The 144,179-nt window shown below is 33.5% G+C and overlaps 7 protein-coding genes and 3 long non-coding RNA genes across 11 annotated transcripts; 5 read left to right on the forward strand and 5 right to left on the reverse strand.

The window, feature by feature from the left end:
• Positions 1 to 10,403: 10,403 nt before the first annotated feature.
• LOC124449147 (tolloid-like protein 2) lies at positions 10,404 to 28,550 on the forward strand. Its single transcript, XM_047000098.1, has 12 exons — positions 10,404 to 10,492; positions 12,643 to 12,858; positions 13,328 to 13,596; positions 16,874 to 16,976; positions 17,382 to 17,723; positions 18,157 to 18,195; positions 19,106 to 19,220; positions 22,951 to 23,022; positions 27,436 to 27,507; positions 27,724 to 27,795; positions 28,282 to 28,353; positions 28,451 to 28,550. The coding sequence occupies exons 3-12, from the start codon at positions 13,399 to 13,401 to the stop codon at positions 28,548 to 28,550; spliced, it is 1,185 nt and encodes a 394-aa protein (XP_046856054.1). The 5' UTR covers positions 10,404 to 10,492; positions 12,643 to 12,858; positions 13,328 to 13,398.
• On the forward strand, positions 28,457 to 50,932 carry LOC124449520 (G-protein coupled receptor GRL101-like). The gene is made up of 13 exons (XM_047000465.1): positions 28,457 to 28,521; positions 35,978 to 36,049; positions 36,483 to 36,554; positions 38,179 to 38,250; positions 38,990 to 39,737; positions 39,984 to 40,269; positions 41,073 to 41,314; positions 41,725 to 41,899; positions 42,871 to 42,937; positions 43,175 to 43,367; positions 48,971 to 49,141; positions 49,576 to 49,715; positions 50,682 to 50,932. Exons 3-12 carry the CDS (start codon positions 36,535 to 36,537, stop codon positions 49,699 to 49,701), a joined length of 2,100 nt encoding a protein of 699 aa, XP_046856421.1. The 5' UTR covers positions 28,457 to 28,521; positions 35,978 to 36,049; positions 36,483 to 36,534; the 3' UTR covers positions 49,702 to 49,715; positions 50,682 to 50,932.
• A 13,132-nt stretch (positions 50,933 to 64,064) lies between these two features.
• On the reverse strand, positions 64,065 to 65,170 carry LOC124449367. Its single transcript, XR_006949366.1, has 5 exons — positions 65,050 to 65,170; positions 64,903 to 64,949; positions 64,766 to 64,825; positions 64,641 to 64,690; positions 64,065 to 64,275 (listed from the first exon to the last, which is right to left on the reverse strand). It is a non-coding gene; the product is annotated as an uncharacterized LOC124449367 (long non-coding RNA).
• Positions 65,171 to 77,110: 11,940 nt separating this feature from the next.
• Positions 77,111 to 77,947, forward strand: LOC124449148. Its single transcript, XM_047000099.1, has 5 exons — positions 77,111 to 77,137; positions 77,229 to 77,346; positions 77,441 to 77,532; positions 77,737 to 77,863; positions 77,907 to 77,947. The coding sequence occupies exons 1-5, from the start codon at positions 77,111 to 77,113 to the stop codon at positions 77,945 to 77,947; spliced, it is 405 nt and encodes a 134-aa protein (XP_046856055.1).
• A 939-nt stretch (positions 77,948 to 78,886) lies between these two features.
• LOC124449149 lies at positions 78,887 to 80,495 on the reverse strand. Its single transcript, XM_047000100.1, has 4 exons — positions 80,102 to 80,495; positions 79,593 to 79,771; positions 79,294 to 79,387; positions 78,887 to 79,228 (listed from the first exon to the last, which is right to left on the reverse strand). The coding sequence occupies exons 1-4, from the start codon at positions 80,441 to 80,443 to the stop codon at positions 78,887 to 78,889; spliced, it is 957 nt and encodes a 318-aa protein (XP_046856056.1). The 5' UTR covers positions 80,444 to 80,495.
• Positions 80,496 to 81,026: 531 nt separating this feature from the next.
• Positions 81,027 to 81,942, reverse strand: LOC124449470. Of its 2 annotated transcripts, XM_047000387.1 has the most exons (3): positions 81,634 to 81,942; positions 81,446 to 81,526; positions 81,027 to 81,224 (listed from the first exon to the last, which is right to left on the reverse strand). In XM_047000387.1, exons 1-3 carry the CDS (start codon positions 81,857 to 81,859, stop codon positions 81,124 to 81,126), a joined length of 408 nt encoding a protein of 135 aa, XP_046856343.1. In that variant the 5' UTR covers positions 81,860 to 81,942; the 3' UTR covers positions 81,027 to 81,123. The 2 variants fall into 2 exon arrangements, with proteins under 2 accessions (XP_046856343.1, XP_046856344.1); XM_047000388.1 differs by lacking the exon at positions 81,446 to 81,526 and having other exon boundaries at positions 81,106 to 81,224.
• Positions 81,943 to 85,341: 3,399 nt separating this feature from the next.
• Positions 85,342 to 86,959, reverse strand: LOC124449471. Its single transcript, XR_006949416.1, has 2 exons — positions 86,889 to 86,959; positions 85,342 to 85,569 (listed from the first exon to the last, which is right to left on the reverse strand). It is a non-coding gene; the product is annotated as an uncharacterized LOC124449471 (long non-coding RNA).
• Positions 86,960 to 88,975: 2,016 nt separating this feature from the next.
• On the forward strand, positions 88,976 to 89,484 carry LOC124449472. Its single transcript, XR_006949417.1, has 2 exons — positions 88,976 to 89,037; positions 89,257 to 89,484. It is a non-coding gene; the product is annotated as an uncharacterized LOC124449472 (long non-coding RNA).
• A 1,969-nt stretch (positions 89,485 to 91,453) lies between these two features.
• On the forward strand, positions 91,454 to 94,007 carry LOC124448426. The gene is made up of 2 exons (XM_046999442.1): positions 91,454 to 92,865; positions 93,572 to 94,007. Exons 1-2 carry the CDS (start codon positions 91,608 to 91,610, stop codon positions 93,799 to 93,801), a joined length of 1,488 nt encoding a protein of 495 aa, XP_046855398.1. The 5' UTR covers positions 91,454 to 91,607; the 3' UTR covers positions 93,802 to 94,007.
• A 30,301-nt stretch (positions 94,008 to 124,308) lies between these two features.
• LOC124449150 (E3 ubiquitin-protein ligase RBBP6-like) lies at positions 124,309 to 144,044 on the reverse strand. The gene is made up of 13 exons (XM_047000101.1): positions 143,987 to 144,044; positions 143,869 to 143,905; positions 139,545 to 139,595; positions 138,854 to 138,942; positions 137,996 to 138,116; positions 137,417 to 137,553; positions 136,397 to 136,560; positions 135,626 to 135,726; positions 135,117 to 135,211; positions 129,633 to 129,760; positions 129,456 to 129,537; positions 128,600 to 128,860; positions 124,309 to 125,044 (listed from the first exon to the last, which is right to left on the reverse strand). The coding sequence occupies exons 1-13, from the start codon at positions 143,995 to 143,997 to the stop codon at positions 124,309 to 124,311; spliced, it is 2,013 nt and encodes a 670-aa protein (XP_046856057.1). The 5' UTR covers positions 143,998 to 144,044.
• Between the last annotated feature and the right edge of the window lie 135 nt (positions 144,045 to 144,179).

Below are 144,179 nucleotides of genomic sequence, written 5' to 3' on the forward strand. Positions count from 1 at the left end.
TTACAAGAAAATATACAAGGCTCCCGTGTCTGGCAAAGATTGCTAAGGATAAAGCTGCGTACATAACATTCCATACATGATTATATTAAATATTATGCAATTTCAATTGCACAATGATCCTTATTTTGTAGATGACATTGGCAACAACCAATTGCATAAAAGGAAGAAGTCTGGAGCTGAATTTAGACGAGCAAAAAAGACCAGAGAAAATGAACACAAAAAACTCCGGTCTTTTATGACAAAGTTTTTTTAAAGTCAGAATGAAAATGAAAGCAATTTCGCAAGTTCGTCTAAATTCGTTGGTGCACCATTAGATGATCATGTCAAAGATGAGCACCCTGGTGTAGTTATGGAACATCTAGGAACCAGACCTTTAATTAATAGTTCAATGACAAAAATAATTGAACACACATGTTCAAAAAATGATGCAGATAGTGATGAGCTAAGTCTGATGGAACCTTTGGAGAAAACAATAGAGGTGTTGATGTTAGAAAAGGTTCAAGTAAGCGCTGATAACATTAGGGCTTGTCATCATCCATACAGACTCTTTTGCATCCAAAATAGTCGTTGACGTAAATGGCAATGTTGACCCTTCATCACTTATATTGGCTTGGTACTGTTCATAAACATGAAAAAAGACGAGGATGGGGTGCGTTTTCTTTGTCCACCGACAGTCTTTTCTGTATATCTTGCCTCTTACTTACAAACAGATCATCATAAGATGAATTAGCTCGTAATGATAAAGGAAAAGCGTATTTCATCTGGATTTTGTAACTGGAAGAAACAGCGAAGAGTGGTAAATAACCATGAAATGTCGATTTCACATGAAAATGCAAAGGTCGCTGAGGTAGTATTAGTGCAAGAAAATACAATCACGGCATGTTTAGAGGAAGTTTAACAGAGAGAAAGTGGAAGTCGAAATGCAGAAATTTGGATGAATCGAAAGATCATGGAGCACATTGTTGATACAGTAATGTTTCTTGGAAAGCAAGGTTTTCCATTCTGAGGTCATCGAGAGTCTTTAATGGAAAGCAAAGTAAAATACACGGGGAATTTCCTGGTACTTTTAAGACTGCTGTCTGCTTACGACGTCAACATTCGTGATCATCCCGAAAAAAAAAATTCAGCTAGAAAAACATCCCCCCCTGGAGCAGATAAAGAAAGAGTAGCAAAGCTTATATTTTTGAGCAACAGAACTCACAACAAAGTTATTGATGATATTGGAAAAGCGATCACTCCTGCAATTGTTCCGAAAATACATGAATGCAAAGCATTCGATAGCTGACACAACGCCAGATGTTAGTCATTATAAACAACTGAGCATTCTTGTCAGGATAGTTTACCATTTCGATCGTTGTTCTGAGCATTCCTGTGTTGTGAAAGAGCTTCTGGTAAAACTGCTCAGTTACTCCGAGATTGCATCATGGAAGCATTACAATCCGTTGAAGTCACATTTGATAAGATGGTTGCTCAAACTTATGATAGGGCATCAAATATGAACGGTTGTTACAATGGTTTGCAGGACGTTTTAAGAGAGGAAGTCGGTAAACATGTAGTTTATATGCATTGCTACGCTCATACGCTCAACTTGGTCCTGTCTAATTCAGCCAACTATTGATGTTATCTGTTAGTTTGTTAACCTGGAGAAAATGTACTCCATTTCAGCCTATCTGCACAGCCACACTCTTTTTTAAAACTATACAGAAAAAGCAACAGCTTAAAGTCCTCTCACTGAAACGCATCAACACGGTTCGCTGGAATTGGAAGGAATGTAGTCTAAAAGTTTTTCTCTCACGATATCATTTTGTCTTCGAACTTCAGGGAAAATTTTCCTTTCATATTCCTTTTACTGTAGAACAGAGCGCCACTGCAAATGGACTGCTTGCACAGTTTCAGTGAAAACAGTCGTTGGTAACAGCGGTTCTCTTTCAACAAAATTTTGTAAATAAAGGGCCATTAAGTTTCTATTTACAAAACATTAATGTTGAAATTGGTCAAGCAATAGCTATGATTGACAGCTCCTAATCTCAGATTCAAACATTTAGCGACCACCCCGACAAGATCGTTCAGCTGTGTGACACAACCTGTGAGACTGTTTAGTGTAAGGTATCTAGAGTGAGATGACGGCGGGTGATGGATTTTGAATGCGCCAGAGATGAACCAGAAGAGACACCATCTGCGCAATGGAAAAGAGAAACATTTTATGTTTCCGTTTACAAAAGTATTAATTCGGTGGGAAATCGAATTGATAAAATTTCCCATTGCTCAAGTCACTTTCAATGTTCTCTCTCGGAAGAATTTCTTGATCGCTCATGACTTGGAAGAGCACATTAAATGTTTTTGCAAAAAATATGGTATTTACTCATCCTGCTGAGCTGAAGAATTATTTACGTTTGCATCAGTATTTTTACCGCTTACCCGTCCAATTCCCACAAGAGAAGCATTAACTGATTTAACGGACATTTAACATTCCCAAGTAAATCTTTATTTTCAAGACAACGATCTGACTGACAATGCCAGTGTGAAATAAAATTTATCGTCCACAGACATAGACGCACATGCACACATTAAACGCCTGACTGTTGTGGTGGTGGGGAGCCAGATGAATTGTTGGCCTCCTGGAAAAAGTATGCCAGCACACCACTCTCTGAGACAATGACAATTATACAAATAAATTAGCAAACTTTTTAGTAGCTCCATAGCATGGAAAGAGATGTAAACAAATAAATCAAAATGATAATTTCTATTAAAAGGCATGCTATAAATAATTTAAAGATACTGTTAAAAACCCTGTAATATTTCGTCTTTATGCTGCATAATCTTAAAAAAGCAAGATAAATATTAGCTTTGGAAGTTTAACACCGTATTACATTTACATTTATATACGAGCCCGCAGGCGTTTCAATTTAGTTACGTTTGTATACTTCATATAACTATAGGAACTTTAAGTGTCAATTAATTCCTTTCTTGTTCATCTCTTCCATATAACTTCATCCAATTCACGTGTTTTAGTGTATTAATTATGGCCCGAACAGCACATGGTGTTAAGCCCAAATGTCCGAATGGCTAAACTTTGGGAGGCTGGCCCCCTGTCTCCTTCCCAAGCCTGTACGCCCATGCTCCGTGTAAAGTAAACTTTATTTATTCGAAACGTTTGTCTACAATGCAACATGTCGTAATCATTAGAAAAAATAGATGATGATCACATGTAGCACTTATCGAAACGTTTAGATTAAATAATTTTTACTTCAAACGGAGTGTCCATTTTTTCTTTTGTTTTACTAATATTTATAAAGACATTGAGAAAGTTATGACAGTTTCAGAGTTAAATTGTCCACTTACCTCTTTCATTTGTTAAAGTTTAAACACTGCATTTCAGAATAAAGTGAATTTAAGTTGATTTCAGCCTATATATTCTGAAATTGTGACAGAGTCATTGACTAAATAGTCCCTGATGAAATAAGCTATCAATTATTTTAAATTATAGCAAGCATTGATCTGAAATAAGTATTCAAAATATACCAAAGTAGCATATGCAATTTTTCAAAGCGCACTGTACTTTGCAAGTTTATCAAAAAATCTTAAATGATAAAATGTTGCTAAACAAGTTTAAAGAACATAGACTGTTATAGAGCGTCTACTTGTAAATATTTGTTTGTACGACGTTTATTTGTATACTTTAGATTTAAATTAAATAATGCGATGCTAAACTTTTTGCACCAAAGGGCAGCGATCTGGATCCGTTCCTGATGATAGTCAGAGTTTCACATGAATGTGCAATTGCTAATTGTGTATTTTACTAATTTTCCAGTTAGATTAAAGAAATTTTGCTTACATAAGAACATTTACGTTGTAATATATATTTCACATATTTCTCAATTGCATTTCGGTGCAGCAAATTTAACAGAACTAAATTGTGTTTTTGCATTATCTAGCGTTTGAAATATTGTACGTCTTCAATGGTTCGTGTACACAACAACTAGAATTTGAAATAGCTACACCTGACGACTTCAAAGTGCTTACATGCTGTTTGTGGATATATGTGAACGAAAGCGTCGATAATGAGATCAGTATTTTGGAGCTCGGAGAAGGCCAAGAATTCATGATCAAACTTGGAGTGGAAAATCAATTTATTTTGCATTTTTACAATTGGAGCGCGTAAGTTGAAGTCGTAATATGAGGAGATCGAAGCGATAATTTTAGTTTAGCAGTTGCTAAGAAACAAATTAAAAGGATATTTTGCTAATTTTGCAAATAAATAAAAAACTGTACTTGAACACCTAAACGGAACAGCACATTCCTTAACAAAATGAAAGACCACACCACTACCATGAAACACGAAACGAAGCTTCTAATCGCTGCCGACAAAACAACAAATTTCTACAAACTAGACAAGCCAGCATACTACGACCTCCTTGAACAAAACATCACAAAATCAAACAAGAAATCGAACGCCGACACAATAAAAGCCATCCACACCGAAGAAAAAAACATCACATCCCGACTTGGTATATCTGACAGAGTAGAAGCCACTGCCCATAAAAATGCATTCATAACACTCAAACACCATAAACCAAACTTTACGAATAAACCAACCTGCCGACTTATCAACCCAACAAAATCTGAAGTTGGTAAAATCAGCAAGAAAATACTGGACAGAATTAACAGCAACATCATAAAAACAACCTCATACAACCAATGGAAAAACTCATCATCTGTGATCCAGTGGTTTAAATCTATCAAACACAAAAAAAACGTCACCTTCATATCCTTCGACATCGTAGACTTTTATCCATCCATTAATCAAGACCTACTAAACAAAGCACTGGATTTTGCCTCAACCTACGACAACATCACAAACGCCGAAAAAAACATCATTATACACGCTAAGAATTCATTCCTTATACACAACAAACAACCCTGGGAAAAAAAAATATAACTCTACATTCGACGTCACAATGGGTAGCTTCGACGGAGCTGAGACATGCGAACTCGTAGGAAGCTACCTCCTTTCTCAACTACAAAACATCACAACAGACATAGGTCTTTATCGAGACGACGGACTTGCCATTTCAAACACCACACCACGAGAAACAGAGAACATTAAAAAGGAAATATGCCGGATATTCAACAACAATGGACTACGCATAACTATTGAAGCAAACAAAAAAATCATCAACTTCCTTGACATCACCTTCAATCTTAACAATTTTTCATATCGCCCTTACACAAAACCCAACTCTTCTCTGCAATACGTCCACAGCGAAAGCAACCATCGCAAGTACTTATACTCCACATTTATTAAAAACAATTACCCTAGAAACTTCATAAACAAAACTATATACAAAATACAAAGCAAAACACAAACCGACAAAAACAACAAAAAACCGGACGAAACAGTAAAAATCATCACATTACCATACATAAACGGAACATCAGAAATGACTGCCAGACTTCTTCGACCACATAATATTAACGTCGCCCACAAACCTACACAAAAACTCAAATCATGTTTCACCAAACATAAAGACAAAACAACAATTCATGATACAACTGACGCGATCTACATGATACCATGTAAAGACTGTTCAAAACAATACATAGGACAAACATCTAAGAAAATTGAAACAAGACTCACAGAACACAAAAACGCCATAAAACGACGAGATCCGAACTCACTACCGGCAGAACATACCCACGGAAACAATCACACATTCGACTGGACAGAAACTAAAGTACTCGGACGCGCACAGACTAAACACGCACGCGAATTTAAGGAAGCTTGGTACAGTGAAGACAACGACACAATAAACAGACATATCGACATACCCATCATATACTCACAACTAAAGAAAAAGGACAAAAAAACTACAAACAACACCAAAACTATAACACTACACCCAATATTATTAACACCAACCATATTAACAACACACAAAAACCCATGGCAACGCATTTCACTCCATCCAATCACATTAATCCACCCACTCATCCAATTAGACGCTCTAAACGTCTCCAAGCTAAAAAGCACGTGTAAATAATATTTTTCATTCTGATGAAGGCTCGAAGCAACGAGTCGAAAGCTCAATAAAAATCATTTAAAATTCCGGAGAAACGTTTTATCTTATATATATATATATATATATATATATTATTATTATGGATAATATTCCTGGATAAAAGAGCGCTCAATATTCTATGTATTAGAAGAGCGTAAGATAAAATGAACTAAAATAAAATGGACAATTGTTTGCTGTCACTACTCGGAGTTTCACGCCGTAGGGCGATCTTCAGGCAACTGACAGATTATATATTATTTGCTGGCTATATACATCGACTAAAAGGTGTTAAGTTACATGACGGCATGCACTAAACATATCGGAACGTTTATTTAAAATGTTCTTTTTACGTCCTTTCAGGATAAGTAGCCTTTCTTTAAGGCAAAGGCGGCAGGTTCTTTGGTTTTTGTTCGTAGGTGGAAGTTGTTTGATGAAGTCCCGTTTAATGTTGTAGTTACGTTTGTTTTCTTTCAGTGTCCACGTGTAATTAGAAAGTTCTGTCTCGTTCTGGTATTTAATGTTCGTAATTGATTTAATGTGGTTTCGATATCGTGTCTTAAAAGCGCATGCAGTAACACCTATGTAAGTTTTGTTTCGTTGTTGTCAGTCGTTGTCACGTCGGCTTTGTAAACCACGTTGGGTTTCAGGCAATTGCCATTTGTCGGGCATAGATGTTTCTGTCTGCAGTTACATTTCTTTGGTGGGTTGTTCTTGTTCTGGGTTGTGTCTGGGTTAAGTCTTTTAAAATAGTCTTGTTGTGTCTGGTTATGAAAGTTTTCATGTTTGCCGCAATATGGAGTTGTCAGTGGGAAATGTTTGTCGATAAGTTGTAGGAAGTCATGGGCGATGTGTGTTTTACGTTTTGCTGTATGGTGGGAAAGTTACGTACGTGGTGTTTACATTGATGTTTGATGGATTAAAAGTTGGGTGGTGAAGTTGCTTTGTTTAAGAGCTTGGTTGTAAATTGGTGCGGCATTTTCGAAGGTGTCTTTGCCGATTAATTCGGTTGTTGATGGATGTGGGTAGTTGGCGTAATACTGATGGTGGGTGGTTGGACGATCTGTGAATGTAGAGGGGCTCGTCGTTGGGTTTTCTATATGGTTTGTAGGTGTCGTTATTAAGGTCAAATGTTACGTCAAGGAAGTTTGTGCGTTCATGGTTTGTCATCGCTGTGATTTTTAGTCCAAGCTCGTCAAATAGGTGTGAGAGGGTTTTCTTTCTTTGTCGCAGAGTCTTCCAGATTTCGTATTTATGACTGCAAGGCCATCGTCACGGTATATGACTGCACTGATTTCGTATTTATGACTGAAAGGCTACTTATCCTGAAAGGACGTAAAAAGAACATTTTAAATAAACGTTCCGATATGTTTAGTGCATGCCGTCATGTAACTTAACACCTTTTAGTCGATGTATATAGCCAACAAATAATATATAATCTGTCAGTTGCCTGAAGATCGCCCTACGGCGTGAAACTCCGAGTAGCGACAGCAAACAATTGTCCATTTTATTTTAGTTCATTTTATATATATATATATATATATATACAAAGTGTATAACAATGTGCCCTCCCGGCTATCACCATAGTAAAATGGTGACTCCTGCACTTGGGACACAGGACGTACGGTTACACATTGTATGGATTGTATTGTAGAGTCACCAGAGCGCTCAAACCTATATAGGTGAGCAATGCATAAAGCGAATGCGGTGAACGTCTCTTTATGAGACTCTCTACGCAATCCGAGAGCGCTCAAACTGCGCAAGCGCAGTGAGCGTAATATACAAAGTGTATAACAATGTGCCCTCCCGGCTATCACCATAGTAAAATGGTGACTCCTGCACTTCTTCTTATATATATATATAAGAAGAAGAAAATACACAGAAACTACAATTTCATCGCGACAAGCCTGTTTCATGATTTCTTCCTCTTCAGGGGATAATATTAAATGAATACAAAAGCATGTGTTTGACTTTATATACAAGAGGAAGTTATGGTAAAATTTAAGGTAGAGTTACATAATAAGCTGGGAAGTACGATTACAAATTGGATAAAAGTGCCTTGTGTGTATGGCGACAAGAGGAGACAAGTTGGTTACGTTTGTTGAATGATGATAGTTGTGATTGGTAGGTGATGAATAATTTTTCTTTCCGGCATAGGTTGCATCTTTTGTTGGCGCTGTTGTACGATTTGTTGTGAGTAATGATGTTCCATGAGATATCGTGAGCGATTTACTTGTCTTTTAATGTCCATGTATTCACTGAGTTCGGTAGAGTTTCTTTGTTTTTTTGTGGCGGAAAAAGGCAGTGTGGTTCCTGTGGCGAGTCTTACATTCATTTTCTTAAAGTCCGATGTAGGCCTTAGTTGTGTTAGTGTCCAAACTTTTAGCAGTTACTTGGTAGATGATAAATACGATTTGAGTTATTGTGTAGGTTTGTGGGTAACGTTAATATTAAATGGTCGAAGAAGTCTGGCGATCATTTCTAATGTTCCGTTTATGTGTTGTAATGTGACGATTTTCACTGTTTCGTCCGGTTTCTTGTTGCTTTTGTCGGTTTGTGTTTTGTTCTGTACTTTTTTATAGTTTTGTTTATGAAGTTTCTAGAGTAATTATTTTTAATAAATGTGGAGTATAAGTTGTTGCGTTCTGTTTTCTTGCTTCTTTGGTGTTACAATGAGTGTTTATCATGTTAAAAAGTGTTTGAATGCAGCTTATTTTGTGTTGTGTTGGGTGATTGCTGTTGAAATCGAGTATTTGGTCTGTGTGTTTGATTTTGCGGTATACGTGTGTGTTTAGTGTACCATCATCTGTTCTGGTTAGTAGGATGTCATAGAAAGTAAGTTGTTTGTTGTGCTCATCGTCTTTAGTGAAGGTAATGTTCTTTGTGGTATTGTTTATGGTGTGTATGATTTGTTCACTTTTGTCTTTCCTGACTATGGCAAAAATGTCGTCAACATAATGTTTGTGTTGTTTGTGACTGATTGTGTTTTGAGGTATTGCATGACGACTTTTGCCATTGGTGTTCCCGAAATTCGTCTGTAGTATGTGTTTTGGAAGGCGAATTCAGTTGAGAGGGAAAGGTTGAGTAAGTCTAGGAAGTCATTTTTGTCTAGTTGTGTTGTAGCTTGCCAAGTTTCATCATTTGTTTGTTTGTTTGTAATTTGTTTGGTTATGTCTAATGGTATGGATGTGATGAGTGATGTAACGTCATAGGTTATCATAATTTCGTCTGGTCGTAGTTTAATGTTTTCAATACTGGCGAGGAAAGTCGTGGCATTTCTGATGGCGTGAGGTGAATTTTTGACTAATGGATAGAGATTGTTACAAAGATATTTTGGATAAAGGAAAGGAAAAGAAAGGAAAGGAAAGGAAAGGAAAGGAAAGGAAAGGAAAGGAAAGGAAAAAAAGGAAAGGAAAGAAAGGAAAGGAAAGAAAGGAAAGGAAAGAAAGGAAAGGAAAGAATAGGAAAGAAAAACAAGATTTTTTATACAAGAGATTCTTTTTCTGTGTTTGCGCATTTGAGGACGCCTCCATAACAAAAGTAACAATATTAATTTTCTTCTGTTGAAGGTGGCCATGTTTGATTTTAAATTTTCCCATCAATGATTTTTAAAATTTTCAGGCAAACGCAAAAGTAATGGAGATTACTTTTCACGATTGCAGTCCACAATACGTGCGCTCACCACTCTTGCGCAAGCAAAACGACCTAGGGAATCGACCTTGGGCCACTCGAATTCTTCGTTAAATTCATAGCCTTCTGACCCAGAAACTTTACTCAAATCATCATTATCACTGCTTTGATCCCCCTTATCCGGTTGAACTGCTTGATACTCTGCTATTTGTTATCGTTTATCCATCTATTGTTTTGAAGTTTTCTTTACTAATCAAATCAAAATCATTTTTTATGCATACACGACAACTTTGCAGCCCAGCTTGTTTCGTCACACAAAAATTTAATTTGCACAAAATTTAAGCAAAGATGACGGAAAGGACAAAATATATTGGTGTGAACAATTGCTATTTTCAATAGATACAAAGGTCTTGAGACCAATTTTTCACTAATTTTTGTACTTTTTATTTCAGCTTTAGTTTCAAGCAGAAAAGTACAAACTGCAATTTTTCTTTCAAAAAACGAAAAATGGATAGGCATGTTATTTTTTTGCAAACGTCTACATTGACGATCAATTACCAATCAGTAATGATCACAAAGACAACCATCGATCAAATTACAGCTTTATCCTGCAACTGTTTTTTATTTTTAGGACAGCAAAAGGCAATGTGTCATTTCAAGCATGGCAACATATTTGTTTCATTGTTAAAAACCAAGAACAAACGTGGAGTTTTTACATTAATGGCAAAAGGACTAATTTAGAAAACAAAGTGCTTGGACAAAGCATATTTTCACCTGAGGAATATATGGTGGTCATGATAGGAAAGGTAAATATTATTTTGTAATGGCGTAAATTAGTTTTCTCTCGCCGTTTTAAGACAGTAACAGAACGTGATTTAAATACAGAAAAGCTCATTTCCAACCTCTTTTTTGGTTAAATCGATTCCGCAAAAAAAGGATGTAAAAAACACAGTGATGAGCGATTCATTTATGATTGTTTGCTTGCATGTTACAAATTACATTTAGATGTCTGTTCAAATAACCCATCTGTGTAATCTTTTCGTATCGATGTAAGTCTTGCAAGATTTGATTTTTATAAGTAATCTTTATTTTTACGAATTTTTACAGTTCTATGCTTTCATAACAACTTTTTTATGTTGGATTACTTTTATTTTATGAAATAGCCTTCACACATAACATTATATACCATTAAATTGAAAGACACAACTTTTATCATGAGGTGCTGTATATCTTTAAATGATTCATCCTTGAGATACATGTTTTAGAGTCAATTTTTCCTTTTAATTACCTCTATCTTTAACTCAGCATTAACATTAATCAAAGCATTTTGGAAAAAATCTCCTGGCTTTCTTTCTAGCCTTGGGAGTTGTCATGAGTAATTTTTGATAGAACATCAGGTAGAAGCAATTAAGTTACAATTTTTTAGAATTCGGTCTGGGCGTATCTTGAAACCAAATAGACGTAAAGAATATATATATTATTAAGTTTATATCTTAATAAATTATATGTAGCTAATAATAGAAAAAATGCTTAGAATTAACGTTGCAGTGGATGTGGTATATTGAATATTATTTATATGCATATTAGTTGGATAGTAAATACATAGGCATGATTTGATAAAGGTGGACCGTCCACTAGGACAGTCATTTGAGGTAACTAAACAACACAAAAATACACTGAAACTTTCTTTCTACAACTTCAAGTTTTCAATTTTATTCCTTTGCCTATTTTGCAGTTAAGCTGGCATTTTAAATTTTTTATTTTAACATTGCCTCACTCTCTAAAATCGTGTAGCCAAATATGACTGACAGCGTGCTATATCATGAATGGAATTCAATTAATAAACCATGGCTTTTATAGAAGCTGAATTCCTTCGATGAATTTGTCCATTCTTATTTTCATAAACTATTTTTGGTCCGTTTACTTTAATAGCTTTCATAAGCTCTCTTTGGAAGGAGGTGGAAAACTTATTTTGATGCTTTTGTTGTACCAGGACGTAATCTCCAACTTGGATGAATTTTTGTTTAGCCTTCTGTTGTGTTTCAGCACATTCCTTTCCCTTTTGTTTTGCCGTTCTATCAGATTGCAAAACTTCTAAATAATTGTTTTGCAGTTTTGTTTAACATAATATGGAATTTTATTACTTAGTTCTTTTTGCTTTAACATTTTCGATTGGGTCTTACATGTTGTTCCATGTGGAATGGTACGATAGTTTCTGAGTATTGTAGGAAGTGTTTTTTCCAAATAGATTTGCTCAACGAGCGGTGTTTGAACATGCTTTAGAAGGACTTGATTAAATTGTCAGTACTTGGTCACATGTTTTATTGTAATGCCCCAAGATTAAAGAGTGGTATGAAGCTCTTTTGACCTAAAATATGATGCGTTATCGCACTTTATTTGTTTAGGTTGTATCCATGTATAGCAAAATCTTCGTCTAGCTATGCAAGAATATTATGCTATGTAATGATTTTCATAATTTTAGCTCTGACTGGGCCATTTTAAAGACTTTACAGAATTTTTCTTTTCACCTTATGACTAATTTTAAGTATAATTGCCTAATGGTACTTAAACCAAGAAACAATCCGAAAAAATTGCAATATAATTCAAAAAATTACGACGCCTTTTTATAATAAATGGCACAGGATAATAGTACATGCCAGCAATTCAACCTAGGTTACACTCAAATTGCAAAAACGTAATGAAAGCCAAAGGCAAACGTCAAATAGCATATGATAGTAACAATCTGCAAAGTAAATATGATGGTTCAACGTAGTTAAAATATGTTCATAATAAAGAGCTGCAGATTTTGTTTTTTGCAAGATATAACTATTCTTTTTACGAAGATGAACAGTTTGATAAACTCGAATAAGCAAATAATATTTGGAATAAGACTATGACAAAAAAATCATGTTTAACCTAATAACTTGGAACTTTTTTGCAATTTTTTTCTTGTTAGTCAAACTGCTCAGGACAAGTAAATTTTAATCGAAACGCGTTTATGGGAAAAATCAAACCTCCAATGTTTTGGTCAAGGGCTCTTCAAAGCAACGAAGTTAAAATGCTTGCAACAAGCTGTGATGTATTTTCCACTCCAGATATACATGTAGAGCAGAGTCATGTGCAAGACGTGCAGTTAAAACAGACAATTATGAAGAGTGCATAACTGGCAAAAGTTTGTTTTTTGAGTTTTATGTTTTAACAATTTTGAAAATTTAAGGCTGAGTATTATTAAATAACTTTCAGTTTGATTAAAATGATGATGATAAAAACCTATATTTTTGAAACCTTTTATCAGTCGGGAGAGTATTTAGTGAGAGTAAGCAAATTAAATGTTTTCCTGGAAATATCTGTAAGGAAATAATAAGTTGTCAACCTGTAAAAGGTAAATATCACGTTCATCATCACTTCAAAATATTACCTTTGATATTACCTTTGCCAGAGTTTGATTTTGAGCAAAGACATGATGAATATTTTATAAATATATAAAAATCTTAAACATAAATATTTCATTTGTTTGTTTCTGTTATATTTTCTTTCTAAGTTAGTTTATTAATGCCCTAACCTCGGTAGAAAATAGGAGAGCAGTGTCAACTAATTATACTGTTTTTCATATTCTTAGTTAATAAAACTATTTTTAACAGGTTATCGATTGCAATGCTTCAAGGAACCAAATTCCTCAAAATATTCAATTTATTTACTTATATCACCATGGATGAGATCAAACTATGACGCTGTCAGAGGGACTTGTATGAATTTTGAATATAAAATATTTGGAAAGTCGTCTCAACTTACCGTTTACGTACAACCAAGAAACATGAAACAAGAGAAAATATGGCAAGTTAAAGGATCTGACCAGTCTTTAGATTGGAAGAGTGGAATGGTTTTCCTTGGGCTCGTCATTGAGTTTAAGGTTAATAAAATTTTTAATAATTTGCAATATAGGCCGTAGGATGAGCATCCAAAAGATGTCTTCCGTTGCGCCTCTCTCGAGGCTACATAATTTTTACATGAGTAGATAGATAATAACCTTTTTAACCAGAATCCGTTGAACAAATGAGAAAATCTTCCTTCAAAGTTTGCGATTCATGCTCTTCATTGCGATTCATGCTCTTCATTGCGATTCATGCTCTTCGTTTGCGATTCATGCTCTTCATTGCCATCATTTTGTGCTATCTACGAATGCGCACACCCGAATAACATGTACTAAGCACGCGAATTTAGGATAGATGGGGGTTTTACCTTAAGGTTTTCATTAAATTTTTGTGTTAAGCAAAGAGAAACGATATAAAATTTTTTATTAAAAACTGTCAGTTGTTGGGTCAAAATCTGTTTTATTAACTGCTAATTTTCAGTCAATACAATACAAGTTTGCTAGGCGAAAAACCCATCTTTATCAAACATGACGGAGAATATATAAATTTGCCGAGGATTACAAAGTGACAGTGACAGAACGACATTGTTACGCAAATGTCTATACTCACCTGTATTTTCTAAAATATTTCTTAACAAGCATTAGGAAGCATTCTATTTTTGACGAATACTAAAACATTTACGATTAACAAACAGTACTTATCATATCAGCTAAATTTGGTCAATACCATTGTTACATTTTATGGTAAGTACATATCAATCACTTTGAAATTTAAGATAAATAATAGGACAAACAGTGCAACAATGTCCACTTGCTTGTTCATACTACTTATATCAACTTTTAGGAAACCTAATTGAAGAATTAATGCTTTATTAAATAACTGTAATGAAAACATGTTTCATGCTCGTTAGATAAATGATTCATCCATTTCGTTGATGCCAATCTTGGTTTTTGATAACATATACGTTCAGATCAATTTATCGACAATTACCTCACTTCTATTTAATATTTTATTCACTGTTAAAACTTCTGTTAGGAAAGCATTAATTGCAAGTAGATTACAAAGTTTTGTCTTCGTAGGTATGCTTCTATAAATGTTTGGTTAGGTATTACATCCTTACTAAATTGGAATCATATTAATTCTGCTTATATATATACATAGACAGAATGAAAGATCTTTCTTTTCAGCATCAACCCGTGCCAGTAAAGAAAGCTCTTCCCTAATTTCTCTGTTGTGGATGGCATTCTACAATCTACAAATTTACTTTAACCCAAAAAACAAAGACTGGTGTCCACCTTTGGCACTTGACATTCTCCATAACGCCGTCTAAATGCTCAATTCGTAATAGAATTCAAGTATAACTTTCTCCATGAGAGTTTTGTTTATGACAAGAATGTTTCCACTTAGAAGCAAAATTCCGGAAGTGCGCGTGCGTAATAAGACTTTTGCAAGTTTGTGCATGCGTATATAGCACAAAATAATAGCAGCTCAATTTATTAAAGCACATAAGTCGCAAACGTTGAACAAAGATTTCGCTCAATTGTGCACCTGTTTCGCTTGGGGAGCAACTGATTTTAAGTTTAAGAAGTTATTATCTATCTACTCCTGTAAAAATTATATAGCCTCAAGAAGGGTGCAAAGGAGTTCGTTTTCTGAGCATCTTTTCGATGCTCATCCTACGGTCTACTATTTTGAAGGTCTTAATTGTAATACCAATTCTTGATTTGCATAATGCACGTATTTTTGTATTCTTTCTAGTGTGGCCCCAAATGCAATAAGTGAGGGGGTTGCTCCTTTATGCGCGATATGCCCAAGTAAAGTTTCTATGAAATATATTTCCTTTTTGCAGATTATATCATTACAGCATGCAATTACGAAAACCTCCGACATTCCGCTTTGGCGGCGCAACTAATTCTATCTATCTTGCTATTTTTCAATTCAAATGCTTCTTGTGATAAACCATGAATAAGAAGTACATCATTTATATTGTCACGATAGAATAGTATTTTTATTAACAAGCTCTCACTGTCAATGAATTTTCTGAGCTCATAAGGGTTGTGCATTCTCTGTATCGCCGTTCAGTAGACTTCTAAAGCAGACTGCAATGCTTGATGTTTGATGTTGCCTGTAATATAAAGTTCTTGGTTTCTAACTTTTTGAAAAATTGGTTACGCTTTTGTTAATGAAGCACTTTTGGCTGGTGTAAATAGGCTAATAGCAGTTCGACTTGAAATTATAAACAAAAAGATAAAGCAAGTTGGTGCAGATTATAATCTTCTTTGGGCATGCCAAATTAAAATATTTTACCCATACACTACTTGAAACTTCACTGTGAATATATATGGAGCTGGTATTTTTGCTTTTCAAAAACTTATTTACTTGAAGTACGCAGCTACATATATTTATATGGCTTTGTTTGTGAAACGTTTGTGAAGTCATGTGTCTGTCAATATTGCAGCGTTGCTTTTACAAAGAAAGATATCTTATCTCGCTATGTAAGAAAACATAAAGATAATTTCCACGTTGGCAACAAAATTTCTCTAGCTTGGACATGATTAAGAAGCATATTATTTTCTGTCAAAGAATAGTCGTAAATGAAAGTTACGCAACTTTTCAATGACGATTGTACTATCCCAAGAAAAAGGTAAATCACACCCAAAAACATGAAGGTAATTTTGTTCGAACTTTTAAAGGAGAGCTATCCTTGTAACGCTGAGGAATCTGCTTTTAACAACAAGTTGAAGAAATTAACAATTTTTAAATTCCGTCGGATATTACTTTCCACACCATAGCCTCCGCACACGCAGCTAGAACAAGGTATCTACTTTTAGCAGTGTTATTTTCATCCAGAAACACTTTGCAAACAGTGAACTGTAAACTCCATCGCTAAAGGAAATTTACTCAAAACTTATGCCAGCCGTTCTAATTACTTTGTTTACACTACTTTAACTTTACGCTTTTGAAATATTTTAACTTCATTGGCTTTTGCATCATTTCTTTATTTTACTAAGCAAACAGGAGCGCATTTTTCAAAAAATTGCACTGTTTTTCTGTTTTGCTCTGTGTTTCACATTTTTGCCATTGGTATTTACGATAAAGTGCACTGTTTTTATTCAATCAGACTTAAGAAACTTTTTCATGCATATTATTAATACATGAAGCAATAGTCTAATAAAAAAATCTCCTGTTTGCAGCATTAGGTTTTTGAAATTTGCACTTGTCAAGATAAAATAACAAAAAGATTTTTTAGGCAAGCATGTTTTCGGCAAATGACAATTTATAGCAATATAAATATAATTCACTTTTTTGCTTTAGGTTATCATAAAAGCATCACTCCTTGATTACTTGAGTGAAGCTAGTATTGACAATATAGTCTTCAAGGAAAGTGTGTGCAATCCTCGACCACAGAACGCACAAGGTAATTTTTAACAATTTTGTATTTTTTGAAACATAAAATGTTGAAATGTATCACTTCATCAAATTCCTGAGCAAATGTTATGAGCAATAAAAATTGAAAGCTGCAAGTCCTTAATCTAGGTGTGACTAGGTGTGTTTGCCTTATAAATTTTAGTCTCAAGTTAGAATTAAATTACATTCAAGTTACAATTAACCAATATGTGTTTGTTACTTTTCCATCTGTAAAGGAAACTATTGTTACTGAGACATTTTAATAGATAAAAATAAGCGGAATAACATAAAGCAAAACTTGTTACGTTTTCTATTAAAAACATTATTACCATTTATAGTGACTTAAGTAAATTAAAGTGAGGTCATACGAAATATTAGTCTATTTTGATCGTAAGTCGCTTTTACATCTTTTTAGAAATGAGCACAAGCATTACAAACAAAACCTTTGGATTTCTTACATCACCCTATTATCCCACATTTTACCTAAACAATATGAAACAGACATGGGAAATAAAAGTACCATTTGGACAGCGTATACGAGTTGAGTTTGCATATTTGGACATAGAGGAAGCGAAACAATGTGCAAAAGATTCAGTTCAGTTTAAGGACGATGGAAGGTCACATCAGGAACCAGGGTTTTGCGGACAAGATCTTCCGCCAAGCTTCACTTCTCAGAAGCATACATTGTTGGTGATATTCAAGTCCGACAACAAGAACGTTGGTACTGGTTTCAAACTTTTTTATCGAGCAGTTTCAGGTATATCAATTTTACTTATTTACTTATTAAAAATGTCTATTGCTGGTGAAAATAGCATCTTTGTTTAAGCTTGTGAATGTCTATAATCAATGTTATAACCATGAGAGAAAAACCTCCAGTTTCAGTAACTGATGCCACCATGCATTACACAAATTTAGTTTTTCCAAATAAAAAACCATCAGTTTGTATTACTTATTCAACTTAAATACTTCTAAAATTTTTAATAAACAGGTTTAATTGAAATTTTTGCCAATATTGTAAATGTTTATAGAGCGCAATCTTAGCGATATTACTGTTATTTACTAATCACTGAACAAATTAAACCGTATATGTGCAAAATGATTGATTACAATAATGAATCAAATTTCAGTGAAAATAAAGAGCTTAAAATCTGTCAAAAAATATCAAAGCAACTTTGTTTTAAATGTTTTAGAGGAAATAACTCATTCGTGCAAAGAGAAAGACATGCCGGGTAAGTTTTCTAATATCAAAGGCTTTTATCCAATAGTGATTATTATTTTGTAGCTAATTCGTGGAGCAGTAAAATCTCTATTATCTGCTGCATAGTGATAGATCTAATATTTTCTTTTCGCCAATATTTCATTTTCTTAAAACTAGTAAGTTGCTGTATTTTATTGATCTATGAGCCAACCTTTCTCTCACGCTGTACCTTTGCTTTAGCCAGTAGGAGTGCTTTTAGATTTAAACGACGTTTTCACAAAAAGCCTTCTTTATAGGTCGTTTTGCGTCTATAGCATTTACATATGCTTTTAAGGTGTTCTTTATCATCTTATTACGTAACAAAGCGATTGCTTCAGAAATCTTAGAAGAAACTGATGTGTGTGCATATTTTAATATGTGTTAATTTTGATGACAGTAAAAAATACAAGCATGAATATTTTTATTTTGTCATTAAAGTGGTGACAGATCTAGGTATATAAAAATAAATTATTGCTCCTCGTTTTTGGTTCTATTAACGTTTTGAATTTCATAAAAGCTTTGTTATACTTTATTCTTCAGAAACGCATAACAAGTAGCTTTTTGTAAAAGTATTTGAAACTAAAACTGAGTTCTTATAATTTATATTGACATTATTCGCTTGATCGCTGGGTGTAGTAAGGTATTCAGGTAAGTAGATGCCCGTGTTTTAAGCACAAGTTGCGTAATAACATTTACTATATACCAGCACCCTTTAAACTTAAATTTTACGAATTTTAAAACATTTAGATTTAGATTGTGTATCTAAAGTTATAAATGCTTCTATGCTTTTATATTTCACACTCATGATAGATGGTTTGCTTAGTAAGCCGTCTAGGAGTGATTCGAGTGAAAAAAAAATTCTCATGTCCTTTTCACATTGCTTATTCCAATTTTCATTGCAGACTGTGCTTCTTCTGTTGTTTGCACTTATTTGCGAGGTAACAAATCACAAGTGGTGGTATCTGCACGGGATTTAATGGAAATACCGTATATTTTTCCAATTGCAACGACTGTTATGTAAGTTTCATATACAGATATTTTTGCACTATGTCATATATAGCAACCGATAAAAGATAATTAATTTGTAAAGCATCTCTATTTTGTCCATTTCTCATTTTTGTTGGTCCACAATTATATTGTTCAAATTTATCCCTCTTACTGTAAGATATTCTTAAATTAATCCATCCAAGCCTACTAACAAGCTGAAAGAGTTTCTAATGGTCAAATAGGCAAAAGGAAAATTTACTGTCACAAAAATGTCAACATAAATATAAGCAAAAGCTTAAGGCAACAAGCTACTGATGGCATTTTTGCCAACACGTTACAACGCAGTTAAATGTGAAAATCTTTCGCTGAACTTTTTAAAATGTAAATGAAAGACAAAAGGATCGAATGTTCTCTTGATGTTTTAAGTGCCTTGAAAACTCTTGAATAAAGTCGATGATAAGTAAGCTCGTTAAATATTCCAAACTGATTCACATTAATTCTGCCACATCGGCATAAGGAGAAAAATTATTCCCAATGACTTGGAGGGTTAAAACTTGGTCTAGACCTAACATGAAAGAACAAAGATTGAAAAATGATGCATAATTATATACACACAAGAAAATAACTGACGAGATAAGATTGGTTGAGGTGGCAAACGAATTCATCAGAAAAAATAAAAACCACCAAAGTAACTTTGGTGATTTTACAGACGATGATGATACTTAATAAACGTTAAGATTTGTTCTCTTTATACGAGTTATTAAACAAAATATATAAAAGGAATATATGTTTAATACTGTCTGATAAGTCCAGATAGAACAACATTTTAACAAAATAGTCTTGTTGGCAAAGGTTGTTAAACTTTGTTCTCAGAGTGCCAATTTAACACCTTTGGGGAAAATGAAATAAGGAGCTTTTTGCGGCGTACTTCTGATATAGACGCCATATTGTAAAACAAACAATGCTTTTGTGTGAAATGCTACCCCACAGGGTACAGCAACAATAGAAGATTTATTGTGTTATACACGTTTAGTATTTTGGCATAAACATCATGAAATAGTTATTTTTTGCTTACAGTTTATGCTTAAGTCACAAAATAATTTTACAAAACTTACATGAAATAGTCATATCATTAGCGAAACAATTATGTTCATTGCAAGAACTACGGGAACGTTTTAAAAGTTTTTTCAACAATTATTTCTACATCATTAAAGAAAAAATATTTAATGTGGAAAATTTGTGCTTTTATTTATGGAACTTTTCCAAGATGGATGAATGTTCTTTTGAATGTGAGGATACGAGCAATGTGTTAGTAAGAGCAGGTAAAGAAAGAATGAAAAAAATCATTGACTAGAGCAAAATTAGAGAAGATTCCATTCATGAATGGTTAGAAAAAGCGCTTGAAGGGAATCCTGACATTCAAATACAATGTCACAAGTCACGTGTTTCATCGTATATTCACTGACCCACATAAAGCGTCATTTAAAACGTCAAAGCGTGAGTAAAAAAAAAACAAGTGGCGACACTAGTGGTCATGCAGGTCATACAGTGTACGAGTAGAAATTTTCTCAAGAATGTTCAAACTTAGTTCAGCAAATAGTTTGAGAATTAATTTATCTTTTTTGTTATTTTTGTACACTAATTATTTTATGTTTTAGCCGAAATAATATCTACAATCAATATTCTACTCATTTATAACCCATTCTCGGTGTAGTACGTCGAATTTTGCGCGTAAATTGCGTGGTTTGCTTGCTGCATGGTTTGGACATGCACTTTCAAAATTGCATGACCAACCTTATATCTCTATATTAAGATTTATGACTGATTGGATTATGTAATCTGCGCACGCGCAATGCGGCCTATTTTCATGGCTTGCTCATGAAATTTTCAAATTGCATGACATACTTTCAGGTAACAAACTTGACCAAAGCCTTTACGATTTCTGCCCGAGAGGAATAAATTTATTTTACCAACATGGAAACCTATCTAATTCTTTTCACAGTTCTTCTGCTTCAGCATGTAATCCTACAGCCATGATCAACGATCCTAGTACGAATATTTTGAAAATCTCATTTATTGCTTCGCACAGATTATAAATACTGTCAGCAACTCATCGCGTGCCAGATCTATAACGCTTGTTCTGTAAAGAATTTCAAACGTGTTTGGTCATAGTATAGAACATAGTTTAGTGATCAAACAAGATGTTTAGTTGGCTGTGGCGCTTAGGTTTGTCAAATACTATAGCTGAACAGAATTCAGAAACAGCTGTATTTTAAATTTATATTCACAAAAGTCCTAAATTCCTAATGGCAACAATTTTAGTGCTGCACACAAATGTATAAATGCATTTTATGAAATACCATTGTCAATCGCAAAAAATTGATTTTTCCAGTTTTCAACTATTATTTATTAACTGGGACAGCGATTTGTTTTGGGACACCTCTATAGAAGTCTCACAATATAACTAAAACTAAATTGGTAATCGAGCTAGCCTTAAATTGTGAACCTCCTTGAAATGAGTAGAGTTGGTATGTATTTTTTCTTTCTTGAAGAGAGTAAATATTTAATATAGAGCAAACATAAACATCTATTTCTTATGCTTTTCATATTTATTATAAATGACATGTCAAATAAATATGTAAACACATATTGAATGAGCTTTGCTAAGCAAGTTTGATACAATGCTTAATAGATTTGCTTTAACTTATCAGTAATTCATATACGTATTTCCGTATTTTTAGTGATAATGCCCAGTTAAGTGTGGCGATCTCATTTTTAATTTTGCAGCAAAATCATTAATGTAGCTGGGAGAATCAGTTGAAGATATGTTAAGGGAAAATAATAAAAGAACCCAACGATTCAGAAGCAGGATTTGAATGTAATGTCTATGAAAATGAGTAGTTTGGCTGTTCAAGTCTGGCTGTTCAAGTTCATAGCCATATTGGAATAACCAATATATGAGCTCATAAATTTGATTTTCCTTAAGTATTTAGCTTTAGATTTTTGGACCTCGAGCAAATATCGCAAAATTCAGCCCGTAGCTACTGCCAACTAGATTGCAGACTAGGATTCGCCTGCTGCTTATTTTTAAAAAAATAAAAGTAAATAATGACATTATTGTTCTTACAGGAACGAAATGAACAACAACGATACTAAAAAATATATTTTTTTGTTATTTTTACTTTATCATCTTAGTTTTGTGAACAATAGCAGTGATTATTAACTGTTGGGATAGAGGTGGGTTATTACGACAACTGTAGTCCGTTGACCTACATCGTTCATCCTTCACAAAAAAAAATCACTCCTCATTCCTACCGTCTTAAATTTTCATAGCTTTAAAACTTAGAGAATAAATCTAGCAGTTTTTACACATTTTGATAAAAAATTTTGCAAAAATTAAAAAAGAATATCATTAAATAAAATCTATTATGCATGATCCAACAATGCAAAGAAGCCATGTTCGGTGAATGGAAATTAAATGGTAGCATTTAGTTCGAAAATAATACTTCCAAAAAATTAAAGTTCTTCAGCGTTTCTCGTGATAGTTTTTTATGTAAGAAAAAAAACAATTCATAGTTTTCAAATATATGATGTATCAATAGCATGCTCCATATGTTAGTAGAAAAAACTGCAGAGGTGAAATAGACCACTGCAACTCTATTAACCACTTGTGAAAACCATTTTTCTGGGCTCTTGAATATATAAGTGCAAATTATAATTAACCATAGTTACGTATTGTAGGAGCTTATCTTGTTTTTAGACAATTTGATGACGGTTCTTTGGTCCGAATGGTTGCTTTCCAATTTAAAAATCTCCCTCGTTTGGAGTATTTGTAAGTTTATTTTGTTATAGGCATAAAAATAATTACATCTTTTCTTAAGTGCCAAAGGGAATTTAACTGCCGCAGAACGTCGTATACGATAAACAGAAATTCAAATAAGAATTGGGTTAGCTACTTTTCGCTGACATTTGAACACAGAAAACACAACAAAACGATCTTACCTGTCAATTGGTTGCTATCTGCATTGTTTTTGCGGAAGGGAAACTGCTCTATTTTGCAAAATTTATTTGAGCAAAATATTTTAAACAAAAATTCTGAAAATAAAATTGAGTAAAGTTTGAAAAATTATCTGTAAATAATTCCAAACAGATATTTTAAAGTGTTCTTCCCTGTATTTTGTGCACAGTATGTATAAAGGGATTGTTAACAAAAAGATGTAGGTACAAAAACATTGTTAATTTTTAAATCTGAAAATGATTATATCGACAGAACGTAGTATCTGTTGTACTTTACTCCATGCTGTATAGCATTAATATCTTCTTCAATTTCTACTATTAACTATGAGGCGCCGAAGCATGTTCCAAATATTCGATCTAAGGAATACTAAATATTTCTTTCAAGATGCAAATAATCGTTCTAAAAAACAAGTATTTGTTCTCTGCTCCAAACATTAGATCTGAGAAGTAAATATTCGTTGCAAGTTGCCAATATTCGTTCTAATTTAAAATAAATTATTGAAAAATTCATTCCAATTGCGCAAGAATGAGTTGGAATTGTTTTCAAAAATGCGTTTCTATTGCACATGAATCCTTTCTAATTATGATCTTTGCGGCCTCGTTTTGCGCGTGACGTGCACGTGTCACTGTGCTCAGATGTCACTCAGTGGTGACATTTCACCTTGGGACGTCCAGCCGTCACGTCACAATTGAAAATGGCGTCATCGAAGGATGTTTCTCGTCGAGATTGCCAGGTGATGATACAAGAAGCCCTAGAACGCATGTCTGAGTTAAGTGGTGTGAATATAAAGATAAAAGAAGGGAACAAAAAATCTAGGAAGATAATATGGCCTTATCTTTATCTGATGAGCTGCATAGGCGATTCCCAACGTTGCGTGCTAACGATCCTTCTGTTTCTTCTGTGAGTGGTTCTACGAGCTCCCACTCCTGACTCCACATCAAGAGAAAGCTCAAGCACAATAAGATCAGCCTCCTTGTTTTTTAGAAAGAAAAGAAAACGTAAAGAACTGAATGTAGGAAAAACTATCTACAAAAATCTTGTTTTTATAATTGATCCTTAGGAACATCACGTGCCTACTAACAGTGCTCTAGCTGCACTCAAAAAGTATGGAAATGTGGTTTATGGCTTTCCAGTCCAAACTCATTTGAATAGCAAGACTCTGCGATGACAGATTGTTGAACAATTTAGCTGTTTATAAGACAGTCCATTTGAATACACTAAAGTGAGCATTTTCTTTTCAAATTGTATTGAGAGTAATGTTTTTTAATTGTAATGAGTAGATACATGATTACACCACTAATTTTATTGATAGACAATTTTCGTCCAGTTCTAAAAAAATTTTTAACAATTATTTATTTTATGATATAATGTGAACGAAGACACGAGAGCATTTGCATAACAGGACCCTAAATGTAGATAAGCTAGCACAGCATTCCTTGCATGGCATTTATCAAGAAGTCTTTGGTGTTTTATCTCAATAGCCTGGCACTGTGTTAATTGCAAGCTTCATTGCTATTTTTCCAGTTCTAATGTGCTATGTATTTTATTTGTTAACAAAGGCAGTCTTCATATTTCAGACTTTGCATAGCTAGGCTTGTCATGTTGGATTTTGTTTTATGAATTTTCTACACAATGACTAATGTGTATGACATTCCGTTTTGATGAATTTTCCAAAAGGCATGCTATGGAATATTGCAGCCGATCAATTTAGCAAACGTTTCTGATGCCAATGCCGGAAAAGTGAATGTATTCTGTTGAAGCCTTACATTTTAAAAGAAAAATATGTAAAGATAAAAAAGGTTACACAATTCCATCATACTTGCAATAGTGATTTTTGACCTTTATTATATTTTCAAATTAAATGATGTTTCATAATAATGTTTTTTATGTGTGTAATAGCTTTCTCTTCCCTAAAGTAAATAGGTATTACTTTTCATCCTTAAGGGATGGAGAAACCCCTCTAGCAATTGTAGAGGGAAATTGCTACAACACCTGGCCATACCCATTGTGTTGTTATGACCTAAAATCAAACCATTGCAAGTAAATTTGATTGCAAAAGCCATGCTGTTGTGGATCAAGTTATTGATTCAGATTTAAGAACTCAAGTAGAAGGTAATTAAGGTTTTATGTAGCATCGTAAGAAGCTTATTACTAGGATTAATAATTGAAAAAAGTCTGCATGTTTGATGGGCTATAAGGGAAATCCTCCTATCACAAAATGGCGTTGGATATGAGAAATTTTCCCATGCTACTATATTATCATTCATGCAAAACATAAAGCAAATTGTGCGAGATAGAAAAGAACACTTAATTTTGCTTGTTATTGCACATTGCACCTTTCTCACAATTTTCAATGTCTAATTTTTGAATAAACAATGAAACAACCATTCGATTTGGTTTTCATTTTATATGAAGAATTATCTAGGTATATTTTATCTGCCTCAGTTTTGCTATAAAAGATAAAACATACTAAAACCGCGAGGCCTTGATTATTCTTCATGTTACACTCAACCTTATGCATTTAGCCAGTTTAAGTCATCATTGTGCATAGATCAACATTTTTAACTGGGTCTATAAACTGATTTGACATAATGCCGTAGCACTCTAGCATGCACATCCTTGTGTAGCCTCTGAACACGCACATTATGTACAGATCTGCCGGTGAGGATATTACCACAGTTCGTCCCTCTGTGATGCAACATACAGATGGCTGCATAAACGTTTTGTAAGCCATGATCTTTTCTTGTCATTAAGGGAAGACCATATTCAGCCACTCTAAAAAAAATGAAAAGAACAGTGGATGCAAGGTTGTTGTCAGCGCTTGTTAAATAGATTATCATACGGCTAAAACCATCAATACAGGCGTGTACAACAAATCTCCAATGAATCATTTTGTGATTCTCATCCAAGCACCATATAGATAGTTAGGGTAAGGAGCAGTGTATCTTCTTCTATATATGGCTACGTGGCGACGCAAAGCTGTTTTCACTGAGTCTACTACTCGTAGACATTGTTGAGCTCTACATTTTGGATTCGAAGTCCTCTGCTGCGAAGAGTCCCAAGCATGAGCGACTGTCCGTTATTTGGCGTTAAATTCCGTATATTTTGAATTATGCGACAAAGTTCCTCGTCCGAAATTAAAGAAAAGTTTTCCAGTGTAAAGTCAAGGTCATTTCTTCTTCTGCGTAATGCTCACTCAGAGATTTCAAAAATTTTTGCTGTTTTTGCCTAGGTAAAATGTTTGGACCTACGAAATACAATCTGGTTTTCGCTGATTTAATAGCGAGGACGTCCTCCATTTATATTTGTGCTTTGTGTCATTTGAGGACCAATAGGATGAGCTTTGAGTTTTCCCATTTTGTATACTCTCCGCTTCGTTCTTTACTTGAATTTTAATTAGAATTAGAACGGCAAGAAGATCTGATATATTTGACCACAAATGACCATCGCCAATATTCATTGTATTAAGAAATACAATGAAAGTCGCACAAACATCATGCATTTCGTGCTCTACGATTCTCCAGCGCGTTAAGTGATGCTTCTGGGTTGTTCAAAAACGAATCTTCATCAAAAATACTTTGGATTTGTGCAATGACTGATTTTGCTGTAAAAACCTGAAAAACCTTTTTTAGTGTTTGGCGATGCCATATTTGTATAATTTGGAAAACCTTTAAATAAATTATGCAAACAAGGCCGTAAAGGATCATAATTATGCCTAATTGGAACGTATTTTTGAAAACAATTCCAACTCATTTTTGCACAATTGGAATGAATTTTTCAAAGTTCATCCAAATTTATTTAGGAATAATTTATTTGAAATTAGAAGAATATTGACAACCTGCAACGAATATTTACTTCTCAGATCGAATAATTGGAGCACAGAACAAATATTGGTTACTTAGAACAATTATTTGCAACTTGAAAGAAATATTTAATACTGCTTACATGAAATAATTGGAACACATCAGTTTTATCCGCTTCAGCGCCTCATAATTAACAATCACCTATCGCAATCTTCTTAGCTTAAAAGTCAACAATAAATTTTCTGAATTACTTTGATTTCTTTTGGTGCCCGCGTGTATTACATGAACTATTTATATTTTTACTAAACTTTCGAAACATTGTTTTTCTACCCACCATGAATCCATTTGTTCGTCAGTTTTTTCCCTATATATACATTTAAGCTCAGACCATTCTAGTTTTATTTTTATAATTACCTTTATATAGAAGTGTGACAAATAATAAAATTTATGAAATTGACGAAAAAGCATTCAACGGATTGACGTCTTTAAAAACTCTGTAAGTACAGCATTTTATGGAAATATGTACATAAATTAATTAATATGTAATAAATTACTTTAATTTCAAACACATAAAATTACTTAAATTTCTTCTTAGGAAAATGGCATTGAAAAAATATCATTGCATGATTATTTATATCTTTATTTTGTCTGGCGTATGCATCTATAGTTTCGTAAAATATACCAATTTGAAAAATCTTTTTTTTCTTTGCAGTCGTTTGTCATTTAATTATATATCAAAGCTTCCGAAAATACTCCTGCATCATGTAAAAACTATGGAGACTTTGTAAGTTAAACAATAAAATAAACAGATTCAACGTGACGTTAGTATTTACACTTTATTTACTAAAGTTTTTGTTTACTCCTTTAATGAATCCAGAAATGGTGGCTTTTTGTGCTATATTGCAGTTCAATCTCAAAGTGAATGAATTGTTAGCTACGAGTGCAGCAATAGCTATTAAATGGTCCTCTAATTGGTTGGCTACGCTCTTTTTAGTTTTAGAAATACAACACAGTTTTGTCGTTCTCAGTGAGCTTGAAATACTCTTTTATTTTTTAATTTATAAAAAAAGCAATGATAAGTATAGAAATCGAATTTTCCCTATACAAGAGTTATTTTATCAGTAAACTCTTTAAGAGAAGTGCCGGACTTTTCAACCTATTCGGGATATTAATTAGGTCTTTCTTTTTATCGCTGTTTAGTTTGTGTGTTTTATTGAGCTGCTTGCATTGATCTATATGAACATTGAAATGCTTTTTTATTTCATTATAGAGACCTCAGCATGAACTGGATAGACGAACTACATCCCACATTTTTAAAATCTTTGAAAAACTTAAATGTATTGTAAGTTTTGAAAACAGTTGAATACATAGATGAAGTAAGGAGTTTCGTAAGATTTAAGTCAATTTTATTTGACGAGATGCTATCTTTTTTTTTCTAGGAGTCTTCGTCAAAATTCGTTGAAGATTTTAGAAAACAGAGTTTTCTCTCGAAACAAGAATCTAAGATTTTGTAAGTTTCCAGAAAAGGCCTTACAATAATTAATGATTTTTAAGTTGAAGGTATTAGGCAAAAAGATTGCATTAGCTATAAATGTCATTTAACAAGGTGCGATAATTTTAAACCAATGAGAACTCTTGTCGAAATTTTGGCCTGTGAGCCAATAAGAACGCTTGAAATGATAGAAGTAGCTTTAAAAAAGAAGCAATATTTTCAACAAAGTTGTTTCAATTCGTTATTGAGTTTTTCGACAAAACTACGCTTGCGTACTTTAATCGAGTATTTCTCTTTAAGTTTGCCCTAAAAATTTTTTAATTTGTCCTAGATCGCAAAATCTTTAAAACGCAATTCTTTCACTTTCCATTTCATAGATAAAGTTATCAAATCTCTCTCTCAAAAAAAAACAGCCAGACGCACTAACATCAAACGAATCCAATCAAACGAAACCCATGCAACACTCACTATTATAAACTTCGTTACATTGGCTCCAACTCACACTACTTGACAAAAATTATGAAACTTAACAAAGCGCTTTTGTATTGACCTGGACATTAAACCTGTTTACTATTTCTTTAAAATAAAAAAACATTTTTAGTTTCAAAGACACCATTCCCTCCTTACTCTCAAATCATGCGTTGTATACGAATTCTTCGGATGTAATTCCCGTTATATTGGTGAAACAACTCGCGCCATCCATACACACGCATCAAAGAGCACACACATTCTGACAAAAACTCACACATTTACAAGCACTTCCACACTTCACCACAATGTAAAACCTAATACAATCATTCTTGTTTTTGCATCCTAGACACCGCCAACTTTTCTTTCACTCTGAAATTCAAGGAAGCGCTTACCCCTTCGCATGCATAAATAAAAAATGTTTACTACATTGTAACTAATCCGAACTTGTTGCATTCTATAAATAAATATGATGATATTGCCAACATTTACAGTTTTTTGGGACTATTCATTTTTGTGATAAATGTATAGTTTAAAGGTGCATTTTGGACATCTTGAATTTACTTGAGGAATAATTCCAACAACATTTTTGCTCCCATCGTATTTAAATTAGTTACCTGCCATGTTTTATGTTTATTTCATGACAAGACGCGAGCCCACAATGCATTTTGACTAGCGCCTAATGGTAAACGTCGTTTACTATGAACGCATTCATCAGATAGTGCAATTAAAACCTAAATAGGGCGTCGGTAATTTTTACTATTGAGCGAAAGAATATTTACAAAATGCTGAAATCAAAACCATTTGAATGAATGAAATCTTTATCTAAAGGGTAGCTCTGTCAAGTGCTAAATGCACTTGTTATCAACAGAGGCCCTAATGCAATTACAAATGTTTAAAAGAACTTAAAACTATGATTGTCTTCAGTAAATTTCCTGTAAAATCAACTTTGCCATTAAGCTAATATTTAAATGTTAATTGATTAATTAAAAATTGATATAAGTTTAACTTAAGTTAATAAGTTTAAATTAATAAGTGATACAAGTTTAACTTAAGTTTCAACTAAAAAACGAAACAAGGTCAAAAGCAATGCTTGCATCATGCATTGCCGAAACCAAACGACCGAAGGTATAACAAATTTCAGTGAAAAATTAGACAAGCAGTTTATAAAGCGGCCCAAGTTAGAAAAGATTAAAGAGATTGAATTGAATTACTTCACTGCTGGGAAAGAATTGCCAGGACTTGTCTACAGTTTTCACCGACATGCAATCAGAACGATCAGAACTATACACACAGCAATGCATTGGCCAAGATAAGTCTTGGAAAACAGGGATGAAGAAGAGATTATTAAAATTTTAACGAATTTTAACGAGGAAGACTGATAATTTTTTATAACCCTTTTTAATGTTTTCGGAAACGTTTCTCGTATTCATTCATGCGCATCACTCACAACCATGCACTAATAACTTTATTCTCGCTCGATAAAAGCGACTAGTTTCTGGGAAACCTCGTCGTTATGGTCCTGTTTTGCGTATCATTACTGGTAATTTCTCGGTAACAAGTCCCGTAACAAGTTCCTGTGCTATTAGTGTCTGCCTATACAGGGGCGTAACTAGAACGTTAATTGGGAGGGGGGTGTATATTCATATATTCAGTTGTTTCCTAATTTCTTTTGAAATTCAAATCACTTACAAAAGAAATCAGTAGGACACAACAAAATATATGAATATGCACACCCCACACCCCTAATTAATGTTCTAGCTACGCCTCTGTGCCTATCAGTAATCGTGACTTACGCATCACAAGTTTCACTTCTCAGGAGTCAAAATAACCTCTTCCTGCATATTTGGAGCATCATTTTCAGTTTAACGTTTTTGTTATGCTTTGTATCCTCAATATCTTTAGTTTGTATCCTTAATAGCTAACGTTTTAATATATATATACAAATTTTTTTGTCGAATATTTTTCTTATACAGTAAGGACATGCTATTTTATTTATTGCTGAATTGTTGTACTTGTTCACACATTTTATTTACGTATATTGCATAACTAATGATATACATAGCAATCAGTGTATGAAAATAAATATTTTAACTACTATCTACATTTTCTAAAAAATAAATGTTGTACGTAAAATTAAAGTGAATTTGTTAAATGAATGCGAGAAACGTCTCCGAGAAAAATTATGCCTTGGTGGTCAGTATTGCTCGTTGACATTGGAGACTGAGACTAACTTGTATAAAATTACTAATCACAAGTGGCGTAGCTAGGAAAAATAGTCACTTCCGCCAATGCATCTCGCGCCGGAGGCGCGACCCCACTAGGGGGGTCCGAGGGCATGCTCCCCCGGAAAATTTTGAAATCCAGAGCCTTGGAAAAAGCATTTCCTGCGATTTTGAGGGCGAATTATTTGTTGTACAATAATTTATAAAACCCATTTTGTTAGCTGCATTCTTAATGTGGCAATCGTTGAAACTGCAACTAGTTAAAAGGTACTAAAGGTGGCTCAGAGAAACGTTACGCAGGAGACAATTGTCCCCTAAAACATAATTTACTCATCACTGCCCCTGCATAAACAGAAGAAATTTGTATTAGCACAAAAATAATATAGTATACGACACTTCTAAAGTGCATAGAGAGATTTTTCTTAGCATTCTACTTGTTAGTTTAAACTTGTTTAGATTGGGGCAAGTAGACAGGGATGGCTTTATTCTTTAAAGTTATGCTTAATTTTCTCAATGAAGTACCATGTATTATACGAACAAATATCAAAACACATACTATACTCATCATTTATAAAGAAAGGCCAGCCTCCTGGGTTTTTCTACAAATTTTCAACCACCTCGTTATGCAACACCTCTGATTCCTCTTTCTTTTCAATGATATCTTTGTGAATAGATATTCTACACAAAGAGCTAAGCCGACCTTGACCCATTCTATTTCTTAAATAGCTTTTACCCTTTTAAGCAAGAAAACGACCTCTCAACTGAAGCACTTGCCACTGCCAACACACCATTCAATTTTAACAAATTTACCACTTGACCTAAACTCGACTGGAGATTAAATTTGAAGATGTATTTAAGAACCTCATTACTGCACTCTTTGTGAAAGTCCTTGTCGTTGTAAATGAAGGAAAGTTGACTCTCCAAAGTTTGGATGTCAAAAGAGGACTATACTTATCTTTGAGAAGATTGATCTTCTCCTGTGGAACTATGCCCTTCCATGTAGTAAATAGTTTAGGATTTACAAGGTCTAAAAACTCGAACTGATTAATATCTTGAAATCGTTCACTTAACATGCCTTTAATGGAATCAATAATCTCAAAATAAAGCTGTTTGTAATTGTATCTACTATCTGCTCTGGTTGCTGGTGGGCCTACTTTTCTAGTGCAGTTTGGTAAAACTCGGTGAAAGCTTGATCTGTGCGAAGTGACACAATAAACTGCTTGAAATTGTCAATCTTGCTTATGCCATAGTTAAAATGGGTTTCCCTATTTTGAAGAATGGAATACAAAATTGTGGACTGTTCTAAAATCCTGTAAAAAACACACACTAGAAAACAAAAGAGAAAGCTATCAAGATAATGCAGTAAGCCACTTATTTTACTTAATGACTCATCATCCCACCCAGCTGGTTGTTCAAGTACCCCTCAAAAATATCTAAAAGTTTTTCATAGTTTTTGTGCAATACATTGATTAATCTAGAGCGATAATACCATCTTGTTTCACCAGGGCAGGAAACTCAAGGTTGTTAGATGTGAGAAAAGCTTTTCTTTTGGGGCATTGCTTGTAAATGTGCTGAATGTAGCTATATTAATAAAAAGATTTTAACAGGAGAAATTGATGAGGCTGACTGGCATAGGACCAGGTTCAATCTATGAGCTGCACAATGAACAAAATGAGCAAAAGGATACTCTTGTCGAACCAATGCTTGAACACCATTGATATGGCCAGACATGACAGAAGCACCATCATATGTTTGTAAAACCAGTTTTTCTTTTATATTAGAATACTGACCAAGTTTATCTTTGACACCTTGTGATATTGCTGTGGCATTTCTGTTCATACTTACATCCACAAATCCTAATTGCCTCTCCATAATTTCACTTGCTTTGTCAAACTGAGCAATAACACTTAGCTGCTCTTTGGTGGAGACATCAGATGCTTCATCAACCTGAATACTCATAAATGTGCAATCATTTAATTCCTTTCTGATTTCATCTTCAATAATTGAATCAAGACAGCTGATAAGACCATTTTGAATTTCTGGGGAGACTCCAGTAAATCTTCTGTCACCAACTATATCAGATTCTGCTAGTCTACTGTGCAGTCGACGCTCAAATACAGAATCAAACTTAACAAAACATTCGAGCAACTCTCTATAATTACCTTTGTTCAAGCTACCTTCGGACTCATTGTGACCTCTAAATGGCAACTCTTGCTTTGACAAATACAGCACGGCCTCAGTAACAGTTTTTAAAATTTCTCGATTTTGTCTTACCTCCTCATTGTGACGCTGAATCTCATTTCTTCTAGCGAGGGACATAAGACAATCAATTCGTTCACTAGCTCCATACGTTTTCCATGTCTTAAATGCAGTCAAATGCGATTTAGATTTTTCATGCTTCTTAGCATCAGACATAATACTCCGCATATTGTTGTAGCCATTCTTAGCCCACGATGGCCATGTTTTTGGGGAAAACATTAGACATGGCCAACAAAACACTTTCTGCAAGGTTGTACTGCCACACAGCCAGTCCTTCGCCTCATACCAATCTCTCTGAAATGCTCTTCCCTTATTTTGGATAGTTAAATCAGGAGTAGGCCGTTCATGAACGATAACATTCTGTTCGACCGACGATCGAGCAGAGAACGGTTTAGCTAATAAGCTATTTACTAAATCAACATCAGTTGAGCAAATCGCAGTCGCACTTGAAGCCATTGTGTCATACACAAATACAAAATAGCAATTTGAGAGTAAACACAATGGAAAATTAATGCCGACAATGACACGTAATTTGATAATCACTAATCGCTGTACTCGTATTGAAAGGTCGAATAATTACAACCTCCGCCAATTTAAAATAGCGGGAGTTCGACTATAAAAAGAGCAGATTTGAGCATGCGTCAAGTCCCTTAGCCAACCAGAATTCAAAACTTCTTATATAGAATTATATTGTATGTTCCGCCCTCTGAAGATGGGCGGAATACGTGGAGAATCGCGCGAGTATACAATGTGCGAGAAAAGGCGGTTGCTAGGTTACATAACAAATCTTGAGATTTTGCTGTATTACGATTACGAACCACCTAATAAAAGCGTAAATATGAACGAATAAAACATAATATTACAAATTGTTCGTGAAATAATGTATATCTTATGTCCAAATAGAATATTTATTATTTTTTTGGGAAATTTCTACTCCCGCCGGGCGGGAGTAGCGGGACCGCTAGCTACGCCACTGCTAATCACTAATTACTAACTACTACATCATCTAATTTCTTGCTGTACATGTGTTCTGATAGCATTTCGGTAAAAACTGTAGTCAAGCCCTGGCAATTCCTCTCACCAGGAGGGAACTATTTCAATCCCTTATTCTCTTTCCTAACCTGGACAGCTTTATTAATTGCTTGTCTGGATATTTTACTAAAATTTGTATATTTTCGATCGTTTGGTTTCAACAATGTGTGCTGCAAGCATTGCTTTTGACCTTCTTTCGTTTTTAAGGTGGAACTAAAGTTAAACATATATTAAATGGTCTTAATTTCCGCTTTTTGGACATGTTCGCTCATTCAATAGTGAAATATTACTGTCGCACTTTTTTATGTTTTAATTGCGCTATCTGGTGAAGGCTTTAATAGTACGTGACGTTTCCCATTAGGTGCTGGTCAAAATGCATTGCGCGCTCGCTTCTTGTCATGAAATAAACATAAAACATGGCGTCAAACTAATTTGAATACGAGGGGAGCGAAAAATATTGTTGGAATCATCCCTCAAGTAAACCCAAAGTGTCCAACATGCGGAATCGTGTTAAGCATCCTTTCAATTATACATTTATCACAAAAATAAATTGTCCCAAAAAACCGTAAGTTATATTTTACTATGTCTATCTGCCTGACTATTAATATAATTACAATTTTATTGTAATTTTTAAGTAGCTAATGTGGAGGCGAAGAAGGGTATTATATGAACGGCACCATTATGAATTTTGTCAATTTATGCTTACTTTTGAAGATCGCTATTCTGTCATATATAAACAAATTTTACGACATGTAAGACTGGTTTACACTCATCCCAAATCAGCAAACAAATCAATCGCCTTTGCCGTGCCACTTTCTCACACTGTGAAATACGATTGTTGTTTCGATCCACAAAACGCCTTTTCAGCCTGTTTCCTTTCAAGACAAAGTTCCAAAAACTCTGAAATTGAAAGTTGTCTATTCTTTAAATAGTGTCGTTGCTGCTCAGCATCGTTCGTGGGTCAAACCACCCGCCACCTACACATTCTAATTTGGGCATCACCCCTTTCACTGACAAACCTTCTAAACATCCCATTCATCCCTCTATACTATCACACCTTAAATTCACAGAAAACACTACCACCTTTGAGGAATTTAAAATACTTCTTATTGCTCAGACTCGCAAGAGCTTCTTATTCAAAGCCTCTTAATGAACAAAATGAAACCATCTCTTAACATCCAAGGAAACTTCATTGTCCTTCAGTTGCTTTGATATAATTTCATTTCTCCTCATGTCTGTCTACTTTGTGATTGTGTGTGTTTATATTTCTTTCGTGATTTCCACTTATCCCACTTCATACCATCTTATGTTTAAAGAAACCAAAAGTTTTTGACATAAGCCGCCTACGAGAGAACTTCTGGTTTTAAACTAAGATATATACATATTTAATTTATTGATTTTTTGTTTTACAGCTCCTCCTACAAAGTTTTTAATGGACTTGTGAGGTTTTGTAAATTTAAATTTTGTATAAATTGCTTTTTGCATTATAGATATCTTGATTATAATGTCCTTTATAAAATTGGCGAAAAAACGTTTCATGGTTTGTCTCATCTTAAATCTCTGTAAGTGCTCCAATGCTATGATAAAAATGTATAAAAAAGGGTATCATTCAGGACATGCACAAAAAACCACCCTTAACTTAATCATTGAGCTGAATCACAGTACAATGCATTTTTCTTAACTTCTTTTTATTGCTTAAAGAATCAAGTGAGTGCAGTGTACAGAAACTGAAGTACCAAATCTGTTAACCTGTTTTAGCAGTTTATAAAAAGAGATTTAATTGAAAGAGCTTGAATCTAAAATAAAATTGCTTTAATTGTATGCAGTAAATTTATTAGTCTTAGTGTATATTATTTAACAATTTTTCTTACACATCTTAATAAGAAATAATTATAAGCAAATATTTAATCCACATGAATTATGTCTAATGGTACATTTTAACCTTAATTAAAAAAATAAACAGTGGATTGATCTAATTCCTGATATTTTGTCTAGAAACTTGAAAGGAAACAAACTGGATAAGATCAAGTCCTCTTGGCTTTGGAACATGACTCAACTCCAAATTTTGTACGACAAAACTTTATATTTTTTGCCAGAAATGTTCTGTGCTAGTTAAAACAATCACAGAATTAACTAAACAAAGACTTGAACCTGTTTCAAACGTCGCATTTCACATGAGCCAAATGCACTTAAAACAAAAGAACATGAGGAATTTTATCTATTACCTTTTCTTTTGTTTTTACTGCATTCGGCACATGTAAAATGCGACGCTTAAAATGGGCCTTAATTGGTGGTAGTAAAAAAATTAAATATAGCTGTAAAAATTTCCATTGCTGTAATGAATGGCATAAAACCCCAAAAACAATGAAACTCAAGAGAAAACCAAGATAAACAGAAAGTCTCAAAAAGAACTGTTTTAGCTAAGGCAATTTTTGATGGCAAAATTTTGAATCAGAGATTTCTTAATCAAATACTCCTGCATTTTGACTTTTGTCAGATTGAATGTCATTGACACATTTTTTGACATTTAAGCAATTTTATTAATTGTGTATAAGAGTATTATATATGGGGGCTCAACTTAACATTATTTACGCTTGATTTGAGGTAATGTTTACTCCATGCCATTTCAATATGCCGAGGTTTTATAAAAACAGCTAGATAAATTTTAATAATGTATATATAATTACTGAAGCACATGCTGTAGATTGCACGAAGTCTGAAACTACTAAGGCAGCTTCTGTATAATAAGAATATACACATTTTATTTCATTTGGGTATAAGTAGCTCATATCAACTCATATATTTTTTACTATTTTTTGGTAAAGACCTAACTGAATTTATCTGCAATTAACAATTAAATCATGATTTTTTGATAGTGCAAAAAGGATTTTTAACTTGTTTCAAAGAATTTTTTAGCATGCCTTTATTCATACTCTTGATATTATAAGATGTAGGATTTGTATCAATTTATTGTTTTATAAAAGGAAAAACACATACTTCAATATGATGTGCAAATTAGGCATACCATACTTCAGGGGCCGGTTGCACAAAGCTTGGATACAGCATGATCCATTGGATAATAAAATTTTACAACAAAGAAATTTTGTTACTTTAAATAAAATATTTTATTTCAGTGATTACTCAGATCAAACCTTATATTTTTCCTTTTTAAGAACTTTTTTAACCGTTTAAAAAATGTGCTATCCAATGGATATCGCTATCCAGGATAACGCTATCCAATGGATAACGCTATCCATTTCAAATTTTTGCGTTGCTATATTTGATTTTTATTAAGAAAACTAGACATCTTTAGCCTTCTCGATTGACAGAATCTTTATAATAATCTTAAAATTATGCTAATTTTTTCTAAAACTTTGAAAAAACCATTGAGCTTTCTGCTTTTATTAAAGACAATAAGGTTCATCTACTATGACATTATAAATTTTGCTAACTTATATAGATCTTACAATATCGGAATTATTTTCTTATATCTTAAGGAACTTTGCACACAATAAAATCCAAAAAATAGAGCACAACGCTTTTTACGACTTGAAAAATTTGAGAGAATTGTAAGTACGTTTTTCAATTGTAACAATTTAATACATATATTTGTCTTACTTTGTAAAATTCACTAGCAAATATATTTCCCATTTCAGCAAAAAAATGTAAAAATCATATTTTTCATTTTTAGAGACATCTCAAACAATCGTTTTCAAACAGTTCCGGATGGCTTATTTCGGCACCTCTACTCTCTTCAATTTGTGTAAGTACACACTACTGCAAATACAAAAATTAAAATATGCCAAACATGTATAAAACGTGTTATTTCAGTACAAGTAAGTTCGCCATACTTTCTTTTTATCTTATGTTAATTTGATTTGTTCAGTAAAATGGTAGTAACACTTAAATCACTTTCTAGTATCACTATGCACGCTATATTTTGTCTTATACTTTAACATAATTTTTTAATTTACTAAAAACATAAATGACTTTCCAGTTGCTCAAGCTGGTTGCTCTATTCTATAGGACAACTGGATATTAATTTTGGATATTAATCTAGGCATTAATTTTGAACATTTCCCAGCCTATATTTTGTATCAGTGTTGTCTCATTAAGTTTTGAAAAGAGCTTATCAGCTCCACCACATGACCTGCGTACCATCTTTAACTGTTAATTTTCATTTTAACACATGCAGAATACTAACTCCTGTTATCTTTTGTTTGTTTACTTTGAGACAGTGCTGCATAAAAATATATCAGGGACATAAGCGAACATTTTAGCAAGAATGAATATCATAACTTAAAAATATTTACAACTTATTAACCTAACAAAAGAAAGAATCCTTTCTGATAAATGGTTTCAAGTTTCGAATAGTTGAATAAATGATAATCAATAATTATGTCAAATGCATTTGACACAAATGTCATGTATTATAGCAAAATCAATAATAAAAGTAACAAAAGTGGAAAAGATAACTTGCTCATTTGTCTTTTTCTTTATAGAAAAGTTGACCATTTTACTATATGCTGTCATGTAAAGCAAAGCAACCCTCGTGCAATCTGCATCTCTCAAGCAGACGATGGTTTATCAAGCTGTGACGAACTGCTAAAAAATTCTGTTCTAAAGTATTCGATGTGGATTCTTGGAATTATGGCGTTTTCAGGAAATTTGATGGTCATTGCCTGGCGGATTTTTGTCAAGGATATTAATCCAGTCAATTCATTTCTACTTACACACTTAGCTGTTGCTGATTTTTTGATGGGTGTCTACATGCTGATTATAGCATTCAAAGACAAGTTATGGGATGGAGTGTATTTCAAACACGATGTAAATTGGCGAGCAAGTGATCTATGTAAATTTGCTGGAGTAATATCGACCATTTCTAGTGAGGTTTCTGTTCTCACACTCTCTGTGATTACGCTGGATAGATTTATTTGTATTGTGTTTCCATTTCGTTTTCAACGATGGTCATTGAAGAGAGCATCTGTTATTATGTGTGTGGTTTGGATACTTGGCATGGCAATTTCTCTTACACCATTGATTTACGATACGTACTTCTATGATTATTCACACAATGTCAATTTCTTTGGACGATCAGCCGTCTGTCTTCCGATGCAACTATCAAGAGACCGTTCTTCTGGATGGGAGTACTCTGTATTTATCTTCCTCATACTAAATGGCCTTTCTTTTTTACTTATTCTCCTTGCGTATGTTATCATGTATAAGACAGTTGCTAGATCAGCTAAAGCAGTACGTATTTCGCTAAATCCTGTTTTTAATCATCATATTAACAATATAAGAAAGTTAATCCATAGTAACGAAAACTGTTTTTTTAAAAGTGCGCTTGCATCAAAACTCACTCTTTTCATGGAAAGTGTTTCTTATCAGGATAACAGTTTAGCAACATCTGTAAAAGAGAGGCAAACTTGATGGTTGCTTATCAGGAACCGGTTTAATATAACTTTAGAAAAAGTTAAAATATTCTTTAATTTGTAGGTTCGATCCACAAGAATGAACCAAGATTCCAAGGTTGCAAAACGAATGATGTTTATCATTCTGACCGATTTTGCCTGTTGGTTTCCAATCATTATGTTAAGTATTCTGGCTTTAACAGGAAATCTTTATGACCCAACAAAACAGGTGTATGCGTGGATAGCAGTGTTTGTTCTACCTGTAAATTCGTCCATCAATCCCTTGCTTTATACGTTCTCCACTCATTATGTCGTCGAAAAGATTTCCAAAATGTTCACCAGAAGAGAGCCATTGTGTGCTAACAACGATGGTACAACGCATTTTAATGCTTTCATCTACATTCACGTCGAATATCTAGTTAACACTGGGACCACTAACCTAAGAGGGGGATGTTTCTATTAACAACTACTTTTCCATTGAAAAAAAATTCGTTGAGTAAAATTGAGCGTTCCCTCTATGTAATGTTATTGTTTTAGTAAACTCCATGGTCATGTGAAATTCAAACCTCCAGCTAATGACCTATAATTAATTGAAGCCAAAAGTTTAGAATGGGTTCCTAAACAGTACCCATTAAATAATAAAAGTATTCCTATAGAAGTAGCATTTATTTTCAATCAGAATTCTTATTAAATCATGCAGTTGAACGCAAGAATTTTAGTCCAACTTTTTGAAGACTCAGTTAAAATAATTCAACGTGTATAAGATCCGTCAATTGACTTATTAAGTTTGGTCTGAGGCAGCTCTATCCAGGTTCTCAAACAAATTTAAGCGTTTTCACACCAAGTAATTTTTTAGCTTTTAAAAGTGAAATGTCTTGTTAAGGTCGCTTAATAATAACTTTTTCAATTTGTCGTCAATAGCAAAGGCAGCCATTTTTTTACATTGCAAATATATTTGTGTTCAATAACTGTAGAAAACAATGAATGTATATAATTAACTTTCTATAATAAGAAGTGAATCATGGTTTTGTAGAAAATTTTGCATTACAGATGTATAAGATCGGGGTGGCTTCACCACTTAATACTGTGTAAAAAAAACATAAAGATTTGTTAAAACTTGTTATCAAAACATAGGTTTGCTTGTTTTCATTCATGTAAGTTATGAATTATTTAGTGACAAAACGACATGTTCCAATTAACGGAAATAGTACCGCGACAACACCATCAGCTTCCTCTCATCAAATGTTGGCAACATTTAATACAGGCTTTGAAGACGATGAAGTGAAGATAGCCGAGGGTACTTTTATTGAACCACACACCTTTCACGATTGCCTCCAGACAGTCCCCGCAACGAAACCCAGAATAAGATGTTTACAAGCTACACAATCACAGTTTACTCAAGACAAAAACTCAGTGGTAACCATTTTCATTTTAAAGATTGGTTTTTTAAGGAAACTGCTGTTTATCATTTACCTTAAAAGTGTAGAGTTAAGTTTTGAAAATAGATATCACAATTTTTAAGTCGAACATAATTTTTCTACTAAAAAAGCATGCAAGCTAGGTTGGAAAATATGTTTGAATAAACCAAATAGCCAGTCAAATATATTCTGATTTCAAGATTGCAGATATTAATTCATTTTGCCTAAAGCTGGATCTGTTCTGCAAAACATTACTGTAATTTTCTTATTGCTTTCTTGTTGGAAATTTAACATTTTTCGTCGATTCAAATTTCATATTCAACTTGAGTTAAAATCTGACATTGATTTTTTTTGAATGAGCGATAATATTCTCTGCCTACAAAACATTGTGGATTCGATTATTTTTAGAAATCAATCATTGGCGTTGAATTGAACGAAGAGAAAAGTGTAAGTGCTCCTTGTTTGATCAATGTTTACACTAATGAAAATGAGGATTCATGGAGTCAATTAACAAAGACACTTTCGTCGCTGTCTATGGAAGGTGGACATTCTAAAATTATGTCTTTTCTTTGGAGTGCTAAAGGTAAAAGTGTACTAAGAATTTTGTGGAAATGAAGACTTTTTACCGTGCTTGAAATGTTTTTTCTATCAGAGAATCAGGAATTAAATTCAAATATGCTGCAAAATGCGCATGCATGTAAGAAGCATGTAGCCCAGACAAGATTTGAATTTCAATATAAATTAGAATTTTGCAGTTTTGGTAAAGCTGAAGTAACGAAGAGATTTCACTTAGTTCAATAAACTCCCTTTAGAGACTTGTAGTTTCTCAGACAGATATCGTGAAGATATTAATAGAGGTAGAATATTGTTCCATACAAAAACAGTATTTTCTAATACATACCATTGCCTCAAAGGACAATCCTTCGTAAAAGCTTAAAAACGATATCTCTGACTCTGAGCTTTAGCAGCAAGGTTTGACTGCCCTTAATTGATTTCCATGTTCACGCACAAAAATAAATCTAACAACACAATAAAATAATGAATGCTTCGACACTTTATAAAACACTGGTGCTGATAAACTAGCGCACAACCAAAGGCAAACATTCAACCGTACAAGGCAATGCAGCCTTTTATATTATTAGTAATTTATGTTTTAGTCGTTGTCATCTAATCAGAACACGACCAAACTAAGGCTGACTAAGGCCATGAGGTTTTCTAGCCAATCAGCGTTCAGGAATATATATAATTTGGTCGTGGTGGCCTGACTAGAGCACGACTAAAAACATGTGAAAGCCTTTCCGTACCGAGACCAGCACGACCTCTAGCTACGCCAATGAGTGTACACAAAAGTATTCAATTGTTTTATGGTTTGTTGTAAAGCAATAGAGACATTCAAACTTTCAAAAAGTTTTTGAAAAAATATCACTAACAGACACAACATAAGAGCGATTATATTCAACATATATAATTATTAAGTAATATCTCAACTTCTCCAGTTCTCAAATGTTCAATAAACGCTTTCTTGCTTTTACCTAAACATCTTTAAATTTATAGGGAGTGATGTTATCATCGAAGGAGAATTGGCCAATCAAATAGCTTTTGACATAAAAGAAGCAGATTTGTAAGTTTTTTTAAGCCAATTTGGCTCATAAGATGTTGTTAGTTTTCTTTGTTGTGAGCCATTGATATTGAGTACAACGATGTCATCAAATAAATTATTTTGGTTTAATATAAACCAAACTAAGGAATTTGTTCTGTCTGAAACATGCATTGCAGATCAAAAACAACATTTTGATAGAAAAAGAAAACTCAACAATTTAGCTACCTATAACATTAATTCATCGTTTTCGTTTTTTAGTGTGATTTGTTATGAACTGGCTTCACAAGAGACTTTGGCAAATTTTCTGAAAGAGAAACGGCACAAATTAACAGAAGAAGCAGTTTATATCATTTCGTGTGATATTATTGAGGCCATCGATTTTCTCTCGTCAAAAAATATTGTCCATTACGCAATTCTCCCTGAGAATATCAACCTTTTGCATTCTTCTGAGGTATAGATCGTAATAATACTTGAAAACTCATTCCTAGAAAAAGAATTTATTCTATTACAATGAAATACGATATTTTTATGAAAACAGAAGTTTAGAGATTCTGTATAATGGAAAAAGAAGTCTAGTTTTAAGTTTATTTGATAACTCTGTCATGAAGAAATATGAATTTTTATAAACGAATTGATACAAGCGGATTTTTAATTTTTTACACAAAATCAGTTATGCTGAATTATGAAAACGTTAGAATAATATTGCCATTTTACATTATCTGAAATATATAGTAATTGAAAAGTCGGATTAATTAAATGTATAGAATTCTTTTTTTCAAAATGAGTTAGGTTTGCTTGAAAATTTATGTCGTGCTTGTTTCAATGAAGATATCTCAATGTGAATTTCAAAAAGTGTGATACTTGTTAGCTAGATGGCAAATGCCAAGCGAACTAGACCAAAAAACATAAAAACATAGGACCATTTGAAACAGTGCCTGATTATAACGTTCGCAAATACTGTATTTTGCATAAAAACTCAAACATCATACATTATCAAGTTCTAAAATACGTGCTGACACCGTCATAGGCAGTGGTTTCACTAGGTATTTTTCACCTATTTTTCAAATGTGCATAACTTTATTTAGCTAGTCTTTTAATTGAAGTAAATATTTAAAAGAAGAGAGTACAGTCTTGTTGCCTCCCCAAACTGGAGCGGCAGCTCATATAAAAACACCTTCAGCCGTTTTCTTTGAGCTGGAACTTTTTACACTAAAATGCATGCATAAGCGAGGCCTGCCCGTTTTTTACTTGAAGCACAATGCAAATATTTTGTATTCAATCATTGGAAAGACAATATGTTGAAGTAGTTTTCTAAAGAAATGAATTATAATTATTCTGAGAAATTCGAATTATTCTACGGCTGTTCCAGCCTGCAAGTATAATTTCAGTAAAATCATGGAACGAAGAGAGAAATATATGAGAATACAAAGGTATGGTCCACCAATTTGTGCTTCACATCACGTTTTAAAACACTTATGTCTCACAACCGCTGAGACTATACAATACCACAACCCCCTGAACTTACCCGTCGCATGAGTCTCCTGTGGCTTGTTTTTCCCCAAAGGTGAGACAGGAGGCTTTAAGGGCAGGGATCATGTATTTCTCCATTCGTTTCCTAATATAACCGAAATTACACTTGCAGGCTGGAGCAGCCGTAGAATAATTCGAATTATATTTTGGGAGCTCCAGTCGAAATATACGAGAATACAAGCGGTTGAGTTTAACACTACTTTCAAACAGTAATAGTACATAATATTTACTTAGTAGGTACAAGATCTTTTGAACTTGAACATGGATATCTAATACGACCAAAGTTTGGATTTGGTAATACTGGTCTGTAGTAAAACTGTTTGAAAGTCGATTCATTATTTCAGTCAGCCATCTTTAGGATTTCTTCCAGAGAAGTTGACCTCTTAGCAGTGGCTAATGTTGTAGCTCCCCAACTGAATGTGCTTTGAAATTTTTTTTGTCTATACTCGCTAATTCCAGCAGTGAACGAATCTAACGGGCAAATGTTAAGGAAGTGACTGGTTTGTGAGGTTTGGTAAAAGAAAGAAAAAGCTTGTTCTTGTCGAATTTCCTTAGCTCCCTGGTTGTTAAAATGTATTGTTTGAAACAGGCTACAGGGCATAATAATTTGATGTCCTTTGGGATGTAAGTATAAAATGCGGAAACTTTTATTACGTCTAAGTGAAAAGTGGTAGTCGATAATGACTTAGGTCCAATTTTGTAGATGAAGACACTCTTTTGGGGGATGTCCAAGCAAAGAGAGTTGCCAACTTCAGGGAAAAGTACTTAAACTATAAGGTGTTGTTGTCTCCCATTTGTTGAAAGTAAGCTGTTACAGTATGAACGTTCCACGTGTGCGAATATCTCGGCTGAGGGGGGCGGTTATGTAGAATACCTTTCAATAGATTAATGACATGTGGGTGGGTGTAGTCCGACAAGGTACCCGTCGATTCGTGGACGGGTTGATGATAGGGCAGATCTCAAAACATTAAATGTTCGATATTCCAAACTTGAATCAAAAGAGTCGGCAAAAAAGTTTAGAATATTCCTCAAGCTTGATGAAATAGGATTAATTTTTCTTTGAAGACACCAGCGGCTCCAACACTGCCAACTTGATTCGTAGGTTTTGGGAGTAGAGCTATGAGTAGTTTAGTAACGTTTTCGGGAAAGCCCTCTGCTTCGTAACGTTGCTTGATATATTAAACACCCCAAGTGCAGACGTGGGTACATTCGATGAATCAGAGCAAGTTTGGATGGGTCCTGCCAGAGATATTTGTTTTGGGATAGTAGTACTGGTTAACTGGTGCTATCAGAACAATTTCGGCTTGATCTGCTACCACTTCATAGAGAACCATCATGACCAGGTTGAATGGTGAGAAGGCATATCCCGCAAGTTCCTTCCAGTTCTCAGTAAAGGCATCCCAGTGTCGAGCTTCTGGGTCCGGCCTCCAACTGATGTAATTCGACGATTGCCTTGTTACGTGAGAAGCGAATAGATCTATTCGACAGTTCGTCAAGAAGGGTTTCATTATTTTTTGGTCGATCATCCAGTCGGTGCAGTCTAGAAATTATCTGAATTCGACGTCTGCTTAGGAGTTGGTCCTGCCTGGTAAGTTTTGAGCTACGACGAATATGTCTCTTAATGCACCAACCCCACATGTTCAGTGAGATCTCTCGGAACTGTAACAAGTGGGTCCCTCACTTGTTATTTATCTAAGAAGCAACGATGTCACTGAACGACAATTTCTCAAAAGGGACTTGATGCCCAGAAAGTCTACTTTCAGTTCGAGAATATTTCAATATTTATGTGTGACAATTCCTCGGTTTCAGATCATTTCTCCTTGTTTTGGGCAATGGTGCTGACCGTAACCCATCTCTCATCGGAAAAAACTATGACATCCGGTGTGGGTATTGTAATTGGGCTGCCATTGATTGACGAAACGTTCTGAAGCCACCAACGAATTTCAGCTTCTGTTTCTCCGGAAGTTTGATTTTCGTATCGTAGTTGTAATTTGAGTTGTGTATGCTACAAATAAGCAGGGCTTGGAGGACACGAAAATGGAGAGGAGCCTTTCAGATGCCTAGGAGGGATGACTCGGAAGAATGACTCAAATAAACCCAACATTTAAACTACGTTTCGTAGTGAGGGTTTGTCCGTTCTTAGGAGTTGGCCGCTAAGGATGTAAAGTATATTTTTTTCCGGGGGTATTGGTTTCATCATAAACTCATTTTGTTTGAGTTTATGATGAAACCAATAAACTGAATCATCTGAGCGGGGTCAGGATGGATTTCTCTTTATTTTCTATGAATCAGAGAGATTCCAATAACTGCATTGTCATATGAGAGAAAAGAGTTGTTTTTTCCGGTTGTGTACCTATTATCAACATATTGTCGGGAAAAATCACTAGAAGTACATCGTGTTTCCGCAAATGACTCACAACTAGTCTCATTTGTCGAGTGAAGATCATCGGAGCAATATTTAGGCCGAATGGTAAGGCCTTGAATTGGTAGGCCTTAGTTTTACAATGGAGCCGAAGAAATTTTTGAGATTGAGGATGGACTGCCACAGAGAAATATGCGTCCTTGAGATCCAGTTTTGTCATGTAATAGCCCTGTTTTAGGATGGTTTTCACCGATCAAAGATGTTCCATCTGAAAGTGTTGTGTTTCTATGAAACGATTCATAGAGCTGTGATCTATAACCGGTCTCATATCCCCGTCCTTTTTTTGGATTATGAACATTCGACTGTTGTATGCATCCGTCGTGTACAGGACTTCGCAAATAGCTCCCTTCATTATAAGTTTGAATATCTCTATATCCACGTGTGTTTCCGATTTTCTACGAATCTGAGTAATTTGTGGAGTTTCTGGAAGAGGAAACTGACGAAAATGAATTTTTGAACCGGAAACCATGTCTAAAATAACTGGGTCTGCTGTCAGACTTCGAAACTTGGTTGGAGAAAAAAGCCGACCTCTCCTGTTTTCGGTTTTATATTTTGAAGACTGAGAAAAACTTCTTTGTGCTTCTTTTTGATTTATGTTATATTTGGGAGTTACAGGGCTAGAGTCCTTGCCAATCCCCGAGAAAGCTCCGTACCTTTTGGTGCAATTAAAAGGAAGTCTTCCCCAAAGTCGCTTGATGTCGTTTGTGTGTACAGGTATATTATTTTTTAAGATATCATGGAAGAAGCATAATGGGCCTGTGACTGAGATCTCCTTATTTCGTTCCTGCACGAAGTTCTTTACTTGGTAGGAGATGTGAGACAACATTTGAAGATCCAGTGTGGGAGCGATGAGTGCATCTACTTGAGGGATGGTTTCCTCTTCTAAAATGTCACACACGTTATCAAAGGATACGTTCCTTCGAAATTTTTTCTCTAAGAACTCCTTAAACTCCTGAAAGAGTGAACACGAAATTGTAATGTTTTCCGGGTCGTACAGAGCAGCTTGAGCGGCACTAGATTTGTTGTGGTCGACCAGGTGATGAGATTGGTCTGTTCTCACGAATGTCGTCTTTAGTATCCAACGAATGTCGTCTTTAGTATCAGTGTGTTTAGCAGCATTGGGTGGCTTAATAGCCTGTTCTGGTGGCTTAATAGCTTGTCCTGGTAAATCTATAGCTTTTCTCATGTGGCTCAGTAGCCAAGGGATCAGAAGTGAGGTCTTAGTTTCACGTCGAAACTGAAAGGGAGTCCTCGTCATGTTTTTCATACTGCGAATATATAGTAGTAACATAAATATTGGAATCTTCAAGCTAGGTAAACCTTTTATTGCAAGCTTATACATTAGATCTTAGTTTGCCAACAGTTGACTAGATGGTACGAAGCTGCTGTATCATTTCTTCGTTGATTGTGCTATTGTCCGGCCCCTTTGTTGACGACAGAGATTTTTTAGCCTTCGAAGAGCGATGTGATAAATCGCGTCAATGCGATCTTTTCCGTTTGTGATACCCGACATAGAGTAAATTTTAATCTGAAGTGTAAAACTATGAAAAAAAAACACAGAAAAACAGTCTTGAAATGCGATATATTTGCGTAAGCAAATCTTACCTGTTTCTCTTGAAGCACAAGGTGAAAAAGCCACGGGAGACTCACGGGACGGGTAAGTTCAGTGGGATTGTGGTATTTTTTTGCCTCAACCGTCTTGAGACACAAGTTTTTAAAACACTATGTGAAACACGGATTGGTGGACTATACCTCTATTCTCATATATTTCGACCGGAGTCAGTTCCCGAAATATAACTTACAATGTAGCAACTATTAACCCACAGAATAAAATTGATTTCAAAAATATTAAAACTGCGAAACATGCATATAGAAAAATCCCCCTTCCCTTAAAAATACATCGTGATGGCGACATCATTACTTAGTGAAATAGCAATACAATTTTTTTGTTGAGATTATTTTCAAAAATATTATTTGGATATGACATGTTCGTTTTCCCCAAAATGATTAGTGTCGTCCGAGTGCAATACAAAACAGAAATTTCCATTAATATAAAAGTTTCAGCTTGCTATTCTTAGTTTTTATTTTTTGTTTTTTTAAAGTTGATCATTAAAAGTGCTATCCTTGGAGGTCTCAGTGCTTTAAAGTGTTTAAACCAGAGTGATGATGTACATATGCAGAAGACGAATGACAAAAATTTAAATGTTAAGGGCTTTGGAAGTATTCTGAAAGCGTTGCTTGATGTTTGTCCTAATTTGGAGAACAGTACTGAGGTAAGCATGGAATTTATCATACATGACAGCAAGCGGCCATTTGGCACATTAAAATAATTGAGTTTCAGATTTTTCTATGATATATTATGTAAAGAGTAGTTTAGAAAAGAAATTGAATCTACGAGAAGCTCTTTCTGGTTATTTTGACAGTAATAAGTTTAGGAAAATTTCCGCACTACGTGTGGAACAGAGAGTTCTGACTCTAGTTTTAGAGCTACACCAAAACACTTATTAGTTTTAAATACTGTGAAACAGTGTTGCTTATTTTTATAATATTATTATCCTCTGTTGCATAAATAGTCTATATCTCTGATCATATATTTTTTTATCTTGAAACAGTCATGTTGGAAATCTGTGTGTCAAACTGTAATGATAAAAATATTCCAGTCTCATTGTACTTGCAAACACATGAATCAATATGATTTTATTTAAAGTTGCATTCTATCATGGTGTCTTGTTTGAGTGACGAAAACAAATCAAGTGCGTCCGAAATTTTCCAAGAGTTAGCAATGATGGATCCCAAGCATTTTCAGAAAGACTATATTCGTGTTACAAAGTAAACATGATTGTGAATGTAAGTTTAAAATTTTACGAAATCCTTTGTAAAGCATTATATATAAATTAAGACCTCTTTTGCTTCCAGGGTGTTGTATTGGAATACATATAAATTTCGACATAAGCTATCAAACTAATTAACTGAGAAATGTAACAAAGACGATGCAAAGTTTGCAGCAAAATTCACCAACGTTAGCTAGAAAATAGGCTCATTAAAGCATATATGCATTTTCTGTTGAAGGGAATTTGTCTTTCATGTTCTCTTAAAAATATGTACGAAACTCTAAGATTTTTATTTTGCCTCTCTGCATTTTAATTATCTTTGCTTCACTTTTAAGGGCTCTTCACACGAGCCCGGTAACAGGATTAAGCGAGGCGTGAAATGATTTTGAGTCATTGAAAGGAGCAAAGCGCAAAACTTGCAACATTTTCTTAAGATTCATAAGTCATTTTAGTTGTAATTTTCAAATCAGGCTACATTATTTTCTTTAATTTAAAAGTTTTGTGTATTTCAAAAGTAAGAGCAATGTGAAATTGCTCAGATAAAATTTTTGATGTGAAGTATTCAATCTTTTCCATTTGCCAATCTAATTTAACGCTTCGCTGAATCCCGGCTACAGCGCTCATGTGAAAAGCCCTTAGTCAATTTTGTGCAAAATATTAATGTAGTCGAAAAAAAAGAAAATCTTGTATGAAACATTTAATTCAAAAGCTTAAGACACCCTTTTTCATTAATTGCTTCTTTATAGCAACCGTAAAAGGCATTGTTTCATGAGCAAAATGAATCAAAATTGCCTCGTTGTATTAATTACCCAGCTCTTAGCGCTTTTATTGCATTGTGTATCGCCGAGCTTTCTTTACTCGCTCTTTTATGAACTAGCTTAAATTATTAAATGCCAATTCCTCTTGTTTCGTTATTATTGAGTTAAAAATAACTTTTACAGAGAGAGCAAACTTTTTAATATTCTTTGATTTTGTTGTTTAGATTCGAAAATTTGGAACAGTTTAAACGACTTATATAATCATTACTTATTGTCTGTCTCGTTAAACATAGGAACAAACAAAAATATATATTAAAGTTAAGAGGCCAAAATTATAAGTTTAAGGTAAAGAAGTAAATATGCACCATGTTTATGTTAACTAAAAACAAATGCAACAAAAAAGTACATAAAAATGCACTGTACATATATGTTAACTAAAAATAATTTGAATAAAAATGTTCCTTAAACATTGTTACCAGATTTGTCCGAATTACTTCCTTTATTATCAGAACTTACAACTCGACCATATACAATCCAAAAAAATACAATCGAAAACTATATAAAAACATGGCAAAATATGATAACGAAATAATGTATAATTTTCGAAAGAAAAAGAAAATAAGCCGATATCGAGCTCAGAAATCTTATGATCAATATGGTTTTTGTTCTAATGTAATTGCACTAATGTAATTACAACACAAGCCGACCAAGTGTACTCAATGGCAAATTACCAACAATGGATAAATGTGCATTAACTGTTTAACGAAATTGAGCAGCGATCAGCAAGTCTTTACAAGGAGTATTTTTTCCCCTTTAAGATATGTGTTTAAAACCGATATTATTAAGGGTGTAAAACCACAAATGACAGTTAAAATTTTATTTCTGGTAAATTTCAACAAAGTTTGTCCAAAATGTCAGGTAATTGCGTGCTCAGTATGAATGCATCAAAATATGCAATAAGACGTTTGTCAAAAATATACAGCTAAAACAGTTGCCAGCAGTATTATTTATTATGCATTACAAGCATTATTTTGCAGTTACATTAAATTTACTCGGGCCCGTTTCAAACGTCAATTTTTACATGAGCCGAATGCATTTAAAACAAAAGATAAGGAGGAAGTTCATCAAATTTTCTTTTGTCAATTAAAAGAATAGGCATGCGGGTGATGAAGAGGCTATATTTTGAATAGCTAATGACAGAATTTGGAAACTGCGTTAGGACTGCGGGTTCACACTTTTGTGGAAAGAGCATGAATAGCATTGCTGCTTTACTTAATTACTTGTTTGAAAAAGCTCTCAAAAATGCAGTAAAAAACGATTTACAGGTTTAGGAAATGAAAAGTTTCTAACAGGACCATTTCCAAATCGGTGACTATGTGTGCTTAAAACAATGTGAAGACATTCGACCAGTTGCTTTAGAACACAAGATATGCATGTGACCATCTAAAGTACTTCAATAAATAGGTCTTCAATACAATTAAAATTTAGGCTAAAACGCTAGCCTTCCGTATTCATATGCTTGACAAAGACATGCTAATTTGTGTCATTCTTAGCATCATCCTCTTATAAAAAAAAACCCTTGAAATCTTTGCACCTGTCTCTATGTGTTTTATTTGCAGCATATTTTTCAGGTAAAATTATTAGTTAGGTAAAATTCAGGTAAATATTCATTTTCACCACCCCTCTTCCTTGAATTCAAAGAACTTCGTAACGGCCTAGGTATTGACCCTGACCACTTAATAGAACTTAGATCTGTAGTTGATCTAAAAATGAGTAAGTTAAGTGAATTATGGTATTGATTGTGTTCTATTACATACGAGTTGTTTACTTCCTTGTGATAAATTTTGCCTCGCTGCAAAAAATAAAATGCTTCTTTTAAGAAAATGATTTGAATTAAAGAAATAAAAACATAATTAACTAAGACAACTTATTTCATAATGATCTGATTAAGATGATTTTTCTCTTCCTTGTATGTCTTCTGCTGGTAGATTTCCAATCTTTAATTAATATGAAAGATCCAAACAAAACAAAATGTTATTTTACCAAGATAATGAAATAAATAGCTTCTTGCATATAAAATAAATGCTTGAACATAAAAATTTATTAATACCAATAAGGTTAATTTACAAATAATTTGAGTCATCGTTATAAAAAACATATAAGCTGCTTCCAAATAATAGTCCAGGCGATAAGCTTAAAAAATGTCAAAATTGTGCTTTTCGTGATAAAATGCATAAAACTCTTCAAGGTTGTACATTTATAGATATTCAACAAATTTTGATGTAGAAGCTCAAATTTCCTATGACGTCATTAAATTACGATTGCGTAATCCAAGATGACCAACTTAAAAATTGTTTAGGTACTTAAAAACAAAAAGGAAAAATATTAAATAACAACCAGAAATAAATCCCAATCAAGCATTTAAGCAACAAAAAAATTATCTTTAAAAGTTTGGAAGCATTATGAATGATTTTGAGAACTAGATACGTGGAAAGAAATTCTATATTTTGCATATCAAACAAAACTTGAATTATGGTTTAAATATAGTCTATTTCCATTTTAAGATTACAGTTTTCAGAAAATTCTAGAGGAGCCTGTGGATAAAGTGTGTCGAGCATAGACATGATGTGGCAATAGCGTCGAAATTTTGGCTATGTTTGTGGACAAAATTTACTCGTTATATTCGCTTTTGACGATCTGTCTTCTCATTAGAAGACAAATAAACAGCTATTATTTTATTTTGTGGAGTATTATCGCAACTGATTTAGTTCAAACTGCCAGGAACACAACATTCTTCACTACGTCGTTGTTCGTCGCTATTAATTCTAAACGCTGTGTCTAAAGGCGGTACTCGTGTCTACGTCATGGCCAATGTCAAAAGTTCGCATGAAAATTGATAAAAATCGCAACTTTAGGCGACTGTAGAAACAGTTTGAAATAACCAATTTTAATTCTTTTTCAGAATTCTAGTCAGAAAAGTAACTTTTTCAAAATAAGCTCATAAAAAGCAAGGTGAAAAATTCGTTGCATAACTACTTTAAACATCAAACAACTTATATCAAAAGACATAATCTTCATTGAATAAACACTAACACTAGTTGTAGAGAATCTACTGTTATTTCTAAGTATTTTTGTGTATAGAAGGATAATGTCCGTTCATCAGTTCTTGTTACGGTATTTTATTCTTTCTTGTACAAAAGCTTGGTTGTCGTGCACAAAAAAATTTTATCCTAAATATCGCACTATCGCTAAGGTGCTTATATGAATTGTTTTTGAGGTAGTATTATAGATACTCAAAATTTGTGTGATTAATTACTATTTGAGAACTCTTTACCGCATATCCTTTAAAAGCTTGTATTAAAAGGACTCTGATTTGATTCCAAACAAAATTATTTGGTTTTTACTCTTAAAAGTTTGTAAAATCACTGCAAATACCTCGCATGCTATAATAATACTATTTAGGGGGCGGTACTCGTTTCTACGTCACAACGAACAAACATGGCGGCAAAAAAGTTCGCACGAAATGACAAAGTTTGGAGATAAATTTAGTTAAGTTACACTCAACGCACGAAAGACATTTATGCACCAAATTGCTTCTCAAAAGCCAAATATTTCAATAAGCTCATAAAAAGCATAACAAAAAATTCGTTTTATAACCACTTTAATATGGAAATTGTACTTCCAATAAGATCACTTCATTATGCATTCTGTATAGCGAAAATCAATAACGCGAAACGAATGTCAAAAGAATTTCGCGTTCATTCATAAGCGTTTTGGAATAGCATGATAACAAATGACATTAACACACAACACAATAATATTTACAAGAAATATGTAGATGTTCCTGTTTAACCGTCTATATGTTCGCTTGCAAGGCATTTGGGCAGATAGGCTTGCATATGCCGAAACCAACCTAGTGTAATGGATGGCAAGCTTCGTTCTGCTGCAGCGATAAGGATTTGTTTTCGTTATTCACCTAAGGGCAACTGTGCATTCCTAGCTGCCTGTCGGTTATTTAACTCCTCTTGTATTTCTGGTCGTGTAATATCAGCTTTAATGTTGGCTTTAAGGCATCTTATTGCTTGTGCTACAGGATTATAAAATGGACTATAAGGAGGAAAAATTGTGGTTTCTGCGTGGTGTTCTGGCATTTACGCTCCACTATGACATGGCACTCCGTCAAATATGATGCAGCACACTGGATGTCTTTACCAGGAATTGATTAAATAGATCTCTTGTCATAGCACCCAAGTGTATTGAATGGTATAGTACACCATATACTGGCAAAATTGCCAAACCAATAGTGATATTACGCCCCTTCTGGCCGCATACTTGACGATAAGCAGGATCTTCAATACGCGAGCGACTTGACTCTTGGCTGTCCATATGTTGAAGCCACATTCGTCTATAAATACCGGGTGGTGAAGATTGGCTTCTTCCAAGAGCCAAGGTGCGTATTCAAGACGGCGTAGAATCACATCGGTCTTGTTGCGCTCTGCCGGTCTACAATTCGCAAGTTTTAATTAGAAGAGCCTACAATCTAAGTGGTTTCCGACAATCCTGTAACTTATGAAACGCTTTTCGGGTAAACGACGTCGCAGCTCTGCATTAATCGCCGTCAATGTAAGCATGCAGTTCTCGTTTATCATATGTTCCAAACATTCTCGCATTTCCTCGTAAACTGTTACGTTATTTCTTCCACCACGAGGTTTCTCATGGATTTGATTTTCTGGCAAGTACCTACAAATAATCCCTCTGGCTGTTGAACGATTTGTTCTTGACGTGTCTGCCATTTCAAGGTAGTCTTCTAAAGGTTTTTCAAATGCACATATCAACCTTTCTCTGTCTTCTTGCGAGATCCGTGCTCTGCGTGCTCTTTCCGCCATGTTTACAGTTTTACAAGTGTATACGCACACAGACAGACCAATTTTTAAAACCTCATATTGGGGAGCACTTCGTTTTTAGGACCGCACAATATTCGTAGCGCTAATGATATATTATAGGTTGTTAATGTCATTTGTTATCATGCTATTGTACTTTTGACATTCGCTTTGCGTTATTGATTTTCGCTATACAGAATGCATAATGAAGTAATCGTATTACTCATTTGCCATATTGATGTTACACAAATGCTATTTAACTTTGTCTATACGTCTTTGACTTGCGCTAGGCGTTAATAAATGTTGCCTTACTTAAATGACATGAAAATGCTGCATATTTCATCGATTTACGTCAGCGTTTTTAAGTCATTCCGGTTACAGTGCGTCCACACGTGTCTAGATTCGACGAGTTTTTAAAAGTTTCCACTCTCGAGACCGTTTTCAAAAGTTTGCGGCTACATTATGCGTTTTTGCTGGATACGTGTGGACGATAAAGCCTATTTTCCACTGGCCATGTATCGTTACGTAGCATGGCGCATGCGTGCTTGTGAATTTGATGGTTACTAGGCAAAAGCACGCATGCGCCATGTTACGTTTTGTAACGATACGTTACGATGCATGGCTAGTGGAAAACAGGCTTAAGCGTAACGGCAACAAAATATTTGCGAATACAACCGAGTCCGGATACGTGTGGACCGTACATAAAATTACCAACTTTTCAAACAGTCATAACTCAACAATCGCTAAAAATATTGACTTCAATTAGATGGACGATACTTTTTGATGATTTGACATGCAATGACATCATTTGAGAAAGATATAACATCAATAAACAATTTACCTGATCATAAATGATGATTTTGTCTGCAGTAGTGAAGAGTTGTGTTGCCTGCTTGGAAAATTTAAAATATTTCACGGACATCCTTTGAAAAATAATCGAATTACAATCAAGGAAGTAAAAGATAACTTACTGTAATGTTTCAAAGAGTTTTACTTTTGTAAACATATCCCTCCTCTTTTCTTTAATTCCTCCGTTTCTGCTTCTTGAACATATTATGCTGCTAAAGTGTCCAAACAAATCATTCTGCCACAGTCACTGTTTGTATAGTCCACCTTTCCGACTCTCTAAAAACACGTGCTATTAAACCGTGTCAAGTCACCTGAAATTGGACAAACAAATTCGTCATACTGAAGATAACTACAAAGAAATAAAGCCGTTCTTGCATTTGTTACTCTATGGAAAAAAGAAAAGCGATTGATTTTAAGCAAAGCAGTTTGACTTATTACCTGAAAATGTCAGGAAGCATCTTGGGATCCTCAAAGCTCGCTAATACGTCCGTAAATGAACTCAAAACGTTAATGAACTCTACTTGAAGCCAGGTTTGATGGAGATTGCCAAAGCAGTTGAAAAACTGATATGCCTACTCTTCCATCTGTTCTTGGGTTAGAAATGAAAATGAAAAGCGTCCCATTTTGATTGGAGATTTAGAAATCAGTGATCCTCTATGATAAATTAGTAAATAAATTTGGTCATCCACCAGCGTTCGGATTATACAATTTATTTAATTATTTGATATATCATTCTTGCGATTACGACCAGCAAGGTTTTGCAGCATACAAAGCATTGGAAGATTATTGCATGTTTCAAGATGGTTATGTCCAGTCATTACTGACGGAGACGATGGCAAACGAAGGCGTTTATTTGTATGTCGGTAAGGTTAAACTACCTATGAAAGATAAGACGGACGATGGAAACCATTTTACGACTGCTTCATTCTTGAAGGAAAAGGCGCTAATAGAGGAATTGTCTTACATGATGCAGTGTGCGAATTAGTTGAGAAAAAACGATGTGCAATTTTTTGGGGGAAAAGTATTTCTTTAGAGGCATAATCAAATCGATATCACGTTAATTATTATTATGTGATATTACAAATAATATGTAAAATCAAAACGTATGGCTGATCAAGATTGCTATTAATATTACTTCTATCTAATTGAATTCCTTCGTGTTCATAATAATCTAATATAAATTCACTTAATTTTTCTTCATTAAAAGTTTCATCTTCATTATAACATTCTTTAGGAATGCCACTATTTTCTTGTTTCATTTTCATAAAGTTGTCTACAAACCCCCCGAAAATTTTACCCTTATTTTTATAATGATAAATTTCATATATTTTAATTATTCTATAACCACATTCAATAGCTTTATTTATTTCAACACTAGTCCATATACCCTTAATGCTCTCTTCTCATCATTATGATTACATGTTCGATTTTTTTCCATAGCACAAGTGTAACATAGTGTAAATATCAATTTATTATCAATGCGTAAGGGTAAAACAGGAAATAAAAGTGTAGTAGGGGTAATATACAACATTTAATTAACCCAAACACACTCCCGACATCAATATTTAAACATTCTTCCTCTAAATACATTTTGGGATGATTTAGAGGATATTCATACTTTTTTTGAACATATGGGTATAATGATGTAAAGTCAATATATTTAACCTTTTCATTTTCCTTCACTTCATAATATAAACATGAAGGTGATGTTCTACCACCATATAATGCATCACGTGGATGCAACGGTAATACATTAAAAAATTCCTCTTTCCTATTTTTTATTTCACTAATATTTTTATCTTTTAAATATTAACATTCCTACATTTCGACTACATTATAATTATTTTCAATTAATTGTTTTGAAAACTGTTTTGTTTGCATTCTTAAGAAATACATTTTTTCTTTTGTCAACGTATTATAATCATCATTATTAAAACATTTATTACATCCGTGAAATTGATATACAGTATTGTTTTCTTCACAATACCCATCAACAAATCTACCTAAAATTTTTCTTTCTCCATTAATGGATAGTTTGTATTCTAAAGTGTAAGCAATTTCATCAAATTCTGATTTAACTTCACTTAGCCAGCATAATGCTATTAAACTTTGCATGGTATTACCCCTGTACCCAAATGATGGAATTTGTGCAATTTTATCATCTTGTAAATAATTACTTCTAAATATTTTTAGTGTTAAACCAGCAATTGTTATGCATGACATATCGTAAAAAGGCAAAATATTTGTAATGTTGTAGATTAAATTTGAAAATTTTATACATCCAAGCCTTAGAATATTATTACTACAATAATAATAAATTGCATCTCGAAATACAAATTCTTTTTCACATTGTTTGTCATACCATGTGTTAAAATCGTTTTTGTCATCTTCTGAAATATCAAAGTATTTTTTATCAATCATATTTCCTCTATACGTCATGTCAAAAATTTGTATCGGTGATATCCTTTACAATATTATCAATTTCAAGTGATTCTGGAAAGTCTGCTAATTTCATAAACAAAAATCAAAAACTATCAATGATTTGCAGATTAATTTCTTTTATTTTTAAAGATAAAATTTTATTCCCATTCATAATAGTTTCCGGAATTAAATTTTTTTCTGTCAATAAGTATTTTAATAAAAATATTGCGTCAAATCTACCACCATTATGTGCAATCCAAACAGAATTTTGTTGTTCTAACATAAACTGAGCTAATCGTGATGTTACATCATCATTATTACAATCAAAGACAAGTTGACGATAACCACAACAGTCAACGGGATCAATTGATAAGTCAGTAATATAATCCATATCGGGTAAAAAATACTCAAAATTTTTATGAAAAGGAATTTTCTCGCATTTACGACATACTTTTAAACAACACAATAGAATGGTATCATTAAATTATTTTCATCTGTTTTTGTTTCAAAATCAAAGAAAAATAACGTTGGTGTAGACTTATACCTATTAAATTCTAAGGGTTTAATATGACATTTATGTTGTTTCTCCAAATATTTTCTACAATGAGCACAATATGTTTTTTTGACAATCATGTAAAACAACCTTACTTTTTTTACCAAAGGAAAATCTTGGAACAATTTTATTACATGTATTACAAAAAAAAATTTTTGACATGGTGTGACTTCAATACTATTCTTATTTTTAAACAATTTATTAAACAAATGTTTACGGAAACAATCTGATGATTTAAAAATTATATTACATTCGGTGCATTGAATAGAAAAATTTGCTTCTTTTTCACAGTTTGAATAACATTTTAAACATGTGTCTTCATTTTTACAAATATGAGAATCTGCATACTCGTCAAATTTTAAATAATGCATGCATTTAAAGCAAAATAAATCCAATTTTAAATTAGAAAAAAGTTTAGGATTTAAGATTAAATCATAGTGGGAATCATTTAACCATAAAAAAATAATTTTATCACTTATGTGAAAGGAATCATGATTACTCACTCTTGAGTTATAAATTATTGTATCTAATTTATCTTTAGAAAAAATCACCAAATGAAAATTATCTTTTTTTAAGTAGTTTTCGTAAACTAAATTTAATTGGTTAATGGCAACACTTCCTTCTGATAATTTAGCTTCTTTATAAAATGATTTAACTTCGTCTACAGTCATTATTTCATTAACTGTTTATTTAAATTTTTTTTAAAAATATTTAGATTCTCATCATTATTAATAAACATTTTTCCAACTAATACAGCCACAGCAAAACAACAATTCTTAACTTGAGCTTGCAATTTGTCACACTTAATTTGCAATATACCATTTCTAACTTCTCTTTGATGTTTCAATACTGGACGATTTGTTTTACCACCACCCCTACTATCATCATCAGGATTTAAATTATAAATAAGTTTTTTGTTTTGTTTTTCCGAATTGGTCTTTTTTTCCTAAATGAGATTTTCTCATTTTTATATTGATGTGGAACAATCATAATACATACATTAGTTTCCCAGTCATTATTTATCATTCTCAGAACTTACAGATAATTTTGCTATATTGAGCAAATATTGTAATATTTTTGAAAATTGTTTCAAAAAATCTGGTAAATTGTTGAAATTGTTTTTTTTTTATAAAAATTTGATATATGTGATCCTTAACTTCACCATTTAATGTAAAAATGGTATTTTTATATTGTAAATCAATTAATTTTATATTTTTTTTGATGTATTCAGTTTTTTCACCAATTTTTGAATGAAATATACTAACTATTTTCTTTATTTCATCATTCGAAATAATTTTAATTTTTTTTCTTCTTTCTTCTTCAATTTCTTCATTTTTCCGTTTTGACATGGTTTGGCTTTTTCTTTTTTATTTTTTTTCTTTATTTTTTTCTTTATCTTTTATTTTTTCTTCACCGTCTACATTATCATGATAATCAATTTCATTTTCGGAACCTTTTATACACATGCAGTTTAGATTTAATTTTATAAGCGGTGTATCGTTGGATGGTTTACACATAGAATTACCCATTGCTAAAATTAATTAATAAAATGTCTGGAGAAACACTATGTTACATAGAAGTTCATTTATTCTTAAATGAAAATGAAAAATAAAAAATAAAAAATAATGAAAGAGCAAGTAATAATTGTACCTATCAAATACTGGATAATGATAAATGTATTTTATTCTCACCTTTCTTGTTTCAACAATCAATTCAAGATTGGAAATCAGATGATAATGATGATAATTCTGTAAGGTATTATGATGTCAATTCATTAAAAAAGAATTTTCTTTTTTTAAAAAAAGAAATATATAATTTCGAGTCAAATCATTCTGATATATGTTTAAAATTGAGAAATTAATTGAATATATTGAAACAACTATTGAACTTTATGCTGGAATACGATTAATTTACTAAAAAATGAAACAAAGTATACGAAAAGTACAACAATGTGATGGAATTACCTTAAAAAATGTAAGATGTCGAAAAAAAACTTCAATGACCAATTTATGTTGGATTCACTTGGGAAAAAAATTTAATTTAAGAATTAAAACTTCAAACATTTCAAACGGGGGTAAAGGATTATTTGCATACAAAAAAACAATTCCGAAAAACAAAAAAATTGCAAATTATTCTGGAAGCCATCTTACCTCAAGTCAAGTAATAAGAAAATATGGTGATGGTTTAGCAGAATATGCAATTTGCGATAAAGGAAAATGTGTTGATGCTAATGAAACAACTGATGGCGCACCAAGATATGCCAATGATGCTCGAGGCTCACGCTTTAAAAACAACTCGTTTTTACTTGGAAAAAAATTTAATTATTTCTTAAAATCATCAAAAAACATTAAACCACACCAAGAAATATTTACTAATTATGGTAAAGAATATTGGAAAAAAAAGTAAAAAAGTAAAATATTTTGTAAATAAATAATATTTTTTTGTTGAATAAAAATATATTTTTACATAAATGTTTTTTTTCATTAATTAATTAAGTACACAAATTGATTTCAAGTAAAAAATTGACCCCAATATTGGTGCTAACAATGGTAATATTCCGCCTTTTTGACCTCTTCTTCTTTTACCCCTTACATACATTTGCCCTCTATATGCACCTTTACCCAATTGATTATTTGCAATTTCAAATGCTTTATCCATTAAGGGTGAATTTACAAATTTTTTTGCTTTACAACCCAGTATTCCTGATTTTGCTATAGCTCTGGCAGCTTTTGCAGATTTTAAAGCTAAATGTTTTTTACTTAATGCTTTTTTAAATCCAGATTTAAGTGTGTTGCGAATTTTAGAAAACTTAATAAATCCTCCTTTTTGTCGTCGTGCTCCTCTTTGACGTCTCCCCATTTTTTTGTAATTTTAAAAGTATTATTTCAGAAATTTAAAATGTGATTTTGTAAAAAAATCTATATATATGTTATAACAATTGTATTACTTCTGCATAAATAAACAGATATTGCTTTCTATGCATATATTTATTGAATTTGCTTACTATTTATTTTACTTATTTATTCTTTTTTTAAAAATAAAAATAAAAAAATGTATAAAAGAAAACGAAAAAGAAATAAAAAAAGAAAATATAGGAAAAAAGCACAAAAAGGAGGAATTATTGGTGGACTAGCAGGATTGGCATTAAAGGGAAGTGTTCCAGCTATAACCGGTGGAGTTGTTAATAAATTAATAAGGAATAATTGTTTTCTGGTGAAACAAAAAATGTGTAAAAGGAAAAGAAAAAGGAGAAATTATTGTATAAGAGGATCAATAAAAAAAATAAAACAAAAGGGAACTGGATATTTAAAGACAATGATGAATGAAAATAGAAAAAATAGAAAATTTGTATTTAATTAATTAATTCCATTATAATTTGAAAAAAATAATTCGTATCTATCAAGACCATTTTTTTTTAAATAAATAAAATATCATCACAAGTTGACGTATGAAAATTAGGATCTCTATCAAATATTAATCCCAATTGTTCAAATGTTAAATAACTACGTGTTGTTAATGTAAAATTAGGTTTTTCTAATTGTTTACATTTTATAACAAGTAAAGTTATAAAATCATGAAACAATATATTACAATATTTACAAGATAATATATGTCGTGCATAATCCGTATAAATTTCGTTTTCCATTAAAAAATTATAAATTACATCTTTATTTACATTTTTCAATTTAATTTTTTCAATTGTATTAAAAAATTTTTTACAAGATATATAAATTTTTACATCACTAACATATTCAAAAAAATATCTATATAACGTATTACACTCTAAATCTAAATGAAAACTATCTTTTTTTACAACCTGAGAATCATGCAAATAAATGTTGAAATAATCATATAAAATTCTATTCGTTTATCTACACATTAAAATAATGATATCTGCAACAAAAATTTTCATTAAATAATAATTTTTATGTTGCATATAAACTTTAGGTAACCAATAAGTCGGAATTAAATAAAGATGTTCGGTATTTTCATACTCCCAACAACGTATTATCCCTACTGTTCCATATACAAATTCAATAAAATCTACATTTTTGTAGACAGCTTTGAATTTTTCATCATTTGAAAAAGATTTAAAATAAAGCGAATATTTTAAATCTTCTACAGTTGGTTTAATTTTAAGCACTTTCATTAGCGATGGGGTTCTTTTCAATTTTAATAAATAACTGCATACAAAATGCAACGGATATAACAATGGGTGTCCAGGATATTCCTTCGATAAAATGGCAAATACTTGAATAGATAAAAAATTCATATCGTTAAACTTTAAAATAAATTTATTATAAACGTTAATTTTTTCGAGGTTATGTAATGGGTAAAATGCACAAAAAACGGTATCAAATATAACCAATTTCTTTGTCACTATGTTATCTGCCAAGAAATACTAATAAAAACAATAAAAATTAAAAAACCATTTAAAAATGAAACAATTGATTTTTAATAGCATATTCATTTATATACATTTTATAGCTAGAGTTAATATCAACTCTGGGTTTATATTGATTATAATAAAAATTACAAGTATGTCCACCAAAATGTCCTACACGACAAAAAATATAACCATTATGATCTATAACAGCACATGACTTTTGATATAATGTTTTTCCATTATTCAATTTCCAAAAAATTACTAATAAAAAAAAAGTATCATTAATTTAGTTTAACTCGCTTCATAGCTTTTTTGTCAGATATTAATTTTCTTTTCTGACCTTTCTTTTTATTAAAATCAATTTTATCATTGTCATATTTCTTCCATATAATAATCTTCTTCTTCAATATCATTATTTCCCTCTTTTTTTAAATCCGTATAAATTTAATTCAACAAACCATTCGGGTTTAATAAAGTACAATCCATATTTCCTTTTTTCAATATTTTTAATAGAAATTTGTCTTTAATTCAAAAATGGTCCTTTCTTTGTATCTTTCCACGAATAAAATGAAAGAAATCAGCTTCAATATAGTCCAGTATTAATTTTGCTAAGGTTAACTTGACCCTTACACAATAATAGCACTTTTGACAGTTCTGAAATTTACTTTCGCATAGTTCTTTAAATAAGATCATAACTCTACTTTTTCGAAATATCCCATAATTTTTTCCTAGCAAAAAATTAACATAAAAATCTCTTATACTTTTTTAAAACCCGTACCCTGATTCTCTGGATTATGCAAATAAAAATATTTAAAACTTTATCTAGATCTTTAATATCATGAAAGTTCTTTTCATATTGTCTAACTTTTATAATAAATTGTTTTTCATCGGCATTAAAATTCTGTGGGTAGTTGATATACGTCTTTACAATAACATTTTATAATAAAAACCCAGTATGTTATTTCATCAGTATGACGCAAATACTCTTTCAAATGATCCATTAATCGTTTTCTATACCGTGTGATCATCTTTAATTTTTGCCATAAATAATATCATACTTCATAAGTAAAAGCAAATAATATTAAATTTTTACCTTTATTTCAAACAACGAATACTCCTTCAAATAAACAGACTTTAGTGTAGCTAGAGAAGCGTTAATGCAATTGTGATATTAAGAAATTGGTTCGTAAATAAAAGCAGATAGTATTAAATTCTTACCTTTAATTTAAACAGCGTATAGTCTTTACAATAATCTTTGGAAGTCAGGCTTTAGCGTAACTAGAAAAGGGTTAATGCAATTGTGGTATAAAAAAAAACAGCTCGTAAAATAAAAGCAGACAGTATTAAATTCTTACATTTATTTCAAACAGCATATAATCTTTACAATTGTGTTTGAAAGGGTCTAAAATAAACAGACTTTAGCGTAACTAGAAAAGCGTTAATGCAAATGTGGTATTAAAAAATTAGCTCGTAAATAAAAGCAAATGATATTAAATTCTTACCTGCACAAGTTTTTCCTCAACAAATAGCGAGAGGTTAACGATTTCCAACAAGATTCCAACCGATTTCCAACAAGATAACTTCAACAGAGGTTGAGAAACTTCGATGCAGTTGTGATATTTACGCGTTCTTAAATACTCTCGTTACAACAAAACACCCTTTGTTTCCGTTTCACCTTGAACGTTCGTATCTACATCTCAGTACACAGTGTCTTTGTTTGCTAGTTGCCCTTGAACATTCGAGAACACAAACAATCCCATTTACTGTCATCATATCAATTAAATATCAATTAAACATCTGTGACTGGTACAATCTGACACTGACTTCAACAGAATCGAAAATGAACGTTTTGTATTAAAGCAAGGTACAAAAATTGTTTTACCTCTTTAATATATTTAATAATCAAAGCGATTTGTGTTGTGACAAAAATCGCTAGTTTTAGTACATAGAATCACACCTAAATTCAAAACAGAATTGCATAAACTCGAGAGAATACTAATAATATCTCAAACAAAATCCGTTTGGTGTCATCACGTCTATTAAGTAATTATCTTCAATACCTGTGACTGGTACAATCTGACACTGACTTCAACAAAATCGAAAATATGCATTTTGCATTAAACAAAGATGCAAAAATTTATTTTCACAACTTTAATGTATTTAATAAACAAAGCGATTTGTCTTATAATAAAAATCGCGTGTTTAATACATAGAATCACACCTAAATTCAAAACAGAATACTAATAATATCTCAAACAAAGTCCGTTTGCTATCGTCACATTTATTATAAAGTTATCTTCCATTGCTGTCATCACATTTATTAAGCTATTATCTTCAACAAAATTGAAATATAAGATTTGTATTAAAATTTAGTAAAATTCTAACACTTTCTGTACAACATTATCAGATTTTCGCGTTCTTTTTGTAATTCTTTGATTGCTTTGATTTCAACTTTACACACCCGAAAATATTGATGAACTTTAACTTGATCGTAATTTTGTTCTTTTAATTCAGAGTGCATCATCTCTAATATGTCTTCTATAAATTCCTTGAGGGTGTCGATGCGATCTTTACATTTATATATCTTATCATGTATTATATTGTACCAATCTCCGTTTGGTGTCAAAGTCATTATGATATACGAGTTACAAAACACACTTTAACCTTCAACTACCAACAATCGATGAAGTTTGTGTTGTGACAAAAAAACGCAAGTTTTAATATATAAAGAAACAATTTTTTTACAAATAAATTCAAAACAGAATTATGTAAATTTTAGACAACACTAATAATAACTGAAACAAAATCCATTTGCTGTCATCACATCTATTAAGCAATTATCTTATGGGTGATGATGGATTCTGATACTGTTAGCTTCAACAAAATCAAAAATATAAGTTTTGTATTGAATACTCGATGTATTGAATACTCGATGCGGTTTATGTTATGACAAAAATCGCAAGTTTTAACATATGTGAAACAAGTAAACGCAACAACAGTATGTTTGTGAGGTCAAAATTTTATATTTGCGCAAAAATTTGATCTATAAAATTCAAGCATTTATTTCGTTTGCTTCAATTGCAATCATACACTTATCGCGAAGGCAGTGAGAAAAAAACGGTGAAAGCAAACAAAGAAAAGATGGGAAAATGCCAAAAGAAAGAGTATTACGATGCAAAAGGCGGCAAGAAAAAATAAACAACGGAATAGAAAATATATGAAAATATACAGTCATATTTGGAAAGAATTTTTCGATGAGATGATAGAGTTTATTGAAAAAGAGTCAATTAAATTTGAAGAAGTCGTCATATCAACACAAAGACAATTAGAACACGATATAAAATTAAATGAACTAAATAAAAAACAAAAAGAAGAAGAAAGAAGAAAAAAGGAAAATGTAATAAGAAAGTCTAAAGATTATTTAGAATTTATTTTTTTAGATGTTGACATATCCGAAGATGAAAAACAACTGCACATTAATCGTTTGAACAAAATTCTTGATGAGTTATATTAAATTTTATATGAATTATATTTCATCACTTTGAAGTTCTTCATCCAACTTAGCTTGTGCTAATATTAACTTTACTTGGGTATTTTCTTTTATTATTTCATAATCAGTTAACGAATTGTTTAAACAATCGCATTCATCTTGTAAATATCGAACATCTTTTAAATATTCAAGATGGTCTGCTTCATTTTGCTCTTTCTTTTTTTTCAATTCATCTTTTAAAGCTTGAATTTCTTTTGAAAATTCGTTAATTTTTGCTTCATTTTGCGTTAGCTTCTCTTTCGTTTCATCTAATTCACTCTGCAAGTCAAGTATTTGTTCTATAAATTTGGCAATCTTTTTATAATTTTCGCTAAGTTCGATGTTTACATCATCATCATCATCAGCTATATAATAAAATTTTCTTTTGAGCCAATGCAATGTGTTTGGACTTTCATCTTCAGATGTATTTGGAGTTGAAGCGTGTGATGTGTTTGCGTTTGATCCTTGTGATTCCATTTTATAAAACAAATTTAACAAATATATAACACGTTAGTTCTTCAATGCATACAATTTCAAACAACAGGTCTTTTATATATGCGCAGTAAATGAATTTTTTGCAAAAAAAGCAAATTTCTTACAAATATTGTATTAAAAAAACCAAAAAATTTAAGCAATGCAAATGTGAAGCGTTCAAGATTATTATACATATAATGACCATATATAGTAATAAAAACATGTAGTAATTCTTCATTAACGTCAAAAAATGCAAAGCATCTCAATTAGTAACTTCTAGACACTCAGTAATGTCAATCAACTTGAAAAGTCGAGGTTATATTCTAAATTTAAACAAAAAATAGTATCAGATTGTACCAAGTACAATCAATGGTATGTAGCAAGTTCACCAAGGGTAATCATACCATAAATAAATTAATTGAAAGGAAATACAATTTTTATATCAAATTCCAGTAGTATATAAGAGCTTGCTCGTTAAAAATTTCTTTATTATAAAGAAAAAATGGCATCAAACGTGTCATATGAAGATTTTCTACTTTATTTGAAAGATAAAAGAAACAAAAATCGCTTCGATATTTTTATAAAAAGAAATAAAGAAAAAAAAATAAAAGGAAAAGAAAATCAAGAAGAAAATCAATTTCAAGAAGAAAATCAATTTCAAGAGAATAATGAATATGCTTCTCTACAAACACCCATACCGAATTGGACAAATACTGAGACAAATATCGAGACAAATTCTGAGACAAGTTGTATCGAAAATCAAAATCGTGCATCATCATCATCACCAGATTCTCCACAACCCATGGATGAAGATATAGTAGAAAAGAGTGTTGGTAAAAGCCCTTTGAATACTTATCATGACAATATTCAAAAATCATCTCCTTTACCCATAATTAATAATGTATATTCAACAAAAAATTCTCCTACTAAAAAAACTACAACTCTTATTAATATCATGTCTCCAATCTCAACTACAAGTATGATGTCACCAACCACGATGTCTTTCTTAAATTACAATATCCCGACACCGCGCACTATTTTAAGAGAACTTGAAGACGTTGAATTTAATCAACATCAAGGATTTACAACTCCTCCTCCTAATAATAATACTATGAATCAAAATCAAGGAAATACATCTCCTCCTCCTGAACAAATGAATCAAGATCAAGTATTTGCTCATCCCAATCTAGTATTTACAAGTCCTCCTCATAATGTTAATGAATGGTTAGGAAAAAAAAGACAATTAATGGATGCTACTGAAAGTATAAAAAAGAGAGGACGTCCGACCAAAAAAAAACTTGAAGAATACAACAACGAAATCGGAAAAAATCCTGAATACTCTTGTAATATGTTATCTTTTAACACTGGTCAAAATTGTGTTAATAGACAATTTTATTCACTTATAAAAGGAAATATCATATGTAAAAATAGGAAGAAGCAAATTTTTTAATTGATCTATTTGAGAGAAGAAAAAAATTACTTGATAAATTAAAAGAACTCAACCAAGAAATTAATTTAAACAACACAATGGAGTATTTTTTTAGAAAAATGTCTTAAAATTCGTTTATATACATCAATTTGTAAATACTTCATCTAATACTTCATATAATACCTCATATAATAAAAAATTCATGTTTTTGTATTTTAAGAAGGGTAGTATCAGGTTGTACCAGACACGGTTCTTAAAGATGCTCGCTTAATTGATGGGATGGCTGTTGGTGTTAATAAATCAGTTCTACATATCGGACAGTTAGAAAATCCTTGTAATAATAATTGTGTCAAACAATGAAAATGTATTTTGTGACCAAATTTTAACATTCCGATTCCAGTTAATGTATGTTCCAAACATATCATACATTGAACATGTTCGTTTTTGCATATATGATATTGATTTTTTCCTTTTTCCTTTTCGAAACAAATTCCACAAGCATCACAATGATATGAACTATGTAATTTAATTCTACAAGCACCACATTTTACACAATGATAAGGATCTTTCGAATAATCATCGTAAACCTTACATTTGCCACAAAAATAATCAGCCAACTTTTTCTTACACTTGATACAATGCTGTTGAAATCCTTGCTCAAAACCACAATAATTACACATTATCCAGGAAATATCTTTTGGATTGACTTTTTTATTGCGAAAATGATCTTTATTATGACAATGATGACATGGGTAAAATCTTTCAGAACATTTAAAATAAAAAGAACAATTTTTTTAGATTGTATACAATTTGTAAACATACATTAATACTTCTGTATCCGAGACATTTTTCCATCAATCTGTTTTTACATGGAAGGGTAAGTTATATATATATATATATACACATATCTTCACTCTAATACTTTTTTTGAGCATATGGATATAATGACGTAAAGTCAATATATTTAAGCTCTTCATTTTCAGCTACATAAAAAATTATTTTTTCAACATTACTGTTCATAAGTTTTTTCATTTGTTCAAAATGTTGGTGATTATCATCATTTTCATCCAAATATTTTTTAATACTTTAATAAATGGTTCAATAAGAGGTTTTTGTTCCACGATATATTTATTTTCAGCTGCATCAAAAATCATTCTTAAATTATCTTCTTGACATTCATCAATAACATCAAAAACTGTGCACTGCTTTTTCCAACTCAAAATGACATCTGAAGACAGAAACACATTGTTCGAAGTTTCACCATCATTAGTTTTGAATATTATAGTTCTACCACGCCAATCCGCCATTATCACTAGCAAGAAATGATACTAAACATCTAACACTCAAATGTCAATCAGACTTTATCTTCTTAAATATATCTTCTACATCATCTGAAAACTGAAGCGATCTGGTTGTCGCTTGATGACTACGGTTATATATATAATACTTTATCCATCTTAAATTTGCATTTGAAGAGCGCAACCATTTTTCCGAAATTTCAGCAATTAATACAATAATTCTGTACAAAACAGTCATATTACCAGTAACAAATTATATTATGCAATATCCGATACTTTTACCATCTTATATATATCATATAGTTACTATTACAATTTTTTCAATAATATTTTTGTAAAATACTTTAATTAAAACCAATTGTGTAATACGCTTATAAAATTCTTTTTCATCATGATAATAAAAGTAGTCTTCCCATTTTTCTATAAATATGTCAATACTATCTTTTTCGCTGATTATCATCCCTTCATCGCATAATTTGAAATTAAATTTTCTTCCATCTTCGATTTCTTTATTAAAAATTCTCATTCCACCACCATCAATGAATTTAGATATATATTCTGATTTCATAATAATTTGACTTAAATCTTTTTCTTCATCAAAATCTTCATCGCGCTCAAATATAAAAGTAATACTTTGATTTGAAGATTTTGTCATTATCAATTAGACAGCAAAACATTCAAATGAAAAATAAATCTTTTATTGAAGATTTTATATTAAAAGAGTGATAAAAAGGGTAAGAAATTCAAATTAATTTAAAAAAAGAAAAAAAGAAATATGATTAAAAAAGTGAGAAATTCGATTTTTTTTATGAAAATAGGAAATATATTTTTTTACAATAAAAGATAAGAAAAGTTGAATTATTTTTATTTATTTACTAAAAAAGTGTGATATATAAATCGTTAATATCATTGTAGGGAAGATAACCACAAGAAAGATGGAAAAAATGATGTGTATTACCCTTCCAAAAATAAAGGTGGATTTGGAAATATTTCATATGGAAAGTCGACTTTTCGTGAATTTAATAATTTTAATTCACATCAAATTTCTCCTCTAAAAAGATGTAAGCAATCATCATGTACAAAATGTATCTATTGTGAAATTGAATCTTCTGTAGAATCAAAAGTTTCTTCTGAATTTAACAAAATACTACCATTAATAAATGGAGAAATAAAAAAAATTGAAGAAAAACTTACAGAGAAAATTGATGAATTTATAAATCTTATAAGAATGGAGTTTGAGTTTAATATAAAAGAGATGTATGAAAAAGTAGAAAAAGATATAAAGTAAGAAAAAAAGACAAAAAAAGATTTTTTCTTAATTTAAAATAAATTTATTTGGGTAAAAATGTTTGTACTTATAAAAAAAGAAAATAAAGAAAAAAAACCATAAAAGGAAGCGTAACAATGATTGGTTACTAGTAATCATTGTGAGGCTTGCTTTCATGGTATTATTTACATGATGTCAAAGAAACTGGTAAATGCATCAAGACGAAATACAAGAGAAAATACTAAACCACTGAACTGTATTAACTATGTTGAAAAACACTCTAAGAAATATCCCGATGGAAAATGTATTTACAGCTACAATGCAAATGAATTTCTTTGGAGAGGAAATATTGTTCATTGGTTGCATAATCGACAAGAAAGATTTCAACAGAATCAACTTTATTATGAAGGAGATGATGAACTTTTTCAATTTCCATATAAATCAAATAGAGGTGAAGTTGAATATGTTCCCCTATTCTTTTTTTATGGATAAAGCAAAAAGAATATAAATATGTTGGTGTTTGCAATTGTTTGGACTTTCATCATTGTAATTATTTTGTATTGTATTTGAAATATATCTTTTTTTGTAATCTTCTTGTTTATATATTTTATATTACTCTTATTCTCTTTTCTAATATATATATGTATATTATCACAGGCTCACCCTTCTCTATTTTTATGTTTACTACCGCTGACTGCCTCAAAAACGATCCCCCCGGTTTTTTTTATTATAAAATGTATTATGACTATTTTTAGACATAATACATTTTATAATAAAAAACTTGAATGATATATATATATATATATATATATATATATATATATTAGTTAACTACTTAAACAAGATGAAATGAACAAGTTCCAATATTTGCCTTGTGTCAACATTCTAAAGATTGTTGCTCTGTATTAATTGATAGTGAAACTACTGAAGATGAGGCTATTTCAAAAGAAGATGGCAGAGAGGTTGATGATGAAGTTACAGAGCTGAATATTCCAAACCAATCAGAAATTGGAACAAAGCATGAACTGGAAGATTCTAATAGGCCATGCACTTCTTCACAAAGCTGGTTAACAGAACTAAAGCAGGCATTTCCTGATACCAGTGAGGAAGATATAAAGGACGTTCAGTCAATTTCTACCTCAGTTGATGATGCAGCATGTCTCCTCCTTGAAACACAGGCAGAGAGTAAAATAGAAAGTCCATCATCTTTGGAAGAAGTAATTGCATCATTTGTGGCGAAAAATCATTTGCCAGGCGAAGAGTACATACTTATAGATCGAGAAGCATTTTGGATAGATGTTATTAAATTTTATAAAAGATCTCTTTCAAAACCAGAAATCTTGAAGAAAGAGCTTTGTGTACCATTCAAAAACGAGGAAGGCCTTGATGGTGGTGCCATGAAAATAGAGTTTTTTTCATTGCCACTTAGTGAATGTAAAGCTCGATTATTTGAAGGTGGTGAGTCAAATATGGTACCAATCAGAGATGTAACAAAAGGTATTTTGTTTCAGATTGCTGGAATAATTATAAGTCATGCATTAGTCAAGAGAAGCTCAATTGGCTTTCCATATCTTGCTCCACATGTTTACTCACACATGGTTGCTGAAACAGATGAAGAAACTATTTCCAAAATGAAGAAGCAGCACTTTCCACTGGATGCCTCCACCACATTGTTGCATGAATTTATGAATTGCTTGGAAACTTGTGAAAAAGATGATGATATACTTCAGCTATTAGAGAGAAATCCAAAATCTAAAGCATTTTGGCAAATTGCTAACTCATCACGATGGCCAAAGAGAAGATGATAAATATGAAAAGTAAAGATTTCCTTTTACAACATCTGATTGCTCATGAATTGCTGGTCTCAAGAAAGAATGAAATCAGCGAGTTCTGTATCGGGTTAGAATCTCTTGGTCTTTTAAAGTTAGTTCAAGCGAATAAGGAAATTTGTGAAATTTTATTCACTTCTAAAGAAATTTGCTTGCTCACTCCTGCTACCCTGATGGATATGATTACCAATGCAGAAAGTCAAAGCTTTGCGGAACAACAAGCATATGAGTGGTTTGAATGTTATGTTAATCAGGATGAAAATGATGATTTCCCAGGTGATTCCCGACTACGTGCACGTATGCAGTTTTGGACTGGATGGACGGTGGTTCCATTTAGTGGTTTAACAAAGAGATTGAAGGTAGCCTTGTTAGCAGATGATGATACAAAGAGTTTGCCAATGGCTTCGTCGTGCAAATTAGTCTTAAGAATTCCAACTGTTCACAGCTCAAAAAAACGATTTTTTGAAGCAATGAACATTGCACTAAAATTTGGTAGGGTTGGATTTCCTAACACTTGATTGACCAAAAACAGAAGATGTTTGTGTGAACAGTTCTGGGTACAATTGTTTTGTAGAAAACAATTTTATATTTTTTCTTATTTTAACTATGTAGTGATGGGACAATGCTTTTTGCAATGAAAATACTCTTTTAAGTTGTATGACTACATATTACAGTAAATAGTTATGTTTGAAAAAGTCCCCATTTTCAGTTAATGTTTTTTGTACTGAATTGTTTAAACTGAAACACTGAGGCCAGTTGCTCAAAGGTAGAATAGCACTATCCACTCAATCACAATATTTTTAAACATTTAAAAATCTCTTAAAAGAAAAATTATGATTTGCACTGAGCAATGAATGAAATAAAATACTGCTCTTAGAAGTGCAAAGTTAACATTATCATAATGAAAATATATCTTTTTCAACAGATAACTTTATCCAGGTTTTGTGCAACTGGCTCCAGACTATTAATGCATTGTATTGTTAATAAACAGTTACTTTCAAATGTTTGTCTGCTGTTTAAAATTAATGTCACAAAACTTAAATTTCTACAGCTAACATGTTTTGTTTAATTAAGATGATCAATTCTGTGTTTAACAGTTGGAATGATTATTGCCAGCTTGTGATTGGAGAATATTCTGAATAAAATTTATTGTGTTGAAATATATGTCTAGTCCATGTGATAATGCCAAAGGATCAACAGCATTCCGAAAACTTTCCAATTGCTGGTCATTTAATGGGCAGGCTGTAGGTGGGACTTCTACAGAGCTTTCACAAGATATTTCACCACTTTATGTTTGAGAAGGTAAAGGTCCCTCAAAATCTACACCATACATGTTTATGTTGGTTTGTTCGAACATTACATTGTGGTTGATATTAAGTTGACTCAAACCATACACCCACATATGATTTGGAGTCATATTGGATTCAGTTCGTAATGGGTGATTATCATAGCCATTTCTGAAAAGATCAAGATGCCAATTAATTCTAGGAACAAAAACATAATGTAAACAAAAATATGTAACTCATTATCCAGCTCCAAATGACCATTTTCCTCAAGATACCAAAAGACATAATAAAAAATAAATAAACAACCATGAAAGAGATCATGAACAACCATCAGAACATTTTTTGACAGTGTTTTTATTAGGTTGTAACTGTCGGCTTGTATGATAATTACCTCTGTTTCTCTTTCCTTGTTTTCGAAATGTTGGGTGAGGATCATATATTTTATATTCTTGGTCTTCGTCTTGTCTTATCGAAAGATAATGGTTCACTCCTAAAGCTGTTTCTATCATATCGTCTACAAATAGACTAGCGCAAGCATATCTGCCTGCAAATATATTAGAAATAAAGATTCCACGGTTTCTTGATGCTATCCAACGAAATGTAGAAGCAACAATTTTTTCTAGTTCTGTTTTTGGAGCAGTACTAGAAAGAAGATTGAGAAAATCCTTTTTATTATCAGAGCATGATTCTGTAGGTATTTCTTTACCTTGCTTTACCAATTTTAAGAAATCATGATTCTTCAGAGTCATATACTGACTGTTTAAGTCACTAATATATTTGTCTACTTGTTGATCGTAGTCTTTGCTCATATTTCTTGTATTTACTACTACACAAATACATATATTGAGACACCATATCCTTTTTCCCACCCAGCTTCAAAGTGTATTGATATTAGAAAAATTTGTATTACAATCATGTGAAAAATCATAACCGTGAATGAAAAAAAAGAAGCAAGATATTAGATAAATTTATTCATCTTCGTTATCGTTATCGTTATCAGATGAGTGCTCAACATCATTTACCAAGGGGCTTCTTCAACATCTAGTGATGTTGTAATGTGTTCTTTTTTGCACTCATTTCTGTATCTCTCGAAATCATCCTGAATACTTTTCTTCTTATCTGGTGTCATAAATTTTTTCCAGAATTTTGAAGCCATTTTTCTATAATAGTCTCGTGAACCAAATTCATGTTTTTTAACTTCTGGATGATTTTCCAACTCTTCTTTTATGTCGTCAGTCAAATATCTTTTACGAAATTTTCATCTCTATGCCACATACTTTGACAAAATAGCATATTATTTGTTATTTTGTCTTTTTTATCCGTTTTCTTTCCATTTTCATCTTTGGGAGCACTTCCCACTCGCTGTTCACTACGAGTGAGACGTTTTCCACTACTAGGTGCCGATATATTAGATTCAATAACCTCCAGTCTTGCCAAAATGGTATTAAGTAAAGGTATGATCTTTGCAGAATTAGCCTCTATTTCAGTTGTTGTTTTGATAACATTTTTCTGCAGCAATTCTTTGATAGCGTCTGTCAATTTATTACAGCTATCTTCTACTGTTTCTTTAGTAACTTTATTAAAAGAATCTATCACTTGCTTTTTCTGTGCTGATTTTGATTCCGCCATCTTAATACACAATAATATCTATAAGTTGTAATTATTTAACTTGCTGTGTTAGTAACGTAAGGGGTTCAAATTTTACAAAAATAATACTTATTAAATCGAATCTTTACTAGGCTGCGGGTTCTTATTGTCATATAAGAAGCATGCCTGTGAAAGAGGTTTGATAGGATTGTCTTTCAACCAAGTTTCTTGAGCATCCAATTCAGATAGAATATTAATAATTTTCTTGTCACTTTGAAGTTTTCGTAAAAGATATTTTTTGTATCCGCATGAAACTCGAATCCCAGGCACAAAAACATGAAATCCATACTTGTACTTTTTGCCATTCTCCTCAAGAACAGCTACCGGAGCAGGCTTAGCTATAGTAAACACATGAAGTAATATTTCATTATCTTTCTTAGCAGCTGATGCTGGAAAAATGAGATCACGACAAAGAAAGCTCACAATTTGATGAGCAATACGATGAGCGTGTCTATCTTCTAGTTTAACTTGTGGCTTAGTAACATAAAGATCATAGTCTATCATTAATCCAGAATTAGGTGATTCAAGAGTCCCTTGTTTTTCTGAGAAATGAGAAGTTAGTCCTGCCAATCTAACTGCTTCAAGGTGAGTTAAGAGAGTGTTAACAGAGTCGGGAGGGAATGCATAAGTTACACAGTAGCCTTGATCAATAATATTTGTGCGACTATCGTTTTTTCCAGTTATTTTTTCAGTCTGAGATGAATTTTTCAGAAACCTTGCCAGAAAACATAGAGAAAATGTTTACCCAATAACTCGTAAGCTAAATACTACATACGCCGACGATAATGCCCTATTAAAGATGTTATGAGACAAAGCGTTCTTTTTCAAACTGTAATAATACTGTATTTCACGTAACTAAACCGTGGTTACATAAATCTTAAATGGGTTGTCTTGAATAGATGATTCTTTTCACACTTTTTAGGTTATTTGGAGCGGAAGATGGCAAAGTGGTGCGGCAGCAACTGCTGGCGAAGAAGTTGAGCAAACAAATTCGTATTTGTCAAGTCTTGGCTCGACTACTAAAAATATGACGGCCTCCGGTGAGTATTATTTTCTTATCTGTATATCCACTCAGGTTTTTTGGTCGATTAAGTCCACGAACTAATGTGCACATTAATGGTTGTACGTATTAAGGACGAGAAGAATGCATTACTGAACATCTTCTGAGTTGGAACAAGCGAAAAATTTTAAACTTGGCAAAATCACTTGTTATTCGAATGAAAAAGGTTACACGTTGTATATGTCTTCAGTTAATTGTCAAAATTATACTAGTGTGAGTCCATGATTCTAATGTGTGCTACGTACGTGTATAATATGAAATGAATTTACAGTTCATAGTTGTGTATAGGTCTTGTTTGAACCCAATACGTTTACTTCACTAATATGATTATTTTTCACTGTTTTTCGTTATGTGTACTTGTATTTCGAAGACCGAAAGGAAACTTTCATCTGCCAGGGACGATTTTGTAAAGTTAAGAAGCGAACTTAATGTCCAGGATTCAGACTTGGACGACTCGATAATGCAGTGGAAAGAAGAAGTTCAACAATTTGCGAGAGGTATACCTCTGTTATAACATTGTTTACTTTCAAATATTTTTAGAAACATGGTTTAGTATTGAACAGTTCTGTACCTATGGTTGATTTTTATTCAAACATCATTTAAAACGAAACTATATGAAATAATTCTTGGCCTGGCTCAAATTTTTATATTTGGCAATTGTTATTATTAACAATTCATTTTACCCCCGGAAAATATATAGATATACAGTATTGTATGAAGTGCTTAGTAATTACGTACATAAATTAATATTTTTTATTAGCAGAACACCATAGCTTCCACACACACCGCAAGAACAAGGTTTATACTTTTACCAGTGTTCATATTTGTATCCAGAAACATCTTTAAAACGGCGAACTTCAAACACGTTCGTCAAAGAAAATCTACTTAAAACTTACGCCAGCCATTGTAATTGCTTTGTTTACAATAATTGCTTGTATGAATATTCTCCCATTCCTCCATAATTATTGAGCTAATAATGTACTTTGAGACATTCTTTACTGTGATTGGTTGGCTGCAATGCAAATATTCTGTAATTCATTGGCATAGGGACCGGTAGGGCCAAGACATTCAGCGAGCATGAACCCTTTCCCCTGTACTTGCCACGAAAGCTGAAAATTTCAGTACTTAATGGCGAGAAAGAAACCGACGTGCTAAATAAGGACATGGCACGCAGTGGACAAGAGCGAGTAAGTAAATAAGCAAAACAGCAACACTTGTCCTATCAAGCGAACGACTGCTTCCGTATTAAACGATACCATATATTCACAGAGGGTTGAATAAATTTTACTTACAATCATGAAAACATAAAGCTAAGATAAGCGGATATGTTTTGGTGCGTTGTTAAGAAGCCAATACTTCGTCCCAAAAACCAAAACGAACGATAGTTGTGGACTCAAACACCATGTGAAGTATGACGTATAGGGTCAAGTTTTATGGTATAATGTGTAACAATTTCATTTGTTTTGAGTACATGGAAGTAATCTATAAAAAATGCCAAGTAAAGTAGTTGGGAGTTGTGCTTATAGTGACCAACTGTGTGATTTCCCATGCATTATAGGCAGTGCTGGTGCAATATTTCTTAGCGCATTTTGATTTTCTTCCGATGTAACACGTAGAGCCCAAGGCCAATATTTGCATATAATATCTTCCCACATATATTTATCTTTATGGGGTTGTAAAAAAATGATATGCAAGTAGTGAGCATAGCCATAAATTTCTCCTCTGAACATGTTCAAAGTAGCTTGAGCAATCGAGTACCTGCATCCAGCAACTTCAAGTCCGGTCTCGTCTTGGTTTTTCTTTGATTTGGAGACCATTTTTGCAGCTTTCCAATGGGTGTCGCCACAAGAATTATCTTCATTCTATAAAAAATGCTTTAACCTAATAATAGATTACTACCTTTCAATCCTATTTCATAACACATTACCTGAATTGACTTTGAACCAAGACTTTTTAAATGAGAGTCCACAAAACTATTGTTTGCAATCAATACATCACGATAATAACACTGGACTGGACCCCTGTGGTAAAAGTAAGTTATCAATTTAGAACACAAGCACTCATAAACCCAACAATGCAGGTAAAGAATCAAACATGAGCAGTAGGTCTTTTTCTTGGATTTGTTAAAATTGGTTCAATTTATTAAAACATAAAAGTATCTAAATTGTTTACAAAGGGTAATTGCATTTTTGCAAGTTTGAGAATTCGCCATCCAATATCACAAACCTTGGTACTTTGCTGAATCTGTACACTTTTTGATTTCCATCAATATGACATGAATGTTGATCAATACTACAAGGAGGGCAATTTTTCCATGTCTGCTCATGAAGAAGGTCAATTTCATGTTGGCAATGGCTCCATTCAGCAAATGATTTTCTGAATGTGACTGAATTGATAACATTTTCCTAGTGAAACCAGTTCCACATCAAAACATAGCACAATTATATACTATTTGTTGATTATGCAAAACCCCACTGTACTATAATATAGTTTTCATACTTTAAACATACACATTAGATGAAGCCTACAAAAATTGACATGTGCTTGTTACAAATTTTAAACAAATTTTCCTTTACTTCCCAGAATTTACCAAAATTCACAGAAAGAAATGATCATAAAGGATTATTTTGAAACCAAGATTTACGTCTTGTAGCTTTTGGTTTGCAAGACAAAAAATATACACAAAGTAAAAAGCACACTAACAAAGATATGTAGATAGCATAAAAAATAATCACCCTTCCTCTAGAGCTGGAAATATCTTCCAAACTTCTTACAAAAGCAGATTGTGATGACCCAGGCATCCTCTTTCTAAATGCATCCCACAAATTAAAGACATCTTGACTAAATATGTAATGAAAATTTTCAGGGGTACCAGGCCACCAGCCACTCTCAATTATACTGTCAACAGAAATTGGTGACCACTTCCATTGACAAGATGAGCAATGTACAGTGAACCAATTAAGATCAAATCGTTCTGTTGAAGACAAAATATAATCAAAAATAACCAGTACAGTGCTGAAAATATGCGCTTCAAAGAAATCAAATCCTGGGGTTTCATAAGAAGCCAGCAACTTCATCAATGATTTGAAGTTTTTAGTTTCAATCTAAAGTCTATGAATTAGTGTATAATCCAACCTGCTGCCTATGTACTTTTCTAAATGTGACTAAGATAATGAGCCCCTACCAAATCCGATTTTAATAAGATGCATCATATGTACATCCATATATCAAAAATTGTTATTTGGTCTCTGTAAAAAAATTGCATAAGGACATTTTCACCTTCACAAGTGATCATAATCACAAGAGAGCTGTTGGTAGTTTTGATGATAGGTTCATTACACAACTGACATGATGATGGGTAAAGGATGGTAAATGATCGATCTACAAAGATAACAGCATCATCACAGAAAAACATTTCTCTCACATGAAGCACAACAAAAAAAAACAAATATTTATATAAAATTCAATAGTATGTTCATTATACTTACCAATGCTGCAAATCTTTCCGTCAGATGAAATGGATTGTGTTGGCTTGATATATTGAAAATAACCATCCAACCACACTTCTCGATCATGGAGAGGATTATTCTCATAGACATCATCATCGCATTCTTGACAAATATATCTCAACACACCACATTGTCTGCATCTCAGTACGTACAGCTTCATTTTCATTGCATCTACAACACTTCATAGCAGATAAAGGAGGAGCAAATGATGACACGGTGACATTGAATATTTTTTCCCTCATACTTTCTCAATTTTCTTCTCGATTTTCCATTCTTTTTTGCCAAGCAGATGGCCCAGTATCCACTTCTCCAATAACCAACTGACAGCTTTCAAGAATGGCTTCAAGATCTAAAATGAAAATGAAATGATTTTATGACATAAAGCTGTTTCCTTTTCTATTTTTTTTCTAAAATTTGACACAATTATAAAAAGAGTACATTGAAGTGTTAAAAGCACAGTCACATGTGTATAAAAATATAAAAAACTATGTATAGATGCAGTGGCCTGGACAGCACAAAAGTTTTGCTTCTGTTATGTAAAGTTGAGAGGTAAGAAGTATTATCAATAACCTCTTTCAGTAACACTGTCCTCACATAACATTTCCTGTGGAACATCATGTAAATCTGACGATGTTGTAGGCATTTCCTCATCTATGATAATAGTAACAACAAGTAACATAAAATGTAACATACAAGTTACACAAAAATCTAAAATGCTTCTATTTCTTTGATAAAAGTATTATTTCCCCAGCACACACCTCTTTGTGTATTTCTATTGCTCGGAGTGCTTTGCCTCAGCTTATGAATAATCCGTTCGCCATCTTCGTTTCTTTGAAGAACTATATCTCTACTGGCATTTTTCTTCTTAATAGTTTTACTTCTACTTCGAACACCTTGATTTGTAATAGCATTGACATTGCTTATTGCAGACAGCAGCTGCTCATCAATCGTTGGTTTACTCAGCTTACTGCGTTTATGAGACATGTGATTGCATAAATAAGAGGTGAAACCCCGATGTGTTTAATATTTCATAAAAATACTGATACAGGGTACTGTAAAATATCTTCGCTCCTATAACAAAAAAAATGGCGCGCGCTACGTTTTTTGGTTTTTTCATTTCGGCAACTGGCAAAGGAGCCACTCATGTCACCAGGCCTATTGTTTGAATGGACGTTTCAAATTGACTTATAGAGTCAATTTGAGGGTATTTTGCATTGAGTTCTATAATAACTAGAGCGGCTATCTCAAGCGCGGCCTTAGATATCTGATGACGCCAAAAAAATGGCGGATTTCGTCCTTTGCCGCTGAGATTTACCGAAATTGACCGCTTTTCCGAAAATTTCACAATTTCCCACTCCCTCCTGAGGAAAGAGTGAGGAAAATGTATGCGTGCATTTGGGATTCGGCAAGCAATTTTTTGATGAAAATGAAGGTAAAAACCTTAAATTCATAACAGCGAGTCAACTGTGGTTGTCAGTTATCGGCTCCTACGAGGATGCATTTATAACTATCGACGAAAGACCTACATTAAATGAAGAAATGATCTGCATAAAACATTCATTCGAAAGACCTACATGTCGGCTACACATGTATGAATGCAGATGTGCGTCGTTTTCTTACCAGCGTCAAACTTGTTTGATCGATTAAACTCTTTAGTCTATACAAAAAAGTATATCATAGTTCATCTCCACGGTTCACGAGGGAGAAGTTAGCTTATTTGTTATCATTGCCATTTTGCTTCTTTTCATGCAATGGGCAATGGCTTTTTTCGCCACAATTGTAGGATTTTTACTTGTTTCTTTAAAAAAGTACATATTAAATCTCTGTATATTTACGGATTTTCTGTAATTGAGTTTCATATGAAATTTCAAAAAGACTCAAGTCTGCATAGGTTTGGTAAATGAAAACAAACAATATTGCATAGAAATTACTTTAAGTAAGAGGCCATCAAATACTTGTAAAGTTGTAGCACATTTTGATTTTGTTGTATTGATATATGAATTGGGCAAAATGCAAATAATCATCAAAACACTTATGCTTCCAATGGTGTTTATAATTCATTTGTAGTTTTAATACTTCTACCTTTCTTTTTCACTTTGTTTTGTTTTTCCTATATTTGCAATAAAAGTGCACTATAATTTGAATGATTAACACAGTTTTCACCTCAATAATAAATTTCATAAGCAGTTGGTAGTGCATTTTGTTCTCTGAGTATCCACATCTGGTGTTTTGTTCATACAAGAATGATGAAGTGCAAGTAGATATGTCATAGCAAGGCAATAAAACCAAATGAATTACATACCTGTAGCGTACTCTTATGCTAGAAGCTTAAAAGCTTTTTAGAAATTAGAAAGTTATTGGATTATATTACCTCTATATCATCAATCTCATGATAAGAAATAAGAAGCAAAAAATTTGTAGAAAAGCTTTGAAAAGTGAAAAACTTTTCTTTAAAAAAGCAGCAATAATGCATATGATAAATCTCCATTTTGTACTCTAATAGGTAAATAAGCTCAAATTTTTCTTAAAGAAATATAAGAAATATATAAGAAATATACAGTATAGTAATTTTAAAGGTTTCATCACTGAATCTTTAATGCTTCAGTATAGTGCCTTAGATATTAGTAACATTCAAACAACACTCAACTAAAATATTTTGATAAAGATAAGACATGATTTAAACATTAAGTTACATAAAACCCAATGGCTTATGCAGTTTGAAGCTTCACATCTGCATCGAGTCATCATCAATCTCAGTACAAATGTTTACATAGACACAAACTTTATGGCCTTCCATTTTACATGTTTGTGAATTGACATTTCATTAAGCATCAAAACACACACAACCTTCTTGCCATCTTTCTTTGGATCATGAACTTTAACTTCAAAGCATTCAAGGCATCCTCAGTGAATCCATTGTCTCCATCCATAGAATTTGACCACGATTAAATTAAATAACTCTGGATAGGGCAGACAATAATCAATTATCTTTACAGCATTATCATTTTTTAAGACTCTGCCTGGTCAATAACATCTTCCAGTCATCTTTACTCCTTGATCTTCCCTGCATGTTGTCAGCAAATAGAACATAACAAGCTCTGCTCCAAATCATGGGTACTGTTGGGGCTGATCATTTCTTTTTGATACTTACTCACAAAGCAAAATGTGTGCAGGGTCTTTTTTGCTTTAGGGAAACTATTTTGCAAATAAATGGATAAATTTACGATTTCATGCATTAACAAATGACAGAAAAGTATGCAGAATTTTATAAACAAAAACAGGAAAACATCAGTATATTTGGCGTTCAAGTCAGTCTTAAAAAATACGATCTTTAATATGTATTTTATTGCTTTTCAAGTGCATGTATAATTGCTTTTCAATCGTTGACGGACTAACAAAACAAACAAATACCTCACCTGTGAGAAGCGATATGTTCCTTTTTGTGGAAACTACGACATCAACAAATGAACGATTGAAGTGTTGGCATTATAAAAGAAATGCCAAAAAAGAATCGTCACAGAATATGGAACTAACGATATCCATATTCTGTGATATCGTGTTTGTTTTTGAAAAATTCTTTATAATTTACTATAGACACCAGGGGGAGGTCGAGAATATTATTTTTCTGCAAAGCGATCATTTCAGCGGAAATATGTCCTTTGGCCGCCATTTTTTTGGCGAACTCGCCCCAGTAAAGTTAGCCGCTCCAGTTATTATAGAACTCAATGGTATTTTAACAATTAGCGTATAGAGTTAATTTAAGGAAGAGACTGGGTTGGACCACGACAATGCCAAGTTTGTGTTTCATCGTATAGGTCGAAAACATCGACATTGCGATGACCAGATTAACGAAAAATCAACCATCCTGTACGACGATTACTGAAAATGAACTTGGTTTACAAACACATGTTTAAAGGCAGTTTCAAAGGAAACTCTTCTCTCTCTTTGCCACACATCCGGGGTTTGCTTTTACCCGGGCGATGATCGGGGACGCGCCTATTAACTTCCTGGTCAGCGGCAAAAGCCTTGACATAATAATCGCTATAAATGCAATATGTTTCTTGTATAAAATTTCATAACACAAATCAACACAAAGTATACAGCACAGCGCCCACATTGTATTATATGTTCATTTGGCTTTTACAAAATATGCGGTCTTTTTTATAACGAATGTCACTGCAAACGCGCATGGTGAAGTATATTATTCTTTGTTATTGAGCTTGCTTGTAATATGTTCTAAAAGATATTGCTGATGCTCAAAAGTATTCTAATCGGTAACAAAGTATACAGCCCAAAGTATACAGCACAGCACCCACATTGTATTATATGTTCATTTTGCTTTTACAAAATATGCGGTCTTTTTTATAACGAATGTTACTGCAAACGCACATTGTGAAGTATATTAGTCTTTGTTATTGAGCTTGTTTGTAATATGTTCTAAAAGATATTGATGATGCTCAAAAGTATTCTAATCGGTAAGTCTTTTTTTTTCGGCACTTTTAAATCTTACAATTTATGTTTTGTATTATTATACAATTGTCATGTCTGATTATGGGCAAGCAAAGTACTCTGTCAGAGTTTGTCCAAAGTCAAAATTCAGACAACTTGCATGAAAGTACTGCCCACATGAATCACATCCCAACCAGTCTTCACCATCATCTATCTTGCAAATCTTGCATACCAAACTATTTCTCCTAATAAAATAAATTTTACACATTTTACTTATGGTATAGTAATCAAGCACACAATTGGCATATCTGACACAAAACCTGTCGTCATTTTTATAGCAAATGTTCCTTCAAACGCGCATTGTGACGTTAAATTTACGTATGAGATTAACTCTAGAAGCTACTACTTAGATCATAGGAAATGGCCTATCCTCAATGCCTATACTCATTATGCTGAATATTCGCGCACTTTTCATTCTTACGTATAGGTACTTTCGCTTTTCAAGTGCTTTATAGGTCTCGCCTTAACTGCACCTAGATAGCCTATCCTTAATTTATATGTTCAATATTCGAGCACTTTTCATTCTTACGTATAGGTACTTGCGTTTTTCGAGTGCTTTATAGGTCTCGCCTTAACTCCACCTAGTTAAGAAAAAATATAAAAACCTCGCATCAAAAGTGAAAAAAATAGTGGGCACATTACTGGCTCGTGGAAAGAAATTCATATAAAGACGTATAAGCGTTCGAGTGTTTGCTCTGACTCATTATTAAACATTTCAACAGACTGAAATATATTAAGGAACAAATTCCGTGTTTCATACTCAGTATATGGCGCAGACAATTCTTCAGCGTGAATCTGCAGAATGCTAAAATAAACAAGTAAACTTCCTTAGAGAAAAACTCGCAAGTGTGCAAATTCTGGAAAATTACTGCACAGGATACATTGATAGAACGGTGGAGCAAACGGAAGAACTTCTTGAACAGTTTCAGGTCTCGTAGTTTGTTTTCAATTGTTGCACCATACTGCAAACAATTTGTAACATATTCCGAAAAACATCATCATGTAAACTCAAAATTTCAGTTATAATAGCAAGAAACAAAATCTAAAAGCAATATTTTGACTTTATTTCAATGTCGTTATAAAGCTAATATAGCTAAGTTTACAAGATCATGTTTTTTGAAGTATGTTTTATAATTTCTTTCTTCAAATTGTCGGCTTGAAAAGGTTTTTGTAATTGTTGAACAGTTAACTTTCAAAGGCCGTAATACGTAAACCTTGATAAATTGATTTCACGCGTTTATATATTTGAAAAGTGAAAGAGGTTTTTGAATTTAGGTAATTGATTCTATCTCTTTTGTGAAAGCTGACAACCACTCAAAAACAAGGGGCAATAAACGTTTTTCAGTTACAGGTAATCAACTCAACCGCATCGTACCTGACCGTACGTGGTTTTCTTGCCCTGTCAGATGGGCACATGCTTTTCGAAAACAGCAAGTCACCAACATTGTTAATACTAACAATGGCGTTGAGGCTCAAAACAGAGTCTTTAAATACGAATACTTACCCCAAAGTATTGACAAATCTGTGTATGGTATTGCGGTGATGTTGGTTGAATCTTTCATTCCCGATGTTCTTTAGCACTATTTGGATGCAAACCTGCGACTGAGCAGCGCCTACTGCAAGTACAACCCATCAATCCCAAAATACTTGCACAACAGACCTCCGCACTTTTTGAAATGTTGTCTTAAAAATCGATACGCTTCAGCCATTTACAAACAGGACGACATAACTCCGGTTAAATTAAAGAAGGGCACGTTCCATGTCAAGAGCGAGAGCAATGTTGGAAAGAAACATTTCATAGACTTCCGAGAACCAAGTTGTACCTGCAAAATATGGCACACTACCCATTTCCCTTGCAAACATTTTTTTGCAGTTTTTTCTTTCTATGACGAGTGGGATTTCGAAAGTCTTCCAGAAGACTACCGAAATAGCGTTTTCATCACTCTCGACAATGAACCTCTTGGATTGCCACAAGATACTACGCCAGAAGAACTAGAGGAAGCCAATGCGTCATCATGGAGCACCATCAAAAGAGACGTTTTTTTGCAAGAATCGTTGTCTTCTGATAACAAAAAATATATCCACGACATACCCCACGAAGAAACAGTTAAGTTTGAAACTACTTCAAACAAAAGTTCCAAAAGGCTCAGAAAGATCTTGCAAGAACAACTGGGCCAAATACACAGTATGACCTTCCTGATTGACAAGTAAGACAAGTTATTGAATTGCTTTCTTGTCATTTCTTAAAAAAGCTTCTCTCAAATGATTACTTTTATGTTTAAAAAATTTCTTATCCGTCCGAAAAGAGTAAAAAGACAAAAGCACTTACCTTACTTTCCAATATCTTATTAAAGTATTGTTTCAAAAGTAATTTTCACCAGCCATTAGATATACGATACGAAGGACATCACCAAAATTGTGGGTTTATGTCTTCCAAATCTCACTCATTTTTGCCATACTAGTAATTATTTAATATGAGTAAGGACTATACCATTACACATAGTCCATTTTTCGTTTCCTAAATGGCAACTGTAGTATTGACGTCTCAGCTGAGCACAAGGCAAATCCACTGGATCGCTTACTGAATGCCTCTCTAAATGGAATTAAGTTAGGTGATCAAATGCTTGAATTTGGACCAAACAAAGTTACTCTTCAGGATTTATGGACCCTCATTTCACCAAATGAGATGACTAAATATGCTGCCACACTAATTTAAAATAAAACTGTGGCACCTGGATGGCTTAGTGATACAGTAAGTCAAGTGATTAAACACTCTACAGCTTACATATGATTATCATGCATCAGAGACAAATGTTGAAATGGTAAATGAGCCTGATTGTTATAGGTTATCAACGCTTTCTTATGGAAACTTTCATGTGAATATCCTGGTGTCCTACCAGCAGAATCATATGCATGTCAGTTGGTGCAACGAGGATCTAGTACACATCGACTGTGGGCAGATCAAAATTTCATGGCAATTGACAAAATAATATTTCCTCTCAATACGTCTGGGAGCCATTGGACACTTTTGGTAAATACAATAAGGATGCAACATAGCTAAGACAAGGCAACAAATTTTTATTATTTTCAATATTTTCAATTTTAGAGGTAATCGACAAATAAAAAGAGATGGTATACTACCTTGATCCTATGGAAGGTCGTGTAGATGAAGTTATCAGTGAGGCAACAAGAGTTGAACTTTCACAGTTTATCAAAAGCATTTGGTAAGTATACATACATTACTTCCTTGACAAATACCAGTGTTTGAAATTCCAATTCAATGAATCAATTCAATGTCTTGAATACACACAGCAACATTAATATTGTGCAGTTGATAATATAATCCCTTTGTTTATACAGAGCCCTTGTTACTCTAAAAAGTAGGTGGAGCACATCAACTTGGTCTATTATTCAGCTTTCACACTATGTACAAGAGGATGGGTTTAACTGTGGAATAATTATTTGCCTGGTAGTTGTTTTGACATTGTGTTCTAAAAAATAACAATTTAAAAAAAATCTCTTTTATTTTTATCATTTCAGTTTGCTGAATATCTGAGTCAAAATCTTGACATAAATGCAAAGTTTGACATTATAAAAGTGAGGCATTACGTGACTTCAACGATTATGGGTTCTTGCTATGATGACATTTATGAGTAATAACAAAAAATTATATTCTTTTAAATAATTTAATAAAAGGGGCAAATTATAGATTTTATTTAATTGACAAAAACATTAAACTAGACAAAAACATAAAACTAGACAAAAACATTAAATTCGTGATTTATTTGTTGGAATTATCCATAAAATCAATCTGACATTTGTATTGTAATAAATTGTACCATAAGTAAAATGTGTAAAATTTATTTTATTAGGAGAAATAGTTTGGTATGCAAGATCTGCAAGATAGATGATGGTGAAGACTGGTTGGGATGTGATTCATGTGGGCAGTACTTTCATGCAAGTTGTCTGAATGTTGACTTTGGACAAACTCTGACAGAGTACTTTGCTTGCCCATAATCAGACATGACAATTGTATAATAATACAAAACATAAATTGTAAGATTTAAAAGTGCCGAATAAAAAAGACTTACCGATTAGAATACTTTTGAGCATCATCAATATCTTTTAGAACATATTACAAGCAAGCTCAATAACAAAGAATAATATACTTCACAATGCGCGTTTGCAGTAACATTCGTTATGAAAAAGACCGCATATTTTGTAAAAGCCAAATGAACATATAATACAATGTGGGCACAGTGTTGTATATGTGTTGATTTGTGTTATGAAATTTTATATAAGAAACATATTGTACTTATAGCGATTATTATGTCAAGGCTTTTGCCGCTGACCAGGAAGTTAATAGGCGCGTCCCCGATCATCGCCCAGGTTATAGCAAACCCCCACACATCCATCTAGCACTTACGTTTGTAGACGTCATTACCATGTGCTATAATGATGTCATGGATTAATGATGTCAAAAGCAGTGAACTCTATAACAACAGGAAGGCTAACTTGGACGCCACATCGGCTAACTTGGCCGCCATTTATTAACATTTCTTCAACGATTTGAACAGCTCTTGCATGATTGTCTATGCCATGACAAGTTGAACTGAATGTGGGGTTTACAATCATACAGAGATTGTTGACTCATCGATAGGCCTAGTAATTTCAAGAACTACATTTGCATTGCTATCCAATGATTGACTACTATAAGTTAGAGAGGGAAAGGCTCCATCATAATCAATGCCATACTCATCGAAATTTTGTATTACATTACTATCAATTACTGTTATACTGACATTTTTCAATCCAGAAATCCACAATTGAATTGGTGTCATGTTACCCTCATTTCTTAATCGGTGATTATCATAATTTTTTCGAAATCACTCAAGATGCCTTTTTACTCGGGGTTGAAAGACAAAATGTAGGCAAAAAAATATTAATTTTATTGCTTATAGCAAGGTAATAATTCTGTTCCAAATACCAGTATGCATAGTAAAAATAAAGTACAGCCATGGAACAGGACCTTACAAAACCTCTCTATTCTCTGGTTATGACAACTTTTGCCAGCAATGAAGCTCTCTCTACCTAGTACTCTTAATGGATTTGAGAACATGAACCATGCAACATCACAACATTTCCTACACCTTGGTCTCCTCCTACCCTTTCAGAAAGGCCAAATCTTTCTATTTCACCCATAAAAAGAGAAAACACAGTATTTGCCTTATTATTAGTGCTCGCTGCTAGAAATATCACCCTTCAGGAAAAGTCATTTTGATGAATAACAAACCCCCATCTTATCAGTTCCCATCAAGGTGCCATAATGAAAGGTTTTTTGCTACAGAATAATGCCTTCGCCTTACAATATTAAGCTGCATTGTTCTTAATAATAAGCCTTGTGGATCATCTCGCCATAATGATGAGCGTACATGCTCCCACTGGATGCGTAAATTTCTGGCTTGAAGGAAACCTTTCATTCTTCTTATACCACAATTAGGAAATCCATGATAGATCTCTAATACAATCGCATCAAGATTTTCATGTAATATATCACTGCATGATAGCACAGTTAAGTCAAACTGTCTTATCCTTCGACAAACAGTCTTCATGTTGACACCTATAATTTGAGATATTTTTTTCAAAGTAAAACCATAATTAAGATACATTTTTAAAACCACTCTTGGTATATTAAGGTTCGGGCGACCAGGAGAAGCTGTATTCGCAACAGAAGGTGTGGAGGATGGAATTACAAGTAAAGAGCTCACAGAATCTGGCATTTAAAAATAAGCGTAAGTTATTTTGTATGCATAATTATTTATTACATAAAGTTATGTTCATCAGATGTTGATTACTGACCTTTGGGGCCAACGTCGACGCGATGAAGTGAAATACAACTCGACGAACTGAAAAACGACGCAACGAACTGAAATACCATGCAACGACGTGATGTTGCATTGTAGTTTAAAACAGATGATTGCGACGCAAAGATATATGGTAACGCCATGACATATAAATTTGCCAAGCGAAGACATGAACTTGATTTTGTCCCCAACCTAATTCCATAATATAAGACAAGGACGTAGTCTATCTACACTTGATTTGAAGTCATGCGTGTCGATTATATTTCCTGTGAGAAACAAATTGCAAAATGCAAATAAGCTTCACAGTTCAACTGTATTTAGGAAAATAATTAACGGTATTGTGAATTATGTAATTGACAATGTATTCGTTAACAAGAAGTGGATACGCTTTATTTGTGGTTTTTTTCATGTTTCGTGGAAGTTGTGAAACTGTGGAAGAATTCTCCTCACTCTATTTGAAACAGCTGGGCTACGATTCATTTTATATTGGCTTAATGCCTTTGTTTGGTCTAGTGACACAGTTGACTGGCGTTCCTGTTTGTACTTATTTGGCTGATAAATTTCGACTCCGTAAATTTACTTTGATTCTGGCGACACTAATTTCTATACCTGCAATCATGATGTATTTGATTCCTCAAGCGACAAGTTCACCATGTAAAACAAAGATACGGAATTACGAAAGCATAAGTTTTCATAACAAAACCCAAACTAAATTCCTAAACAGTTCATTCACAATCACAAATCAAAGAACTCTACCACATGGTATCACTAACAATTTTAACGAGAGCACAAACCTTAATGAGTTTTCGTACTATCTGGGAAATTCGTCAGTATTCAAAAACAGCAGCCAACGAAATCATGGTAGAGATAAACTTTGGTATTTTTTGCTTTTGTGTATTCTAAATGGAATATTTGAGCTTTGCAGAAGGGTAACAATTGGAATAATGAATAGTATAGGAATAAATCATGAAAAAGATATGATATGTAAGTTTTCATACTACTTGGGATGCGGAGCTGCTGGGTCAGGAATTGCACTTTGCGCCGTGGCTCTTGTTGCTGGACAATTTAAATATAGTAGATGTGGCATAGAAGTACCAAGTTATTTTGTTGCATTTCCAACTGCAGCAACTTTACAGTGTTTTATTTTACTAGGGGTAGCATTGTTGAAGTTTGATTACAAGGATAATGCAGAGAGCATCAACTATAAGAAAGCAGTATTAACATTGCTGAAACCACACAACATTTTCATTTTGTGTATAGCTTTACATGTGGGTGCATGTAATGGGTTTTTAACTCGTTGGCAGTTTTGGTACATGGAAAAACTTGGTGCAAGTACGACAGTCATGGGTGTTGAGGTATTGTTAAAGAGGTTGATTATCTTGAGCTTTTGGTTTCTGACCACTGGTTATGTCCTCAACGCATTTGGCCAATACGTCACAATGACACTTTCTCTTTTGTTATTTGCAGTTGCATTTGTTCTTCTTGCGCTTATTAAGAACCCCTGGTTTGTTATTCTGATTGATAACTTTGAAATTTCTGCCTATGCGTTTTTCTATACAGCTGCTGCGTTTCACTTCTCAAAAGCAGAATCAGAAGCGTTATCTTCATTCATTCAAGGTTAGTGTAATGTTATTGCTTACCTGCACCATACATAAAACCCACAATATGTCTTATGAACAATTATTGATATAATTTGTTCTGCAATGATTTTCAACAAAGTGTTAGCAATTTTTTACTTTTAAAGACTCTTCTTTTGCTGTTTATATTGCACGTTTATAATATACAAACACTTATGTTTGTAGAAACTTTTCATCGATAAAATTAATGTTGTGGATAACTGACGTATCCAGTCCGCATTTTTGGTCAAGATATGTAAAAATTCAGCTCATTAACATCATTTACTCCTTTACGAACATTAATTCTTTTTAAGAAAGTAAATACCAAAGTATGGAAAATACACGACAAAACTTGCATTCTGGCTACGTTGCAGTTATGAATTAAAATATAAAATACACCATTTGATAAAGTAACTTCGTAATTGCTTAATTTGAGATCAAAATAGGATTAAATTGAAAAAAATTTTTTGAAAAGCCGTTTTTGTTGTTTTGCTTTATAAAATCTTGTATATTTGCTGAAATAAGTATATAAGCCGAGTTACAGCATTTAAAAACAATTATTTGCTGTCCGAATTATTTTATGTATTTATCTAAAGACAAAAATAAGCAGCATATTCAATAAAAAAGTTTTATGTGGTTTTGTTCAGTGTTTTGCTCTGGTTTTTAATAAATTGAATTAATCGTCATTTAATTATTGTTACCTTCAGGTGTGTTGACTCTTACCATGAATGGCGTGGGAAAAGACGTTGGCTCGATATTGACAGGATATCTATTTAGAGAATGTGGCATTAAAACAACCTTGTGTGGATACTCAGTAATTTCTTTTGTATGGTTCATATTTCTGGCAGTTTACACTTTCAGCAGTAAAGAGGCTCATAACTACAAGAGAGTAAAAACAGAAGCTGAGAGTGATATCGATGAAGAGAAACTCCCATAATAAAAACTATTTCAACTTACCATTACTGAAAAAGGTTTTGTCAGTAAATAGGTTATTTTGTGATGCAAAACATGTACTACTTATTTACCGCTGTGCCTGGTGGCCTGGTAATGTAATTTTTAATGAAAATTTTATTGCTCGTTTGCTGTAATCAGCAAAGTATCGAATCAATTAAAATGAATGTCATGCTTCAATTTTGCAATTAACAGCAGCTGCAATTCGTATTAGATTTTCTAAATATTTCTGCTGGTAATAGCAATTGTCGTTTCCTGAATCTGTTCTTACATTGGACTTCAGCCCAATTTTTTCCGATAAACCATTAAAAATGAAAAGTATCTGTTTGATAATATCCATGTTATGTGTAAAAGGATTTGCATGCCCTTAATATGTGTTGTTTCATATAATGTGAGTCGTAATGTAATTATTTGTCTGCAATTCCACATGTGCTGGTTTTCAGTACAGACACTGATCTCGTAATACGACTTGATAAAGCAACTCTGTACTCGTTGTAGTTCAACGAAGCCATGATTACCGGTCGAGCTCATCAAAAGACTATTTGAAAAAACAAACAAAAGTGTGAATAATTTAGCAATGCAGAGCTAAATCAATCTTTAAGATTATGCAAAAGTCTAAAACAACCTTTGTGATAATTTTAATAACACCAGCCAGCCGGTGTTACCGTTAATGCCTTTAATCAAGTTTATGTATAAACACTTTTAGATAACTTAAGAACGTTGAAAACATCTTTCTTGAGAGAGTCTAAAAGTGTTGGAAAAATGTACGTAAAGGCACGAGAAATATTGACCTAGCCCAACAACACAGAATATGCAACTAACTAGAATGGTCATTCCTTGAAGTTTTTGGTCACACCGAAAATTGTCAGATGTAACTGTCGCCATTTTCCTGGATAGTAAAATGAGAGGATTTTACAACAAACAATATGGCGAAAATTGGATTGTCGAGTTTAAAAATGTTTTAATTATGGAGTGTAAGTGGACTATCTTTGCCATTTTTATGTGTATAATAAAGAGAAGGTAAAACACGATTACTCTGTCGACTCTTTTTACTTAAAAATCTAATTTTACGACACAATTCAACAGCCATTTATTTGGGAGTATATTCGATCGTAGGTTTTAGTTTATCTTTACCAGGATGTCTTAATTAAGCAATCACAAATACGTTATGACTCGTCATATATTTAAAATGAACTATACAAATGATGTTAACAAGCCTTCATTGTTTCGGAGATTAATTTTCGTGATTGAATGCTTTAAATAAAGTAACTCTATGACAATCAAAATAGAAATATACGTTCATGTACAGTTTATAATTTGTCTGATTACTCATAATTACGCATAGATATGATAGATTTGGGCTAATGGAACAATAAAAAACTAGCACTGTTTTCAGAGTTTTATATCTTAGTGCCTACTGTAAAAATGGGATACATGATTTTCAGCAATAATGAGAATCTACACCCTGCTTTTTAGTTTCTTGTGAGCAAAACATTTGTAACTCTAAATCCTAAGGAAATGCTTTTGTTTAAATACTTACATATGCCCAACAAACTTAGTGAACATATACAAACATGACTAATCAAAAATAGCTATCAAACTAAATTAGGGAAGGTTTTCACTCTTGAAATAAATACACTGCATGACTTCTATATGGACTGAACAAAGCAGTAGTTAGAAAGTGTATTTATCCATCATCGTCCCATTATTGAAGACAAGAAATATTTTTTGTATGGTTAGATAACATAACACTTTGATTTATTCATGGTTATTTGTATAATATGTCCTTTAAATCACATGCCAGCAAGAGAGTATTCAGCATTATTGATTATACATTGTACGCATACAAATACTACATAATATTTCCAGGGAATAATGCAGACGAATTGCTAAAACAACAAAGATTATCTAAAACGTACAAGTCGAAGCCGCCGAGTATACTCCCAATAAATCGCAGTCAAACTGTATTGTAAAATTTGATATTTAGTCAAAAGAGTCGATGACGTAAACGTTTATAACCTTCTCTTTAAATTAATCATAAAAGTGGCAAAATTGTCCTCTTAAACTCCATAAAGCTCGACAATTCAATTTTCGCCATATTGTTCATAGTAAAATTCTCCCATTCACCTGAGAACATGGTGACGTGCACTTCCGACAATTGTAGGCGTGACAAAAGAATTCTAAGGAGTGTCCTTCTCGTTAGTTATGTACTCTATGCCAGCATGCTTACAGCGGCTTATATTGGACTATGAACCCTTCAACAAGGGAGCATCGTTAAATGTTTGTAATGTAGATCGTTTACGGTAGTAGAGTCGTGCAAAAAACAGCTGGTAATAATGACGAGGCATGTTTCAAAATCCTTAGTGGTAGTCGTCTTCAGAATGAAGACTTCAGAGATACACAAGCAAATATTTTCTCTTCACAACATACAAAGAATTTCATGTTTGTAGATGTAGATCGTCCAGTTTAGTAGAGTCCTGAGAAGGACTGTTGTTGTTGATGTAAAGTGACGTTTCGACTATCTCAGCGGTAGTCATCTTCAGAGTCAAATAAAGAGTAAACGTCATGTAGCTGTATTTCTTATCTGGTTCTTATGTCATAAAATATCCAAAACTTTTGATTTATAATTTAGAAATCGATAGAACGATTTAAAAAGCGTTCAAATATAGAGCGCACACGTTTTTTTTGTTTAATAGGTTGACAATGATAGGACCATGTCTTTTATTATATATTTTAGGGGTTGTTTTTAACTTGAATGTTTTTAATGCAACCATAAGTTTTTTCTTTCATGCAGATTTTTATACATCACCAGAAATTGGAGACATTTTGCAACTACGCTCGTACTCAGCGGTTACTCTTTTAAGTAACTAATATTCGATAGGCGTGGGAGTTTCACAAAGGTTTAAAAGTCTCGTAAAACAGGGTGGCTCTAAGATTTTTCAAACATCAATCATGAACGCCGAAAGCCTTCCGCACCTTCGAAAATTACGATGTTTGACAAGCTTGACAAAACTATGCAAATGTATAGAGTCTCATAGCAACACATTCAAAAGCGACAACCTTATTCATGATTCTACCGAAGCAAATTTGTCATAAGTTTAAGAGCTTTTGGAAGTATTCTATCGCGACTAAATCAACTGTTTAGTTAAAATTCCAGTAAAGAAACATTGGACTTTAGTTTAAAAGTGTGGGACTTTGGATATGAGGACCAGGTGATGCATTATTTGCCCGAGTTCGTCAACTATTTTCAGCATACTTATATAATCGCTATAGAAACAGCTGCAAATCAACATTCTCGTCACATATCGGGGGAAGCATTTATACTTCATTTTCTTTTATCATTTTTAGGTAATGTATAATGTTTGGCAGCTTTACCACATTTATTGAGTGTGGTAGCTTGGTAATATGCTATATTATCATGTGCAATTTTGTATTTAAAATTTCAACCACTGTGTTACTTATAAAAAACAGACGTCATTTTGAAAAAATATAGCTTCCTCATCAGCCATTATGTCCCACATTTCGGAGCAGATCTCAGTTTTCAAATTGGTAAACATAACATATTTATTACCTTATACAAAGTACACAAAGTCATTAAAAGTACAATTTAGAACACTAGACGTCTTTGACACTCACATTAACTCAACGATTCATTTTCCTTCTCAGTCACTTTGACAATAGCCCAAATCTCTTTTCAGATAAAAAAAAGCGCATTAAACGCATTGTCAGTGTCAGCAAAATGTACCTAAAACCTTTAAACTAGCTCATTTTCGTCAGTGAGCTTGATAGCTAAGTTTTTTAAATTTTTTTTTCCAAACCAATTTTTAACACTAATTTTGGTAAAACTCAAACACAAAACATGGATACCTAATTCATGGTCCAAATTGCTTGATCATGAAAGAGAGTCAAAACAGACAGTGCTACCTTGGAATGGTATTTATAGCTTAGAAACGCTTCTTATTTTGAAGATTATCACACATCTTTATTCTAACATGTTAATTTTAGCCTAACTTATAACTGGAATGAAAATTAGTTCTACAATTTATGATCAGAGACTGTTGCAAGAAAAAGTACAATGTAAAGTCCGTGGCATCGCATGTGTAACACATTCTGTTGGTTTCCTTTCCTTTCTACAAGCTTACTGTGCACTATATATAGTGTTATGTTGTATGGTTCTAACTGCTTGGTGGTTTTGGATGTAAGGTTCTTGATTATCATTCAATAAACACTTTCATTAAGAAGATATGAAATTGTTTTCAGCAGCACAAAATGAAAACCTGCAGCAGCTGCTGATGACTTGTAAAGTAGGCGCTTTTATATTTTTAAAAGCCGATTTGTCATGCTTTTGTCAAGCCGATGTGCAACGTCTAATATCTCATAATAAGGATTTTATGGCAAACAGGGCGTGCAAGATAAGTTTTAACTTAATTTCTGCCGATCATAGCTGGAGTCGGGAAGGTTAGTTTGACTAGTTCACATTGTTGCAAAATTAATTCCAATTCACATCCTTCGGTTACATTTAAACGATGGATGACAACACCATGGTGGAAAAAGTAATTAATAAGACTTTTATGCACAATATTAAGAATATGAATTTAGTCCACTCATTGTGTAACTGTCTACTAATCGTCAAAGATATCTTGCAAAATTTTAGACACAAATGTATCTGTGTTGCATTTTGTGTACCTTTCATTTACAGGAATAGTGATAGTCTATGCACACGTATTGCCATATATTCTCTTTTGCCTATCAATGCAATCATGATAACAATTGAGAAAGCTTTTAAAGTTAGGTTAATTTAAGCCACTACCAAACTGCAGAAGATCATTGAGTGGTAGTGTTTTAAAAGGGGACGAATCATCAATTGCAATTTCCTCATCACGGTGATTCTAATAAGGGCATGCTAGCACATTTAATGACAATTTACCATATTTTGCCTTTTTAAAATTGTTACTGGTGATAAACTCTTTCAGTTTAGTACAGTCAGAAAAATACACACATGGGAATTTTTGCTTCATCGTTGTACTTGTAGCCACAATTTTCGTCGACTGAAGCCATTAACGCAACCACGAAAAGAAAAGTCATACGGCTTCAGTTTGTCATAACCATCAGATTGCCATACGAAATTTGGTCCAGGGAAAACTATACTACTCCTATGCAAACGACACTTTTTTCGTAATTTAACACCGACATCGCATTATTACTGCGACAAGGTGACGAAGAAAATTTCATTGGCGCCGTTATCTCAAAACATACCACATAGAGCAATACACATTTAATCTATCTGGTCCTGCAAACATCTCTTTCTTTATTATTTCTCTAGCTCTGGCCTCTGTTACATCGTCTACCGGTTTAAGGTGGTGTAATCCAAATTCTCTTAATTCCCTTTTTAAAGTTCTTTCAGAAAAATGTACGCTATGATACTTTCGTAAGAACAGAACAATATCCTTGTACTGCAATCTCATTGTAGAAATTATACTCGATAACCTGTCTTTCACTCGCAGTGTTTGCATTAAGCCTTACCTCGTGTTGTCTTCATTTTCCGGACTCAGGTTTTGATATTTAGTCAGATGTTGGCATACGCACGCATAGTTTAATGGCAATTTGAACGTTGTTGTGCACAATTTTAGTGAGAGTGACTAAGCTTTTAAATAAAAGTGTCTCATTTTCTAATAAAGAATGATATCACTTATGGGCCACCGTAGTATATTTAGTTAGATTAATGGCTCTCACTAGCCAGTATTTCATCATTCTCTTGTTAAAAAAACATTTTTTTGTATTTCTATTTTCCCAGGTTAATCTCATCAACTTTATAGCTATTTTCAATAAAAGCCCTGGGTTTTGTTAATTAGCCACCTCTTATCAACTTTTTCTAATTGGAGGAAAATTGAGCACCCGGAGAAAACCCGGTTGTTTCATATGATATTTTACGAAATAATCTTATATGAAGCTGCACCATGCAATTGCAGGCCAATTTAACTTTCCGGTGAAAGAACTTAAAATTCAGCGTTAGAAGGCAAAGAATTTGACCTTTGTACAGCTAAAGAAAATTGACTCGCTGCCTCTGTTGTGGTCATATTTTGACTCTGAAGATGACTCCCGCTAAGGTTGTCGAAATGTCAGTCAACAACAACAAAAACAGTCCTTCTCAGGAATATACCAACCTGGACGATCGACATTTACAAACATTTAACTTCTCGATCTAGATGTAAAATTCTCTGATTTCAATTTACATAGAATTTTTTTGGTTTTCCTTGTTGGTCGAGAGCTGCTTCCGGGTCACGTTGTCATACATCACGCTGGATTCGTAGTTCCAGACTTGGGACAAATTATCCGACACCATGGATTTTGTAGACAGACACTATACTGCTTAAAATGCATGCTGCTTCCGTTTTTTCCGGTTTGTTTGACAGTCGTAAGCATAGCAAGAAACTTGTATAGTTGGTTTACGATGCCATACAGTCTGCAGTTTTTCAAATGATGTAAGGGTGAACATTTCCACAAACATCCTCATTTCATTTTTGTTAAATAAATAAAATTCCTGGTAAAATTGTGTGCAAAAGTTGTTTCTTCCCTTATAAATTATTTACACTCTGTGTAAATAATTTATAAGGTATAAATTATTTACAAATTTATAAGCTATAAATTATTTACACTCTGTGCAAGCTTTTCTTCTTTGCATCGATTGGGATTGAGTCTAATATGAAAAGAGTCTTTTACAATATAAGCTCATAAACAGGAAGTGAAAAATTCGTTTCATAACCACTTTAACGTTTTATAATTAGCTAGTGAAAAAAAGTGGTTGAATTAAAGCTATGTGCCACTTACATGTTGCAAACAAAAAAGGTATAGTTTTTTTTATTAACAAAAGAGAAAAACAAAAAAATGCCAAAATTTTGAAGGGGATGTTCTAATCCAGATGCTGTTTTTATTAACTAGCCTTTTGTGAGTAGTAACAAGGGAGTTTTTTATTTCTAAATTTTAATCATGATTGTATTCAATCAACGAAAAAAGAATAATAGAAGTTATTTTCTATAAAAAATGAAGAATGTTTTTGGAGAAGCATGAAAAATAAGAGTGAAAAATAAGCCTGGCTTCACCATTGCTAGTAAATATTCAGTTCTATGATAATTTTTCTATTTAAAGCAAAGTAAGGATGCACTGCCTCTTTCGAGAGAAGAGAAATAACCATTGCCTCAACTTTCATCCACTAACAAAGCTTCTTATTTTATCACATATTTTAGAAACAAGATTCTTTTTAATTTTTATGAAAAGCACCACCTGCTTTTTGCTGTTTTCTGTCTTAATTTACTTCTTTCAGCTTTCAATTTAATGCCAAATTTGAGTTAAAGATGCTAAATCGTTGCAACTTTTGCATTTTTTTTTTGTTTTCTTTAAATAAATTAGCAATGCAGTTTTTCCTGTTAGATAGGCATTGCTATAACAGAAAATTTTTTTTTCAGGAACTGTTTGCCAATCAAAAATATTTTTTCAAGAACTGTTTAGCTTACTCTTAAAATTAACCGATACCGAGTGCAAGTTGGAAGAAGTTGTGCAAAGATTATATCTGTACATGAAATGTGTATCTTTGTTGGAATTTGCTTTTATATGGGTATTGTTTCCTTGCCTGCCAGAGGCATGGACACCAAAGACAAGAGAATCAGCTGTTGCAAATCTGAACTGACCTCAAACAGGTTTGAAGAAATTTTGTCTTTATTACATTCAGATGACAATGAGCTAATGAATAACAGAGGCGAACCAGGCTATGATAGACTTCAAAAAGTCAGATCACTGATGAACAGAATTTCTGCATCCTTTGAAAATTGTGCTGAACCTGAGTTAGTTGTAGTTGTAGATGAACAAATATTTCCTTTCATGGGCCGCGACAGCTTGAAAGTTTACATGAAGAACAAACCAAAGAAGTGGGGTTAAAAATTATGAGTCTTGGGGGGAAAGTCTGGATATGCTCACAAGTTTTATGTTGCAGGAGACAATACAGTGGAAAAGCAGGATGCTGTTTAGAAAAAGCTATTGGTAAAAGTGATGAAGTAGTCATAAATCTGACTAAGAATCTTGCTAAAGGTTCTGCCTATTTCGACAACTACTTTTCCAGCCCAGAATTGCTTGCAGATCTCTACAGGCGGAACATTCATGCCAACTCCACTCTTTGTGCAGACCGAAAAAGAAAGTGCCCTCTCAAATCAAAAAAAGAAATTGAGAAGCAGGGTAGAGGCGCATATAACTACAGAGTGGAGCAGAATGATAGAATTCTTATATGGGAGTGCTATGACAAGAAAGTGGTGCTCATGGCTTCAAATACTCTTAGTGTTCATCCCACATTTAAGGTACAAAGATATAATAAAAGAAAAAGAAGTATGTTAATGTGCAATGTCCTCAATTGTTCGAAAGTTATAATGAGTGCATGGGTGGAGTTGACAAATGTGATATGCTTCTGATTTTGTATCGCACTACCTTAAACTCATAGAAATGGTACAAGAGAATCACGTTCCACCTACTAGACCTGTGCATAAGTAAGTCTTCGCTATTGTATAAAGCTCTTGTTCCCCATTGTGAAATGCAACTGATGAATTTCAAGCTTGATTAAAAGTGGGTTTGTGATAAAATCTTGTAAACTGCTTATCGTCCTAGTAAATAAGTACGTCCAGAACACTGATCTGATAATAGACTGGATATAGCTTCTAAAGGTATCGAAAGTGAAGCCTTATTATATATGACAAATGCACTTCTGCTTACCCACTAAAGATAAAAATTACTATAAAAATGTATGGCGGATAACGTTTACAAACAAGGATTCTTAAATATTTAAGGTATTTAGCGACCCACTTATCTCAAATATCTGTCATGGATAAAACAAGTTATTTAAATCAGTTTGACATCAAAATTATTACGAGACCTGTAAAATATCGTCGCTTGTGTTCATTTGAAACTTGCTCTTTTGCAATAATCAAAGTTGCCCCCATTGTTGCCAAGGCAAGATACTTCACAGCTTGCGTTCCAACTAGACCTAGGTGCATTCCGTGCAGTCAAATCAGAATATATTCGTCGTAGAGTTATGAAAATCTTGGCGTACTGGCGCACAAAAGTCGCTGTTGTTGTACTGGCGTACTCTGAATTCTTTGCTTGTGGTGCAAAGCAGCGCATGAGAAATTAGCAATGCATCGTGGTATTGCGATATTCTTACAGAATCATATGGCGATATTTCATAAAACATGCGACAGAACTATGCAAAATATTACAGAATAAATTTATCTTTTTTGCACTAAAATCATGCACGTGTATCAGCACGCGATGAAAATCGTAAACAAAAGTGAAAAGGTCAGACAAATTAAATACACGTGCAGATATTTTCAGATAAACCTAGACGTGCTTTTAGTGCAGAAACTGTTAATTCAGCAATCCATTGTTTTTACTGCTTTTTGAATAAAGTACATCTATTACATGGAAGAAGAAGAGATCGAGGTATGAACAAATAAATTGCAAGCTTATATCACACACCAATAATTGACAAATACTCAATAGAAAACAAGTTGTTTGTCGGGAAAACTTTATTTGTATGCATTCCAAACAATGTTTTAATTCTATTTTGCCAAGTTGTTGTTCGTCTAAATACATATAAAAACTTAGCTTGACAGCAGAGATATTTTGCAGACTATTGCAAGTCCAAACAAATGAAATGTACTGTGTGCCAGCAAGAGGTTGGTGGTGGTCATAAATGTCCTCAGTGCAAATGCTTGGTGCATTTAATTTGTGGTAAGCCTGCAAAAGATAAAGAAGAAGTTTATGGGCAAAATGTCATTTGCTTTAATTGCGAAAAAACAAGGTAAATATTATTAATTAGAGTTAACAACTTGCTTTGCAAAAAGATAGTGTTTGCTTTTTCTACCAAATTCTACTTATTTAAGTCAAAAAAATTATCAACGTTCTTTTTCAACTTTTGATTATTGCAGGGCAAAATGCAGGGCAAAAACCCATTTCATTGGCTGCGTTTAAACAGAATGAGTCTTGTAAACGGCATCTGACCCTTAATTTTGTAGAAAAAAGCAATCAAAAAAGCAACAAGTTGATGAAACGGATAAAAAGAACAAGGCAAAATATGTGTGTTTAGAATGCTTAGAGCTTCAACTCAGAGGAAAAATGGAGGAAAAGTTTACTAAAATTTGCCGTGTGGATAAAACAAGCATTCGGCGTCACAAGAATAGGTGGAACCTTTCTCCAGGAAAAGAATCATGCACTTTTGTGCGTTAAGCGTCGCCTGAGATTAGCAAGCTAAAAACTATACATTCCGTTTTTGTGCCAAAAGCGTATCTGCACAGTGAGAAAATGGCAAAGATCAAAGAATCAACTACAGAAGCTTTAGTTTAAAATACAGAGCCACCATTACAAAGTGCTTCTCATGATGATGTTGTATCTGAAGATGAAATGTACGAAAATTATCAATATCCATCTTCAAATGTGAAATTTAGTTCATCATCAAGTAGTTAAGCAACACTGCTGTCCTTTACACACAAAACACCTCTTAGTGAGGAGCCACCCCTCCAAGCAAGTATTTGATGCAATTTCAGGATTAAGTATTCAGGTGAATTCCATTGGCAAACGTCAGGAAACACTTGAACAATTTGCATTTGAGGATGATAACGTTTGCTGTTCAGTTGAAGGCATAAGGAGAGTTACAAATATAACTGAACTTTGTGAGGCTACATATTTAATCCAGTGGTTGTACGATGAAACAGCAGAATCTGCCATTATACGACGCCTTCCTTGTTTGGAATTTCACTCAACTGCAACAAAACACTTACAAAGCTAAATCTATTTAAAGCACCAGAGTTACTTAACTCGAAATCTAATGGAAACCTTTCTACTGGCATTTTTCTTTATAAAGAAAAGAGCCGTTTGCTGATCAATGGCCAAAACAAAATTTGGTACTATCATACGTTTCACATAATTGATCACTTGTGTTACATAGGAGATGGATTTAAGCATCACAGAAAGGCAATGAAAGAGTACACAAAGAAATTTGTATGGATAAAGAAGAGGTTGACTGTCTGTAGTAATCTATTTAGAGCAGCAATCACAGAATTGAAGCTTGGAGCTGCGGTAAAACATTTTGAAACGCTTATTTCGTTTCTAGCGTGCTTTTCAGTCGAAATAGGCTCCATGGGTCACAGGCGTAGCAATTTTAATGACACCCTATATTGCCTAGAGAAATTTCTTAATGGCAAAATTTTAGAATGGCTGAACACTCTTCTTCCGTACATTCATCTTTCTCACCACTTTTGAGCTACCATTGATAGAGCTACCACGTCAAGAATCACCAACCAAGCAGATCTTATTGTTCGAGACAAAATTGGAGTACCATGCCCCATACCTGTTGCTGTCCCACCTGTGTATAATGCTTTTCATCAAACGTCCTATGATGTTCTGTGTCAGCAGCTACTTGATGGAATTTCAAAGTATTTTTCTAAAGATGTCTTGTCCCGCCTGTATGGTGTAAGCGCTGATGGCCCATACCAAGCTGCTGGCTTTTAAGATTATCTTTTAGTGCTTGATTTGAAGGTAGATTGCAAGCTTGCTATTCCAGTCACATGGGATCCAGATCATCTTTTAAACCTGGCTATTACAGACAGGGGCGGATCTAGGATTTTTCAAACATCAGTCATAAAACGTCGGAGGCGATCCGCACCTGGGGGGGTCTGAGGCTATCTCTCCTGAGAAATTTTGAATTTCAGAGTCTTAAAAATGCCATTTTCAGCGTTTTAGAGCATTACAAAATGTATTTTGTGGGCATCGTTTTTGCGTAAATACAACACATTTTGGCTACGTTTTTTTCAAAAAAAAAAAATATGAAGTGAACAATACTTGAATGTTTTGCCAAATATTTAGGCTCATTATTATGCCAAATATATGGCTCATTAGCACGTCTAGGAACGTAAAATATATTTTACAATAATGCTATATTCAAAAACAGATATAGCCTTTAAAAATTTCTACCAAGTTGTCAGGCATAGACCCCTAGAGACCCTCCTACAAGTGACAGTTCATAGATATAGAAAAGCTCAGACTTCAAACCATGCAAGTTTATTGTAACCCTTTACCCATCTCCACATCAGTATTAGCAAATTCACCTTTTGAGAAAAAACTCAAAATTTTTTTCTGCCAAAGATTAAGCAAAAATTATCAGAGTGAAAATTTGTAGTTAAGGACAGCTTAATGCCATAAATGTTTATTAGACATTTCACTTGAATATTATCTTCTTCAAAGTGTCCCCAAGCACTAAAGAAATCATAGCTAAAAGTCCTTCGGCAACAATTTTAGAAGCACCTATCTGCTTACCATACGCCATATTAACATAAATCGCATCACACACTCGCATAAATTGACTTTGCTATATAGCAATCACTAGTAGCATTGTATTATCAAATACAAACAGAATGTAACCAACATGTCTTTAATTATATATTTACATGAATGTTAAAATTGGTTCAGGTGTCATGCTTACTGGTTATGATAAATATCTTTTCATACGATCAAAGCTCGTTTAAATGTAAATCTGAAATAATTTAGTTTAGAAATTATAATGATCATCAGAAAAATTACCTAGTGATCATGAAAAATACTTTGCTGTTTTGCCAAATTTCAAGGTTTATCTGCATACATAGGAAGACATTTTTACTTTATAGAAAATGCTTTTCATACATCAATAGCCCTTTGGAATTTATGGCAAACAATCTGGTATGAGCCGTAGATTAACACAACTTTACATCTCTACATGAGGTGTTTAGTTAGAAAAGGGACAATATGTGACATGGGACAACATTTCATGTATGTGAAATACTAAGGTTTAATACCATTCCAGTCAAATTGTCAAAATAAAAAGCTTCATGGATCAGAAGACTCAAAATCACAAGTTATAGTAAACAGCTTCTCATGTAATCAATGTTAGTTTTCTCAAATCTTAAACAATATGTAGTATAACTGTGTTATGATTGAATGATCAATAATCATAAACTGAAAAGCCCCAAACATTTGTTTATGATAAAGTAAATAATAGTATGGCGCCTTATGGCTAGAGATTTTTTGTCCATTGAAATATATTTGCAGGAATGTAGGATTTGGCTGCCATATAACGGTCACGATTCCCCAAGCACTAAAGAAATCATAGCTAAAAGTCCTTCGGCAACAATTTTAGAAGCATCTATCTGCTTACCATACGCCATATTAACATAAATCGCATCACACACTCGCATAAATTGTCTTTGATATATTACATTCATTCATACACTTCAGTTGTCCTTTACTTACGATTTTGGATGTAAATTTCTGCTGATAAAACTCAAAACAATGTTGGCTTGCTTTTGAACATCAATGACTGAAATGTCGCTCGCGAGATCGTCTTTGCCAAGCATTTACAATTCGTCCATAAATTTTTCGCCCTCTTGAAAAATTCCCAGTTTGGAAAGCAGTATTCATGTCAATATATGAATTTGTAAAAGATTTCCATAAATTCCATCTGATTGTAGTTTAGTTTCTATCATGCTTTAGAAAATTATTATGAAACGATCAAACATTCAATTCAGACAGTGAGCTTGACTATGTTAGTTCAGTTGGCTATCAGTCGAAATAGGTCAAACCAATCACAGTAAGACAAAAATTTAAACGAACCAATTACACGATAGCAAGTGGACTCTCTTATAGGTCCGGCCACCCCGCTTATCGGTCGAGATTATTCCAGATCGTCTACTGATCTGGCTATTGACCAATGAAATAAGCGTTTTTGGCGTTCATAGACTCCTTTATCCGTCGAACCAGTCAAGGCACCCCGCTTATCAGTCGGTTATTCCAGGTCGATTAAAATTCAACTGATCTGGTTACCAACGAGATATTCATTGGATTAGTCATTAGTTTTCAATAATAAATAATGCGGGATTTTTATCACGAAGTAAATGCGATAAGAAAATAAGAATAATTAATGAATTTTTAACTAATATGAATAGGTAAGTTTTGAGTTTCAAACATCAGTCGCGCGACGGATTTGACATACTCTAGATCCGCCCCTGATTACAGACGTGCACAACTCCAACACTTTCAGTGGGGCATTTTTGAAACTTTTCATTAAAAGGTGCGACGTTTTCAACCATGTCCTATGAAAGGATTTGCCTTTTTAGAAATGGTTGATGAACATGCCCTTCGTCCAGTGTCGTATGCAGCACAAAGATTTGCTAGCTCCTCGTACAACCAGTGGGTGAAAATCGAGAAAAGTTTTGCATCCTTTTGGAAAGCATTTGATCTGCTTCACCCTATACGAAGTGAGGATGAGGAATGGCGGTATATGATTGCTGGCTCAGATTTTGTCGGAGACCTGTTGGCCCTACTTGATATCCTAGGTCACTTGGTTGACCTTATGCTTTGTGTACAAGCTCTAGATTTACCTGTGTGGAAATTAAAACTCTGGTGGCCTGAAGACAAAGAAAAGCTTATAAATGCAGCAAATGAAGTAGAAGTTGCTTTCCCACGATTAAAGAGATGTGTCCAAAACATTGAACTAAAATACATGGAACGCTACTTGAAGTAAAGACTGGAAGCCAAATTTTACACCCAGACACGCGTGGATAGCGTTTCAAGATTCTGAAAATTGATTGACTACAAACGCGTGTCTGGGTGTAAGATTTGGCTTAAAAAAATTATTAATTTTTTCTATTACAGGTAGCGTTCCATATTTTTTAGTTCAATGGCCCCAAAACACTTTTTAGGTTCGACATTTTCCTGCATAAATTATTTCACAAGTGCTTCTTGGTGGCACAACTATCAATCAAAAAATGGTTGTTAAATGCGAAGTTTTCACTGTCAGATAAGCCACTTGATGTTTTTCTGCTTATTCCACCAAAGCTGTTGCTGATCTTGTGTGCAATTTAATTTAGGCAACATTTTCTTCACTGTTGAATCTTTTGCACCCTGTTTTGTTGTTTAAATTCTTTTACTTAAAAGTTCTTTAGTATCTTGTATTGTGTACTGATAAATGCCCATTATATTTAGCACTAGCCGTATCAAAAGATTTGCTCTATTGTTTTTCAGAATCGAGTCAATGTCAAATAAACCACTACCATGACGAATAGTTATTTGCGTTGGTTAGTATATTTATATACCTTTTAATTTTTAAGCCATTGATGTAAAGACAAGGCAGTTTTATTTAATAAATCTTTTAGATTTTTATTCGTTGTAATATATTTGTTTCCTTTTAGACATAAAGGTAGACTAGTAGACATCTTACTAGTTATAACGTTAAGACAACGTTCTTTAAACGTAATGAACGAACGTTAAAGAAATGTTATTCTAAGGTGGTGGTCTAACGTTATTCTTAACGTTCATAAAACGTCCATACGAGTCCACAAAAATACGTTACCTCAACTATCAAACCGACGTTGTCTCAACGTTCGACTTACGTCGAGAAAAATTTAGTATAACGTGATTTGGCTAGTTGGGGTTGTAATCGGACTGTCATGTCCAACATTCACAGCTGTTTGCATTATACATGACATCTTTGTTGTAGTCGTGAATTATTGCTAGTTGAGCGTTGTACTACTCCTCTTTTAGTATAATGCACATAAAGTATGACAAGGCTCCAAATTTGTACTCATATTGCATGTAATGATGCAGACAAGAAGGATTCTAGACAGAAATATAGACGACCATTATGCTCAAAGTCATAACTTTCCACAATGGACAAGGAATCACTTAGCAATTTTATTAACAAACCAAAGTAGAAAAGTATACTTGGAGCATGGTATTGATGATTTTTGGCTCAATCAAGCATAGACAAAATGCCCTTTTTTTGTTTGTTCAGTGAAATAATAGTGTGAAAAGGGTGATATGTCTACTTTCCAGATAAAATATACTATTGGATGTTTTATAAGCCTTCTTTTTATCACATAGATTTTTCATATTTTTCTTTGTGATGACAATTTTAAGCTGATGCACTTCACTTTTTTTCAAAGACTTCTTTGGCTATGTGCAAGCGTAGCGATTTTTTGTTTCAAGATGATGGACATCGCTGTTCAACAACGCAGTCAAAAAACACTCCTTTTCTCCTTAACGTGCAACTTCTAGATTTGGCATACCTTTGGGAAATGATAAATATAATATAAACTATCTATGTTGTAAAATTCAGCTGGTTCCTTAGTGGACGCATGTCAAAGTTATTTCTAGACAACGTTTTGCAATTGGACCTATGGCCTAATAGGCAGTTTGTTGGAATAGAACAATCAGGCAATATTGATATAATTGAACTACAACCCATGGCAACTCTGGTTTTGGGAATGGCTCAAGGTGTAGATTCTCTGTGCTGTACTGTTCAAGACAAATTAATCAGACAGAATAAAATGGAGTATTTTGGTGTTGATAAAGAAGAAACTTATGTAAATAATGAAACCCAAAGAGCTGTTGACCAACATGCCTTTACCAATTAAATGAGCAACAAAGTTAAATTGATAACATTCGGTATGTTGTCCAGACTAATTGCAAGTGAATTAAAATAAATTTTGCAATTTGAGAGTATTTAATTCAAAAAGTAAACGAGACTTTAATTCGATATTGATTGTGATTCTATCATGTTACCAGTCAGGAACGAAGGAGTCACATGAGATGCGTATGCACTCGCTGAATAAGTCTTCCCTGTGAGTAGTACAGGAAATAACAGAGTACGAAGGAGCAAGGGTAGGTGGTAAATGTGGGCATGTGACTCCTTCGTTTCTGACTGATAACATGATAGAATCATAATCAAATATCGACAAAAAAAATTTATTTCATCAACTCAAACAATCGAAATTTTCTCTGATATACATATTTACAGACATAAAGAATAGAAATTTTATCATGTCAATAATGTTGTGCCTAAATTCTTACCAGTATCAAAAGGCTTATTATAGAAGCTGGAAAATGTCTTTGAATTTGGCCATCCTGCTGATATCATAATATCCTGTGGACTTAATCCTCTCTGACTGCAATGTGAAGTTGATGCGGCATGGGTGCTGTGGGCTGTGTATTTTCCTGAGAGTCGCATGGTCTCTTTAACCCAACATGCTATTGTAATAGGTTTGGAAGGTCTCACATAGCTCAGGAGGAGTTGTGAATATAGCGCTCTGTGCATTCTCATCCTCTGCAAATATTCTTTAAGTGCCGGTAAACACAAATAGAGTGATCTTCATGAAAGGGTTGCAATTCCAAAGTCTGTAAATGCCTTCCCGACTTTGTTTTCTTCAATTTTTTGTTGATTGTTATTTTGTGGGTAACAATTTTGTAGATAATATGGTAGATAACACTGAACGAGCTGTGTTTATTCCACTATAAAGAATTCATGATCATTATCCACACATCGAAACAAGGTACACCCTACTTAGACGAGATTCGAACCGGCAAACGACCAACTGAAAATTTCTCTTGGTCTTTTCGACCAATTTGTTTCGTTCCACCCCTTGCAAATTGTTTTTAGTTTGAACTAAAGCCGTTTAAAATTTGATTAGTTTTTTTTTCGCTGCTGTGCAGCATTTAACTTCGTCACGTGCTGAATGTGACGTAGTTCCAATCCGCCCCTGAATGTCGTCCACAAACCTACACAAAACCTCAAATCATGTTTCACCAAACATAAAGACAAAACAAAAATTCATGATACGACTGACGCCATCTACATAATACCATGTAAAGACTGCTCAAAGCAATACATAGGACAAACATCAAAGAAAATTGAAACAAGATAAACGTGATTGTCCACCAGATAAACGCGAAAAATGCTTATTAAAACGCGCCCATCGACTGCAATATATTTTCAGAACAACCAAAAGGTTTTGAGAAAGGAGGGGGGGAGGGGAAACGGCGAGAAGCTTGTTTATAAAATGAAAAAGTCTTTATACCGGTCAAAAGCAGAGTGGACGAAATTGGAACAATTTACTCCACAACTACCTAGTACTGGAAAATTATTTACAATCCGAAGCCGACCCGTGTTTGTATGTTCACAATCGTGGGAGTATATATGTAATTATTCTGATTTGGGTAGATGACTTGATTATTTCGGCTAGCGATAATAATTTACTGAGTAATGTGAAAAATCGATTGAACGAAAAATTTAAAATGAAAGACCTCGGTGTACTTTCGTGGTTTTTAGGTACAGAATTTAAAGGCACTAAAGGGTCAATTGAAATGAACCAGTCACTGAATATTGAAAAATTATTGAACAGATTTGGCATGATAAATTGCAAATCAAAATCAACTCAATCGATTCTAGGCTCAGAGAAACTTACATCCCTTAAATCAGAGGAGTTAGAGGAATGTATACATGCAGATCGTAGGCAGCCTGATATACATCATGACAGGTACTAGGCCAGACTTGTGCTATATTGTTACAAGGTTATCACCAGGGGCGGATCTAGAGTATGTCAAATCATTCGAGTGACTGATGTCTGAAATTCAAAAATTGCCTATTCATAGTAATTAAAACCATTAATTATCTTTCTTCATTATCGCATTTAATTTGTGATAAAAATCCAGCTTTATTCATTATTGAAAAATAATGATTAATCCAATGAATATCTCGTTGGTAAACAGATCAGTTGAATTTTAATTGACCTGGAATAACCAAGTGATAAGCGGGGTGGCTTGACTGGTTCGACTGATAAAGCAGTCTATGAACACCAAAAACGCTTATTTTATTGGTCAATGGCCAGATCAGTGGACAGTCGGGAATCGTCTCGACCGATATTCAGCAAATAGTGAATTTATATTTGAACTTTGAATTATCTTCTACTTGTAACTACGTAGCTATGCCTTTGTTGGAGGACTTATAGGAACACGACTTTGTTATCCAATTTAGATCAGAAGTATCTGGCCACTGTCTCTACAGTTCAGTGTCATTGATTTTGGCAGGTGATAACAGTTTATTGCATATTTTGATGCAGTTAACATCACTTGAGATGTTTTTGAATGCTACTTTTTACTGCCAACATCCTTTATTTTCCTTAATTGTTGAACAGCATAAAGAATTCAACAACCCCTCAAAGAATATTTTACCTTTGACAGTATCTCAAGACTGCCTAGATTCTGGTTTTGTAGGTGCTGATATGGTCAAAAAGGAGGCCTTCACCCCCTGAAAAGATCACAGAAATTACCGACACCTTACAAAGGACTTATTCAAAATACAAAAAAAAGATCAACTAAGTACATTACACTTCACACTAATTCACAATGACAATACACAATTAACACTCACATATTAAAACTAAAATCATTACGACTAAAAACATCACAACTAAATCACACATTACAACTAAAAAACATTACACTTCACACTAATTAACAATGACAATACACAACTGACACCCACACATTTCCTGTACACACAATACAATGACGTAAGACACAGATAACAAATACGACTAACCTGACGTTTACTCCTCATTTCACTGTGAAGATGACTACTGCTAAGGTTGTCGAAACGTCTGTTAACAACAACAAAAACAGTCCTTCTCAGGACTATACCAACCCATAAGGAAGACCTTCAGCTTTACGACAAACAACATATTTCCTGACGATTTTCTTCACTGCTTCTCGACCACGGATTGCCCAAAAATGCTCTCTAATAGTTGTTAATGTATCAGGAATCTCGCTGTGCTTCACATTGTGGTGAACCTCGTATATTAATAACTCGACAAATCTTGATTCTTTTGGAAGCAATACAGGAATTTTGCTCTCCAGATTCAGCAATGAATTCTTCAGTCTTCCATGGCACCGCAGCACGTGATCACCGTCGAGAAATAGCTCAAATTGCTTAACATAAATAGGTATTGAAGAATTCTATTGACAGAAGCAATAATATTTCTTTTTCAAAGGATAGTTGTTGAACAGACCTTATCCATAGCAGCTGCGCCTTCCTTATTTCGTCTGAGCTTAGTTCTTCTGAGGTTTTGAGTTTGTTTGTTGTTCGCTTGCACTGTGGCATCTTCTTTAACACGTTGATGAATCTCCTTACATGAGCAGTTATTCGAAAAAGTTTCTTCATGGAGCTATAACGAGTAATGTCGATTGCTTTGTTAAGATCTGGCATGGCTCGTTGTTCGATTTCATTCAAAATTAGTGATCTCACGACATTCGGACGCTCTTTCACAATTTCCTTCAAACTTTGTCACTTTGTGAGAGGTTGCCAACTGGACGTTTTGGCCACACTTCTTCGCCCCTTGCCAAGAATTTGGGTCCATTGAACCATAAGGAAAAATTCGAAAGTAGTTGCCCAGAAATACCTCGTGAGGGTAAATATGCAGGATTAAGCGATCTAGAACAAAAGTTCCAAGATTCCGTCAACGAAATACTTCGAATATTGTTCACTCGATGCTGCCCGAATGGTCTCCATTCTCGATCATTTCAAATCTGGTGAAGTGCTGTCATCGAGTCAACCCAGTAAAAAACTTCCAGACTCCACTTGAGTGCCTCTAACAAAGGCTCTACTAACTTTACTAGTACAATCGAAGCCTCAACTTCAAACTTTATGGTTTTGAGCAACTCGTCAATTTGCCAAACATCACCAGTAACTTTTCGTGTTACCTGCAATCTTATTTCACTCGGTAGTTTGGACATAATAATTGGTACTAGCAGACTGCCGTACTGGTTTGCAGATACCCCAAGGGAATCAAGTCCTCGCACTTGAACACTTATTTGATCGAAAACATATCTGAATTGCACAGTGCGATTTTCTGAACATGCTGATATTTGTAGGATTTGATCCATAGGTGCAGCAATGACCTGTTGGGTTCGATTAAATCTATGTTTCAGAATCGCAATCAAGTAATGAGAATAGGTAATTGAATTTGTTTACCTTATACATACTCTCGTTGCTGTGAATCGTAGCATTGTATAAGTCCCAAAAGACGTTCAAAGTCGTAGAATTCGTATGAATCACTTCATTCGTAATCGCATCACTAGCACTCGTGTTCGTATAGACCGCATTCGTGTTCGTATTCGTGGACATCCTCTCCTGTCCGATTGTGTTAAGGAGCAGGATGTTAGAATGCCACACTTATATTTAATATTATCGTTTATTTGATTTGCGTGATCTAAAAGTTAATGGAACAATCTTTGCACCGTCAATGTATAGTCTCTTCCTTCTGCAAGCAATGAATAAGACGAAGAAATTTCCTCCAGACGAAATTCAAGCATCCGTTAAATATTGAAATTATGTACACGTCATATTGATGCGCTCATTATTCCAATTTAAATTACTAAAACTAATACTAACGCGCGAGAAACACTCTGCGGTAAATTTTTTTCTGTAGCGGCACTTGACAAATATTTCAAATCTTTTGTTCAAGAGTTTCTTCTTGTTTAATTTCATAATGTTGATTTCTCCTCCAAACACAGGCAACAGTAAGAAAAGCAGGAAGCAAGTCGTATTGTCTATTAACTGATTATCAAAACTCAAAGCGAAGATGCGCTATAATATTTAACATTTCAAATTGTCTACAGACTATTATTGATTACTTCATCAAGACTCTCATACAAACTGCTGGTTGAACATTCTTCGAGAAAGTTGTAAGTATTTTTGCTAATTTTTGCTCAATTACAGCCAATTAAGATTGAGCGTTGAACAGAAGTGTTAGTTACTTTGGTTAAGGCCGTTAAGAAGTGTTGTTTCCATGCACATAAAGAGACATTGCTAAATATCATGGAGATGAATTCCAGGTGCTGTAATTTACATTTTTATACAAACTGCGCAATCTTCATTCTCTTATGTAAATACCAGTGAATGTATCGTTGGCAAATCTAAAAACGCTTCATTCAAGGATTTTAAAATAAATTATTTAGTAATTAATGTTACTCATTTTTGTCAAAAGCCACGTCGTTCCGTTTGACGGATCATGGATAGTGGTGATACATTTAGCAACGTATCTTTATGTGCATGGAAACATCCGTTTTTAACTGCCACAACGAACGTGACAAAGATTTCCGTTCAACGCTCAATGTGAATCGGCTGCATTGAATAAAGTTGAGCATGATATCAGGAATTATTCAGACCGAGATGAACGTTATTAGCCTGAAGTAGAACGGGAATGGAGGATAGGGGTGGGTAAATATTCATATCTTTATTTAATCCCAATTCAATATTTGACATAAAGGACATGTTCTTTTAACTTTTTTAATGCAAACATGTTTTGGCATACTTATGCTTTCATTTCAGAATGAAAGAAAAATATTTACAAATAGGTTAATGGTTAATTATAATGAAATATGATATGTATATAGGCAAAAGAAATAGAGTTACTAGACTACATAGTATACAATCACACAAGCATTGTAAATGACTTCCGCGTTCATTTCTTTTGAATGCCTTTTGTATATCATATTTAATTTTAAATTAACCCAATGTGGACATTTTTTTTCATTTTGCACTAGAGATGGCATAACAATGCCAAAACATGTTTGCATTAAAAAAGTTCAAAATATGTGTGGTTTATGTTTAATGTCTCGTTGTTTCGTGCTGCTAGCTAATTATGGAAAGCCAATTTATTTGAATCGGGTACAACTAATACATGAATATACACCCCTAATTAACTTTTTGGTGACACCCTTGCTGCCAAAACGAAGCTGAGGTGGATAATATTGACCGGGGTCTGAATAATTCTTGATGTCATACAAAAGCCGAATTCATCAAATGTTTTTTGTTAATTATAAATGCAGAAGCTTTTGAACCCTAATGAGTGACAGTGTAGCCTATATGATGTTCTTATCCTAGATAATTCGAGCGTAAACAACGAGTGTAAAACGCTTGCCAGTCCGAGGAATATTCCGCCATAATACTTCTTGTGTTTTCAATGGTACATTAAAAATTACGTCACCTACGGATAATTTCAATGTTTTAGAGGAAACAAGACATTCAGATTTTTCTTTTTGCTCTTAGCCAATCACAATCAAGATTCCATAATATTGTACAACAAACAATTTTGCAGTGAACAAACAGCAGGAGCGTATAAAGCACATTTAAGTTGGTGGGAAAGGGGGGGGGGAGAGGCATAAACTTCTATAGCACTTTCCTTATGAGAAGGGCATTTAACATTGAGACGTACTGCTTTTTACTGTTAAAATGACTCATAAAACAAGTATCACATCAAAAAAGTATTACAGTTCTTTAAAAATTAATGATTCAAGAAATTGCCTTAATTGCTTTAAAAAGCACAGTGGTTTAATACGAAAGAAAAATGATGTTCAAAACGCTTTGTAATACGGAGCAAAATTGCCTGCGATACCTATTTACTTTAAAAAATGAGCTTTTGAACTGTAGTCTTCGTGGGTGCCACAGCTTACTTCATTTGCCTAGGCCACGTACTAATCATATGAAAAGTTTTATGTTTGATGGAGCTTCCCTATGGAACTTTTCACAATGACTTGAGAAAGTATAAAACGCGTATCACTTTTGAAAAAATTTGCTACTCATCTGTTTTAACATTTTGTGGTCCAGGACTTTAAATGTTAAAAAATTCAAATTTTTTACCTTTTACATTTAGTAAAATTTGAATAACCTTTTTAAAAATGTGAATTTATTAATCAAATACTTTTGCTATTTATATAATTTTTGATGAGACATATGTGTCCCGACGGACCATAAATATTGTATTATGTTTTAAATATTTCATCTTCTAGTTTTGCATGTTAATATTTCGCAGTATTATTTAGTATGTATATAATAACCAGAAGAATTTGAGCAATTTCAATGGTCGAGACTCGAGAGCTATGATCTATAAGAGGACGTACGCACGGAATGACGTCACAGAAAATTTCATGTTTAAAAAAACAAACAAATGGCGGATATATTTAAAAATTTATCGCAATACCTCTCTGAATGGGAAAATAAAGATATTCATAAAGACCTAGTTGAGACAGTTAACGTATTTGAACAAAAAAAAGAAAAGACCCGGTTTTCAAACATTAATTTGTACTTCGTCTTCGATTACAAAATTTCAACAAATTGATCAGCCATTGCTCGTTTATTTTGTTAGCCAAACACATTTTATCACGTTTTTAAGCTAGCCAATTGCATTTCTTCAATCCTATAGATTACGTAAGCGTAATATTTGCAAAATCAAGACTTTTCAATGTTCCAAGTGTTGGGTGATAAAGAAAACAAACTGTTTGACGGTTTAATTTGGGAATTTTTTTAATTTATTATAAAAATCGCCCCGGCGGCTCGTGGCCACTATTTTTAGTTTTTATCACAATTGACGTCATACCCGTGTATCTAGAACTGTATAGACAACGGTTAAATGTTATCTATTTGTTAAAGAGTATATACATAATTTCATATATGTTAGTTACATATTGCACTTGTGGTTGCACTTTTAACACCTGTATTTTATTTTTTACACGCCTATCGTGGAAACCAGCTTTTGCTGACGATCCCAAAGTGGGTAAATACAGTTCTTTAATCTATCTAGTTGCCAATCGAATCTCTTATTTGTTAGTGTATATTGAGCAAAAAGTAATTAATTTGCTTTTCCATGGTGATTATAATATCAAATAACTTTTGCATGGAGTGGCATTAATGAAGCAGCATAATAAGAAAAATGGTTAAAGGAATCCCTTTCAGGTCAAACAGTGGGGTGCTTTGATAACTAGATATAATTTTGGCGAAACACGTGATTTGCATTATTCAAAAATAAAGTTCTTTCCTATGATTCTAGATGATGATGCGTGTCTTTGCAATGGAATGTCAATTTTTTCTCTATGTTTTCTTTTCCTTTCTCATATTGCTAAACTTTCACTGCCATCACAGGCACCATAATTCCATCACAGAACCTTCTCCCTAGTCACTATAAGCACAACTCCCAACTACTTTACTTGGCATTCTTTATAGATTACTTCCATGTACTCAAAACAAATGAAATTGTTACACATTATACCATAAAACTTGACCCTATACGTCATACTTCACATGGTGTTTGAGTCCACAACTATCGTTCGTTTTGGTTTTTGGGACGAAGTATTGGCTTCTTAACAACGCACCAAAACATATCCGCTTATCTTAGCTTTATGTTTTAATGATTGTCAGTAAAATTTATTCAACCCTCTGTGAATATATGGTATCGTTTGATACGGAAGCAGTCGTTCGCTTGATAGGACAAGTGTTGCTGTTTTGCTTATGTACTTACTCGCTCTTGTCCATTGCGTTGCCTGTCCTTATTTGGCACGGCGGTTTCTTTCTCGCCATTATGTACTGAAATTTTCAGCTTTCGTGGCAAGTACAGGGGAAAGGGTTCATGCTCGCTGAATGTCTTCGCCCTGCCGTTTCCTATGCCAATGAATTACAGAATATTTCAGCCAACCAATCACAGTAAAGAATGTCTCAAAGTACATTATTAGCTCAATAATTATGGAGGAGTGGGGGAATATTCATACAGCAATTATTGTAAACAAAGCAATTACAATGGCTGGCGTAAGTTTTAAGTAGATTTTCTTTGGCGAACGAGTTTGAAGTTCGCCGTTTTAAAGATGTTTCTGGATACAAATATGAACACTGCTAAAAGTATAAACCTTGTTCTTGCGGTGTGTGTGGAAGCTATGGTGTTGTGAAAAGTAATATACGACAGAATTGAAATATACGAGCCGGTTGATATTAATAACTAGCCGGCTGAAATGTACGTACGCTAAAGTTAAATATCAACAGAATTGAGAAATTTTTTCATGTATATTATTAATAAGTAATAGCATGGTTTCTCGTGCAATTTGAGAAGAACATACACTCGTGAGTTTTTCAAAGAGTTCAAATTGAACTCGTGCAATTTGAAGTCTTTGAAAAAGTCACTAGGGCATGTTTTCTCCAAATTGCACTCGAAACCATGCTATTACATATACAAGCCAGGCACATACCAGGGGCGGATCTAGGATTTTTCAAACATCAGTCATAAAACGTCGGAGGCGCTCCGCACCTGGGGGATCTGAGGCATTCTCCCCTGAGAAATTTTGAATTTCAGAGCCTTGAAAATGCCATTTTCAGCGTTTTAGAGCAATACAAAACGTATTTTGTGGGCATCGTTTTTGCGTAAAAACAACACATTTTGCTTACGTTTTTTTCAAAAAAAAAATGAAGTGAACAATACTTGAATGCTTTGCCAAATATTTAGGCTCATTATCATGCCAAATATATGGCTCATTAGCATGTCTAGGAACGTAAAATTTATTTTACAATAATGCTATTCAGAAACAGATATAGTCTTTAAAAATTTCTACCAAGTTGTCAGGCATAGACCCCCCTAGAGTTCCCCATTCAAACCTCAATATAATGAGTTAAATAAGAAATTTGGTACTACAAGTGACAGTTCATAGATATAGAAAAGCTCAGACTTCAAACCATGCAAGTTTATTGTAACCCTTTACCCATCTCCACATCAGTGCCAGCAAATTCACTTTTTGACAAAAAACTCAAAATTTTTTTCTGCAAAAATTATCAGAGTAAAATTGGCAGTTAAGGACAGCTTAATGCCATAAATGTTTATTAGGCATTTCACCAGACTATTATCTTCTGAAAGTATATGCGAAGTGTGCAATATAGCAATCACTAGTAGCATTGTATTTGCAAATACAAACAGAATGTAACCAACATGTCTTTAATTATATAATTACATGAATAATAAAAATTGGTTCATGTGTCATGCTTACTGGTTAAGATAAATATCTTTTCATATGATCAAAGCTCGTTTAAATGTAAAACTGAAATAATTTAGTTTAGAAATTATAATGATCAGAAACCAGAAAAATTACCTAGTGATCATGAAAAATACTTTGCTGTTTTGCCAAATTTCAAGGTTTATCTGCATACATAGAAAGACATTTTTACTTTATAGAAAATGCTTTTCATACATCAATAGCCCTGTGGAATTTATGGCAAACAATCTAGTATGAGCCGTAGATTAACACACCTTTACATCTCTACATGAGGTGTTCAATTGTAAGATAGCAATTGGTGGACTCCCTTATACGTCCGGCCACCCCTCGTATCAGTCGAGACCATTCCAGACTGTCCACTGATCTGGCCATTGACCAATAAAATAAGCGTTTTTGGCGTTCATAGACTCCTTTATCCGTCGAACCAGTCAAGCCACCACGCTTATCAGTAGGTTATTCCAGGTCAATTAAAATTCAACTGATCTGGTTACCAACGAGATATTCATTGGATTAGTCATTAGTTTTCAATAATAAATAAAGCTGGATTTTTATCACGAAGTAAATGCGATAATAAAGTAAGAATAATTAATGAATTTTTAATTAATATGAATAGGTAATTTTTGAATTTCAAACATCAGTCGCGCGACGGATTTGACATACTCTAGATCATTGAGTTCTATAATAACTAGAGCGGCTAACTTTACTGGGGCGAGGATGCCAAAAAAATGGCGGCCAAAGGACGTATTTCCGCTGAAATGATCGCTTTGCAGAAAAATAATATTCTCGACCTCCCCTGGTTTTTTATAGTAAATTGTAAAGAATTTTTCAAAAACAAACACGATATCACAGAATATGGATATCGTTAGTTCCATATTCTGTGACGATTCTTTTTTGGCATTTCTTTTATAATGCCAACACTTCAATCGTTCAATTATTGGATGTCGTAGTTTCCACAAAAAGGAACATATCGCTTCTCACAGGTGAGGTAGTTGTTTGTTTTGTTAGTCCGTCAACGATTGAAAATCAATTATACATGCACTTGAAAAGCCATAAAATACATATTAAAGATCGTATTTTTTAAGACTGACTTGAACGCCAAATATACTGATGTTTTCCTGTTTTTGTGTATAAAATTCTGCATACTTTTCTGTCATTTGTTAATGCATGAAATCGTAAATTTACCCATTTATTTGCAACGAATAAAAGGCGAAATGGCGAAATCTCATTATGGATATAGTATGCAAAAAAATTTGCATAATGAAAACTTACATAATCATAACGAATAGATGAGGTAAGCGTTTATTTTTTATTTTTCTTTAACTATAAATTTAGTGATTATTGTAATACATTGTAGAATAAATACTGGCGTATATTCTCGTACCATCCACACGGTATGTAAATAGGCCACTCAGCTTTTCAGGCATGCCATATAGGACGTATACGTAGACATAGCAAAGAAATGGTCACGATGTAGTCATCGTACCAAAGGCAGGCAACAAGTAATGATAACTGATAATGATTAGTGATAAATGTAGAGCTTGTTAAGTTCTCTTTCTGACAACATGCAGGGAAGATCAAGGAGTAAAGATGACTGGAAGATTTTATTGAGCAGGCAGAGTCTTAAAAAATGATAATGCTGTAAAGATAATTGATTTATTGTCTGCCCTATCCAGAGTTATTTAATTTGATCGTGGTCAAATTCTATGGATGGAGACAATGGATTCACTAAGGATGCCTTGAATGCTTTGAAGTTAAAGTTCATGATCCAAAGAAAGATGGCAAGAAGGTTTTGTGTGTTTTGATGCTTAATGAAATGTCAATTCACAAACATGTAAAATGGAAGGCCATAAAGTTTGTGTCTATGTAAACATTTGTACTGAGATTGATGATGACTCGATGCAGATGTGAAGCTTTAAACTGTATAAGCCATTGGGTTTTATGTAACTTAATGTTTAAATCATGTCATATCTTTATCAAAATATCTTAGTTGAGTGTTGTTTGAATGTTACTAATATCTAATGCACTATACTGAAGCATTAAAGATTCAGTGATGAAACCTTTAAAGTTACTGTACTCTATATTTCTTATATATTTCTTATATTTCTTTAAGAAAAATTTGAGCTTATATACCTATTAGAGTACAGAATGGAGATTTATCATATGCATTATTGCTGCTTTTTTAAAGAAAAGTTTTTCACTTTTCAAAGCTTTTCTACAAATTTTTTGCTTCTTATTTCTTATCATGAGATTGATGATATAGAGGTAATATAATCCAATAACTTTCTAATTTCTAAAAAGCTTTTAAGCTTCTAGCATAAGAGTACGCTACAGGTATGTAATTCACTTGGTTTTATTGCCTTGCTATGACATATCTACTTGCACTTCATCATTCTTGTATGAACAAAACACCAGATGTGGATACTCAGAGAACAAAATGCACTACCAACTGCTTATGAAATTTATTATTGAGGTGAAAACTGTGTTAATCATTCAAATTATAGTGCACTTTTATTGCAAATATAGGAAAAACAAAACAAAGTGAAAAAGAAAGGTAGAAGTATTAAAACTACAAATGAATTATAAACACCATTGGAAGCATAAGTGTTTTGATGATTATTTGCATTTTGCCCAATTCATATATCAATACAACAAACTCAAAATGTGCTACAACTTTACAAGTATATGATGGCCTCTTACTTAAAGTAATTTCTATACAATATTGTTTGTTTTCATTTACCAAACCTATGCAGACTTGAGTCTTTTTGAAATTTCATATGAAACTCAATTACAGAAAATCCGTAAATATCCAGAGATTTAATATGTACTTTTTTAAAGAAACAAGTAAAAATCCTACAATTGTGGCGAAAAAAGCCATTGCCCATTGCATGAAAAGAAGCAAAATAGCAATGATAAAAAATAAGCTAACTTCTCTCTCGTGAACCGTGGAGATGAACAATGATATACTTTTTTGTATAGACTAAAGAGTTAAATCGATCAAACAAGTTTGACGCTGGTAAGAAAACGACGCACATCTGCATTCATACATGTGTAGCTGATATATAACTCTTTCGTCGATAGTTATAAATGCATCCTCGTAGGAGCAGATAACTGACAACCACAGTTGACTCGCTGTTATGAATTTAAGGTTTTTACCTTGATTTTCATCAAAAAATTGCTTGCCGAATCCCAAATACACACATACATTTTCCTCACTCTTTTCTCAGGAGGGAGTGGGAAATTGGAAATATTCGGAAAAGCGGTCAATTTCGGTAAATCTCAGCGGCAAAGGACGAAATCCGCCATTTTTTTGGCATCATCAGATATCTAAGGCCGCGCTTGAGATAACCGCTCCAGTTATTATAGAACTCAATGCTCTAGATCCGCCCCTGGCACATACCTCCAAAAATAGGTAGCTACGCAACTTCCCGTAACATGCATCAGGTTAGACACAAATTTAGGATATACAAAATATGTATTACTCTCATGAAGAAAAACATTGTACAAAAATTTTAATACTCCTCATTACATATTCACAAATAACCTACCCCGTCAATGAAAATGGTATTACTGTTTCAATTTTCCAGATTAATCGCTTGTACACGACACGTCAGAATCTGGAGCAAGACGAGGGCAAGGAAGAATACATGAAATAGCACTTCGCAAGCTATTTCAAGACACTATGAAAACGCCATTCTGTTTGAAAAAAACCCAATAAAGATACAAAACACACGACATACAAAAGACACATGGCTGATCACTTTATAGAATATCCGCACTAAAATTTTTAATACAAGGTTCCTTGTGATACGTACGATGGCAGAGAAAATGCAGAAAATAATTTAAATGAATCATCTTCATTCTTTTCACTGTCACTATAATCGCATTCTCGATCGGAATCATCTTCTGACTCGTCACTTGTTTCAGGCCTTCTTGTTTTTCTCTTTGACTTCTTCTTATGCTTATGTTTGCGATGTTTCCTTTTGTGTTTGCGCTTTTTACGTTTCAGATCTTTATGATCTTCTTCATAGCGTGAAACTTTCCGCTTTTTAACTGCTTCTTTGCGAGAAGATTCGGTTGTTTTCTTTAATGACTTTTGCGATTTGTTTTTCATCGTGTCAGGATTGGAAATCCTTGATTTGTCTTTCGACTTCACAACAGCTTTCTCAGAAATATGAGACTGATCATGTTTAGTTTGTTTCCTGGAATCGTGTGCATGACGTCGTTTTCTGTCGTCCTCATGTCTACCGTGTTTTCGTTCGAGCGACGGAGAACGTGACCGCTCCCAGTTTATTGGTGTGCGCGATTTTGAGCAACTATAAGAACGCGACGGAGATTTCGACCATGATTGCGACCTCGACGAACGTGAGCTAGATCTAGATGAAGACCAAGAAGGTGACCGCTTTCGGTCAAAAGGTGATCGCCGTGAGCCCAGTGAACCACGTCGATCTCTTGGACTTCGCGGGCTGCGATCCCTCTTCGTTCGACTTTTTCTATCGCCACCATCTTTACGTCGTTTTCGTCTATCACGGCAAAGAAAAAAACAATATAAATAACAATGTCACAGCAAACAGAAGTTGCATATATTTGACAACACGTCATGAGGGGTTACTTTACTGAAAGTGGAACTCACACTCTAATTTTATTTTTCATTACAAAAATTTGCACTTTTTATGGAATACGAAAGTTGAAGAATTTTTTTATTCGAATAAAATATCACTTTTTAATAAACTTGCAAAGTTAGTACACATTTTTCCCACGACGGAAAATCGTGAGACTGACGAGAGAAGAACGCATAACGTCACGAGGTGAACAATATCGTTTAAGTAGAGGCAACGAAGAGGCTTTTTGTGTATAGTCGCTTGTTTCATGTGAACCAAAGACACATCTTTAATACTTAGAACAAGAGAGTTCACCTCGTGACGTCAGAATGCATGTCTTCCCCAGGACCCAGTTTCACGGTCGTGGGACAAAATGACAATTGATTATTACGTACTTTACTAACTTTGTAAGTCCATAAAAAGCGTAAATTAAACCGAATGAAAAAATTCTTGCGTTTGTTTGCTTTTTAAATAGCTCAGATTTTCATAATGAAAAAAATTAGGATGTGAGTTCCACATACAATAATCCCTACGCTATCAGGAAGTTCTCACATTAAAGACATTTATCCTTCTTGCTTACAAAACAAATAAGAGGACAATTTTGAAATGCGAAGTAGACTATAAATTTAATCAATTATTTCGTACATTTGTGCTAGTAAACACTAAAAAACAGCAGAAAACTCAACCTTGAAAACTTGAGTAAAAGTGTTAAAAAAGCACATTTTGAGGGGTTGTTCAGGCAGAAATAAAGAATTAAAAATCAATTTATGTAATAACACACACGAAAAATTCTCTTTTTCTGTTTTGAGATGTGCAAAAAATAGGAAATACAAATGCAAAAAAAGGGAAATACCATTACAAAGTAGCATAAGCAAAACGCGTGCTCTGATTAGTCGATGCCTGTGTTTGGATCACGCAATCCAAACATAGAAAGTAACAATGCTGTCGTGACAATTTTCAGCAGGCCTGAAAACAGAGACGATTATTTGCCTAAATTGACTTGAAGTACTTGTCTGGCCTATTAAATGCGTTGGGAGAATTTAGCTTTCACATTTCCGCTCACTCGAATTAAGCTTACAACACTATTCTCGAGTTGTTATTTTACAAAAACATTTACTGGACGGTTTCAAGTGTTTAAATGAGATGATCCAAACACTTGGAAATGTTTCTCGAGTTAAGAAAAGCGTTGCAAAACACTCGCCTTCGGCAATGCAAACACAGTAACCGTTTAAATGTTCAGTGCAAACTTTTTTTAAAAGTACTCGTCCTTCGGACTCGTGCTATTTGATAGTCTTTGAAAAACCGACTCGTGCATATTTTCTTTAAATTACACTCGAAACTATTCTATTACCTATACAAGGCTTACGAGGCTATTTTTGTGCACAAATGACTTCATGCATCACGCAAAGTTAAAGATTCAGAGTTATTTCTCTTTTTAAATTCTTTAGTTTGGTGAAAAGTTACGCTAATCACACAAGGGGAGCAGCAGCAACATTTACGCATGCAACTATTCGTTCATGAAAGAGGTCATGCAAACTGCTAGTTTAAATAACAAATAACTTAAGTTTACGCATCTACAGGTTTAGCTTATTCTTCGCTAATTTCTCTGAAGTTTCCATACTCCAGTGAAATAAAAATTGAGTTTCAACAGCTCATTCCTGCTAGACATAAGCCCTTCAAAATAAAGTTTCCGCAAACAGCTCTCTCATTTTTCGAGGTTGATTTTTCTGTTCGTTGTAAGTGTTTGATTAAAGTTGGGATGCGAAAGTACACACACAATCAAAAATCCAAAACATATTAGGCTAAATTTATGTCTAATAAGAATTTTTAAGTAGTTCACTTTTTTACACCCTCTGTATAAGGAAGCGATAAGGATTAACAACATCACCTAACTATTTGAAATGTTCAAAAACTAAAAACGTGTATAGCGACGACTTTACTGCCATTTTTGAATTTAAAATGGAAGGCCTTCGAGTTTTTTCAAGTGAAAGAGATAAAAGTAAAAAATTAAAAACCCTGGTCGCAAAAATTTAAAAAATTTAAGTTTGCAGTAAACTTCAAAATTGCAGTTTACAGTCTGCAATTTCCCTGCACCTAGTTTAAACCACTGTATACTAATTACTCGGACGGGAAATCCACATCCAAATTACTATATTTCATTAACGAGCGGCCGGGTATCAAGAACATGGATGCCGTCATACCAAATACAGCAAATTTTGGGTGAAAAATTATGTTGCCTCATTCAATGAAAAGTTTTGAACTCCCCCGGAATATTTTTAAATTTCATATTCTTATTGCGCCGTCGTAACTCGTAACAGCAAGTCTTTTCAAAACTTTCTTTCTAAAATGCCAAAATATTGTGCGGTACCTAGGTGCCAAAATAGTGCAGCAAATAAAAAGTTTTCAATGCACCTATAAGAAAGAAAGAATATAATTTTTATGAATGTACTTATTGCTTAACAATTCAGTGCCGTCGCTTTTTTACAGTTACTTTTTCGCTTTTTTGCAATCGCTTTTTTCACTTCATTTTCTTTAATATTTTTCTTATTTTAATTTATCTTTTATCATTACAGTTGATGCTTATAGTCGATGGTTTATATTTCGTGTTTTATCAATGATTTTCACCACCACTCTCCTTTATTTCAAAACTTTCTTTAGCAGGCAAAAAAGTAGCAGAAGCTCGTTTTGTTTGATAACAAATTAACATGACAATCAAAACAAAACAATTTGTGTTGAGGTTATTATATTAGTAAAATTTGTAGTCCTGTAACAAAGAAAAAATACAAAACGAAAACTCAATGAATCGTGTAATAAATCCTTTATTTTCATTTTTTATGGTTTGTCAACAATTTATACAACACAAAACTTATAAAAACATATCCCCATTACCTTTACTTGCCGTATAGTAAAAAACTGCATAGTAATGTAATTGGAAAATATCAAGCTAGTTATTTAGGTGCAAAAATTCTCGGCAAAAATAAAGAAAGTTGAGCCTAGAATCTAGATGGCTGAACAAGAAAGTAGACGACACGACTGTCATATAATGAGCTATCGGGATTCAGCAAACAAAGCCAAAAATCAACAAAACTCATAAGTCATTACCTTTTTCGTCGTACGAATACGTGTCCATCAACTCCGCAATTTTGCACTGATTCGATAAACAAAACAAAAACTTTCGCAGCAGCGTTTTGTAATAAAAAGAACTTGACCACCAACCCCCCCAAAAATTCTCTTTTACAGTTTACATGCAATACTCAGTCAGTTGTCTAGTACTCAATTTAAGTTCAGCCACCAGCAACAGGGGAGTGAATGATAAAAATAATTTTTCAAGCGGAAGTTTTTCACCCAAAGTTTCCTTGTGGCATCCATGTTTTTGATACCGGTGTCCAGACCCCTTTTCCACTCCAAGTAATTTAATACAACTCTATTTTTTAAACTGGGTGAACGCAATTGTATAATCTCTACGCGATAACTAACCTTTCTTGTAGTTTTTGCTTTGCACGATAGAACTCCTCTTCATTCATCATGCCAGCATTAAGATTAGCAAAAGGATGTCTGGTTGGGGGCAACATGGCTGAATGAGCGATATGGTGACCGAACGGTGTTGGAATAGCAGGAACCGTTGGATGTACCAGCGATGTATGATGGAAGGAAGGAGCAGGCACTACGAAGGTTGGTCGATGAAGAGGTGTAGCTACATGCAAGGGGACTGCCATGGATGGGAGAATGCCTTCAGACCTGGTAAATTTCAAAGGGCAGGTTCACTCTTCTAATACTATCTTCATCAAAGTAAACTAATGTGAAAGTGTAAACTGCACATGACTTGTTTTGGGTTTTTATTAATGCTGATAGATCTCAAAAATTGATTTAAAAACTCCCAAATTTGTTTTGGGTAAAATGTGTATTAGCAAAGTTATAACGGCTAGAACAAAGATTTTAGAAGAAAAGCAGCGAAAACTTGGAGACTGGAAGCAAAAATAAAGAAAAGGAAATTATGTAGTTTTTATTGCAATACACTTATCTTGTACCTGCATAGAATTTAAACAGATACAAGAAAGGCAACAGCTCTATGACAACGCATAATTTGCAATATAATTTTTATATAACTAATAATATTATCTTGTGTATAATATTTGTTGAAAGCGACCAAGGACTTTGGGTGCGCTATCTTTTCTAATTCTGTACTTATGCTTATATTGTTAATGGAAATTTTTTTGCATGTAGAAGTTGTTCACTAACTTCATGACGATTGTCTGAATCAATAAAAACTTAGATCAAGTGTCTTGATCAGGAGTGAAAGGAGTGTCTTGAATTTGAGAACATATCAACAAACCTTTGCAAGCGCGGATCAATCATCGTAGCTTGAGTAGGTGGAACCACTCCAGGCGGTAACATTGTGACTGGGGCAGAAGTGACTGTTAAAGACAAAAATATTATTTCCAATCCTCGCAACTCAAGGGTATACACATATGCACAGTTCTGTTAAACATCGCGATAAAAATATGCATACCTTTAGCTACAGTTACTGTGAGCTGCGAAACTGTCGGAGGTGTAGAAGTGCCCGAAGCAGCCTTCTTGGTTTCATCCAACACACGCACAGCGGAAGCTTCTGCATTGGGAGCTGTAACAGGCGTTGATCTGTATAAACAAAAACAATGTGAGAACATTATTTAATTTGTTTATTGCCTCAACAAGAACATATTCCACATCAAATTAAAAGCCAACAACTAAGAATTAATACTCAAAGTTATCAATAATAGTGTAAATGTGTCAATGTTGATATTATGCAAAAAAAATTGGACAAGAGGCAAGGTTTTATACTCTAGACTCGCCTTCAAAGAGTTGTTGAAATGATTACTTATCACATCGGTGTATTTGTACAATTGTATAATATTGTCTTGGGGTTTCTTCGTATGTAAACATGCGTTCGATTTATCGGTTAGGTGAACAAAGTGTCATATTGTGGTAATAATGGATTACTTCATGGGCAGTGAGTGCGTAAGATTTTTGTGCAGAAGGATTGAAAATTACGAGTATTGAATTTTAGCTTATAGTGAAATTTGTCGCTGAAGTGATAGACACAGTTCAAACGCTCCAAAACAATAACTTAATTTGGATGAAAAAAAAACAATAACACAAATAGTTCATTGGGACATACCGGAGCCCTCTATTTCTTGGGACAACGGATTTGGGGCGAGGGCGGAGCCGTTATTTTAGTTCCTACTTGCAAGTTAAACTTATAATGAAACTGTGTGAAATGGGCTAAATGAGCATAATAATGAAACAATTCCGCCTTGTTTAATGGAAATTTTAAATATATCGGAATCCACAATCAAGCTTTTGGCATTTTTGTAAATAATTACTGCAAACCAAACTCAATTTTATGGGTTTGAGCGACATTTGCGGTTGACTAGTTCGTGCTTTGAAACTAATCGTGACCCACTGCTAGGTGTTTTTACGTATGTGAACGTATATTCTGGCAGTTTTCAACAACAGCGATAACAAAAATATTCGACATTTTAGTTGCATATTCGTGGCCAGGAAAACATGTTACTACACATACGTCCAGATCTGAATCAATGCTTTGGCAGGTATAGGGTGAGTCAAAATAAATCACTGCAGCTCAATTTCTGGTTACATTTACATTTCGAAACCGTTGAGACAACTTAACTGGTAAAATATATTCTTTAGAAATTCATCCCTTATAATCCTATTCTAAAACTAGAAATTATTTTGAATTGACAATTGAGCTGATATAACTTATTTTGACTTAAACTGTGCCTACCATTGAATCAGTGTTGTCAATTGTTGGAGAAAGTTTAGTTTTGAAGGACTGCAGTCATGAAATTTTGCTTAGTTACTACATATTTGGCAATGTGATCCAGGCATGAAAACTTAATGCAGACAGATAACAAAGGTTTTCATGCTGTAAAATTATGGACTTAAAATATTTGTTGGATGCAGTAGTTCTTTAATATTCTATTAATTTAATGTGAAGTTGTTGATTTCTTTATTGATTGTGAAACTGTGATTATAGTTAAAATTTAATTCTAATGCAGAACGGTATAGGCTTCTATTTGGTGAGGCATTTGTTGAAAGGGAAATTACTGTTTGGGCATTATAAAACAATTCTGTTGTTTTAGAACAGTCTTGTTTCCTACAAATGTTACTGTTTGTACAAACTTTCATAAAGCATATGAGTCTGATCCAATTTTTTATTCAAGCTTATAAAATTAATGAGTTGGGTAATGACATAACTTCTGCATTTTTTCCCAAATTATAAAGACGAAAGACCACACCAAGTCATTAAATATTTAAAGACCAGACCAAATCATTGATAAGCCAATCGAACATGCCCTGGTTAAAAGTACAGACAACAATTTATATTTCATTCCAAGTAATGTATTTTACCCAGCTGTTCTTCCTCCGTTTATTCTTTCAAATAACAACATATATTTCATATTATTATTACTCAAAACTTGCTTGAAAGCAAATACTTCTTACGTTACAAGTGATAGCAAGAATATAGTAAACCAAGCAATTTGTAAACAACGCGATTGAAAATGTTGTAATGGACTAGTTGCAAGTATAATAAACATTAGTAAAGATTACAGGTAAAAACACATAGGTGCTGTTTTGTAGTATTTCTAAACTAGATGTTACTATCGCAAGGGGAAGTTCTGCCCTTTCCCCCTTGTCAGTAAAAATTTGCAAGGTACAGTCGGACCCCTCAGTGCCACATCTTGGTGTACAGCAATCTAGATGGTTTCATAGGTACGTTTTGATTGAGTTATTTGAATGATTGAGTAATTTTACATGCGAGCCCCTGTAACTTTTAAGATTGCATTGACAAGGAATATTTCGACAAGTTTAGAGCTTTCTTTATATCTAAATAACGTGCCATACGCAGTTTAATGCACTGTTGACCTTATGTGGAGTGAGTGCTCCTGTGCTCAGTGGAAACAAAAGCACGCGTTCTGAAAGCCGACAGACAACTTCCAGCATAAATATCTCTCAAGCTTTACGTCTTTTTTCATTTCACATTTCAAATGATTTTAAAGAAGAAATCATTACCATTTTGAATGCAAACAATTTTTGCATAAGATGTATATTTATATCTCCAAAAATTTTCCTTTAAAATGCTATTTGAGGAGTATGATACATTGTTCACTCAACGGATAAATCGAACGCATGTTAACACACGTAAAAACAGACAATACTATACAGCTGTAGTTTTACTTCCACAATCTTTAAAACATTTGATCGGACCTTATTCCCGATGATTCTCAGCGACTGACATTAAATGTTTAAGTTTTGAAGGAAGATCGAGTCCCCACAAAATCATTGCTAAACTTGCAACATGCGTTTATTTCTCTGTTAAATCCACACAAAAAGAAAACAAATACATGCTTAACATTGAACTCAGAGGAGCACTGTTATCAGAGTGCAAGAAATACAATGTGAACAGAACAAGCTAAATACGGCACGTTGAATCAATTTCATGTGTTTTTCGCCAAACGAAGTATGTACTTATAATTGATGTCGGTGATCACTCGGGCAAATTTAGTATCTACTGTATTACGTTGGTTAGGTCGCATATCTATTCGGATTTCAGACTTTTTAGAATCAAACTAAAACTTATACATAAGTTCCGAAAGGTTCTACTTCACTGAGAATAAGCGCTTCTCTTCATTCCGTAAAATCATCCCCCTCCCCGTACCAGAATTGTCAACAGGCAGACTGACAAAAATCGAGATTTCACCAGTATATAGGTGGCGCAGGGAAATGGGTTGAGACATGTCAAGAAAAGTGTGCTGCCACGCTGGAGCGCGTATGAAAAAACAGGTACGTGCGTACACGTGGGTAGTCAATCAAGTATGTGGCCATAAAGTTAGGTACATAAACTCAACTCTAATATTACATATTAAATAATACTTGCACCTAACTTGTTAGAGATTTAATAAAGTGATATGTGCTCACTGAATAGTCAAATAACCAGGACAAGCAGACAATTTTAAATAGAACAAAATAAAACAAATTCCGAATACAGACATCTCGCTTCTTGATATTCAAGATGATACAAGAGTGTAGACACAGTGTGTGTAATATTTCGTCTTTATTCCAAAGACGTCATCAGACTAATAGTTTACAAAGCAAGCTGTGAAACGTTTGTATAATTATATACAAGCAGAAGTGACAGTTACGCAATTGAGAGAGGTGCAAGACTGAACAATTAGGGAGAATATTCACATTTAAAATAGAGATAATTTCTTACAGGCAACTATTAAGTTGTGGCATATTGCTTTTATGAAAAGAATTATTATAATCACAGCGATATAAGATTTTGGTGTTACTTGGAATTACATTACAAGAATTAAATGGTACGCGTGTGAGATCAGGGTCGGAGTCAACGTCAGGAAGTGAAAAGAGGTGTGAGATGTAGCTGGCGTCTGGACAAATGAGTAAATGTTGCGAGATAGCACTAGAATTATTGTAATTAGCATGTTGGGTTAAGTCTTGTGATCAGGTTTCGTTCAGTTTTGCCTGTGTACGTTTGACCACAACCAGGACACTTAAATTCATATGTAACATTCGCTTTAGAGAATTTTGTTCTTTTTGGGACAGAAAATTGATGTCTTTATTGTTTGATATATAAGTATAGGTTTGATGGGGATTTTTAAAGTAGTTATGCAACGAATGCTTCACTAGGCTTTTTGTGAGGCTTTTTTTATGAAAGTTACTTTTCTGATTAGAATTCTGAAAACAGAATTAAAATTGGCCTTTTCAAACTGTTTCTACTCTTTCTTTTTGTCGATTTTTTGCGAACTTTTGACATTGGCCATGACGTAGAAACGTGTACCGCCTTTAGACACGGCGCATAGAATTAATAGCGACGAGCAGCGATGGAGTGGAGAATGTTGTGTTGCCGGCAGTTTGAACTTAATCAGTTGCGATAATACTCCACAAAGAAAATAATAGCTATCGGCGAATTTTACGCAGAAGATTGAAAACCAAACACTCACCTGGTTTGCCTAGATATGGTATTATAATGAAAATTTTAAGAAGGTCATTGTCAGTATTTTGTTTGGCAGGGTTATTTTTAGCTGAAACTTTGGTTTTGAGTTTATGAATCAAGAATTACTGAACGAGGGAAACCATTGCATGACATGACATAACGTCAATGGACTATGGAAATTACGGAATATGACAAGTGTCGTGAAAAGTACCATTCTAATCTATATTGCATTTACCAAACGCCCTTCCTTAGATTGCATGTCACGTGACTGTACTCACATCGTGCGCTCAGATTCATTGTCATAATGATGATATTACGCACTACGCACTACAAGATTAATAAACTGCCGTAAACTTGCGATAAAAAAGCACAAATGAGCAATCGAGATACTATAAAATAAGACCAAAAATATCTCAAGTTGAGTTACTTAAGGGGCGACATTGTAATTTAACTTAATTTAGCAAACTAAGTTTGATCATTCTTAGCCGAAAAATTTTGCTCAGAAGAATAATGAGAAAACAATGTGTAATAGTTCAGATATCGAAACAACATGCGATATTTTCATATTTTCCCGAGAAAACAGCGAACATACAAAGCGGCATTGTTTGTCGTCTCCCGCAAGTCCGACTATTTCCGAGGAAATCGACGGACAGTGTAGCATAGTAGTTAGCCGCGCATGCTCAGCCGCTACCCACAAAAAACAACAGTTAGGAAATATCGCTATTTCCACCAAACGTTTTGGCAAATATCGCTATTTCCACCAATTTTTGGCGCTTGCGAAACAGCGTTAACTGTTCAGTTTTTTGATACACCCTGTATAATGACTGACAACAAACAACCGTCACTTGGCTCATATTTTAGTCACAAAAATGCCTATTGGTTCCACTTAATAAGAGCCCTTACGCAGGAGCCCGTGATCCTTTATTATAGAATCAATATATTAGTAATATTACATAATACACATGGAATTAAACTTACTTTCCCTGCTCTTCATCTCTGTGTCCATTTGTTAAAGACATGGTTGTACCCAATCCTCCCGCCTCAAATCCTGAAGACTGGATCTTAATAATTGCCTAAAGTAGAGCAAAACGGCTTTAGTGAAAAAATCACACTTATCAAGAACCGAGAAATATCGACAATTGGGGAGAGATTCACACACGCATGTTCTATTAGCTCCTATTGAAATTAATTGGGATAACGAATTATAACATAAAAATATATGAATATGAGAACAGCCCCCTCCCCCCATTATCAATCTTCTGCAAGGTTTCTTTATAAATGTTTTTCTTTCCAATGTGGCGAGGAAGTAAGCCCAAAAACGAACAATCTAACATTTTGTTTCACTGCATTTCTAAGAAACAGTTATTTATACTGATACTTTTTTCTTTCTGCAGCCTCTTGCAAACAAAAAACCCCAATAGATTTAAAAAACACTATGTCTATGGCGCTATTCCAAAAACGTTTATCACCAACTGTCGGGAGCTTACCTGTCTTAGATGCTTGTTGACAACAATGGAGGCAGGAAATACTTCTTCCGAGTGACATGAAAAACACACGTGATCGTTTTCTAATAAATATTTCTCTATACCTAAACATAACATGACAAATGAAGACAATAAGACAACAACATATGCAGAAGAATATTTTAGGAAAAAATACTAAGTACTTGTAAATTTTGCTACCTTTCAAGATGGCGGCTTGTCACACTTATTACAATAGAATTTCGGGAGAATCTAGTTCTTAGTTCTAATTCATTGGTGAACATCGAGACACATCATCTCAGCAAGAAACAATCGAATGGCAATGACTGAGTACGGTGTGCAATATACTTATGAAGCAAAAGTACTTGATTTTTGCCATGCAGTTGAAATGAATCATCTCCAGTATTGACGTATTGACAGTGCATAAAAATACAAATCTATGACGCTTTCTCAAGAAGCTTTTAACATATATACACTAACAACCAAATCTTAGCAAACAAATGCAACCACACAATATCATATTACTTTACTTCCTCTTCAACATTCCATCAAACTTAGTACGTAGTCTCCAGTTGCACGTTGGCTGTTGCCTGCCTATGACACGTTACTTATGATAAATTCATCATATCATATTTCGTATTATATTTTTTATTCAACACTGTAAATAACAAGGTGCAAGCTGCTCAAAAGATCTCTTTCTATTATAAAAATGTTTACTATGAATTTGTCGTTTGTCTGAAATGTCCAAACTCCTCACTCTTTAAACAGGTGACTTACAGTTATCGCAGAAGCTCTCCCCACAACAAGGAACAACAACTGCATTCTTCATAATATTCTTACACAATGGACAGAAATACTCGGGTGGAACGGGTTTCTCGTTTTCTGCTTGACTGGTAATGGCCGCCGGTCGTTTCTTTAACGCCGCTTGTTCGTACGCAATGCTAAATAAATTTGAAAAGTTGAAGTTCAAAAATGATTTAATATTCAAACTCGCCTCCTACATCAAGCCACAATCGAAGAAATATACTGATGTTGAAACACGAGTCTTTAAATACTCTGTCAAGTGCTACAAGATGCGGAAGATAGCTTATGATAAAATTCCAGTCATTTTTTACTCCAGTCTACTCGAGTGTCTTCATCTCAAAAAATGTTAGGCTAAAACTTTACTTCTCGTATACTCCAGTCTGGCATCTTCGTAAAAATTGAGTCATAACACTACTTTCTAGTAATGCTAGATAGAACAACTAGTTTTCAAAGCTTTAATAAATGGATTAATGCAGTGGTGGATCAATGTTAATTTTACAGGAGAGCTGCAAATTATTCAAGGGGGTGCATCGTTATCCAAGCTAAAGTTGCAAAGGCCCCGGTCTACTGTGAATTTTTAGGCTTACATAAAAGTGAACTTTGCGTAATGAAAGTGCTGTTAGCTTTTTAAAAAATTTGAAATGAAAGCGCGTTTAGTAATTTGTTTCAATTTTAATGTTTGAATGAAACCCGCAGGATATTTGTCACTTGCAAATGGTGATAGTTTAAAAGACGTAATTGGCTTTGAAATGATAAGTGTACAATTCCATTGCCTCTAATACTGCTATATTAATCGTACGTGATACCCCTACTGTACGTGATACTGTACGTGATACCCCTATTGTACGTGATACCCCTATTGTACGTGATACCCCTTTAGAACTTTTCGGAGTTGATGCTAGAGAATTTAGGGGGTTGGGGGATGCCCACCCCTCACCACCAGAAAATCTGCCCCTAAATTAAAGACACGCAACCCTTGAAAGTGAAACTTACTGGTCAACAATCGGTACACCATGTTCTCCAGTTTCAGGCACCAACAAAGCTCCTTTCTGACCAGGCTTTTCCGCGGGACGAAGAAAGCTCTTAGGGATTCCAGTTGTTCGTCGTATCTTTAGGTCATAATTTGGATCCTGTAAACGAGATACAACATTGAAAAACAAGCGGTAAAGAACTGACACTAACAACGTCACGACCGACAGCTTAAACGTAACAAGAGAGATTGGAACATAATATACAGCACGAAATAGAGCAATATAAAATAATGCGAGTAACGTCATAGACAGCAGCCGCAACGTCACAAGTGAGGGTAAATTAAACAGTGCAAGACTAAACAATGGGTTGTTAAAGAAGGCTGATGAGGTCATAACGAAAGCTTTAACCTTTTGTTTTTGACTTATTTCTAGTAGGACCACATTTATTGAGCTGTTTACTTGACCAACAATTATGCATAACCAGAACGTGGGTTAGGGGGGGGAGAATTATATATGCTAGGTTAATCCAATGTAATATGTAATGCCATTGCCCAATGATGACAAATGAATATAAATCATGAACAAAACATGATAAACTCACGTTATTCTTGGGACAGTTTTGAATCCAGTGTCCAGGTTTGCGACATCGAAAGCACATATAGTGTGGCGGTGGAGGTTGACGGGCAGCTGGATTAAAATGTCGACCTTTTGCTTTTGCATAGCTATAGAAAAAATATTCATAATTACATCGAATATAATTATAATAAATATTATGATTAATTAAAATTATATAATTATATCATTATAATTAAATATGAGAGCGATTAATAATATCGCTGTTAACTAAATTGGGTCATATTGGAGAGAAAATACCACAAATGTGAACAAGCTATATAGCCATTTTGTATACCATACAGGAAGTATAATAAAATAGAGACAGTTCGTAAGTTATGAATAAGTTGATTAGTCGGCAAAAAATAGAAATTTTGATTTTGGCGCAGGCCAATTCGAAAAATCGTTATTTTTTTGACGAGAAATTTACAGTCAGATGAACCATAGGAAGTCCAACTACTTATTTCAACAAAAGGTGTTTTGTAAACAATACGCGGTAGTCAATTTACTAACATTTTCCTAGCTGTCTATTTTTCAAACACCCTGTATATAAGCATTAACGAAGTGTAAATGTTGGTTTGATCATAAATACAATGGTCGTTTTAATTTTGCAAAACTCGCTAAAAACATTGCAACGTCCCGGTTATGTCATGAAAACAGTTCCAATGGCCTTAATGAGCAACCAATAGCCCGTCGCAGTTTAACAGACCTATTTCTACACCACATCAACATAGGATAGTAAACGAGGAATTCGTGTTGTTCTCGTAAGCAGAATTCGTTATGGGAAACAAATATGCTCCATTACTACGAAAACTTCATTATGACATTTTAAAAAAAAAGAACGTACGATGATGGATCCCAGTCTTCTCCAGCTTGATTCATCATCGCAGCAATCTTGTCTTCTTCGGACGCATTTGCTGACGCCAAATCTGCGACCTGTAGAAGCACACACACAAGTACATGAATATAAGAAAAATCCAACAAGGTTTAAAGTCTCAATGCCAAATGCACACATGTGATCGAAAAACAATACCAGACTTTTACTAAGGGACAATACAATGGCACAACATGGGAAACAAACAAGCGAGAACAATGGTCAAGGAAACTCGTGAAGGAAATTAATAAAGGAAAGCCTGCAAATAAGCTTCCTTCTCAAATTGAAAATGAAGTTGTATGATACTAATAAAGGTAAAACTAAATGTTGTAAGTTAATTGACTTTGCTCACTGAGAAGGAGTGAGTTGTAATCTTAAATATGCAACTCTTATTGCTATTGTTTACAATACAAGTCTCCTTCGCAGTGGCGTGGCCAGCCTTTTAGTTGTTATGTAAATATTTCGACGTAGCCTCATCAAAATTTATCAAGCACGACCATACTTGCATAGTCACTGCTCCCTTCCTTTACGACTTGCATGTAAGTAATACTCTATGTCGAGAACAATTTTCTTAGCAATTTTCTTTTGCACAATGAACTAAAACTACCAATGACGAACCAGCGCGTATAGGTGGAGTCGCTTTCTTTACAGTAAACCCACTAACCTTGTTAAGCTTGCTCAATGGCACAACTGGTGGGTCGTCTGAGCTCTCGGTCTTCTCAAAGTGAATGAACAATAAGTATGTTTGCAAGTACAAAAATGCAATTAAAAAGGCACGAGAATTGTGCACAATCGAAGATGGTCAACCCTTCGTAAAGACTTTCAATCAATTTATAATAATGCGGAATAGAAAAATTGGTCAGCCTTTTCAGGATGTAGAAATCCGGAAATTCCTATGTTTTAGAATTTGTTAAAATAGTGAAAATCAGTAAAAATTGCTGATTGGAGGGGTTTACCAACTACATAAAAAACTTAAACAACATTAGAGTGACAGTGCAACTGTAACGGAAGACAAACGAAATTGAATAATGTTCATAATGATGTTTCCCTAAATAAAAGAAAAACACACTAATTGTGTTATTAAAGCGTGTGAAATTATTGCAACCTAGGCTAAGCTAAATCGTTTATTATCTAATGTTGTTCTGAGTAACAACAGTGTGGTGTAAGTACTGCTTATCTGTACCATGGAACATCTAAACAACACTTATTTTCAATCTACCATAAACAGTTTCCCAAAAGGCTGTCGAACTACTACCATTTTTTCTTACGAAGAATTAATAGGTTTGGTTGCGAATGTTAACGTCAACAATTTTTTAGAAAAGTTTTTGCCATTATTCAAGCCATTTATCAATGCTCTTGAATATTGTCAAAGTAAACCAACTCTTAACTAATTGACTCACGGATACTCCGTAGGGGTATTTGTAAGTCATATGTATTACTCTGGCTTTTGTTTACTTCCAGCCTGCTTTGCGCCTAGAAACCGGTATAACCGTTATAGAATGGCGACTATTAAGATTTCTCAAGACCCGGTAAAACAGGATACTGATTTGCACGCTTATTATCGAAGTACATTTAATTTTCATTTTATCAAAATATAACTGTTCTAATTGCTTGACCGCCTCTTACACTGAATGGTTTCTGAAACGTTGTTTTTTCTACATATTCTTTATTCACAATACAAATCATGACTAAAGCAAAACACGTGCAGTCCTGCACGTCAACTGTCAACAAATTTAATGGAAAAGGATATAATCACCGTAGCAGAACCGTACAACTTTAGCAGTGAGATATGAGTAAGTTATTATAACCGAGCGACGAAATTAACGTCTAATTTTTCTTTAGCAGTTTTCATCAACGTACGTTGCTTTAAATTATTTGTTAGTATGTACCCTTCTGTCTATCCGTGATTGGTCTCATCAAGACCTTGATTTTCAAAAAAGACAACACTCCTATATATCCTCAAACGTATCAAAAATTTAATTTCACATGTTTTCGACCTTTCCCGTTCTAGAAGTTTGTAATAATAGCTTGCGTTCAATGTACGAATGACATGTTGATAATTTGAAGAATGTGTGTCAACCGTGCATTGCACGTTAAGCAGAGCGCCATGGCCATTTTGTGTGTGGAGAAAATGGCAGATTTCGTTGTTGCAGTCCATGCAACGATAATAATTAATGTAGAAGAGTTTTTAATGAATGCTTTTTTGCTTATTTCCAGATAAATTAGAGGAGGTAGTGACGAAACTGAATTCAGTGTACCGCAAACTTAAAAATAACGATGTAAGCATAAACAATAGCGCGCAATGCACCTTGCTTGACACACATTTTTTTAAGGGCGTGCTTTCATTTGAGGTAAAAACCATCAAGACGGTGAATTGAAAATCAGTTTGAATTATTAGTCGAACTTATTGAAATTGAGATTGTCACAAACGCTTAGTAAGGGATTTTGCGGCAAGAGAAAAGAAACTTGAGAGAACATGAAATTAAAGAGAGCCATCAACGATAAAAGACGGTATGACTCGATATAAGTCAATAAGGTAGCCAGGCCCCATCTTCATGTTAAAAATAACAACAATCATATAAACAGCAGATCTTTTCAAATTCTAAAGCAATAATTATCGAATAAGTAAACCAACAGAACAGATACTAAAGAAGAATTCTTAAAAAACATAATTTAATCATCAATAGGATGATTGTAGTTGCTCAATATTTAACAACAAATGCGTTACCCATGATGATTAATCTGATGATTTAATTAAGTTTGCAAATAAGCATCCCTTCATAGAGATTCAGTTGTTTTATGCAGTTGACAATCGACATGCAGGAATTTAAAATTTTCTTTTTCCATTTGTATCATTGTAATTTTCTTAACCAGAAGATAGTACAGATACTCAATTATATCGTTTCATAGTGTCTTTTATGGATGATGGTTCTCGATTACCTCAAATAATTATGTGCAACGTTTTAGTGTACAATATAGAGAACACTAATTATTGCTAATTTTACAGATTTGAAGAAAGAGTTTCAAGTCAAAGAGCAATTATCTAACTGGCGCGCAAGAAATAACTTTAATATCTCAACATTTTATAAATGCATAAGATATAACAGCACGGATACTCCAAGCTTTTCTGTTGTTTACAATGTTCATACTAGTATTACTTTTTCACCTCACTGCTAACACCAGAGAGGTGAAAACATTATCTCAGTATCCCTAACTATTGACCATGAAGACCATCTGTAACCCTCAAAAACCTCTTTCCCTAATTCTATATTTTGACGTCGACAGCTCATAAGTTAGAAGTATATAACAATTCATTATAGGAAATTCTTTACAGTTAATCAACCTGCATGTATATGACAAACAGTGCTTATATATGGATACTCATGTGCCATTTTAAAATCACTTTCACGACGTTTTTACCGACGCATCAAAGTTTGCATAATTACTGAAAGGTGGTGAAAAGTATTTTAGTAATTGAAAAAAGCCCTGGCTGTTTTGATTTGGAAAACTCCATCAAACAAGAAGGTGCATAAGCCAAAGCTGGCTAACACTCAGCACTTTAAATGACCTAATAAACGCCCGGGGCGCTTAAAAATTCTAGCAGTTTTAGGGTTGACGTTAAGAAATACTAGGCGTTTAAAAGAGTGTTGTCTAATGTCAACAAATGATAACAATTCTAAGACTAAATGCAGTTTCTGAGCCCAATTAACCACTTAATTTTAATATTATTATCAAAATAGTAATGTCACAAGGAGCATCTATTACACAGGGCGCGTTTATTACAGAGAAACGTCTAAAACTGACCAACGCTTGAATGAGGCATTTATGAGATACGAGGCGTTTAGTTGATGGAAGCGACTATCGGATAGTTTACAGTAAACAGCTTTGACATTGAATTTATGATTATTATTTTGGCCAGTACAAAAAATGAAGCTTGCACAAATTTAGCAATCCCAATACGCAAAGCAATGTAAGTTGGAAGTAGGTCCAATTTATGAGGGCAAAAGTGCTTTCCAGTTAAGTATATTGAGGTTCAATATACTAAACATTACAAAATTTGGGTCATTTTTTAGCAACACCATTAAGAAGACAGTTTCTCGTTCATAGACATTGATCCAACAAAACAAAATCTCTGGCTTCTAGCCATTTAACTGTGAAATAATGCTGATACTTTGTTGTCTAATACTTCAAACAGCAATCATCAACCTTACTGGGTTATCTTAGCAAATAATTTCAGCAATCAGGCTGACAAGAACCAAAAGTGCCTTTGTTTGTAAGTGCTATTGCACATTGTACTTTCGGCTTATAAGTTTGCTTTCAAGAATAAAAGGATTTGCTAAATTAAAAACCATGGTATGGTACAATATGAAACATTTAAAACTGTGCAAAATTACAATCAGTGTAGCCGAAAATTCTGTGTTTTTTTAAAAAATGACGAAAATCAACAATAGAAGATAGAATCAAACTTTTAGCATTTAAAGATGAAATACTTTTGGAGCCTCAAATACATTGGCAATGCAGCCTTAAGCACAAGATCACCAAGTAATTTTAGCCATTCTCATGACAAATTGGTGAGATATTGTTAATACAACACCCCCAGATCTTGTGTGTGGTTTTCAAAGAAATGGGTTTGCATAACAATGAAATATGCATGTAGACACACATACACACAAACACTCAAAAAGCAAAATCAATTTATTCTGACCAAGTTGCTCACACAACAAGGTGCAGCAAAACATAGAAAACTTGAAAATAAAATGTTTATTAAAAAAGAACAATCTTTGTACAACAAAGCATTTGTTACAAAGAAATCAACAGAATTCCCACAAATATTGACATGAATTGTATTTCTTATATAATTGCAGGCAGAAAAATGAATAAGGGAGGGTAGGTGGGGCTAAGTTGCAGACAGACTTCTGGACCTTACAAAAGACTACAAGTCAATATCTGTGAGAATATTTAACTATAAAATAAAACATATCACGTACTGGTTTAGATGCCTCTCCGGTCGACTGTGGTCTTTCTCTGTGATAAAATGAAAGAATTTAAATAGCAAATTTAAAATCCAAGCACATCTGCAACAAAATTACTATCATGAATACATACGCTGCAGTCATTGCCTTTTGCTTTGGTCCTGAACGAGTTCTACGGACTATCACTGAAGCATTTTTGGTATTTGAGTGACATTATCTGTGTATACTGTAAACACAAAAGTTTTAAACACATTAAGAAAATTGCAAGTCTACTTTAGTTTCTGTTGTTTCACAATTTTCCATAAAATACACATGATATCATAACA

Source organism: Xenia sp. Carnegie-2017, unplaced genomic scaffold, assembly GCF_021976095.1.
Source record: "Xenia sp. Carnegie-2017 unplaced genomic scaffold, XeniaSp_v1 HiC_scaffold_23, whole genome shotgun sequence".
NCBI lineage: Eukaryota > Metazoa > Cnidaria > Anthozoa > Malacalcyonacea > Xeniidae > Xenia > Xenia sp. Carnegie-2017.

Coding starts and splice junctions, on each gene's coding strand:
- LOC124449150 (XM_047000101.1), bottom strand. Junction 138,117..138,853: donor GAAGACTGGGATCCATCATC/GTACGTTCTTTT, acceptor TTTTTTCTATAG/CTATGCAAAAGCAAAAGGTC. Junction 125,045..128,599: donor AAGCAAAAACTACAAGAAAG/GTTAGTTATCGC, acceptor TTGCCGTGATAG/ACGAAAACGACGTAAAGATG.
- LOC124449148 (XM_047000099.1), top strand. CDS start 77,111: ATGAGACAAAGCGTTCTTTTTCAAACT. Junction 77,138..77,228: donor AAAGCGTTCTTTTTCAAACT/GTAATAATACTG, acceptor CACACTTTTTAG/GTTATTTGGAGCGGAAGATG. Junction 77,347..77,440: donor TAAAAATATGACGGCCTCCG/GTGAGTATTATT, acceptor GTACGTATTAAG/GACGAGAAGAATGCATTACT.
- LOC124449147 (XM_047000098.1), top strand. CDS start 13,399: ATGAGATCAAACTATGACGCTGTCAGAGGGACTTGTATGAATTTTGAA. Junction 19,221..22,950: donor CCAATTGCAACGACTGTTAT/GTAAGTTTCATA, acceptor TCTTGTTTTTAG/ACAATTTGATGACGGTTCTT. Junction 27,508..27,723: donor TTGACGTCTTTAAAAACTCT/GTAAGTACAGCA, acceptor TTTTCTTTGCAG/TCGTTTGTCATTTAATTATA.
- LOC124449149 (XM_047000100.1), bottom strand. CDS start 80,443: ATGAAGTTGCTGGCTTCTTATGAAACCCCAGGATTTGATTTCTTTGAA. Junction 79,772..80,101: donor TTTCCAGCTCTAGAGGAAGG/GTGATTATTTTT, acceptor TGGTTTCACTAG/GAAAATGTTATCAATTCAGT. Junction 79,229..79,293: donor TTGGTTCAAAGTCAATTCAG/GTAATGTGTTAT, acceptor CATTTTTTATAG/AATGAAGATAATTCTTGTGG.
- LOC124448426 (XM_046999442.1), top strand. CDS start 91,608: ATGTATTCGTTAACAAGAAGTGGATACGCTTTATTTGTGGTTTTTTTC. Junction 92,866..93,571: donor GTTATCTTCATTCATTCAAG/GTTAGTGTAATG, acceptor TGTTACCTTCAG/GTGTGTTGACTCTTACCATG.
- LOC124449520 (XM_047000465.1), top strand. CDS start 36,535: ATGACTCAACTCCAAATTTT. Junction 36,555..38,178: donor ATGACTCAACTCCAAATTTT/GTACGACAAAAC, acceptor TTTCATTTTTAG/AGACATCTCAAACAATCGTT. Junction 42,938..43,174: donor GACATAAAAGAAGCAGATTT/GTAAGTTTTTTT, acceptor TTCGTTTTTTAG/TGTGATTTGTTATGAACTGG.
- LOC124449470 (XM_047000387.1), bottom strand. CDS start 81,859: ATGTCTCATAAACGCAGTAAGCTGAGTAAACCAACGATTGATGAGCAG. Junction 81,527..81,633: donor CAATAGAAATACACAAAGAG/GTGTGTGCTGGG, acceptor CTATTATCATAG/ATGAGGAAATGCCTACAACA. Junction 81,225..81,445: donor GGACAGTGTTACTGAAAGAG/GTTATTGATAAT, acceptor TTTTCATTTTAG/ATCTTGAAGCCATTCTTGAA.